The sequence below is a fragment of the Arachis hypogaea genome, chromosome 5 (assembly GCF_003086295.3).
Source record: "Arachis hypogaea cultivar Tifrunner chromosome 5, arahy.Tifrunner.gnm2.J5K5, whole genome shotgun sequence".
Lineage (NCBI taxonomy): Eukaryota > Viridiplantae > Streptophyta > Magnoliopsida > Fabales > Fabaceae > Arachis > Arachis hypogaea.
This window is the reverse complement of record NC_092040.1, coordinates 119,758-247,856: the sequence shown is the minus strand read 5'-3', so window position 1 is coordinate 247,856 and position 128,099 is coordinate 119,758. Positions and strand designations below refer to the sequence as shown.

Here is a 128,099-nt window from a genome sequence, read left to right as displayed (position 1 = left end):
TAGGGTCAATAATAAATATGAGAAAGAAATCATTCAAAGATAGAAGATTACACTTTACCTTTTAAATTAAAAATTCAAAATTTAGAAGATCTAAATTCCAAAAATTATTTATTGTAGTAGTTCTTGACCTTATCTACAAACTTCAGTTGATAAAGTAGAGTTTTAAGAAGTTGTTTGAAAAAAAAATGCTAAATTATTAATTATATAAAAAAATATAATACTTTTTTTATATATTATTTTAATTTTATATTTATTTATATTTAAATTAATTATATTTTTTATTATTCATAATTATTAATATAAATATAATTAAATATGTATAAATAGAAAATATCAAATATTTTTATTAATTATAATATAATTACTTTTGTTATGATTATATGATCATTATTAATATTATTTTTCAATAAATACATATAATATATAATAATATAACAAATATAAATTAATTAGTTAGTTATTAAAATAAAAAATTTGTTTTAATATAAAAATAAAATTAAAAAATTTTTATTATAAAAAATATTATAATATTATATACTTATTTAACAATAATTAGATTATAACTTGTTTATTATAATTTGTTGAAACTTAATTATTTTTAAAATATTTGTAAAGATATATATATTTTTAAATTTTAATTTTAGATTTTGAACTATTTTATATTTTTTATTTACGTGAAATTAATTTTATCGGTTCAATTAATAACTTATCAATTAAATTAATAAACTAATAAATAATAATTTGACCGCTTTGATTATCAATTCAATTCTAATAACTATAATATTTAGTACCAGAAAAAAGGCGTTCAATAATTATGTATATTGTTTTGGCGTTTCAAGATTTAAAGTAACTTTGTATATTTTGATTTAAAGTATGTTATTATGTTGTAACTTCAAGGCCTTCAAATGAATGGCTAGAACAATCAGTGTGTGTGGCTGTCTGGCTGAAAAAAATAAATAGAAACCTTTTTTTGTGTTAAACTTTTAAGATTTTCAATTATTATATTATTCTTTTCTTTTGACACTTGCTAAATTTTTTTGTGTCAAGATCTTTGTTAATTATTGTGTTGTATAATTTTAGTTTATTACTTTGTGAAATTAAATTTGTTATTTATCATGTGTTGGTAGTTGGTATTTTTTTTATTATTATTAGTTGAAAACAACATAAAATAATTTTTAGTATACTATATATGACTAGGACATATTATTTTTTTGAATTAAGTTAAAAACCGAACCAGATCAATTCAATTATAATTGGTTTAGTTGGTCTCAAGAAAAAAATTAAATCAAATCAAACTGAATATTTTATGTACAAGTAAATTGGATAACTTTTTTTTTTCTAAATATTAAGTCAAATTGTATTACAACTATTTTCGGTAATATATTACGGTCTTGAATACACTTTAATGTTACTTTATCGGCACTCGAACTTACTCAACTTCTTTATCTAAAACCAAGTCCGCCTAATCTTCAATATTTAGTAGGAAAACTAATAACAAAGAGAACCCAGGAGAAAAGAAGCTTTGATGAAAAGAACAATTTATTACTCAAGTGTTTGTTACAAATAACTCACTCACACTAATTATCACCTTCTATTTATAGCCATCCACCTCCTTAATTGATGGTTAGGAACTTAAGATTAAATATAATTTAATTATCCAAAACTTTCATTATAAATATCTATCCTACTACAACTTTCTAACTACTTATAAATTATTCCATACTACTCTTCATATTTCTATATACATCTACACTTTTCTAGAATACTCTATGACTTTTCAGAGTCTTCTAGAACCTTCTAGGATATTCTGCGACTTTCTAAGACATTCTAAAACGTTTCGAAATCATCTAGAGCATTTTCAAACACTCTAAAAAATTATATAAATACTATTAATTTTAATCTTCTAAAATTTACGGTAATAAACAAATTAAATATCCTTCTACAATTACAATTCACCCCATAAACATAAATAAAAGAGAGAGTTTTGGAGAAAAAGTAAGAAAATAAGTAAATAATTAAAAAAATAATTTAAACATAAAAAAGGGTTGAAATTGACTAATTCAAAAATTATTTCTACATAATTCCTGTAAATTTATTGTTTAAATGGGAAAGTAACTTTTTATTCGTTGTTCAAATAACATAATCCAAAAGAAAAATATTTTTTTTGTTTGAATTTAACTTAGATAAGATTATAGCACGAAGAGAAAAACTTGAAAAAGAACAATAACGATAGGTCTCAAATAATTTTTGCATTGTGAGTATATAACATAATATGTAAATAGAAAACGAGTTTTTTTTTTTTTTTTTTAAAGAAAGAAAAAAGGTCCGTTTTAGGTCCCAATGGTCAATACACTGTCTCTTACCCCATCGATCTCCCAAAGGTTACGGCGGGTAGATCAAAGTAAAAGAATCAAATCTATATTATAATACTTTTTAATTAACAACACCACGTCTAAGTATGAAGTTTGTGTATCACTACTGATAGAGAAAACTATTATAATTTATATATAAATATCTTTCCTTATTCTAATATTACTTAGTTGCCCGTCATGTTAAAAGGGAAACTAGCAAGAGAAAATAAAATCGTGTTTATACATAATTTTGTACATAAAAAATTAAAAAAATATATATTAAAATATAAGTATAGATTAAAAAGAGTTAAATAATATATATTTTTATACATAAATATATAATAATTAATTTAATAATTTATTTTTTATATACATATAATATTTTTGGATTATAAAATGCTAAACTGCTGACATAAAATCCTGAGTTTGTTATCATTATAGGATAAAATGATTAGAGCGAATAATGATGGACTTATATAAGTTCTCTCGATTTTATTTACTCATGTAATTCGAATAAAGGGAAAAGTACTAAAATCCAAAGTATAACACAAGGGATAAATAGCGATAGAAAAAATAATTTTATTCGAAGATTAAAGTAGTTGTGAGAATATTTATTAAAGACATAAATATTAGTCAAAGTAATCTTTTTATTAACCTTTTGTTTTGTTGATATCAGTAATGGATTTAGAAAATTTTGATAGTGGGATAAAATATATATAATATGATAATAATTTTTATAATAAAAATATTATGTTTACATAAAAAATTAGCCATCAAATTATTTACTATAAATTTGTGTATTTTTTTTGTGATTTACTATAAACTTGTGTATAAGTATATATATCATTTAACTTATTTTTAATGTGTATTTTGTATTTCAAAATTTATATTTTAAGATTTATTCTATACAAGTGATTATTTTATGTATACGTAGTATAATTATTGTTATAATTATATTTTGTTATTGTAAAATATGATTAGGTTTCAAAATATCTAATTACAAATTAAAATACTAAAATAGTAATTTAAATAATAACATATAATTTAAGATTTAATTTTTTATATTTCATATTTTAAAACCTTGACAATATAATTAAAATATTTTTTTTTGTATACGTAGTTAAACAGTCATTTAAAACTTAACTTTTATACAATTAACTCTTAATGATATTCATAGTTGAAAAAGTTCATTCAATTAATGTAGTTATTATGAAAAAATTAAAACTGATTTTAAAAGAAGAAATATAAATGAATAGATAATATTCTTTCGAATCAATTTATAAGAAAGAACATTAATCTTATTTAAATTTAAAAGTTGATAATTATAATAAACTTTTAATATAAAATTTTCAAATTGATTATCAAATAGAAAAAATTGAATAAAAAATTATTGTAAAATTAAATTTTATAATTTAGTGAAAGATAAATAAATATTATTATTATATATTAGTCAATAAAATTTAAAATTGTAACGGGAGCTTGCCCCCACACACTATGGAGTGGATCTGTCCCTCTGGTTGGTATCACTAGTGAACTATCACATATTCACATGGCACATCACCAATGCATGACAAATTTTACTTGAAATGATTATTTGTTTATAATGAAACTCAAACAGTAAATCTGTTATAAATCAAATTGAACCAATATACTTAATTTGTAAAGATTATTTTAAATATGAACGCATTATACACGTGACAAAATTATAAAGGTTGAGAATGTAAACTGTAACACACTCTAGTGAAAGTACATGTTTTCATTTTTTTATGGTACACAATATCTTAAAAGACAAAATAATGAAATTAGAAAATATTTAAAATACATAGCTAGGGCTGGCAATGGGTAGGGTAGGGTAGGGTTTGGACCCTACCCTAACCCTACCCGCGGGTTGAAAATTTCATTAAAACTCTACCCTATCCTACCTGCGGGTTGAGAATCTCTCAACCCTAACCCTACCCGCACCCTAAAATTCTAAACCCTACCCTACTCTACCCTACCCGCAGAAATATCAAATTTTTTCAAAGTAAATATAAAATTCAATTATTTCGAATTTTATACGTATTAATAACATAAAAAATAAAAAACTAATGCTCTAAATTACTAAATTAACTAACTAGTTTAGTGGTTGTTCACTTATTATAAGTTATTACATAAGAAAGGTTGTGAGTTCAACTCTTACTTTCTTCACTATATAGAGAGATTTTTATAAAATATGTGTTATATATGAGGTGCGGATAGGGTAGGGTAGGGTACACCCTAAACCCGTACCCTACCCTACCCGCAGACATACCCGAACCGTACCCTACCCTACCCGCTGCGGGTAGGGTAGCCTACCTTACCCGAACGGGTTGGACCGGATTGGATACCCGCGGGTAGGGTATGAATTGCCAGCCCTATACATAGCCATATGAAATGAAATAAAAAATGTTTGGAATTTGTGTGAGCGGGGAAAGAGGCTTTTTCCGTACGGAAAAGAGACGTGCCAATTCAATTGGCTTTGGCCCCTCCCTTCTTCTCTTCTCTGAGTTGGCATAGGAATAGGATTTAGGATGTGATAAATGAGGAAAGTAGGATCAGGGGATGGGGTACCATATCTTTATACTTACTTTATAGCTGCCCTGTTTTATGTGCCTACACATGCATGAGCTCACCACTTCAACAAGCTAAGCAAGCAACAATACTCCTTTCTCGGACACTGTACTTTAGTTCTTAGATAAATAGATAATCAAAATCTATAGTCTATGTATTAACAGGTACTAGTACCATGTCATGATACTATTCATCTCAAAAGTTTCGGTTAATAAAAAAAATAACACTAATGATTATATATCTAATATTTCATAAAACTCTATTATACACATTAGCTCCTGATACTTTCCGTAAATGATAAAGGTTTATTTTACAACCAAAGAGCAAATGTATACACAAACCTTTTCAATAATAATATATGTGCCAATAACTAAAACAGCGAGTATTTTATATTTTATTTAAGAAGTCTTGACTTTAAATTTTAAAAATTAATTAAAATACTTTTTAGGAATGTATATAAAAATGTATTTCAAAAAAAAAATGTACACCAAAATTCTTTCCATTACCATTATACAATAATGATAACAATAGATAGATAGATATACAACGCTAAACTCCTCCTAAACCTGAAGAATTATTGTTGCAATTTGATGAAATCCAAACACGTAGACCAACGTCATCACAAAAAATTGACACAAAACCAAGATAAAACCAGTTAAAGCAAAAACTGAAGCTTGGGTCAGATCCTTTACTGGATTACCAATTAAAAAATTCATGTTATGGTTTTTTCTTGTAATTTGAAAAATAAAAACTTTAACGGGCAACTGAAAATGACTAGCCCATGAATGGCCCAAAATACCTTTGACCAGAACCAAAAACGAACAACATTTGGTTGACCAAAAATAAAAAGGAGCAACACTTGATTTTCGTCCATGCTCTGTTGTTGCTTTGTAATTTATCAGTTTTATTTTTTGCCCCGTATTATTATAGATTTACAATTTCTTCCAATTTTGTTTTACATTTAATTTTCAATTGGATATTCGATTTTTCGAACCCATCTAACTCATATTTAATCTGTTCTAATAGCTCAAGTTCATTCATAAAATATCTCTTATTCGATCCAAGATAAACCGATTGAAGTTTATTAATTTGATTTTTTTTATACTCTATACATGTATTCGCATTTATATATAAATACAAGAAAAAAAATTAGAATATTCTTTAAATATCTGTATTACGAATTTGGATAATTGTATCAAATTAATTTAAAAAGTAAATTATATTACTACCATATAAATTACAATTGTTTGAATAAAATTTGATTAAATCAAAAAACAAAAATAAAACTAATACGAATAAAATTTGAACCGTAACTTCTAAGTGAGTTTAGAAAAATTATATCATTTGAATTATAACTAGTAAATCCCAAAGCAAGATAATTAATAAAAACAAAAATTATAACTTTATATTTATTAAAATTAAAATTCCAAAGTACAATATTTATTTTTTAATAAAAAGGTTAAAAGATAGAAACAATAATTGTTGGAAAGTTAGGTGGCGTGCGAGCAACGTTAGGAAAATGCCACAGTCCACAGAGAATCTTAGCCACAGGGTTACTTGGAGAAGAGGGAAATAAACACAGAAAAAAAAAAAAAAAAGACCTAAGTGGGAAATGGGAATATGTCCTGAGAAGTCGCCACCTAAACCCACCGACTTTATGATTACGATTTTTTGTTAATAAACCATTCTCTTTCCTCCTCGTCTTCCACCCTCACCTCCGCCGCCTCTTTCTAGGGTTTTTTTCTTTTTCTATTTTTTTCCTTTTTCTTTCCCTAACACCTATCAATAGTTTTGCACTGAGAGAAATTATCAAAAAAAGAAAATTAGAAAAAAGAAAAGAGAGAGCGGAAACAAAGTGGTAGGGCTGTTGTGTTTTGTGTGTGTTGATTATTTTGTGCGCAGGTAGCTTTCAATCTTCTGTTAATTCCTCAATTTTTGTTTTCTATGCCCGGAATTTCAATCAATTGTTGTTATGATTTGCAGCTTTTTTCTTCAAACAATAAAATATGTTTTTTTCGGCGTGTTGAGTGTTTGACTTTTCGCTTTGGTTTGGATTCTAATAGATCGGGGTTGGATTTGGTTCTTCGGGTTGTATGATTCAATTATGTGGTTTTTCCATTAAATTTTGAGCTGATTTAGCTGCTAGAAGTGATAATGAATTATTGATATACAGTAATTTTATTTATTTATTTTGGTAAAAATTATGAGTTGATTCGTTGAGTTGGTTATTTGGTCTATTGCTTTGCTGTTTTGTAAAAATAATGTTTTCCCCAACTCCTGATTTTAATTTGAAATTTTATTACTAGATTCCATGGTAAGGAGCAGGGCTGTTTCAGAGAAAAGAATGTGCAGTATGAACCCTAAATTCGGTGATGGGTATGATTAAATTCTTATATTTGATTACTTATTTTTTAAATTAGTCTTAATTTTGACTGGTTTGTGATTTTTTTTTGAAGGTTTCTTTTTGATTAATTTATTTAAATTATCGTTTGCCTTCTATGCTTTGCTCTTTAGTTCCAGGCACTAGTACAAGCTTAGTTGTTTATGCACTATGCTACATAGCCTTGCTTTGCATGTGAATACTTACATGATGTCTTGAGGCTACAATTTTTGAAAGCTTGCCTTACATTGTAGTGTATATGGGCAAGGTTGAAACATGCTTTTTTCCTGATAACCTAGGGGTTATTGGTTTATGTTTTTATTTCCAATTTCCATTCCTATTGATTTTTGCTTTTAGGGTTTTGTGAAATAAAAACTGAAAAAAAAGTGAAAGCATGATTTATTGTTTTCAATGGATCCTCACTTTTTATTTACAAAATCCTGAAATCAGGGAACACTAAAAATAAAAAATGAAATAAACTGAAATCAATCAGATCTTAACTTATGCACACAGAGGGGGTAGAGCTAAACAGAAAGACTGGTCCATCATAGGTTTTGATCACATAGGTGGAATTGGAGTAAGAGTTTTATTTGTCAGAAAGGTGGTGTGTTGGAGTTGGACGGAAATGTTGGTACATTTTATGAGCTTGGAATTTTCTTTTTTATTTTATTTTCCTTGATGATCCGGTCATCATCCATGCCCTATATACTAGGGTTATTGTTATTATTGTTGGACAGATGATGAGGGATTCGATGATGGTTTATCTGCATCTGCCGAAATTTCTTAAGTATTATTTGGTGTATTCATACTTTCTACTTCTATTGCTATTTAGTGGATTCTTAAAATCTAAGCTGATAATTGGGTCCAGAAGTATTAACTCTAGTTGAAGAAATTCTAGGAAAATTGATTTGTTCAGTTTGTCTCAGTCAAAGATGACAATTCCAAGCTCTGCAACCTGGAAATTTCTAGAGCTGTCAAAGTGTGTTCTGCCAGATCAACATCTACATGCTCTGCTTTCAATTTTTGAATTCATCAAATGAACTTATGATCTTTCTATGAGCTCCTTATTTCAACATTACCTTGGGTATGGATGACTGGTGTGGACTTAATATGTTGGTGGAGTCCCAATATGTATTATCCATTGGTTTTGCATTTATTTATTTATGGTTTTGCATTTATTTATTTATTTTTTGGCATTTAGTGATCTTTTAGGTGATGTTTAGAACTTTAAAATAATGCAGGTTAAAAGAAATATCATTCTCTGTTTAGATGACCATGCAAAAACTTCGATGATGTTTTTTCTAATGATCTTTGAAAGAACATAGAAAACTGTAACAACCGAGGGAATGTATTGAACTGTGGGATGGGGAATTATGTAGAAGCCTTTTCTTATTGTCAAGGTACATGATAAATATTCTGATATTTGCTCTAAGGGATTCTGAATTGGAATTCATATTTCTTTTAACCCTATTGTCTTGAGGTGTTTGTGGTTATTGGTCTCATGAAGATCAAGTGTCATTGAGTAATTGAGTAATTATTGAGGTATCTTTAATATAATTATAGATTGAATCAATATGGCCTGGATTAAATTGGCATTATCTTCTTCATTATTTCATTTATATAACTTATCTTAAAAGCTTTCTGTCCATCTACCTCTACTGTTGTCCTTTGAGCAATGATGATTGCTTATTTGCTATGTTTTGTTGATTTCATACTTGGTTTTCTTTTTCTATTTGTTATTTTGTGGGAGGCAGTGCTTTTGCAACAATTGACTTGACAGAAGTTTGGTGGATTAGTTGTCTTGGAATTCTTTCATTTAACCTTTTCTCATTATTTATTATGTCTAATTTATGATTTATAATGAACAAATTATTATATATATCACTTCAACATTCTCAGAAGTTTTAAACATCCAGGATCTGCCAACTATTCTTGATGTCATGGTCTTCACTATCACTGCCACAGTTTGTTTAAAACTGCTGAAGATCTACAGTTCATTTTGACTGCTGCAACTAAACTTCTATATTTAAAAGTGTGTATAGATATTGATTTAGTCGTTAGAAATGGAATCCAAAACCGCAAAGGCATTGGATAGGGTTGTGCTCAATCTGAAGCGAAAGCGAGCTGCCCAGTATGTTGCATATTTGAATGGAGGTTCACGATCAGTGTTTCCTCAGTGTCCATCATTTGGGTTACCAACAAACAGGGTTGGCAAACGAATGAGATTGGGCAGACATAAAAGCAAGACAACAAACTCTGGGATCCATATTGGACAGTCATTAGTTAGGTATTATTTAAACTACAAAAGGAGTGGAAGGCCAGAATGTTTGATGTTCTATCAGAATGGTGAATGGCTAGACTTCCCCAAGGATGTTGTTGACTTTGTTAAGAAAGACCTTCAAGTGAAGAAGGAGGCTGTGGAGGTAGAGTTAAATGGTCATCATCTTGTTCTAGATTTTTTGCACATGTACCGGATGGATTTGAAGACTGGTTTGCAGCAGCCTATTGCTTGGATTGATGAGAAAGGGTGCTGCTTTTTCCCTGAAATCTATGCTGCTTGTACTGAACCTTATCATTTCTGCCGACCAGAGGTTGGAAAAGGTCATGACTCGAATGAAATAAAATTACATTTAGAAATTGAAATAAATGGGGGGGATGAATCCAAGTTGAGGGAATGCAGTGGGGAAACCAATGCCCTAGTTCAGCATATTGAGGTGGATGCTAAACAAGCCTGCAGTCAATATGAAGTAGGAGTTGAAGATAGCAATAACAAAATGGACTGTGGAAATGGTGGTGAAGCCACTAAGAAAAATAAAAATACTGGTTTCAATGCTTATAGTGAATTTTTATATGGAAAGTTAGATGTGGATACTGTACAGATTATGTTCCTCAATGGAATGAGTAGTTTTGGAAGTACTGACATAGTTGAAATTTCTCGTTGTTCCATTCCGTTGATGCAACCACGATTGGAGCTATTCCAGAAGCAAGCAGAGATTACTAAAAGCTGTCGTGGGGATGCTAATGTTCGATATGCATGGCTTGCTTCTTCCAAAGGAGAACTATCTGCCATCATGAAGTATGGGGTTGGTCACACTGTATTATCTGCATCTAAATGCACATATGGCATTGGTGTTCATCTTGCAGCTGCAACCTGCCCTTATGCCAGGTTGATTTTTATTATTAATTACTTAAAACATAAAGTCTATATCATGTATTTTGTTTATTTTTCTCTTTGTATGTTATTATTTGATACACAAATTCTAGATTATCATGTTGTAATGGTTCGAAAAGGATTCAAGTTTGGCTTATTTACAGTGCAAATTATTGTGATGTTGACGAAAATGGGGTTCGGCACTTGGTCTTGTGTCGTGTAATAATGGGGAACATGGAGCTTGTCCATCCTGGCAGTAGACAGTTTCATCCCAGTAGTAGTGACTATGATAATGGGGTAGATGACGTTCAAAGTCCGAGTTACTATGTAATATGGAGTATGAACATGAACACCCACATCTATCCAGAATTCGTTGTTAGTTTCAAGGTTTCTTCTGATGTTGAAGGTGATACATTTTTCTATATTTTTTTAATCTACAGTTGAGTTCTGTTTTGTTAATGATAAAAGAACTTGTACTTTTTAATGAAAAGTTTGTACTTAGAGTTTATCAGAGGCAACCTAGTTGATGGAGAAGTTAGGTTTCATCCATTGATTGTTGATATCTCCTTGTGGTTGGGGGACTCTCACATTCAGCAGATGTTACATCACTGCAAATCTGGTTCAGTGACATAGCCATGTGTTTCTGCTGCTAATCCCTGTATGACTGCTATTCACTTTGGAATTCTTTTTCTCCTTGATCACCAATACGTTATACTTTCTACAGGCCATCTTTGTGGAGTTGATAGTAAAAGTAATGTTGCTGGGATTAATAAAGCTGATCATGGTCCTCGGGGCTTGTTAACTTGTGATTCTTCTACAATAGATACTGTAAGTTGCTTGGTATTTGAGTATCACATCCAAGTTTGCAAGTCGAAGGCAGAGTATTTATTTTTTTATCGGTTGTTTTAAAATTTACCAATGTATGCTTTTTTGTGTTCATTTTTATCTTTTCAAATATGTTTTTCTTTCTTTTAATTTATCTCCTGATATAGAGAAAAATTATGCGGTTTATATTTTGTAACTGAAACAAAGCTGTTGTTAGCTTAGTGTTTGCTGGCTGAAAGTAGATGATAACTGTCAATACCTAGTGGACTAAGTACATGAATATTGTGGAACTGAAAGCTTCATGAGATTTGTCTAGTATAAGTAGTTCGCGAGTCATAGGATATATTCAACTCTAAAAGTACGATGCTTTAAGTACTGTGAATAGTCACTGCAAAAGATTTGATGTAGTAGGCACTGGTTTATTTAATTTGCTTCTACCTTTTAATTCGCATATCCATTTTGTACATAATATGACAATCTGCCTCTGGTGATGTTACGTTTGATTTTCTCTATTAATGTATGTTTTAATACTTGAAAGTTCAACCGGCCGTTTATAAAATTCTATTTTGGATGTTGCATATTTTCTTGATTAGGGATCCTTAAAACAATTATCGGGTATCTCGTTTGTATCTCTCTATATTACATGGAACAAGTTCACTTCTGATCATTTTTCTTTCCATGTGTCAATTTTACAATTGAATATTTACACTTTATTGACTGATTTTAAGATCTTTAAATCTTATAACCAATTCCGGAATGTGCTATGCATCAGGAGAAAGCTGCAAGGGTCATTGCTAGTGCGCCAAAAGCTCCTAAATCCCCATGGATGCCTTTCCCTATGCTTTTTGCTGCCATCACAAATAAGGTTCCTCCCAAAGATATGGAAGCTATCAATATGCAATATCAACAATTCAGGGTATGTATAGTTACACTAAATAGATGCCTGTGTCTTCCTTGATGGAATATCTCTTAACATATTATACATTCGTATTCTGTTATCACCAGTCAAAGAAGATAACCCGCGATGAGTTTGTCAAGAACTTGAGGTTGATAGTTGGGGATACTCTCTTGAGGACCACAATAACAGATCTTCAATGCAAGGTACATATAATTTTATTTCTCCTAACTGCATTACTCGCTGACGAGAGTGGGTGGCTACCATGTCAAGATTCTTATTTTGACCTAATGTGGTATGTTGTGCATGGTTTCATGCTCCTGTTAAATATTAAAATTGGCTGCTTGCAGATGCCATCAAAGCTACGTGTGAACTAGGGCCAAACAACAAAGGAGGCTGAAATCGTATTTTTCTAAGGAGGTGACGGTCCTTGTACTTGATTTGTCGCTATAACATGGACAAGCAAAACTTGTGAATATCGTTAGCTTTTAGATTTTATTTAGTGCTTTTCGTTCTCATCCTCGAGTTTGAACCCAGAATGTACTAGCAGTTGGAACTTTATTTTTTTTGGTTAAGAGCCATTGGAACTTTGTTCTAGATGATTTGAGCCATCTGTGATCAGATGCACTGTCGAGCCTAATAATTTTGCTTGTATTAGGGGGGTTTCGTAATTAGAACTCTGCTTTGGGGTGCTCTATACATATTTGTGTCTTCTCGCAGTTGAAAATGAGTTTTACTTCTACTGTTGGTTGTTGAATTGAAGCAATATTTTATGTAGATTTTTTATGGGGTGTCTGCATTTTTCACCCTTGCAATTTTTTTGTTAGATCCCAAGGTTGCCAAATTGCCAATTAGGCGTTTAGTGGTATACTGTTTATATTTTATAGTTTGAGGCTTCAGGCTTATGGATGTCGTAATTCAGAACTCAGCGAGAATACCACAGATCGTAAGCTTTTATTATGTTTTAATTTTACAAGTTCAAGTGCTATATAATAATAGTATTATTTACATTCCTAATTACGGGTCAGAACTAAAGTTCAAACTTGTTCCTAATTCATATTATAAAGTTTAGGGTTCAGGGAGGAAGTGGAGGGGACGATGTTGCCATTGCATGCCTGTAGTTGCTTAGGATCTAAGGTTGATTTAGGGTTTAAAAAACGAGTGAAAGAGATGATGGTGCTGTTGCAGCTACTTTGAAAAAGTTTGAGGGGGGAGAGCAAAGGAAAGAAGAAAAAGGAATATAACAGAATAATTAGCATTTTCATTGCCACTTCAATGAATTTTGTTAATAAAGATTTTTTTACAGTTGAATATTTTTGCAGTGTTTTTAAATAATATGTTCATAAATCGGGAGTGAAATTCGTAGTTTATTCTAAAACAAAATAAAATAAAAAGTAAATGTTTGCAGGCTAATATAGTGAATTAAGTTTTAAAATTGTCTTTTATGTTAGCGTGTGCACTAAAAAATAGTCTAGGTATGTACAATCAGCAAAAGTGTATTAGATTAGTTTTTCAATTTTTTTTGCATCAAGTGACTGACTTTTGTTAATTGCAGGGATGTAATTAGTGTAATTGTGACGTTGGAGACTATTTTAGTAGGCGATCAATTTGCGAATTAGTCTGAGTTTAACTTCTAAGTTATAAATATAATAGAATAAAAAGGACGAAGTCTTTTTACTTCCTCTTTCGGAATATTTTTATTTTATTTAGATATAAGAGTAGAGTGATAATTAATTTTTTAAGGACTTTGACTTTAAACTAATTAGTCACTAAAAAAATAATATCAATTAAAATTTTTATAATAATAAATGATGAATATATGTCTTTTTGTTAGTGCAACGAAATAAAATTCATATATTTTATTTATAGCGGTGCGTTTTTATTAGTGTAACATAAACATCAAAATAATATTTTTTAAACAGTAAAATATTTATCATCTTTTAAAATTTTATATAATCTTTATCAATTATTTACGAATTTCATGAATTTTTATTTCAAAGATTAGTATCTATATGATAATTATTCATAAATAACAATAATTAATGGTACATATTATATATAAATATTATCATTAAATTTTAGGTAATAAATTAATTAAAAAACATATCATATCTATCATTTATTATCAATGAGAACTAAATTAATATATTTTTTAAAGATTAATTAGTTTGAAATTAAAATATGCAAGTATCTTGTCATAGTTCAACTCTAAATAGAATTAAGAATATATATTTTGGTTCTCAAAGAATTTTGGATCAGATGCTTTAATTTTTAACTAAAATTAATTATTCAATTGATTTCTAATAATTAATTCCGTCAGTCACTTAGGTCTTTTATTTCGTCAACTTTAATCGAGGATAAAGTAGTCCCTGACAACTCTAACAGAGGACAAAATAGTCCCTAACCTCCTTTATTTGGAAACAACATTGTTTTCTTCCAATTCTATTATATCTCGCAAAACACTGACAATTTAACACTCTAACTTTAAGCTACACAATGCACACTCTGCAACTTCAATGTTCACAAGAAGAAAAATTCTCAACTTGTTCTCAACTAATTCATACTCAGAAAACTAATAACTATGTCTCTCAAATACTTGTCATCTTTAATGGATCTCGTGAATCTAGACAGCAAATCTGATTAAGATCCGTCATCGTCGTCGCTATCTCCCTCCTCCTCTGCCCTTGTCCACCACTCCAATCGCTTCCTTCAGCTTTTTCTTCGAACCAATGTTTAGTAATCACTTTAGTTTCTATATGAGTGGCAACAACGACATTGCTCGTTGTATTGAAAACTTGGATACGAGGTCGAAACTGTCTGCCAACTTGGATTTCGAAAAAGAAGGAATGAAGCACTAGGGTCTATTTTAAATTAAATGAAAATTTGCATATGATGTCGAAAGATAATCTTTTCATAATATTCTAATGTCTAACAATCTATATTGCTTGCCGAATAGTGGAAAAAGCCGTGTCCTTGGAGTAGTTGTAGAACTTGATCTTGAGAATGTGGTGGACGTTGTCAAGGTTGGAGGTGATGCTGTTATTGAAGATGTAGAAGGAGATGCGTGGATGAAGTACAGAAAAAGTGGGTGTACCAGTCACAGAGATTTAAGAAATATGTGATCCATAACATGTTGAGGTAGGTGCGACATGCATGGTAGTTACACCATAACTTGATCTTGGAGTTGAAGAAGAGGAAGGAAAAGATGAAAAAGAAAGTGAAGAAGGAGATTATGAATGTTAAGGTTGTGCGAGATATTATGAAAATTGGAAAAGAACATTGTCGTTTTCTAACAAAGAAGTCATGGGTCATTTTGTCTCCTATTAGAATTGTCAGAGACCATTTTATCTTCCATTAAAATTGACAGAGCAAAAAATCTAAGTGACTGACGAAATTAATTGTTAAGAATCAATTGAATAATTAATCTTAGTTGAAGACTAGAGTGTACCAAAATGGATAAATAATCTAGAATTAATTATATATTATTACAGCCCAAGCTAGCACCGTAATAATAACGATGACGAAATCTCAAAAGCTCCCCAATTTAGTGGAAAGTGTTCCCTTTTCCGTCTTCTTTCTTCTTCCTCCTCTTCTTCTTTTTTTAATTTCAGAAAAAATTATATTTACAATTGCAATTTTCTCTTTGTTGAGAGAGAGAGAGAGAGAGAGGTTACGTCAATGGCGGACCAGAGGAACCAATGGAGCTGGGACGTCACCGGCTTCGAGCAGTTGAAGCCGCAGTCGCCGGAAGGAGGCAATCAGAGGCTGAATGCGTCGCCAACGAGATGGCAGTCCATGTCCTCCTCTCTACCTCCGCCGCAATCCGTGGCTTCCAAGGTTCAGCGATTGAAGGACAATGTTAAGGTAATGTGTTTTTCATTTCCATGCATACCTTCCTTCTTCTTCTTGCTCGTAGTTGAAACTGGAATTTTAGTTCTGAGCTTGTTTATTCGTTATTTCTTCACTTATAAGTTAACGAACGGTTCTTTATCGGTTTTTTTCCCGGGAGAATTGTAGTGACTAGAAATGAGTTAGTTTTGGCATTTGAGAAACTTTATTTATTATTTTTTTTGTTCGATTTCTTTGCAGTTTTGGAAATTTTTTTCTCAAAAAGAATATAATGTAGTTGGAATAAGATAGCATGGTGATTAAATTCGTAGTGTTGAGAAGGAATAGAATTAGATGGAGCGGAATAGAGTGGAGTGGCATAATTGTTTCATTCCATTTTGGATATATTCTACTGCAATAGAAAGGAATAATGATTAAAAAAATGTCATCTTTGTTATAACATGTTCTTTACGTTTTCATTTTACTGATTCAGAAAATGACACTTGCCTTTGCTTCTCTGCTACGCTTATCGCATTGCATTGCTCTGCATCTAAGGAGCATGACGAAATTCTTGTTGTTTATGTGTCTTCGCAACTGCTCAGGTTTTGTTTCTGTGTTTCGAGGCTACGGTTTCGGAACTGTAGACTGTAGTCAGTGAAAGAGAATAATTTTTGTTGAAATTCATTACTGTATGGATCAAGATGGATAATTGAAAAGAAAATTAATAAAATCAGTTAGAAACTAATTTGGGTCAAAGCAGTATTTTTTTTTACCTTAAAGTTTCATGAAAAGAAAAAAAAAATCTGAAAATAATAAGGTTGTGATCTTGTAAGATGCATCCGAAGTGAGAACTATGATATTATATTTTGAGAGTAATAAGACTATTATGTTATTTGCCGACCAGGAAATAGGCACTGCCTTTTGGAAATCTTGTTTAGGACAGTAGAAAAAATGTATTGTTTGGGTGTTTGGGTTGTTTGTAGTAGGTATTAATTTCCAACCTCCATATGACCATGTGCTAAAATTTTTTTGTATATGTGCTTTTTCTGAAATGCCTTCATATCATTTGAAGTACTTGTACATTAAACAAGCTCGGTTGATGTTTTGAATATTTTTGTTTATGTGGTGTCCTGTTCAATGTTCTCGTATCATGCAATATTTGTTTAGGCATGTCTTAATAATCTCATCAGGTACTTTGCACAGCTTGCTAGAAAAAACTACTTGCAGTTAAGACAAGAAGCAACTGAACTTCAGGCATATGCAAATGCAAAGCTTGATCGAGTTACACGATATCTTGGTGTTCTTTCTGAGAAATCCCGCAAGTTAGGTACATCACTATATTGTATTGATTTACGGTTCTCTAGATATGCAGAAGGTGTAGGTCTGCCATTTTTCTTATTGATTCTTTTTCTTGACTGGGTCAGACCAAGTTTAGATGAATTGAAGAATATAAGTGGGCATTTATGGAGAGAGAAGTTATAAGATAAGCCCTCTTTTGTAAATGTTATGTTGAATAAGCTGAACTGCTGAACAACATTTGGATAGGCAAATATAGGAGTGCTTATGCTTGAAATATGAACATTTATGTTGCTTAGACTATTTTTTTATCAATAGGCTTATCGTTGTAATTATTTTTTAGTGAGAGTACATAAGAAGTACATAGTATATAAGGTGTAATAACTCAACAAATATTTTTAAAAGGGATTTTCCATTCTCTTCGATAATGAGAAGAACTTAATATTAATAAAAAAATAATCTAGGTAACAAGTTATTACATCTTATATACTATGTACTCGTTATATACTCTCACTACAAAAATAATGACAATGGTAATGACATTTATTTGCTCTTGTGATTTTATATCTTGAATTTTATGGCTGTTTATGATTGCTAGATCAAGCTGTCCTTGAAACTGAAGCAAGAATATCTTCAATGATCTATGAAAAAAAGAGATTATTCAATGACTTATTGACATCCAAAGGTAATTAGCATGTGTAATTTCCTTATTATTGTTAGTTTCTTTGTATTGAGTTCAGGTTTTCCTCAAAGATAATGTTTATATATTAGTAATGTAATGAAGTATATTGTTAGTGGAACACACAGGTAATCGCTATATTGCATGTTTAAGCATATTCAAATGTGTGCTTTGATATCATTTGCAGGCAACATACGTGTTTTCTGCCGCACAAGACCATTATTTAAAGATGAAGGTCCTTCAGTCATTGAATTTCCCAATGATTTTACTATCCGTGTAAATACTGGTGATGAATCTTTATCTCACTCCGAGAAAGATTTTGAATTTGACAGAGTTTATGGTTCTCATGTTGGACAGGGTAAAGTTGTATTTTATTTAACATCTTTTTTGTGTTCAAACTTCAAAACCTCTTGCATGCTTTTGAATTACCTTGTAATAAATATTCTGTTTGCAGCTGAGTTGTTCACAGATGTTCAGCCACTAGTGCAATCAGCATTGGATGGATATAATGTTTCAATATTTGCATATGGACAAACCAATTCTGGAAAGACGCACACAATGGTTATTCTTTCTGTCTTTCACCTTGTGTGCATTGTGCCCTGGGCATACTTTTGGCCTGTGTTACCTAGATTATTTTTTATCAATAATAGGCTTATGATTGTAACTATTTTTTTAGTGGGAGTACATAAACAGTACATAGTATATAAGGTGTAATAACTCAACAAATATTTTTAAAGGGGGATTTTTCATTCTCTTCAACAATGAGAAGAACTTATTATTGATAAAAAAATAATCTAGGTAACAGCCTGCTTCTCAAAAGAAATAAATAGTTGCATGAAGGTCTTGAATTCAATGCTAATTGAAAAATGGAAATCCTATCTGATAAATGAAGTCAATTATTTTACCCATTCTTTCACTTAAAGTCAAGAATATTGCGCCTAAATTTGTATTTTTGATGTTCATTCATTGTTCTCAGGAAGGACCAGACTATGATCGAGGTCTATATGCTCGTTGTTTTGAGGAGCTGTTTGATTTAGCCAACTCAGATTCAACTGCCACTTCTCAGTACCAATTTAGCATTACCGTTTTTGAGCTCTATAATGAACAGGTCCTGTTCTCTTTTACTTACTATATACAACTTTTCTGGTATCCACTGTTTGCTTCCTGGTTTTGGTTGGCATTAGATTATCAAGGCCTTCTTTTTTAAATGTTCCTGCAGGCTAGAGATCTTGTCTTGGTGTCAGGGAAAAGCAAGCCTAAAGTCTCTTTTGGATTGCCTGAATGTTTCATAGAACTAGTGCAGGAAAAAGTTGATAACCCTCCAGAGTTTGTTAGGGTTTTGAAAGCTGCATTTCAGAGTCGAGGAAATGATACACTAAAGATTAATGTTTCTCATTTGTATGGTCTAACTTCCCTGCTCACAACATACATGCTCATATTGTACATTGTTTCATGATTTCAGTTTGTTTTTGCATGATATACTTCAACTGATAGCTTATTTCCACTAAGGTAGTTGGTGATATCAGTGCACTCAGGATGTTCTATTATAATATGTATAAATTTTCTTATTTCGCAAAAAAAGTTTTGCACTTGGTTGACTCGGTTAAGTAACAATAGAAGAAGGAAGTATGTAATGCATGAATCGTAATAAAATAATGGCCTAATTAAGCAACAAGATCCATTAGTTTGCCTTAGGTTTCTTCAAATTTATTACCATGATAATATTCTAGGGTAAAAAGTAAGTGAAAGATTTTTGTGCGATTTTATGTTCATCTGTCCTGTGTTAGTGGTTTTTTCCTTGGTACTGTTCACTAATGTAGACAAGTGCCTTTCTCTAATATGCCTTCATTTTCAGGATTGTCACAATACACATATTTCATAACAATTTGATCAACGGTGAAAACTCATATAGCAAACTCTCTCTTGTTGATTTGGCCGGAAGTGAAGGTTTAATAACGGAAGATGATAGTGGTGAGCGTGTCACAGATTTGCTGCATGTTATGAAGTCACTTTCAGCGTATGTCATTTTAATTCTTAACATTTTTCTTCTCTTTCAACTATATGTTTTATTTGCCTACTAGCCAGCTAATATTTTTTTTTGTCTATTCATGTGATTTGGTTCAAATGTTATCTGTTATCCTAGATTTTTGGTGGTTTGTCTCTTTTTATTACATGGTGTAAATGGTGCTTGCTCAACATTAGTTAACTAAAAAAAAAAGACTTCTTGCTGTACCACAACCTAGCAAGCTTAATTTACTTTTGGTAGAGGCGAATAGGGTTCATTATATGATCCTTTTATTACCAAATGGTCTAGAGTTCAATCCATTCTTCTTAAATGTTACCATGCAACACATGGTAAGGGAGCCTATACATTCATGCTTCAGGCTGAATGATTTCTTGCATGAGGGAACGTCTTAGATAAAAGAAAAAGTTATTTTAAGTGCCTTATTCAATAGTTTAAGTTTTGGGAGAGTTAAGTAATGGTCTCTTATTATAACTAATTCTGCTTGGGGAATTAATCTACAAATAGTTTGCCTTGTATGACTATATCAACTTTGTATTCTCCTTAGGGGGCTTGTTTCTGTTGATATGCCGGTCAACAAAAATTGTACCAATGAAATAAACTACGCTAGCTTCTGTAACAAATGCCAAACAATCTATTCTAATAGATACCTGCAGAATGATGTTCAGGTTGGGAATCGATTTAAAACCCCAAACTGGTGCCATCAAATATTAATAGGTAGTTTCACATAGAAGGACAAGCAATTCATTGCATAGAGAAACAGCAACAGAACAATGTTGGAACAGATGGGGGAATGGATTGGAATGAGTGCACCACAGAAATGTAATCCAGTAGTAATAGGTGGAAACATATGCATTATGCAAGTTATCGCAACCCAAACCAGAGTTTCTCCAAATGTATAACTTATGAATAAACCTACCCTTTTTGTGTTGTGAAGTCTACGGTGTGTCATATGTGCATGCACACAGACCCGTTTGAAATACTCTTTGAACCACAAATTAGGTGATATGCTTAAAATCTACAAAACTGAATCGTAACGTGATTTCTCCTTGTAAAATCATGATTTCCGTTTTCATTCATGTTGAAGTGTTATAGAAAGTTTAGAAATTTCTCTCATTTCTTGCTGCATTTTATATTTGTCTTTACAGTTTGGGAGATGTTTTGTCTTCTTTGACCTCAAAGAAGGATGCTATTCCTTATGAGAACTCATTGATAACCAAACTGCTTGCAGACTCGCTTGGTAATTCTTCTTATTTCTATTTATTTATAAACTAATGGTGGCATTTGTGTACTCTTTATAGAGTTAGAGAAGAGACAGTAGAGAGAAGAGAGAAGAGAGAAAACTAGAAAGAGAAGTAGGAATTGATAATTATGAATAATGAATCACAAAAGCACTGAATCTGTGCTTGTATACATAGAGAGGAGTGTGTTTTCAGCTAGTTAGTGAAGAGGGGCAGGAGAGTCAATACACACTTAAGTTAGTCAGGAGAATCTGAGTTGGTTAGAGGGAACTGTGGTAGCTGGCACTGTCTTGACAGGTCAGTAGCCACTTCTAACTTCTAGACTCTTCTAGAGAATTCCCTAACTCCTATTACTCTCCTGGTCATTGTACATTAGATTCTTGATATATTGATGACAATAATAGATTGTCTGTGCTTGTCGAGATGTTAAAATGCTTTGACATGTTGGCCCTGGTGGTGGTGTTTTGGTTTGTTAATATAGTGATATCTTATCTGTTTGTAAATTCAAGCTGGATAGTAAAGGTCTGTGATGAAAACGATTACTGAAATCTGAACGAAATTTTTACAGCACATCTATAAGATAGGTAGTGTTGTATGTGGAGGATGTTGGGCAGTGAATGAACCCATATATGCCAATCTGTAAAAGGCATACAGTAGTCCAAGTTTGGTGGTATAATACTAGTAAAGTGGGTTTTTACTCCATCTATGGTTTTTGACTTATTCCACCAATGGATAACTTCTTATCCCTCCACTGTGTAGAAAAACTCTGTTAAAAGTGTGAAGTGACACTGTGAATATAATCTGTGGTGCTTTCGTTTGCCATAGAAACTGATTCTCAATATAATTATTTATATTGCATTGTCATGATTTGGAATTCTGTTATGTTTGCTTAAATTCAGGCACATAATCACCTTTGTTGTAAATTCTCTTTGATGTTTATAGGTGGGAGTTCAAAAACACTGATGATAGTGAATTTATGTCCAAGTATTTCAAATTTATCCGAGACATTATCGTCTGTCAGTTTCTCTGCCAGAGCACAAAATTCTGTACTAAGCCTTGGAAACCAAGTTACAATGAAGTGGGGAGATGATGTATGTTCTTCCCTATCCCCATTTCTTTCTTTGGCCTTCATCCCCTGCTATCTTCTGTGTGATTTGAAATGTGATTTGCTAGTTTAAAAGAAAGAGACCATATAATGCAAGATTGATTCATAGATGTGGTGTAACTGATTAACCTGGTTAGAATTCAGTTCACTATACTTTTCCTTGTATTTGTCCTTCTGACCTTACAAGTCTTTTTAGGTCATTGCAACAAAGAGTTCAAGATTACAATTTTGCTATTTAGATTTAACGTGTCATGGCTCTTATAGGCGAATGATTCCCGGAAGGAATTGTATGCAAGAGAGAAAGAAGTCCAAGATCTGAAGGAAGAGGTTCTGGGACTTAAGCAGTTGCTTAAAGACGCAAATGATCAGTGTGTTCTACTCTTCAATGAAGTTCAGAAGGCATGGAAAGTTACTTCTACATTGCAGACAGATCTAAAGGTATGGTAATTTATTTGAGTGTCATGGATATGGTGGCAGGTTTCTAAAATAGTTTGGCAATGTTGCTTTCTCCATGTAACACACTGTAATGATGTTACTCTGGTAGATAACAATATATTCTTCACATGTGGCAAGTAACAAGATTCTTGTTCAGCATTTGAATGTTTCTTATGTGGCTAAATAAACACAACCAAAATATTTCATTTGTTGCAGTTGTTTATATATATTTTTGGGCTTGCATTCTTGGTGTGCATTTGGTCAATTACAACTTCTGCAGATGCCATGTTATATTATTTGTTCTCATCAAATAGTAATCTCCCTCCCCCCCTCAAAACTCCAATCTGATATATTGTTGAAAGAAGTCATATATGCTTTGTTCTCTTGAAATATATAGATAATTTTTCACTGCAAAATGTTCTTTGGTTTCCACTATTTTGCAAAAAATCATTTTGTCCTTTCAATATTTGATTGTTACTGTTGAACAAAAGGCTTGCAATGTTTTACATTGTTGTTTCTTTGCTCAGGCAGAGCATATTCTTCTGGAAGATAATCATAACATAGAGAAAGAACAAAGTGCTCAGCTTAGAAATCAAGTTTCTCGTCTGTTACAGTTAGAGCAAGAACAAAACTTGAAGATACAACAGCGGGATTCAACCATCCAAACCTTGCAGGTTGATATCCTATTACAAGGAAAGCATTCATTAGACATTTCCAGAAATGATTTATCAAGTCCAATTTATAAGTGTTCTCTTATATAATGATACTTTTTTTTCTGATATAAAACTTAGATGTTCTGAAAATGATGAAAATGAGCTTTTTATGCAAAAAAATTGAGGCTTGTTTCACTAAGTGGAGTCGGCTATATGGATAAAAGATGTGAGAGTATTTTGTTGTGAATCAGTTTAACATTCAAACCAAAAGCATTTTATATTGTTTTTCTTTTAATAGTTTTACCAGTGTTTTTTATATATATATTGGACAACTCTTACATCTCATTAATTTTTCTATTCATGCTCAAACCATCTAAGTCAATAATATTCTACCATATTTTCTCCAAGAGGCACTATTTCAACTCTCTCTAACGCATCAATTCCTAATTCTATCATCTCTAGTGTGTCCACGTATCTAATGCAGTAACTTCATCAAGTGTGTCCATTCATTCGTAATCCTTTCATTTCTTATGCTTTGACAATGTTATGAAAATAATGACATTTCAGGATCAACCTTTGTATGCAATTCAGCCACCTCTTATTGACTTATTCATCTTGGTTTATGATGAGATTTGAGTAGATGAATTATTGAGTTGTGAAATAATCATTCTCATGCAAATCACATTGAAGCTACACTTCCCTTCTTCTGTGTCTCTGCATATTCTTTTATCTTGCTAAAGAGGTTTGGGTATCACTTCCTGTATCCAAATAATCATTAAAGTTGTTATAATCCATTGTGATTTCTTCCAGTCATCACTTATCAGAGCACTGATTGAAGGAACAACCACTAAGCACAATTTTGAGATGCTCCCTGCATTGTCTTCCTTTTGCCCATTTACTAGATGTCTATTCTTCTGGAGTGGAAATTTTTGCAAGGATCCTTTTGATTGTGAGTAATATAGAACCGGTGGGCCAATTTGTTTAGTTTAGGTGCTAAACAAACCATGTCTTTCAAGTATTTCATTCCATTGTCTGTGACATGGCACTGTGGACCATGACCTGCAGCTATGAGCTATAGCTTTGTTGTATAATGTGGCGTTAGCAGCTTTTTTCTTTAGATGCATGTGATCTGTTTTCTTGATACTTGCCAGCTAATATACTTAATGTCTGTTTGTCTTTTTGTTACAGGCTAAAATTGGAACCCTTGAAGCACGATTCAATGAAGTTCTTAGATCCAGCAGTACTGGGTCAAATGGCATGAATTCCATTGGTAGTGGGAATGACATGAATTCTTCTACAGTAAACATGAAACTGGAAGCAGAACTCAAGAAACGCGATGCTCTAATTGAGGTCTGTTATACATAACAATTTATCTGACTGGAATGCTTCCTATCCTTCAAGTAGGATTCTAGTTATTGCTTTAGACTCTTTTACTTCTTTTTTTCCCCATCAAAACATCTTTTGCACCCATGTATTCAACTGAGAAAATTTTTGCTAAGCAATAACTAGTTGGTCAAATGGCACCAATTCTTGTAAATCTTGGCCTGCCCCCGATGAGATACTTGCTAACCGTCTTAATATTCATGAAAAGGGGAGAATACTAGACCTGCAACTGACTCTTTTGGTTTTCTCTTCTGATAAACTTTCTAGATTAAAAGATCTGCTATTTTACTTATCCCAAAAAAGGAAGCATGCAAAATAAAATTGCGTCATGCCATAAGTGAATGTTTATTTTGTAGGATTCTTTTGCTATATTAAGTTTTGATGTGCTTAATTTTCAATTCAATATTTTGCAGAGGTTGCACGAAGAAAATGAGAAATTATTTGATAAATTAACAGAGAAAAAGTCTTTGTCTGGATCGCCTCAGGTAGGCAAATTTTATTTCATAACAAAATAACTGTTCTCATTTGTGGTGGTGTATATACATATATTTTGTGTGCATATTAATTAACAAGCTACATTGAATAACTTCATAGTTCCAATAATTGGATTTAATGTTCACTATAACTTCATAGTTCCAATAATAGGATTACACCAGGGATCATCCTTAAGTCTATATCTTTTCACATTAGTCTTGAAAGTATTCACATAGCACATCCAAGAGCCTGTGACATGGTGCATGCTTTTTGCCGATGATATTGTCCTTATGGGAGAGTCAAGGGAAGACCTAAATAAAAAGTTGGACTTATGGAGAAAAGCTCTAGAAGTATATGGTCTGCGCATAAGCCGTAGCAAGACGGAATATATGGAATGTAAGTTCGGTCTGAGAAGGAAAAACTCTAATATAGAGGTGAAGATTGGATAAAACACCCACGAAAAGTTAAAAGTTTTAAGTATCTTGGGTGCATCATATAGGATAATGGAGAGATTGAACAGGATGTAAATCATAGGATCCAAACAGGTTGGTCAAAATGGCGGGGTACATCTGGTTTTATATGTGACAAAAAAGTGCATTTCAAACTTAAAGATAAATTATATCGCACTGCTATAAGACCGACTATGATTATGGTACGGAGTATTGGGCGGCCAAAAGGGGAGCACGAACATAAGCTAAGTGTGGCAGAGATGAAGATGTTGAGATGGATGAGTGCTCAAACACGATTGGATAAAATAAGGAACGACGATATAATGGAGAGAGTTGGAGTAGCACCCATTGTGGAAAAGATGGTAGAATCGCGTCTTAGATGGTTTGGACATGTGAGAAGAAAACCGACAGAACATCCAATTAGGAGGGTGGGTGAGATGGAAGATGGACAAGGAGTGAAAGGCAGAGGAAGACCTAAGAAGACCATCCTTGAGATGGTCAAACGAGATCTACATGTAAACGGTCTCTCTGTAGACATGATACATGACAGAGCTCAATGGCGTCGTTTGATTCATGTAGCCGACCCCACCTAGTGGGACAAGACTTTGTTGTTGTTGTATAAAATTATCTTCAAAATATAAGTAAATGTTGATGTTGATATTAGAATAGTTATATATAGATGTTCAATTTATTTATTCTTAAACTTAATATGCGTGATTATCTTGATGTCATGATAACATTCACGGGTTGGGCTAGTACAGTTCATACATTCACAGGCGAAAAATACTCTATGAAAAGAGATCTCCTAATTTATAAATATAACTAGATTATTTTATTTTATCACTATTTTCCGCTATGCCTAATTCTTCTGTATTCTTTTGGTGGATTGTAAAACTTCTTCATGTTATTCTCTTCACTAGATAAGTTCTCAAATTCTGTCTCTTCTATGTTGGCTTTCTTTGAGCATATATATGGGATAGATAACACAACCAAAAATAGTGACCATTATTTTATTGCCTGCTTTCATGCTGTCTATGTAGTGTTTTTGTTTGAAAAAATTCTTCCTTTATTTACAGTTTTCAAGTACATCATCCAAGGGATCAGTTAATGTTCAGCCTCAAAATATAGGGAGGTATATTCTAATTTAGTTCCTGTAGGTTTTGTTATTGTATTTTTTTCAAATCATATGATTCTGGTGATTATTGGCTATATTCTCATTGTTTGGAATATGGAATGATCCCAGCAATAATACAAGATCTCGTTCCATGGATGTTCTTCCTTCACCCTTGGTGACAGATAAAAATGCTGGCACATTTGCTATAGTTAGATCTGGTTCTGAGAAAGATAAGGTTACCCCAGCGGGTGAATATCTTACTGCTGCCCTGAATGACTTTAATCCAGATCAATATGATGGCCATGCTGCCATTGCTGATGGTGCAAACAAGCTTCTGATGCTGGTATTATATTGATATGTGTAGCATTTATTTTGTTGAGAATGGATGAATTATAATGTGTGTGGAGATGTGTCGTATTTTAAGCCTTTTTGGGGGGAGGAGTTCTCGTAAAATCCTTATCACAAGTCTAAAATTTAACAATTCCATGTCTCTGGTAATCTGCTAATTACTCATTGGATGGTACAGTTCCTAGATGCACTGAAGGTTTTGGGCAGATCCGCATTGTGAGTTCCATTTCTAGTTGCCAAAATTTGGGCTTAAGAATTATACTCAATCAAGCTTGAAAGTTTATAAATATTTAGTTTTTTTAGGTGTTGTGATGATTATTGGTTTGTTTAATTTATTCTGATATTCGAGACAGAAGAGAAGGTGTACCTGGTGAGACAATAGAATCCCTTATGAATGAGAAAATAAAATGAAACAGTAAGATTAAATTGCTAAAAAAATACCTCTTTGCATATCAGGAATTGAAATTCCTTTAAATGCAGAGAGAATCAATGGAAGGCCATAAACACAATTATATCCCATAACAAATGTAAGAGCAGACCAAGACACCCTTGAAAAAATTTGCTCTGATGTTGATTGCTCTGCATCTTCTGTCTAGACAAAATAAAGTACGAACAGCATGATAATATCCATTACACTTACAGGGTAGAAATGCAACGATTGCAGGTTCTAGCTGCAGTCATTAAAGGTGGTTCCTTCAGGGAACATGAGATACTTGCTGAAATTAGGGATGCTGTTTTCTCTTTTATTCAGAAAATGGAGCCAAAGCGAGTAATGGATACAATGCTTGTTTCCCGTGTTAGAATCCTCTATATACGATCTTTGATTGCTAGATATCCAGAGTTGCAATCCATTAAGGTAACAAAAATTTGGTATGTATTTGCTGGTGTTCTAGTAAATTGAATTTGGCGCGGATACTCTGATTAATTTGCATATTGGATTGGAAGGTCTTGCCAGTTGAGTGCTTTCTAGAAAAGGCTAATTCTGGACGCAGTAGAAGTTCCAGCAGAGGGAGTAGTCCTGGAAGATCTCCTGTGCAGTATTTTGATGAGCAGATTCGAGGATTTAAAGTGAATATAAAGCCTGAGAAGAAGTCCAAATTTTCATCTGTTGTTTTGAAGATTCGTGGAATCGATGAGGTAATGCCTACATCCTCTAATCTCCTTTTTGATGATTAGTTTACCGATGTAGTTTTCTCTTTTGATCTTTGAGATCCATAAAAGAAAAAGAGTAAACCGTTGTTTTAGCCCTTAGAAGATTAGCTTGTAAGACAGCCTCTTCTCTTGGCTTGAAGCGTGATTAAGCATTGATCTACTTTTGCCTTATGTTGAAATTCCATCTTTATTTAGAAGAATGAATGTAACAAGGATCAAACTCTAAATTTGTTGGTCATAGAAATATTGATACCATGTCATTAAACCACTTATCCCAAAAGTTTAAGTTGTTAAATAGAAGTTTATGAATCGTTATATTATCTAATACATTTCAGAAATTCACCCAAAATAAGGGACTATCGTTCAAGGGCCAAAATATTGGTTCACTCAAATTAGATATTGCAAATGTTTTAGGTAGTTATTAATATGTGTGGAATGCTATACTTCACAACAAATCAATCTTTTGAACGTCAAAATGGTGGTTTATATAAAAATCATATACCACTTATCCCTATCTCGTGTTTTCACCTTTGTAAATGGCAGTTATTAAAAAAATTTTCCATGAAGATACATTCATTCTTTTAATTTGATTGAGGCTTCTTTTCTGCTACCATACTGGCTGAAAAATTCAATCTTTGAACTCAAGTCACGGATAGAATTTTTTTTTTTCGTTTATTTCTAAAATTGTTGTTGCCATTAACTTTAAAATTTGAAGTAAACTGCACAGGACACCTGGAGACAGCAGGTAACTGCTGTAAAGTTGAGGGAAATTACTGAGGAAGCGAAAGGTTTTGCAGTTGGAAACAAGCCTCTTGCTGCACTATTTGTACATACTCCTGCAGGTGAGCTGCAGCGTCAAATTAGAATCTGGCTTGCAGAGAGCTTTGATTTTCTCTCTCTTACTGCAAATGATGCACCTGGGGGATCAACTGGTCAGTTGGAGCTTATTTCAACTGCAATTATGGATGGTTGGATGGCTGGACTAGGTGCTGCTCAGCCTTCCAACACCGATGTACTTGGCCAACTACTACTTGAATATTCGAAATGTGTCTATACTTCCCAACTGCAACACTTGAAGGTATGCCTCATCTTAAATCTGTCTGGAGAATAGATTCAGTACAATTCATGTTCTCGACTCCTGCAAGAAGCCTTGCTTACATTGGGGCTATGTGTAGAGAGATGGTCAACTCAATGGGGTGATGCACTTTCCCTTTGTTTTGATAGTTAGCAAATGGCCAATGAGCGTCTTTGGTGCAAAAAGGGTTTCACAAGTAGCATGCTTTGTTTTTCTTCTAGAAAACTTATAGGAGTGTGTATCTTATACTGGTTTTGTTTTCTTGTCTCCCATTTCTGATATGACATTTTATTTAAGACCAAAAAGTAAATCCTGGTTTAAGAATAGAATATGAGGTTACTTTGTGTATATGGTCATCCTAAATCCATAAATGATTTATTTTTACTGTTTGACGAAAATGTCACTGAAAATAATCTGCTTTTGTTATTTATAATACAGATCATGTTTTGACTCTATGTTGTACTCCATTTGGGTTATCAGGATATTGCTGGTACCCTGGGAACAGAAGAGGCCGACAATGCAGCACAGGTGGCTAAGTTGCGTTCAGCTCTAGAATCTGTTGATCTCAAAAAAAGAAGGGTACTTTTACTTTATTTAATTGCTATATCTCATGCACACATAATATTTTACAAACTGACTTTTGGATAGTTTCTTCATGAATTAAAAGAAAAGATTCACTAGTTACCATATGAATGAAGGTTGCATCACTTTCGTGTGAAATTTTAATATGAACAACTGTAGTGCGGTATTTTGTTTTAAAATTTTCACTTTTACACTTTTAAATTGATTTAATAAGAGCAAGAGCAAGAGGAAGTGGAAGTCCCATAACAGTATAATTGCTTTTGTTGCCACAAGCTTATTCTCGGACTTCCAGAGTGTGTGCGTGGTTAGGGGAGAAGATGTAAATGCAATATGTACCGGTTCTTGTGACCCACTCATGCACCACACCAGTTAGTTATGACCAAGGAGCTCTAAGGGGTTGTTTGTGAGTTGAGTTTGGACGAAAATGGAGAGCTTGTAGCACAATCTATTCTACAAGCTTTCCTTTCCCCTCCCCTTCCCTCCAAACCCTAACTCACAGACAACGTCTAAAGGATTCTTGGGAAGCCGGCATCCTAGGCTTCAGTTTGGTAATTGCTTCAGTTCCTTCTGAGCAGAAAAATAGGTGATTCAAAGACGGGGGAAAATGTTGCATTTGACAACAACTTCCATTCTTAAATGCTGTTCTGTCTATTGTCAGTGTCACACTTGGACCATATTAAGTTTTTGCGAAGTTAGGGTAGATGAAGCTTAACTTAAAGAAGGATCCTGATGCAATTTCTTAAATAATTATCATGTGCTCACATTGATTTCTTATCATATTTAGATTTTACAACAAATGAGAAGTGATGTAGCTTTATTTACACTGGAAAATGGTGATTCACCTGTGCAAAGTCCTTCTACTGCCGCAGAAGATTCACGACTGGCATCTCTCATTTCACTTGATAGCATATTGAAGCAAATAAAGGTTTTAGTTTCTTCTAAAAATCTGGTTTTAACTTGAATAAAAATAATAATTTTAACGTGTATTTTATTCAGGATATAACAAGACTTTCTAATATGAATACCATCGGGAGAAGTAAAAAGAGAGCAGTGCTAGTTTCTCTTGATGAACTAACACAACGGATGCCTTCCCTTCTTGAAATTGATCAACCCTGCGCTCAGAGGCACATCGCAGATGCTCGCCGCATGATTGAGGTATGCAAAGTGTTGGTCTATCGGGCTACATTGTACCCCATTCATTACATGCTTATGGTCATCATCCTATTTGTATATGGTTGTCCACCTTTTGCCCTGTTTTTTAAGAGTATTTGCTATACACATCCAAGTCTTTTTTGTTAACCAAGTTGGTCTAACATAACAAAAATCAGTTACGGCTAGCATTATTCCAAATCTTATTGTTTAATTCGTTAATGACCAAATAACACTGGAATAAATTAAAATTGTTTCATCAGCTGGTTGGGTTTGCAACCGAGTTAAATGCTAAGGAATGATTGGATACAAATTAATTTGAAATGATTTTCTCATTCCTTGTTTTTAAAATGAAATTTGATGCCCAAATATAAATACGATTTATGATAGAATATTATGATTTCTGATTCATTTACCAATCCATGCTAGTGAGACCAGATTTGGTGGTTGTGATGGTGTTTGTTCAATTTTGTATGAAATTTATGGATTTATTATATTTTTCTTTGAGGTCAACTGGGTATAGCCTTTTTCCTCCAAGGTTTTAGATTCCTAAGCCTTTCTACCTGTATGGTGTAGTCAATTCCTGAAGATGAAAGCAGTATAGGCAAACCAGTAACAGACCTGGGTTCTGGCTCTGAAACTGATGTGACACAGTGGAACGTCCTCCAATTTAATACTGGCAATACCTCACCATTTATCATCAAATGTGGAGCAAACTCAAATTCAGAACTAATAATCAAAGCTGATGCTCGAGTTCAGGAACCTAAAGGAGGTGAGATCGTGAGGGTCGCACCTAGACCATCCGTGTTGGAAGATATGAGCTTGGAGCAAATGAAACAGGTATTTGCGGAACTACCTGAGGCTCTAAGCTTGCTTGCTTTGGCAAGGACGGCAGATGGCACTCGAGCACGATATTCTAGATTATATAGGACTTTAGCCATGAAGGTTCCATCCCTTAGGAACCTGGTCAGTGAGCTTGAAAAAGAGGGTGCCCTGAAAGATGTTAGGACATAACCTTATGATTGTGAACTAACATGCCTTGAGTCAATTGTGTTAATGGCTACAGTTCTTGGTAATCTTAATTTACGATAGTTATTATGCATGCAAATTAATTTTGGTGTGTATTTTTCTGTATGGAACTAACATTAAGATTTGGGCAATCGGTTACAAGAGGAAACCTTTTGCACAAACCATTGGTTGGAGAATGCAAACTTGTACATGTTTTAGGCTTGTTTACGTTCAATGCTGTTTTAAATAAAATTGAAGGAAATGAGATTAACAATTCGATATGATGCTAGCAAGGTGGTTAGCAGTTAGCACAAAAGAATGAAAGATTTGCTTCCAATTTCTTTGGAGTCAATCTTCCCAAGCTGAAGGCTTTGCCCAAGGACGTTTGAGATTGTGTGCAAAATGTAGCTCTCCATGACAATGGATATATGTCAGTGTGTCACAAATACAGCACAGGTTATTCTCCTTTCAGTAAGACTCAAATTTAAATGACAAACTTCTTTTCGTGATATCTTTTGTGAGACATATTGTTTGGAAAGAAGTTTGGTGATATTATTTTGGAAGAATTTGGATCTTCTAAATTTTAAATTTGTATTTTAAAGGGTAAAGTATGATCTTTTACCCTTAAATGATTTTTCTCTCATATTTATTTTTGGTCTTACTATAAAATAAATGATGAGAGATCACATTTTACTCTCTAAAATAAAATTCAAACTTTAGAGAATCCAAATCCATTTTGAAAAGAGGCCCAGTGAAAAAAATTCAAGAAACTTTGAGAATTGAAAGACTTGTATCATTTGATTCAAAGAACAACTAATCATGATCTCATGGCTAAAATTACTGTCTCGTAGAACGACTTCAGCCTACTTCATCATTTTATATACGTAGATAAAAACCAAACCAATTAACTTGGTTTTTTTGTTTCTTTTATATGTAGAGACCAACAAAGGGTCCTCCTTTCTTATCATACGCTACCATCAAACTATTTTTTTTCACCAAAAAAATATCTCAACAAGAGCACATCAAACTATTTATAAAGCTCCTTTTTTGTTTTGGTCTCCGTATTTTTGTGTTGTGACAGAATCCAAATGAAAGCTTAATAACATCAAACAAAAAAAAACCTAATAATTAGAAAATAATACGAATATAATATTTTTAATATTATATTTTCCTTTTTCACAACAAACATAATACTTTTGTTCGGTATGTCGATTTTCAAAATCAATACTTTTGTTGCAAATAAATAAAAACAAACATATGATGAGCAGAGGCAGAGAAGCAGATGCTTTGATTCATTGCTTTCGCACTCGGAAAAGAAAATGTCGGTGCCTCGAACATCGTGCACTAAGCTCACACTCATAACGGTAGGAGCAGTCATCTTGCAGTTCTTTGGCCTCTCCGTTTTCCTCTTCGCCTTCTTCCCCGTCAAACCCACCCTCTCCGGCCACAGGTACTTCCATTCTCCATTCAGATCTCCCAAACCTCTTTTCCCGCCAAATACCCATTCCTCATATTTCAATTCTTTTTTTTTTTCCCCAGTGGTTTGGAGAGTCTCCGACCTCCATCCTGCAACGCTGGTGGCGCTTCAAATCGGAGCGAGGCTTCTCTGCCTCCTGATCAGCTCAGGTCGTTGTATCAGGTACTCCATTTTGATTTCTTCGGTTTTCTCGGTGGATGCGATTGCAGATGCCGATGTAGATTGTAGCTTCGTTTTCAGATACCAAGTTTGGAAGTTAACTGCTTTTAGCTAACCAACTAGCCAAGAGCAGTGGCACAGCTGACATTTTTGAAGGGTTACTTAAACATCTAGTTAGGGTTCAAATACTGGCAGTGTGTATGAAGGGGGTTTCTTGGCTAGCATCCATGCCATTTGGGAAGTTTTCCGTGCGAAATGATTTTAGTCATTACTAGTTGCAGTAGATTACTGTGTATTTATTGTACTCTCTAAAAGTGTATTGTGAGTTGTATATATGAAGTTGGGATTATTAAATGATTTTATGCCTTTCATTTCTAATACAATTTAAGTTTATAAGACTGGGTTGTGTTGTAATAACAACCGGTGAAGGCTCAAGATGGCACCTTCTTTTAAGTTTGGTTGCTGAAATGTTGATCGAAGATAGGCTAGACTGGGAAATAGGGATGTTCATTGGAGCAGAAAGGAATGCTGTTTTGAATTGCAGTGGAAGTCACCTGTTTGTTTCTATAATTACTAGCTTCTGGGTGAATTTTGGAATATTAAGAGACTTGTATTTTATGTGGCAAGGTTTAGGATTGAATGTGATATTAAGAGACTTTGTTTTACTCATACAGATGATTTAGTTAGTACATTTTGTGCTTTTGGTACTGGTTTTGTTTTCACTGAGAAACTTAGAATTGTTCTCTTGTAGGAAGTATCTGAGATCCTTCCTCCATATGATCGACTCATCTTAATGGTATGTGAAGTTGCTTGAGTCTCCTCTATTTTCGGAGATTTTTTATTTGTTCATTATCTATTATGGTTGTCCATGACACTAGACATCAGTAAATATATTAGTTTTTCACATAAAATCATTTTATTGTAGGTAATTGATGCTCTTCCGGCAGAATTTGTGCTTGGCAAGAATGGGAAGCCTCCAAGAAAGGCTTTTATGGAAGCCATGCCATATACCCAGTCATTGTTGGCAAATGGTATGGCCGTTGGATATCATGCAGTAGCTGTGGCTCCAACCGTTACCATGCCTCGTTTGAAGGTTTGAGCCGTTGTGATTATGTGATATTACAAAAGCACAACCTAACATCTATGGTATTGGCATTTTAGGCAATTGTTTCTGGAGCAATTGGTGGTTTCCTGGATGTGGCATTCAACTTTAATACCCAGGCTTATTTAGATGACAATCTTCTTGGTTAGTCATTGTCTAGTTGCAGCAACCATGATCATATCATTCATTTTTCTGTGAACTGGTACTGAAATTCACTTTTTTGTTGCAGCACAGTTCTTTAAGATTGGGTGGAAAATGGTCATGCACGGTGATGATACATGGCTAAAGTTGTTTCCTAGTTTTTTCGCAAGACATGATGGAGTTGGCAGTTTTTTTGTAAGTATTCCATTACATGTAAGCATAAAGACATGATTTCATTCCCCATAAAGATCCAGCACTCTTGTGTCCATCAGAAACACTTTAGGCCATTTACTTTAAAAGAGTTCTGTTTTACCTCTTAGCTCCATTGGTGGACTGCATTAGTAAATTCTTACTTGTATGGTACATGGTAGTGTCTGTTTGCATAGTAGGTTCTTTCATTGGTCATAAGTTAATATAAGAATATTATTAATCCATTATTTTGCTTGGATTTCCTAATTCTTGTTGCCGCAGGTTAAAGATACTGTGCAAGTAGACCAAAATGTGTCTCGACATCTTGGTGAAGAGCTTAGCAGAGATGATTGGAACATTCTGGTTAGTAATTGTAACCACTTCATAATTTGGTCTTACCTAATGTTGTTGAATTGTGTGTTATTTTTCACCTGGCAAACTTGTACACTTCTTTCTGGTTAAAAATTTCTTCTCAACACCACCCTGCCCCCCGAAATTTAGAGAAGCCATATGCTTTACTATTATTTCCTTATTTGCATTTCTTTTCCCGTCAAAGGAGTAGCAGTTGTTTTCCTATGAACATTGGTTTTGGGTACCTTTTGCATATTTTTGAGTCTCTGATATGTGTTCATTGTCAACTGTGCAATTTTTATAGCATTTTGTGCGTGGTTTGGCATGTTTCTAAGTCCCTTCATTCATTCTAGAAGCTTGCTTCTATTCGCTTACTTATTTTTTAGTAAACTATTGAAATGGCAATAGTATTTCAAATATACTTTCAGTATTTATTGAACTTTTTACAGTGGGGTTTTTGAAGATTATTAAAAAAACAAAGACAGTTTTTATGTTTTCTTATTTTTTTGGACTTTGATTGCATAGACATTTTTCTTCATTTTCTTAAGCTATAATCACTTATTATTAGCCCTGTTTATGGATCTCTTCTTGGAAATCTTGAATTTTCCATGTCAACTTTACTGTTTATTGTTTTCTAACGTGTCAATTGCCAAGTATTATAATCAAAGTTGGAGTTAAGGCATATTCTGATTAGTACTTCTTTTTATTAAATGAGTTGATTCAATTCTACTTCTAAGTTAAAAGTATTTGATACCATTCTACTTTTTATATTTACTTCATACTCTATCTCACAGTTTGCTGGTTATCAACAATTTCTCTGATTTACTGATTTTAAAAGGCAGATATTAAATACCTAAGCTCAAAATTGTTGGTTTAGTGAAAGTTTGAGACCCATTTTGTTCTATAAGGATTCTTTATAATTGTATAATGTGATTTTGCATTTTTCTTCGATATTTCTTATTTAGCTGTTCTAAATTACATGATGCTTTAATTTTTAATTTTATATGCGCATTTTACTGAGTTTGTTTTAGATTCTTCATTATCTAGGCTTGGATCATGTTGGACATATCGGTGGCCGCAACAGGTATTGCCGCCAATTCATTCTATGCTCTATTAGCGTAACCTCATTCAGTTTCTAAGCATCTTGGAATTACTTTCAGTGTGTTAATGGTTCCAAAACTTTCTGAAATGGATGAAGTGGTGAAGATGATTCATACGAAGACCTCTCAAACCCTAGGAAAAGAGCAGGGACAGACACTTCTGGTTTGTCACTATTTTGCAGTTACTCTTTTAATTGTGGATTACAGAATTCGGTCCGGTTTGTAAGGCTTTTAGCTTTCTAAATGCTGTAGCACAAATCAAATTAAAAATGGTTTTTAATAAGTACAAGAACAACAATTGCATTTGGTAAAATAATTTTTTAAAATAAAAAAAAACTATAATAGACATAAATATATGGATAAATTTGGATCTTTATTAATATATGAGGTTATATTAGACATTTTAATTTTTGTAAGCACACGCAAACTTTGAAAAGCACCTCTTTTAGGTGCTTTCAAAAGCACCCCAGACTTTTAAAAGCCGCAAGTAAAAGCACGTGATCTTTTTTTTTTAATACACAAAACGAGGTGGTTGTCCTTTTGAAAAGCACAAGCATCTCCCCAAAAAACTTTACTGAACCAAATCTTCATATGACCTGTGTACACCTAGCAGTGGGCTTGGAGCTAGCAAGTGTAATTAGTATGAAGACAGGACATATGCCGTTGGATTTTATCTATTTAAGCTTTTAAAGGAGTTATCACATCATTTGATCCATGTAGCCGACTCCATCTAGTAGGATTAGGCTTTGTTGCTGTTGTTGTTGTTGTAAGCTTTTAAAGGAGTAAAACGCTGGCTTGAGTTATGCTGCAAGCATGCTTTAAGAACTAATTTAATTTACTGACAAATGGCCCTTGTCTTCATGTGAAAATTCTATGGTAATTTCGCGAAGACATATTTGTATTGTGTTTTTGTAGTTTTGGTATCAATTGAATCTAGAATATTTTGGTTGACATTACTTTGCGGTTTGCATTATAGAACTTAAATGTATTAATCATTGCTTATTAGTTATTATAGATATGAATTCCATTCATAAATAAAAATTTAATTAATGTCTGCTGGAAATTCTTACACAGGTTGTTGTCAGTGACCATGGAATGACTGAGACTGGTAATCATGGTGGTTCCACATATGAGGAGACAGACTCACTAGCTCTATTTATCGGCCTGAAATACCATGCCTCTTACCATGCATTCTCCAATCATGACACAGTATCTCAGGTAATGAAACTATACTTCTTGCTTATATGCTTTACCCTTGAGCTCTAACAGATATTGATAGTTTTCTTTCCTTCTCCTTGACTTGAATGTGCTGATGAAACCAATCCAAGCCATGAATAAATCTCTTCTATAGGCCAACTTCATGAATCATAACCCTTCCTACTAAAACTTAATTTGTTATTTAACTACTATTCTTGTTGGCTTGTTTCCCATCTTTGAACCTAAACCGCTACTACACCACTGTATCACTGACAATATAGTGAATACATCATTTAAGTTAACTAATCATCCTGCGTATTAGGAAGTTAAATATATGAAATTTATTATATTATTGTGCTGCAGGTTGATATTGCACCTACACTTGCTTTACTTTTTGGTGTGCCAATACCTAAAAATAATATTGGCATTTTGATCTCCCAAATGATGGACTCTCTGACAGGTTAGTTCTGTTTATCCCTCTATAGCTGTCTGTCTGTTCATCACACACTGATAGGACGGTGGTAGAGAATTTTTTGCCATCTGCCTTCATTGTCTATTCAAGCATAATATGTTTCATAACAGCAAAACTATCAATATTTACTGTTTTGTGTTTTCTCTTTTTGCTTCTCGGTGAACTAGATGAACAAAAGTTGAGGGCACTGCAGTTGAACTCATGGCAGCTATTCAGATTACTTCAAGCACAGTTGCCTGGTTTGTCTTGCAGAAATTTTCCATGTGATGGCTTTGTTTCCGATGGTGGACCCTCAGTTGGTGAATGCAAAGGTAGTGACGAGAAATTGTTTTGTTGCTTGTATTTAAACGCCGCCACTCTTCATGATGGTTGGAAGGCTAAAGTAGCCAACAGGTATGCTGCAATTTTAATGTACCAAGTTTTTAACAAGTTCCTGAACAAATATTTATTAACTATGTTTCTTAAAAAATATTCCATTTGTAATTTATCTTTTAGGTCTAGTCATGGAGAAGGCTACAGTGGCATTACTGCAGCATATAATGAGTTTTTGAGCAGAGCTCATGAGTGGCTATCACGCAAAGCAACTGATGTATGCATAACCTTCTGATTTGAAACTTTTGTTGACCTTGATAAGCTGAAATAATGTTTTATATATGGCTAGTATTAAGGGATGCCATCATGTTGTATGATTTATGCCTCAGTGCTTCTCTAAAGTTTTCTTTCACTTTCTGTTCTCTATACAATATAATTTGTGCAGAAACCAGTGAGTTTACTTGTTCTTGGACTTTCTGCTTTGATCACATCATCCTTAATACTGCTGAGACATGTATTCATCATCCACAAAGAAGTTCCTGCTGGGGGAATACAAGATGCTGGCAATAATATGAAGCAATGGAATTTGGATGAGGTTTTCATCTTGTTTAGCATCATCATCGTTGCAATGAGTATGGAATCGAGTTCCATGGTTGAGGAAGAGCATTATATTTGGCATTTTCTAACTGCTACCGTTATTTTGTTATTTCTTCGGAAATCAATAGCATCATCGAAACTTAATAAACCACATGATCATCTCAATTCAGTAAAGGGACGAAATATATCAGGATGCTACCAAATGAGTTCATTATTGCTTATTCTTTTTTGTGGAAGAATTTTGAGGGGCTGGCATCAAGGTGGTGTGAATTGGACTTACCTTCCTGACATTTCAAAGTGGCTTGAACAGGCTGGCAATCATTATATAACAATGATTCGTCTAGCATCATGTGTTATGATAATCATTTTAGCCGCACTTGTATTGTACTTCATGCAGTCCAAAATGAAAGTTGTAATGGTGACTGGTTTGAGCTTGTTGGTGTCGGGGTTTTTGATATTGCAACATTTCTTGAAACATCCAGAGCTCTCTGCAATAGACAACAAGGACACTACCTTATCGATACAAATATTTGATGCCATTCATGGAACCATATCTGTTATAGTTGCATTGATTTTGCCATGGACTATTCCCATTAAGACTCCTGAAATGTCCTCGAGATGGAACTCCTATGTACGTGATGCTGCTCCTGTTGAGACTCAGAGCATGGCAACAAATTTAGTGTTAAAAGATTGCTTGTACGTGGTGGGGTGCATGTACGTAACTTCCTGGTGTCTTCTGCAGTTGTTACTCCAACATCCCATGAATGCAATGCCGGTTTTCTTACTCTATGTTCAAGTTGTGGCCAGCATGCAAACTTTTTCTTCATGGCTACATCATAATCAGTGGGTTGAGGTTAGTTACAGGTTTTATGAATATTGGCTTTTAGGGTTAATATTTTGATGGTAGATTGACGTTGGGCTCTAGAGTGCAGTACTGTCATTGAAAATTAAATACTGGATTATATAATCACGAGGTGAAGTTTTTTTGTGGAATATCTGTCAATTATTGAGCTATCAATGTTCTCATCTTTGACCTGACTTTGTGCTAAAGATTGAATGTTTGTAAAATATGAATTAGCTATAGTTGTTAACTTGATATTTCAGCAAAATAGATATGCATTTTTTATTTTATTTTTGCAGTGAGATTTGAATGGGTTTGAAAATCGAAATCCAGTACTGATACTATGCATTTCTTAGATTACATTGCTGTACAGCATGGGAATGGCAGGACATTTTGCTCTTGGGAACAGCAACACGCTAGCTACCATTGATGTTGCCGGAGCTTTTATTGTAAAGTTTCCTCATCTTTTGTACTACTTTTCAAAGAGTGCATGATTTCCTGCATCGCATTTAATACATTAATGCTCCATGTGATATCCATTTTCTCATCAAGGTATTACTATTAATTTGCAGGGAATTTCAAGTCACTCAACCTTCCTTTCAGGTGTTCAAATGTTCATGATTACTTATGCATCCCCAATGCTGTTCCTTCTTAGTATGGTTATGTACATCTCCATCAAGATGTCAATAAATCTTCCAGTTACCAAGGAGGGAAATTCCGGAGAAATTCTCAAGAATCTTCTTGTATTTCCTTGTCTAGTTCCTCTGAGCATAAATTCTGTTCTCTTGACTTCATACACTATTGTCTTGCTGATGATGAGGAACCATTTATTTATATGGAGTGTCTTTTCTCCCAAGTGAGTATTCATTGAATCCTTGATGAATGGTTGAAATTTGAAACAGAGAGTACCGTTTATAATTTGATCCCTGATTTTTAACCATGAGTAATAACAAGGGATAATTTTGAGGTGGTGGTGGATGTGGGTTTATTTTGTGAATTGGTTTAACTGGTTCACCAAATTTCAAACTGGTCTAAACTGGTGCTACGGTGGCAATTGATATCCACATCAGCACTTTGTTAACGGTATTGAATAGACTGGTGGCAACGGAAGATCCAGCCTGATTCACTGTTAAAAATCTAAGAGACCAAATTGAGTAGTCAGTGAAAACTCAGGGACCAAAATTTTTAACATATCATTTTCTGATATTATGTTTATCTTATATTTCATTTAAGTTTTGAAACTTATAGCATTAATTTGTGTTGTAGGTACCTTTATGTTTGTGCTGCAACGGCCTGTGTGTATATTGGGGTCTTCATTGTAGCTGCAACAGTGAGTCATACATATGTGGTGCTTTTTCATCTGAGAAAGAGCTTCCGCATAACTAGCAAGGAAAATGGTACGCGCGATTAGTATTGAACTGTAGAAAAGCAATTTTGACTCTTCTAACTGGATTAAGTAGTTGGTAAATATTGATTTATTTATTTATTTATGTATTCTATTTTACATTTCCGCCTTCTGTTTTGGCTTTTGGGGGGACTTGGGTGACAAGGGACGGACATACTCTATTAGTCTCTGTTTTCATAAGTTGAGTTTTGAAAACGGAATTGATTGAAATTTGTATGAAGGAATTGAAAACGGAAGATATGTTTTGTTTTTTAAGTTAAATTTCTTTTCCAATGTTCATAAGACAACAAAAAGACATTTATTAATGACGGTCGAAAGTTGAGATGGAGAAACGAAACAAAATATTTGTATTCATTAACCATTTCTCTTTTGGATAAGAAAAATGGTGGAAACTCAAGTGTAGTCGACTTTATGTGAAGTTGATACTTGAGAGTCGTTAGATGATTTGACTGATTTGACTAAATTTTTATTTAACGGCTCTCAAATATCAACTTCATATGAAGTTGACTTCATCCGAGTTTTCACCAAGAAAAATAGAAGAAATGGCGTGCAAGAGGATTGATTACAGGAGAACAAAAGTGATAGGCTAAAAACTAAAAACAGTGAAAGGCTAAAAACGATTATTATGGGTGTTTACGAAGAGTAAGAGTAGTTACCAATGAGAGAGATTTTAGGAATGAATATATGAAATTAAGTCAGTAATTAAATCTGATTTACAAGTTTATTAACTAAACTTAGAAAGTGGATATATGAAATTAATCTAATTGATTTTTAGATTATAAAGACTGATTAATATAAGAATTATTGGCTAAATAGTATTTTTGTAAAAAGTATGTCTTTTTAATTTTTGATTAAGTATTTTTTATTCTTAATATTTGTTATTTTTAAATATCTTTAAAATTTAATTTATTTAATGTTGTCTTTAATGTTTTTTATTTGTGCCCATTATTGTTAGATGTTAATTTCATCTAAAATGTTAAAGACAATAAAAAATATTCAGAAATAATTTTGACACATTAAAAATATTAAAAATAAAATTAAATGAATAAAAAGTATTAAAAACAAAATTAAACAAAATTAAGCGTTATAGATATATTTAGAAAATCATAAATATTAAAAAGAAAAAGTATATTTTATCTTTAGTTTGAAAATTTGACTAAAGATTGTTCTAAGGATATTGGTTGAGAGGATAAATAAATTTTTTTTAGTATTTTCACTAGATCGAATGCTTAAAAAATTTAAAAAGTTAGTCTTTGTTTTATATTTTTTATATAGAGATTATTTTTAACTTACTTTAATCTAATATTACTTCAAAATTAACCACTTTAAAGCGTAGGTTTGAGACCCTCGATACTTGTATTTGCCGCTAGTAGCAAACATTAGTACACTAATCCGGGAAAATAAGTGATAAGGTAAGAACAAATAAAATTAAGAAACTAATTTCTATGCCATAACAATATTTAAAATTTCTATATTATCGGTCAATTGATTGCAAGAAAAAGAAACAGTTGGTAATTGGTATGCATAACTATTCAATTACTTCAATATAATAAATAGAGAAAAAATGTTATTGATTCTAATAATTGCTAAAACATTTAGGTTGCCTTTGTCTATAGAGACGAGGCACTAAGACAGGACAGAAATATAAAATCGTGTTTGACAAATGAGATATAAATAAAGATATTATATTTAAAAACATTGAATTAGTGTATTATGTATCCATCCTAACAAGAAAGACACAGAGAGACTAACAATTGACATAACTTATTTTTTATTTTTTTATTATTTTTATTAATTTTTTATAATTATATTTTTTATTATTATATATTTTTTCAAATTTTTTGAATGAAAAAATGAGATAAATTAAATTTTCATAATTTATTTTAGTTTTTCACCAAACAAAATATAAAAATACAAAATTTTATATCCTATCCTTTATATCTTGTTTTTAATATCTTATCTTTATCCAATTCTCAAAACAAACAAAGCCTTAGATATAATTTTAGTTTTTTTCCCTCATGAATTTAGTTTCTAAAAAGGTGTATTTATTTAGATCCTCAAATTGGGGAGGCAGTCAAGGATAGAATACAAAGTCCAACGGGTATATACACTGATGACTGATAGGTCCTGTAAAGTCAACCAGCGTTGACATCGTTTATTACCATAACGCACCTATATAAACCAAGGCACATTTTCACTTTCCTACAAAGCAAACACGCCACATCAAATTACCAAGACACCCTTCTCCCACCAAATCTCTTATTCGGACCCTAAATCCCCAAATTTCTGACAAACACTCACAAATTCCCAAACATGAACGCATTCCCTCCCCCTCCTCCTCCTCCTCCTCCGGAGGACTCCAATGCTGAAACCCTAATCGCTGCATGCACCGCCATGCTCTCCCACCGCCGCTTCTCCACAGCCCGCGACTTCGCCCTCCGCCTCCCACCCTCCCACCACACTGTTGCCCACAAAATCATCGCCATCTCCGACGTCCTCTCCGCCGCTCACAGCCGCGACTGGTACTCCCTCCTCCAGCTCAGCTCCTCCGACTTCGCCGGCGATCTCTCCCTCCCTCGGCAGCAGTTCAAGAAGCTTGCACTCCTCTTAGACACCAACACCAACACCTTCCCTCTCTCAGATGAAGCCCTCACGTGCCTCGCCGAGGCTTGGCACATTCTCGCTGACCCCCAAAGGCGCCAAATTTACGACCTCGAAATCGCGAGTGAACTGTTGTCGCAGCAGCAACCTCAGCCGCAGCAACCACCAACACAGCAGCCGCAGCCACAGCAGCAGCCGCCGCTCATGTGGGACACTTTCTGGACGGTGTGCCCGTACTGCTGGAAAATGTACTTGTACGAGAAGGCGTACGAGGATTGTGCTTTGAGGTGTGAGGGTTGCCAGAAAGTGTTTCAGGGCGTGCCGGTGAAGCCTCCGGTAAGGGAGGAGACGGCGGTGGTTCAGGGGGAGAGGAGGGAGTACTATAAGTGCAACGCGAGTGTGCCATTGAGATACTACGAGGTTTTGGAGAAGCCGGAAAATAAGAACTTGAATGAAGAAAATTTTGTGTATATCTCTGATGATGATGAAGATAATGTTTTTGGAAAGGGTAATGATGTGGGGAATGATGGGATGGTTCTTCAGGGGAATGTCAACAATGGAAGGGTGGATTTGCGTTGGAATAGCTATAATAATATTGGGAATAACAACAATGGGAAGGGGAGTATGAGAGTGAAGACTGTGGCAAAGAAGATGGTTGGGAACAGGATGATGAGGAAGCAGCAAGGAGTGTTTCTTGATGCTGATAATGATTTAGGTTTGAATATGGATGCAGGCGACGACAGTGGTGAATTGGAGTTTACACAAGGGGATGATGGTGATATCTTTGTTGGCGTTCGCTTTGGCGACTGATTATGCAAGGAAGAGAGGTAATTTGGCACCTTTGCCTTGTTTATTTATGCAGTTGTAGGAGCACTGTGTAGGCGGCAGCATATAGTGTTCTTTTATTGTTAGTTTTGTGCACAGCTTTTGGTAGGTTCCCAAAAGAAAAATCTGAAAAGAGGAACTTAGTATAGTTTTTGACTAGGAGGCATTGCATTCGTGTATATGTTACCATTTTTGTAATGCCCCTTTCTGAAATTGAAATGAAAAAAAAATACAAAAATCTTAGTCGCGTTGCTGATTATGGTCAGTATGTTCTTTGAATGAATTGGTTTTTCTGTATGTGCATTGTGCAAGACTACCTGATTTTTTGAAAGTAGGGGTACTTGATTTTTTCTCTCTTCTGGCTTGGTTGCAAAGGTCTCTTATGAATTGAAACTGAGAGAGCTTCTACAAGATTCGGTTGGTTCTCTCAGCTTCATGTTTCCAGGAGCATTGTTGCTTACTATATATGTTCTAGGAATAGCAAGGACATGTATATGAGTAGTATCACTGAATTGAACTCACCTCATAAACTGTATTTACAGTGAGTTCCTTTCTTCTAGGTTAGTCAAACAAATTTGTTAAGCCAAATGTGTGTAGATTTAGTTCAACGGAATCCACATTCTTTTCACCATCTTTTATGTTTGATTCAGAATTTATATATTTTTTAGGTCTTGTTGATCTTTCATTTTAGTCACTTTACGTTATATGCTCTTGGGATATGTGTATTTTTTCTGAGATTTTCTTCTTAAGTATTATTGATTTGTAGTTCTTTGTTTGCCTGAAAATATCATCCTGCTGTATTCTTTCCCCTAGTATTTATTTTGATGGTGCAGTATGGCCTTAAGAACATTTGTTATTTGTGATTCAGAATTTTGTTGAGTCTGTTGTGTCTACTGAAATTTCCTTTTACCTAAGTCAATGTTTTAGGATACTAATTTAGTCAAGTCCTCTATTGTGCTTACTCAAAACTGATAAAGCTAAACATAAGTGTCAGATCTCTGCTAGTAAGCCTTTTGATTTTGTAAATGATGGAGCACAGGGAAGAAATAGTTGTGTGACAGAATATAAATGAAAAGGGAATTACACTGTATTGTTACTCTCCTTATTTTAGTTTATTTTGGTAGATTCATATTCTATTCTATTCTAATAAATCTATCGGCATCTTTTGAGATATATTGTATTAATTGGCATTAATTAAATTAATTTAATTATATCTCAATCAATAAAGGAAGATTCGAGAATTAGTGGAATTATTTGGTAATTAATTCAACTTTGACTAAAAAAAAAAAAAACGCATGAATGAGGAGGGCAGCACAAGCACCCACCTCCATCTCTGCCAGAGTGCCACTGCCAGTATCATCTCGTGTCCGAGCTAACACCGATACCTAAAATTTTCCATATGTGCTTTATAATCCAGAGTTTATAGCAGTATACTATTCTAAAATTTTTCTGTTGTATCTCACAATGTTTTTCAATTTTCATGCATGCTGTGACATCAAGCACCCTATAGTGCCAACAGGCAACAACACTAAGCCACAATAGGAGTTAAATCACAACTATATTATTGCCTTATTTCACTTGGATTAATAAACACAATTTTTTAAAAAAAAAATAAAAAAAGGCAGGTAAATTAAAATGTATAGGATGAAGGCGGGTGCAAATCAAGTAATTTATGACCAGGATTTTGGAGTAAAGTTCGGAATCTGCTTCTTAAAATGTTGATGATGTTATAATTAATCTCGGATTTGCTATAATTAGATGGAAGTTTTCCTTGCATAATTTATTTCTATATATAGCTTGCATTTGCAATCAACTCCTCCTGTTGCAACAAGGGTAGAAACCTCCAACCTTCATTGATTTGTGGCAATTGTATCTTACACCTTTCAGAATTAAGTCAGAATTATGGTACCGTTAACACAGGTGAGGTTTGTTTATTATCAAATTGGAAGTATTATTTTCTTTGTTCTATTTTGGTAAAATATTTAGAAGAACATGGGCATGCAGCGAGTTCGAAATCACTATTACTCTGGAGCTCAAATTCTAAGGAGTTCTTCAATAACACCATATGATTACATCTTTACAAAGCCAAGATCAAAGGCAGCGGACAAAAAACAAGCAGCTGTAAAACACAGTCAAGCAGAAAAGAGACGCAGGATGAGAATCAACACTCAATATGAGGCCCTCAAAAACCTCTTCCAAAATAAAACCAAAGTGTGTAGTACTTTATATATTATGCTAGGCACTTTTTTTTACTCTTAACATAAGAGATTATAAATAATTTTACTTTTTCTGTCTCACGTTTCTATTATCAAAATTATTTACAAAAGATGTTGATGACAAAATTATTAATAATAAAAGAAAAAGCAAACTCTTAAGTTGTCTACAAAAAAATCTATTGACAAAATTTTTTTTTTGGACTTTTTTTTAAACAAATAATTCTTTTGGGTACATCGAGTGAATTTTTGCCGTTCTCATAAATAATTTTTTCAGCTACATAATTTTGTGATAAGCTTGCTAACTATAGATTTTGTGTTATCAACTAACAGACGGACAAGGCATCATTATTGGCAACTACTATTGAAATAGTTAAAAATTTGAGAAAAAATAGTATTCTACAGGAAGCTTCTAGTAGCTCAAAGAAGGAAATGAATAAGGTTACTAACCAGAAGAAAATGCAAGAAGCTTGTAGCCCAAGAAATGATGATGTGTTTCCTAGTTGGGAAGACAAGTGGAGTCTAAAACATGAAGAGGGTCTAATGAAGGCTACATTGAATTGTGAGGATAAGCCAGGATTGATGTCAACAATAGCAAAGGCAATGGGGTCAGTGGAAGCCAAGGTTGTAAAGGCTGAGATGGTGAATGTTGGAGGAAGAACTAGGGTTGTGTTGTGGGTCAAAGATTCCAATGATGATCGTAAAGGTGAAGAGATTCTCAAGAGGACACTCAGTACTCTCATGCAAAGGCCAGTCCCTAAAAAGAGGCGTTTTACTCAATAATTGTTGTGTGCTACTGTGTTATATAACCTTAACTTGGACTTCTAATGATGATAGATTATTTATTTACTCTCTCCATTCTAAAGATAAATAAATCACTTTCACTTTGTACCAAAACAAAGTTAAAGTGATTTACATTATAAAATGGCAAGAGTAAATGTCTATATATAGGGATTATAGTTGACAAGGGCTAATAAGTTTTTCTAGGTTTAAAGAATAATTGACTCTAGGCCCACTGCTAAGATTAGGTAGGTTTGTCATGATGTTGTCAAATATGCAAGTTCTAACCATGTTACTTTCTTAATTTGTAATATGAACTAGTCTATATAGACTTATAGAGTATGCAAAATTGTTAATAATAAAAAAAAAGAGTATGCAACTATTAATCACCTACTCTTTCAATCTTCGTTAATTGTATTGAATAAGCATCTTAGATAGCCTTCACATAAAATAACATTTAAAATAATAAATAAAATCAGTGTAAGCAACAATATAACAGCATTTTCTTGATTGTTTGTTTTGTAAAATCGGTATGTAGTTTTTTCTTAATTTTTATAAATCATTTGACAAGCAATTAGAGATTAGCATCTTCATTCTACAACTATTGGCGAAATAATGATTTTTTTTTCTCTATACCAAAAATACAAGATAATTGCTTCTATATCAACTCAAACTCGATAAAACGTTTGAGCTGATGCATCTCTACTAGTTCTTTTCACATGTGTACTAGAACTTTTGTCTCGATGGTTAATAGTGACAAATCTTTTAAGGTCAAAAACCCTACTGCCACTATGATTTCTGTTTTTGTTAGCATACAAAACTGCTTTATTCTCTAACTCTGAGTCTTGCCGGTGCCTCCTATTAGCATCACTATCTACTAAGAATTCTGTAGATAAGTTATCATAGGAGTTAGATGAAAGTCCCTGGTTGTTATACCAATTGGATCCCACCTCACCAAATATGTAATCTGAGAAGTCAGCAGAACTGGCTGAGTCCTTAATACTTGAAGTACTACAAGAACTTGCATCAGAAGAGCTGAAGAGAGAAGAACTTTCACTTGAGGAATCCATCCCATAGTGGAATCTCCATTCTTCTGGATATGCAAAGTCATTGCTTAAGGAATCATCAAGAACGCTCCAAGAAGGGTGCTTGCCATGCTTTTGTTGTAGGGAGCTCGAGTCGGCACTTGGAGCCGTGGTACTTGATCTCGTCTTAGAAGTAGAAGGAATGGCTTCCAAGTTCCTCCTCTTGAACTTTGGAGAGATTGTAGTGCTACTAACCAAACCTCGAGGTTTTGGAGAGTGCCTAAAGATTTTTAAAAAAAAAATCATAAAACAATGTTATTATGGAACATATCCAACAAAGAAATAATACATGGAACTCCACAGGTGTATTACCTTGCATAAAGAAGCATGTATGCCCTTTCTGCTAGGACTCTTGACAGTTCAACAGGTTCTACCTACATAGAAGCACACAAGCTATCCTCAGTTTACATGCAGAAACACACCTCTTACATGAAGTATGCACATATTCGATACCATCATTGGAATATGAATTAATGCTATAACCTACAATTACGGGAAATATTGTTTCAATGGATCATGGAAATTTCCTGAAATGATTTTGGTACTTCTTTACATCTGAATTTGAAGAACAAAAGGCACAAGTAGCTTTACAACTATATTCTAATAATATTCTATGATGCATTATATTAATGCTTCAAAAACAAGCTTTATCGGGTAGCATCTAGGAATTAACTCCTTTTCACTCATGACATAGTATATACCAAATATGTTAAATACTTCATACCAAAATACGTTATCTTTCCATAACATACTAAAAAATGAGGAGTAAGGACCAACCTCCTATCTATCTACCTATCATTCTAATATTGTATCATTGTGCATAAGAAAAGGGAATGATGTAACTAAAAAGACAGTATGAAAACCAAAAAATCAAATGATGTCATTTGTATAATCTAACCAATTCAATAATATAAAAGGAGGCATTCAAGCACAAGAAAGGTATGTCCATAAAAAAATATTGCACCTTACTGTCATTAGTCCTGAACCATTCTCCTTGAATATTCTTCACATAGCAAATATAGTGGCCCGAAAAAGCAGTATTCATGGTATCCAAATGGACAACCACTGCATAAAGGCTGTACAATGGAGATTTATCTTTCGTTCCACTCATATATGGTGTCATATTCAAGACTTCAGGGAACTGAACTGACTTATTTAACTTCTCAAAGTTTCCAGACTGCCAAACCAGCAAGTGTAATATTCATGAGAATATATAATATGAAAATCAAATTACGATAGCAGAAAAGAATACAGAGAAAACATGTAAAACTTCAAAATTTAATATTGGAGATGTACCTGAAATCGTTTTAATACAATTGTAAGAATATTTGGTGCCTCCAATACTGTCAACTTCTTCTTGGCTTTCTCATAGGATTTACATCTGGAAAAGGGGCAAAAATAAAAACCTTAGATTTACATAGTGTGAATGGAGCCTAAAGCTGAGTCTTTAATAAATTTGTCATCATATTCATGGGCAGAATTATGATTGTCATTAAATAACTTGTTCAATTAAATTACACTTGCAAAGCATGATCAATTTTGAAGAAAATCCAACAAAGTTCCTAAGATCATCAAATAAATTTGTCAAACAGAATAGTTCAGCCCATTCGTGAAGTCCCATACACCCATCACATTCTTTACCTAGAAGTGTTTTGTGCAAACTTCTCATTTTTCCTCGTTGTAGTAACATTATATCTGAGAATCTATGGATTAAGAGAACATCAAAAGACTATTCATTTAAGTCACAATAAGTATGACGCCATAGATGATTCTCATTGTAAAATATTCATGTTCAATTTAGTTTACTGCCAATAAAGCCTGAAAGTATGACCTTTCACCAGGTTTATGTCACCACGCACCATTCATTTATTACTTATGAACCCTCATGCAGCTTTATATAAAATGAATTATACTAGTAAGGGGCAAGAAAGGTTTTGAAACATTACAACAACTGAAGCATAATAAACGCCTAAATAGATGTAATGGTTGGGAATAAATTAACATACCTGCTGCAATTATACTTATTGTCTTTATCCAAAATTTCAGGTGCTGTAAATTGTCGTAGAGCATCCTCCAAAGTTCCAATATCTCCATCGATCTCAACAGTCAGATCCATCATTCTCTCATACCTCTCAGATTTCCCCAGGCACCTTAAGCACTTTATCTGCAAGTGAAAGCCAAAAGATTATATTACAAAATATTACATAGGTTAAATAATCTCCCTCAACAAAGGTGGAAAACATAAACTAAACTAAACTGTCAAATTGAAAACAACCTTAGATCGTAGATAACCTCCAAAAGTATACCCAATAAGAGTTGTTTCTTCTGCCAAAGGACTTGAAATGCCAGCTTCCTTAAGGCAAATTGCTTGCATTGTATCAACTGCACACCTATCAGTTGAGAATTTTATCGTGTTTATCAACTTGATATACAAAAGTGACAACTACTTTTTTTAGTATGAGAATCTGAGAAAGCATCGGCTAAGAATCAGTTTCAGCAATCATTTGGCTCACCTCAAAAATTCATGGGCATCTTCCTCCCTTCCATGTCCAAAATGGCTACCAATCTTGTGTATTTTAGATAATATCCCTATTGGAGAAAGTGGAGAGTTCCCTTCCTTTGCCTTCTGAATCAAATACTCAAACTCGCAGATAAAACACCATCCCTTCTTCTGACCTAGTGAAATAGTGTAACAATTCAATAAACTAAAAGCTCATAATAATTGAACAAGTTGAATAATAAAGTTATTATTGAGAGGAACTTGCATTTTTTTGTATGGAAGCCTTGAAAAAGATAAGAAGTTATAGGTCGAGTATATGCCAGGCATTGGAGCACTGCATTAGCATAACAGCTGCAGGAGATTTATTCAAAATGTATTAGCAACAAGGCAAACACTTCTAAACAAAGAGAGAAAAAATTTCCAACACAAACAAGTAGTGGATTTATACCCCTTTAACTACCAAAACACACAATTAAAACCAGCACTGAATCCTAGTAAAAATGTTTAGCCAGCTAACACTTTGATCATATTCTCTCAAAAAGACCTACTCAAATTGTAAATTTTCTTTTAGCACAAGCATCATACTCTAATTTGCTTCTCTACCCATGCTCCATGAGGACATTTAGGGGGAAAAGAAGAAAATCTAGAAACATAAGATCTTGTTGAAAGGCAGCATGTAGTTGGTGTTAGTATAATAGTAGCTTTGTATTTATGATAGTAGTTGATAGCTATATGTATATATACACCCTTTTAGATGAAATCATATAACATGAGCTCTTTCATTATGCATTAATGTGGTATCTAGATCCTAAAGAGAAAACTCATTGTGCACAAAGAGAATCCAATATCCTCTTGGGAAATTTTTTTTTTCCAGAACCATGTGTCCTTCCAGCCATTAGAACATTTCCTGACATGTTCTTCTCTTTGGCAGCCCAAGACATTCTGGCCGCTGTCAATCACCTTTAGAACAGTTCTAGCGCCGCCACTGTGTGCCATCGAGCAATCCGACCAACAATCACATGGTTATCTTTGCCTTATTCTGCAGCATCCAACCCTGTCAACAGAAGCACCTCTAACAAGCCACATCACCACATGCCTCTTTTCTTTGACGTACAAATTCTCTCGGTGACTTCCTCCAGCACCTAAAGGTGCATCCGCCGTCAATTGCAATGCCGTGCTCGCCTAGTAATCCTCTTTCCAGAATTGATTGTGTAGCTGTATCGTTCCTGTTTTCGCACCAGGACGTGTTCTTCCTTTCTGTTGCTTACTATTTCTTTGTTTTCTTTCTGGTCTCGATGGCTACTGCTACTTCTGCTATTGATGCCGGTGCTAGTGGTTCCAAGAATGAAAACCCTACTTTCACTAGTTATGTTAGTGTACCTATTACCATTGACAAACTTGATGGAAATAATTATGATTCTTGGACCTCTGATATCAAGTGTGTGGCTAACTAGCTAGGATTATGCAAAACATCTCACCAAAAAGGCTGAAGAAATTACTGTCAGTGACCATCAGAAGTGGATTAAGATTGATTCCCAACTTTGTAGCCTTATCAAGAACACAATCCATTCTTCAATTAAACAGATTTTTCCTGCACATGCACTTGTGAAGCTATTTGGACACAGGCAAAGGCACTTTACATTAATGATACATAATGATTTTATGGGATTTGTCAAAACCTCATGCGTGTTGTTGCCCTTTGACAGATTGATGGTCCTATGTTTGCAAATTTAGGAAAGATTCATGGTGCTCTCCATGTCAAAGTCATTGGAATGCCATGCTTCACACCCTAAAATATGTCAAATGAGCACCAAGCGAAGGGCTTCTTTACAAGGATAAGGGTCATACAAAGATTTGTGATGTCGATTGGGCAGGGTGTCCAATAGATACAATTCCACCTCCTACTACTGTGTTTATATGTGGCAATCTTATTTCTTGAAAAAGTAAGAAGCAAGAAGTGGTTACACAATCTAAGTGCTGAAGCAGAATATCGTGCTGTGGGATTAACTTAACTAATGTGGTTGAAGCAACTTCTTGAAGAACTCCAATTTGGGAAAATAGAATCTATGACTCTTGTAAGTGGCAATCAAGCAGCTTTGCATATTGCCTCTAATCCAGCTTTTCAGAGAAGACTAAACACATTGAGATTTATGTCATTTTACTAGAGACAAAAGGACCTATTGAAGGTATCACCACTTGCTTCCTCAGTTCAAATGACCAATTGGCAAAAATCTTAACAAAGGCTTTAAGAGGCCCCAGAATAAGTTATTTATGTAACAAGCTTGGTACATATGACCGATATACTCAAGCTTGCAGGGGAGTGCTGAAAGTCAGCATGAGTTAGTAGCTTTTTATTTATGATAGTAGTTGATAGCTATATGTATACATACACCCTTTTTAGATGAAATTTATATAATACATGAGCTCTTTCTCTCATTTCTTATGCATTAACAAATGTCAACCAAAATTACAAAAATATCAGACTCTTCTCCCTCCCTTTATCCAACCAGTCACCACAATATTTTCTTAGCATATAACATAACATACTAATCAATGGAAAGGAGAAGATATCTACAATACCTGTTACCGCAGTTTGTGAGGCCAAAGGGGAATAGTTTCACCTTGTCATAGCAGTAAAGTTCCGAAAATAATTCATAAGGAAAGGCCACCTGCCAAAAACATACAATTTGAACATAAACACAGACAAAGTTAGTAATGATAAAAACCTTAGTAATAGTTACGTTCTGAAGAACTGAGCCAACACATATTCCCAACCTCATTTTCAACAGATACGAGATCAGATCTTGACTCTTTTGAGCCTCTAAACTGCTGGACAACCTTCTGCATTGATGTTTTTAAACCATTACGAACATTTAGTGGCAGATTAGGTATAGCACTTTTAGCAGGCAGTGTGTGATAATTATCACTTTTGGAAGACTTGGAATGTGATGCCAAATCACCCTTGGTAGTTGAGGATAGTAGATCAGCAGAACTAGATGATGATTTTCGTGCTTCTTTGTGCTTGGACAAATGTGATTCTTCTACCAAATCATGATCAGCTACAAAATCTGTACTACAACTATTCAAGGAAGACACGTTTCTGCACTTAGTATCTGCTACTGATTTTTCAATTGTAGCAACTCTTCTCCGGTGTTCATGGCCACTAGAATTTGACACCACATCACGGTATACATCAGACCTAGTTTTGGAGGGCTTTGACTTAGAGACATTCTCACCAGCACTATTACTAGAATTTGTCTTGCTTCTTTTACTTGAACCAGAATCCTTAACTTCTGTATTTACAGAATCTTTAGACTCTACCGGCAATGTAGGGGTTGACACACTCTCATTGGTATGAGAAGAAGAAACACATGTATCCTCGGTGGTACTGTTGCCAACAGGTTTTGCCAATCTGATGCGAGAAGCACCATCAAAAGACTCCCTTGCAGAAACAGAAGGATTAGCACCGGAATATGAGTGACGGGCAGATGCTATACCAGCATGTGTTCCTTTCATTTCTGCAAAGAATCTAACTAGATTATATACCATACATGATGCACAAAATAACATGTTGCACCTTCCAATTAAATCATTACCATGAATACCGGAATGTGTTTCCGATTCTGAATCTGATACTGCTGCCCTGTGAGAAACAGGTTCCTCATTCAGCTGCACGGTGGCAACCGGAGGACAGCATTCATCCTTGTGACCGTGCCTCCAGTGAATAATTTGACACTTACCCGAGCTACAAGAAAGCATGCGTGTCAAAACCACAAATGACAAATGGAAAACAATTAACAAGCTTGGTAACGTACCAACAAGTGGTTTGAAGAACTAAAATTGATTGAATTTTTCTTCTTCATAATATTTATAAACAAAGAGTAGCTTAATTTATTTAAAAAGAAAAAGAAAAAGTTTCGCGTGTTTATGACGTGTCACTGAGAAAAGGAATGAACTATGTCCACAAACCATTGTCAAAATCACAAGCTACAAGTTTCAGCAAAGATTGGACAAGTCAAGCCCCAAACCAGTTACCACGAAATTTCAATTTAACTCAGAAAACTTAAAACAAATTTAAAATTAATATATATATGTATAATAAATTAACAATATTCCCTCCACAAAAAATCACACTTTCTAAGTGTGCAAGCTCAGAAGAAAAACGAAAAAACGAACCAGTATCTAACAGACTTGCACTGAGCACAGCGCATGGTAGTGGGAGCGTAACACACCACACACTGGTGCCACCTCGAGTTGGGCACCGACACCGGAACCGGAATCGACGTGGCGGTGGTGGTGGTGGAGGAGGAGTAATAATCAATTGAAGCAGCGACCATGTCAGCAATTGCTGCATCCTCCACCAACCTCGCGATCTCCTCCTTCTTCGCCTCCGCATTCCTCCATGCCTGCCTAATCAAAACAAAACCTAACAGCAATACCGCATACACCACTCCCTGAAACCCTAGGATTCCCGCCACCACCATCTCTCTCTCTGTATTTCTTCTTATCCTGCACCAAGGACAATCCCGGAACACAGCATCCAAACGATTGCGACGGTTTTGTTTCGCATAGATGGGTTGCCAGGGCGTGGAAGGGATCAGTAACGCGGCAAGTGTCGGCGGCGGAAAAGAGGAGGTACCGGGAAGGGCAAAATGGTAAAGTTAAGTTGGTGAGCTGGAGAGAGAATGAGCATCTCGGATTGTGCGGTGTCTGTGTCGTGTGTGTGTGGGTTTTGTGCCTCACCCCTTTTTTTTGTTGTTTTTGCAGGGCTCTGAAATCGATTCTCCTTTTTTTCTTTTTTTTGAGAGTGCAATGCGGATGTGGAATCGGAGAATGTAGGAGAACGCGATCTCGTTTGTCGTTTCTCCTCTCTTCCGGGACTTGCCGTTTCTTCACCTTTTTCTACTTCTTTCCATCCTTCCCCTTCTCTCTCTATCTTATTCCTTGTTAAATCATTTTTTCTCCTGTTAAATTAATTAACAATGTTTAGTTATTATAGAATAATCATGGCCAAATTTCTCCAATATTATTTAGAAATTGTTAATCATTATATTTGATGGTAAATATTCTAATTTTTCTTACAAAAGGAAAAATAGTTAAATGCCAAATTTAATTTTTACAGGCTGTATAAGAATAGTTTATACTGGTAATAGATAGAATATGTTGTTGAGTATTTTAGTGTCTATTTTATTTGTTTGTCTTTTTTAATTCTCTGTGTTGAATGATTTTTTTTTCCTTAAAAACGGAAATTTTACTGGCCATGTAAAACCGATTTTAATTGATGATATGTAATTATTGTTTTGAATGTGAAATTTTTGAATGCATATAAATGATGATGTTTATCATGTTACTATTACTGTGTGAGTTGTAGTCGTTTACGCATCTGAATGGAGGTTACCGTAATAATTGTTGAGTTGAAGGGGGAATTGGATGGTAGCTAAAGAAGGTGGAACCTTATTGTACGTTGTGATAGGAATGGTATGGTGGAATCTCACATCACTGCTTATTTTAATTTGCAATAACAGCACGCTCGGAATTAGATAATAATGTTAGCTTTGGCAATTGGCATATGGTGTTTCTTAATGCTAATGAGTAAGAATCATTGAACCAATTTCTTTGGTTTTGTTTAGGTGGTTGCTACTTGTTAATAATAGAAAAAGAGAAATATGTTATCATAAAGTACGTAACGTTTCAATCAATAGTACCATTGGGGAAACGTACAGTTTTGTACAATTACCCCTTTCCTTTTTTATTCAAATCCATCGCTATGTTTCTTTGCCTATTTTACCTCTTACTGTACAAAATAATATCAATATTAAACAGCTTTATCTGAATGAACGTGATAAACTAATAATTAACATGTATATTTTTTTCATCCAATGAAATAAATAGTTGGCATGGTGATAAAAAGAGAAGTGCTGAACACGTGTAGATTCGTTGCCACCTCTCTGAATTTTGCAGATTAGATTAGATTCCTGCTCGCATGGTTATATACTCTTATCCTGTCTTTACTCTTTACTCTTGGAAAAAATATTGGGAAATTAATAATTTTAGTGAACAAATAGAAAATTAGTTAACATTAACGTAAATGTAAATAAAAATATTAGTCCGTTACTATTTTTTTATTTTTTGTAATAGAAAATAGAACTAGAATTATATGAAAATTTATTCAATATTTAAAAGTAACTCATTTATTTTAGAAATTCGTATGTAGTTATTTTTATTTAAAGTTGTTAACGAACAACCAGAATTATATGCGAGTGTTTACCTAATTTGATAGTGCATAGTTTAATGTAATTTCATAACAATGCTTTTTGTTACTAGCTTGAACATTATTTTGCATATTCAAGTTTTTTTTTTTTTTTTGGTTTAGTTGCATATTCAGTTATTAACGGAAGTTTCAGAGGGTGAAAATATACATTTGATTTTGGAAGCCATTTAATTGAACCCAAGGAGTAGGTGAGTGCCATAGCCCGTGCTTTGTTGTGAGCCTTTAGATTACACTTGCAGTATTTGGGCCAAGCCTTCTTAATATCTGCAATACGTTCAAAGTTAATGAACATTTTCATTGTTAATTTTTTTTGTAGGTTGTTTATTTGGTTGATTTCTTTGTGATATTCAAGTATTTTTGGTAGACATGTGATATTCAAGCTGTTCTTGTGAGTTATACAAGTTTGTTAAGTCCTTTTGTTCAATGATAATATCATAAACCTTTAAAAAAAGAACTTTGTTAAGCCCTGAGCCCAAATAACATGTTTTATATTTATCTCACTTTATCCCTAATATTTGGATTTCTTCCATTTGAAAACAATTTTGGTGTGCTACTAGAATAATGTAGTGATTTATTCCAAATAATAATGTTTGTGAGTAGTTACAATTTTCTTTTACAAACACATTGGTATAGATGCATAGAGCACATCTCCATCGAATCTTTTGAAGATTCTTTTATTATTTTTATATGTATTTAGAAGATATAATTTTGTCATTCTTCGGTTAATATTTTTTGCATTATGTAATTTTTTATATAAACATAATTCATTTTAATATAAATATTATATAACATTTACTAAATTTGATGTCTAAATAATTTTTTTTTCATGATATCTTTTATCTCAACAAGACAATAATAAATTGGTCATGAATCTAAATTTTATTTAAAAATTTATTATTAGTCAATAAATTATTGTATATACAAAATAAAATTTGAATATCTAATACTTATTTAAGTAAATGAGTATGCTGATATAGTGATATCCCAGTCAATTCAAACTAATTTTTTATTAATGTATTATAAAACTTGTAAAATTATATGCACTGATTATATATGAGATCAGTCACACAAATATTAAGCAAGTCATTGCCCCAACCATTTGGCCTTATATTACCCCCATCGTATCTGCCACCAAGTAACTTCCATCTGACCATCTCTATAATATTAGGGATCATCCATCACAGTCCATATCATACCTGTATATGACTTTATCTTATTACCTTCCAATTTATTAAGAATAGACAAGCAAATTGTCGCCAATAACCCAATTCATTGCACATTCGCACTAACGCAATTAACAATCTGTATGTGCCCCTTTCTTAAATTAAAGCTGATGGATGGTTAGTGGCCCAAATTGTACAAATAAATTAGGGGGTATGAAGGACCTATATATATATATATATATATATGTTCATGTCAATAATTGGCTAGAATTAAATCAGGAAACTTCCAACAACATATTTGCATGTTCTTCTTAGGCAAATCACTCTATATACCTTAGTTGTTAGGAGTTGAAAAAAAAATTCATTTAGGTTATTATGCCTTTAATTTAACTGTTTGAAATAAAACAATAAATTATTTGATTAAACTGAATTGCATAGTTTAAAATTACTAAACAAATATATTAAAATTCTTTATTTTGACCATTTTGTTGGACATAATTTACTTACACACTCAATTAAGGATTTTTTGAAAGGTATTTTTATTTGCTATATTAAATTTTTGCATTAAATTATAATTATTCTTATTAAAAAAGAAAAATATCAGGAAGTCGATATTTTTATCAATATTAATAAAAAATTTAGACTAACATTCAATTGGTTGATAACTTTTATCAATTTCTCCAATCTAATCAGAACATACGTGTAACGTGCACTGTATCTGTATCTGACTTGTATGACAAGTAAGACCTTGTCAAGCATTACCTTATATACTATTTATAGTTCAATCACCACTATAACATGAGATAATTTTTCAAATATTAATGAAGAAATTTTCTACTACCACAAGTGGAAAGATACTAGAGTAATGGCTAAATTATTATCTGCTTTTATAAATACTTCGTCAAATTATATTTCTCAAGTCCAATTCACTTAAGTCTGCTTAAATTCTTACTAATTTAAGTATTGAAGTCCTTTGCAGTACTATTCAGCATCATACAAATAAAGATATCGAACAATTTTACTATTTCGCATGAATGAGTCAAAACTTTCACTCAAAAAAGTTGGGACTTCACGCCTAAACTCATATATCACATTAATTTTAGGTATTAATTCGGACAAGTAGATTTTCTTTTAGATACTAAATGCAAAAATCAATATTTTTTTCAATGTGACACATAAATATAAGACAACTCATGAAAATTAAATATATATATATATAATATGAAATTTCACTGCCATTTAGTTGCTAATAACTAATATGATTATCAACTATATTATATACAACAACAACAAAGTCTTGTCCCATTAGGTGGGGTCGGCTATATGAATCAAACAACGCTATTAAGCTCTGTCATACATCATGTCTACAGAGAGATCATTTACATGTAGATCTCGTTTGACCACCTCATGGATGGTCTTCTTAGGTGTTCCTCTGCCATTCAACCCTTGTCCATCTTTCATCTCATCCATCCTCTTAACTGAGTGTTCTGTCGGTCTTATTCTCACATGTCCAATTCACCTGAGACGTAATTCTACCATCTTTTTCACAATGGGTGCTACTTCAACTCTCCCTTTTATATCTTCGTTTCTTATTTTATCCAATTGCGTATGACCATTCATCCATCTAAACAGTTTTATTCTACCACACTTAGTTTATGTCGTGCTCCCCTTTGGCCTCCCAACACTTCGTACCATAAAGCATAGCCGGTCTTATATCAGTGCGATAGAATTTACCTTTAAGTTTTAAAGGCACATTTTTGTCACATATAAAATCAAATGCACTCCGTCAGTTTGACCAACCTGCTTGGATCCTATGATTTACATCCTGTTCAATCTCTCCATTATCCTGTATGATGCACCCAAGATACTTAAAACTTTTAACTTTTCGTACGGTATTTTCTCCAATCTTTACCTCTATATTAGGGTTTTCCCTTCTCAGACCGAACTTACATTCCATATATTCCGTCTTGTTACGGCTTATACGCAGATCATATACTTCTAGAGATTCTCTCCATAAGTCCAACTTCTTATTTGGGTCTTCACTTGACTCTCTCATAAGGACGATATTATCGACAAAAAGCATGTACCATGATACAGGCTCTTGAATGTGCTCTGTGAGTACTTCCAAGACTAATGTAATAAGGTATGGACTTAAGGATTATCCTTGGTGTAATCTTATACCAATGAAAAATTTCTCTATCACACCTCCTTGAGTTTTCACACTAGTTGTGGTCCTATTATACATGTCTTTAATTGCATGAATATATGCGATCATTGCTCTCTTTTTTTCTAAAACTTTCCATAAGATCTCCCTTGACACCCTATCATACGCTTTTTTCAAATCAATAAACACCATATGTAGATCTCTTTTATTACTATGATACCTCACCATCATCCTTCTTAACAGGTATATCGCTTAGGTATTGGATCTGCCTGGCATAAATAATAATTATATTAGTTTTGTCAACCTCTATTACTTGTGTCTCTTTTATCAACCTCTATTCTATCACCATTTTCCATAACTTCATGGTATGACTCATGAGCTTGATCTCTCTATAGTTTCCACAACTTTATATATCTCCTTTATTCATGTAGATAGGTACCAAGGTGCTCTTTCTCGACTCATCAAACATCTTATTTGACCTTAAAATCTCATTAAAAAATTTGGTTAACCAATTGATGCCATTTTCCTTCAAAGCTCTTCCAACATCAATTAGAATATTGTCAGGTCCAAACTTTAACCGGAATATTATCAACTATATTATATATAATAAAAAAATCAACTACTAAATTAGTAATTTGTATAAAATATAAAATACACATATAATATAAAATTAGTTAAATAATATATGTATTTATATACAAATAATATTTTGGTATGATTATTGTGTTTGCAAGACTCTTAAGTTAAATGGATGATCAATTCAAACACTTTTGCTAATCTGGTTACTTATACATGATTAAATATTATACAAAACTTCTCTACACCAAAAATATGTAAAATTTATCCTTTAATAGTGAAAGAAAGTAGAGAGTGAAACAATCAAAGACGTCGCTTTGGCCGAGTGGTTAAGGCGTGTGCCTGCTAAGTACATGGGGTTTCCCCGCGAGAGTTCGAATCTCTCAGGCGACGGTGTTTTTATGTTCCTTATAATGGTTCCACACACGAACCTTCCAAAGTGGAGCCCACTGCACTTAGCAGTGAGACCTGGTTACTACTTTCTGGGGGAGGTTGAGTTCCCAACTTTTGTAATCAACTCCTTTATGCCTTCACCAGGTACCACCTCTTTAACCATTCAATAAAACGTGCTTTATTATTTACTATACAACTTTTCTCATAATAATGCTCCAAATGGTTGGTTTCAGATTTTTTTATGTTCATTTTAATCATATTTTAAAAGATTTATTTAGTAACCACTATGATTTTTGTGTTTGTGGTTAGATTACACGATGTTGCAAATTTAATTTCAACTTAATTATATTGAGTTAATTAATAACAATTTAACGACAACAATAAAATGATAAAATAAACAGTGTTGAAGTAATAGTTAATAGTCAATCTTGCATCTAATACGCAGTTGAATGAATTTTTATTTTAACAAATTAGTGATAATTTTATTTCTTCTCTTTCTTTCTTTTTTTTAATTTATTTTTATTACTAAATTAAGTCATAAACAAAAACATATTTTTGTTTTCTCTTTTGGAATCAGCTATGAATAACAAACATAAATTATTATACATTTTAGAGACACTTTTTCGAAGTAGATCTCATCATCATATATGTATATATACCTTTGGTATTCCTTTCTGCAAAATTATATTAATAATTAAAGTACTTGTGATATTATGAGTTTAGTTAATTAAAGTTTCTAAGGGAAAATAATTGTTAATTTTGTATTCAATAAATACATTAGAAACTCGTAATTCTCAGTTGAAAGATTTAAAAAATTTTGGTTCTCAAGAAATTTAGTATTCCGTAGGTTTCGTTAACCTGAAGGTCAAACCAAACAATAAAGAGAGCTCATTATATCATATGAAAAACAAATGATGATAAGGTTGCCACTTTGACCTTACAACAATTGAATGCATTTGGTCATCATATATAAGCAATCCAATTTTAATTGATCAAGTTGTCAACTCACTTGTATATTTAAGTAAAGATTAAAAATTTAAATTTTATTTTTTATATAATAAACCAACAACTATTGATAACTATAAATTCGTAAATAAAACTCAAATTTTATAACAAATAATATCCAGTTTAGGTAAATAATTTAATTAAATTTTAAAAAATAAATTAAATAATAAATATTTATATTAAAAGTAATTTATTTATAAATTATTTTGTATTTAATTTTTTAATTTTAAAGGTATTTATTTTAAGAGAAGAGTAATAATAATTTTTTTATTACGAGAAAAATTTCTTTTATTTTGTCTATACGCACTAAAATAATTTTTTACAAAGCTGCAATTTAATTTTAAAAATTATACCAAACATTTATGCTATTCAAGTTCTTATAAGTTAAAAAAAAATATGAACCTATCTAAATGGATCATGTCTTAGTTGCTGAGTTAATCTTAGGACGCGTGAGTGGCACATGCGATGCTTCTGGATGAGATTTTGCTGTTCAAATTTGAAAGGTAGTAAATTGGGAAGGTCAAGAATCGAGAATATGAGAATAGCATTTGATACCCTCCAATGGACACCCTTGAGTCTTAACCATTGGACTCTTTCGCCCGTGTTTGTTATTCTATTTCTATTCCTCTCCTATTCTTCAATTCTCGTTCCTAATTTTCTTTGGGCAAGTTGATTATTACGTAAAACCATTCAATTATGTAACCACTCCTTTATGTTGGACAGTGATTGATGATTTTTCCTTTTTCACTTTTCTCCCCACTCTTGTTTGGATCGGATCAAGTTGTATTTAGGTTTCATTATTTTGGGGTTATTTTTTCTTCTTAGCTAAGACGAATATTTCGAATATGGTTTTATCCTGAATTGTTTCGTGGTCAGGTTCTGTTGCAACATGCATAGAACATGTTTTGATGCAATGGTAAAGAGAGTTGGATTTATTAACCAGAATGTCTTCTTTGTCCATGTACATTTCATCTGACTTTTTCTCCAGACTATTTCAAATTATTTTATATTTTCTTTACGATTTTGTTTTCTAAAATGTTATATATTTGCGTGTCCTTTTTACATCATAATATATTTTTCCGTGCAATGTATCATAACATGAATTCACCAATGAAGTCAAATGTTATTAGTTATTTATACTTTTTCGTTATTTAAACACTGGTATAAATTTGATAAATGCCATTTCATTGTATGAATTTTTTATACAAATAACTTAAAGTAAATTTAATATTGAACAATTCTTTTAAAATAAAAAAATAACATTATCCTTTTTTACGAAATATTTAAATGATATTTTTTCAATCCTTATTTTTATTTATAAAATATACAAAAATTAAATAAATAACGTACATTTTAATTCATTTGATTAAAATACTCTTTAATAATTATTTTTATATATAAAGTAATGATAATTATTTTATTGTTTAAAAAATAATATAAAATATATACTTGTTATTATTGTAATAATTTTTATTTATTTTTAATATTTTAACTTATTACAAAAATATTTAATTCAAAATTTTTTATACTGAAAAATGAAAAAAATATTAAAAATAATTAAAATTTATTATATTAATAATAATATATATTTTATATTATTATTAATATTATTATAGTAATAAAAATAATAATATAAAATATATTTATTATTATAATATATTTGATTGATTTTTAATTTTTTATCATTAATTACGAAATATATAAAATTTTATATTAAATATTTTGGTAAAAAATTAAAATATTTTATATTATGTAATAGTAGTAATAATAATATATTTATTGTTAAAGTGATAAATTTTATTTACTTTTAAGATTTTATCATTAACCATGACATATATAAAATTTTTAAATGAAAAAGTCTAAGGAGTCAATATTTAATATATTTTATTAAAATTTGGTTAGTATTTTATTAATAAAAAAATAAATAATTTTATATCATTAAATATAATTTTATACCATTAAAAATAATAATAATAACTAATTAATTATTACAAATCATAAAATTTATTGATCCTCTAACACGTTTCATTTTAAATTAAATTTGCTACTTGTCGTCACTACTTGCAACTCGTGGCTGGAAGAGACCGCTGTTGGTGCGTGCTTGATGAGGGCTACTTGCTATTCGTCACCGCTGCCTGCTAATTACCGTGCTGGTACTTGAAGAGCTGCTAGAGAAGGCGAGCTTAGAAGACGATGGAGGAAAGACGAGCAAATAAGGGTTGTTACTCATCCTTACTGCTAGACCAAAAGACGTGAAAATGAGAGATTAGTGAATAGGAATGACAAAAAAAAATTCGCATATGTCAATATTTGCAGAAATTATTTGTAACGAAAAGATTAATGGAGATCTGTAAAATTTTTACGAGACAAAAATCTACTTTTACAAATAAATAGGAATGAAACAGGAGATTGAGGTATCCACTTCACAGAAATTTGTAAAAAAAAAATTACTTAAATGTCTATATATATATATATATATATATTTTGTATAAGTAACACTAATTCATTTTATTTTAATAGATATGACAAGAAAAAAATTTGCACCAAAAAGATACATCAAGATTATCTGTGACAAAAAGGTTAATGGGAACTTACAAAATTTTCACGGGAAAAAGACTCGCAAATAAATAGTGACGGAAGCGTGAGATTGAGGTATCAACCTCACAGGGATCTGCAAAAGAATATATACGCTAATTCATTTTATTTTAATCTATATGTTAAAAAATTTATATGTATTTTATTATGTTAAATTTATGTTTTAATTGTATTTAGTTGAATTATATATAATTTTATTATGACATTATTGATATTTAAAAAAAAATAATATTCATGAATATTGGAGAGAAATAAATGGAGATTCATAACAAAAGTTATGGGACAAAAATAAAGGCATTTTATTAGTTAAATGGTCTTCTATTTTTATAAAGACGTATTGCTATTCTTATCGGAAAAAAAAAAGAGAAAATGAGAAAAAAAATACGTATATAAATTATTGAGAAAGATCTGTGAATGAGTAAATCTCACTTGAAAAAAAAAAAGAAATTTAATTTGTAGGATTGAATTTATTACGTAAATACTCTTAACATCTTTTTCACTTTGACATCTTTAATATATCAAATTAATCTACTGTTTTTTTATTTTTTTATGGTTTACGCAAATCAATTCGATAAATTTAACTCGTTTTGTCACTCGTAGTTGAGAGATATTTATCATATATAATAAGAGTGTAGAATAATAAACCACTATATATCCTCAACTACCTTATATAACTATGATAAGTTCAACTCGTTTTTTACAAACTTTTTTTGTTAAATACATTGATATGTGTCTTTAAAATATTTATTAATGGAATTATAACTAAATAAAAATAAATTAAATAAATAATATGTAAATAAAAGTAACCAACAATTCACAATAAAAAAAACATTCAAAATTAGAAATAATAAAAGAAATCTGTTACACATATAAGTTTATATAAGTTGGCACAATCTCAACAAAAACAAAAACGACATTCAGTTTAGATTACGTGTAAACACACACATTCTTAACTTTTAAATAATGTAAATGGTTCTTTTTTCTCAATCAAAACCGCAACACTCAAAATTCAAATAAGGATTAAAATTTTTCAAAAATCGTTGCGAAAAGTGAAGGAAGTTACAAAGCTGAATTAAAAAAAAAAATATGAGAAAATAAAATAAGAAAGATGAAGATGAAGAAGTAGCAGAAGATGAAAAGAGAGAAGAGAAAGAGTTTTGAATTATGCAGAACTTATCAGCACACATACACAAAAAATTCTTTAAACAATACACTCAAATATCTTCGCGTTATACCCAAATATCTTCGTGTTACACCCAAATTTGTTGCAAATATAAAAAAAGTTTTCCTCTAATGCTACATCTTTTTCTTCTTCCTTTTTTCCTTATTTCTTTCTTTATTTTAGTTGAATGAATGTAAGTTCATAATCTTCTAAGTAATTTTACAGTATTATGTGTTTCTTCTTCTTCTTTTTTGTTTGATTTTTTTTTGTTTTTATTCTTGTTAAGAGAGTAAAATAAGAAGAAACTTGAGAAGGTAAAAAAAAAGATGAATAAAAAAGAAGAAGAAGAAGATGATGATGATAAAAAAAAGAAGCGGAAGATGAGGAGGAGGGAGAAAAGAGTTTTGAATAATTATGTAGAACTTATCAGCATGCATACACCGAAAATTCTTAAATAAGACATTTAAATATCTTCGTGTTATACCCAAATTTGCTGTAAATACAGAAAAATGTCTCTTTTAATGCTGCATTTTTTCTTCTTTTTTTTATTTATTTCTTTCTTTTAGTTGAATGAATATAAGTTTATCATCTTCCAAGTAATTTTGTACCATTACGTATTTTTTTCTTCTTTGTTTGATTTTTTTATTCTTGTCAAGAGAGTAAAATAAGAAGAAACTTGAGAAGATAAAACAAGAAAAAAATATGAATAAGAAAAAAATATGAATAAGAAAAAAAAAAGATGATGATGAAAAAGAAGAAGAAGAAGTAGTAGAAGATGAAGATGAGGGAGAAAAAGAGTTTTGAATGATGCAGAACTTATCAGCACACATACACAAAAAATTTTCTTAAAATAATACATTCAAATACATATATTTGTGTTACACAAAAATTTGCTGTAAATACAAAAAAAATATTTTCTTTAATGCAAAATTTTTACATTACATTAAATTCAAACCATCAACGATAAACAATAATTTTCACAAACAAAAATAATATTATTCACCTACAGAATCATAAACTACTAACGAAAACATTAACTATAATCGAACCACACATCAGCCACTTGATTGGATTCAAAACAATAATCAATTTCGTTCGGGTTCAATTAACAATCTGAAATTTGAATTATTCATTATCTTCAACAACGAGATAACTGTTCAAAACTGATTTTAGAACTTGATTTCAAAAACGTAGAGAATGAACAATAAGAAACACAGAGAACGCAAATAGAAAACATTGAGAAAATTCGAAAACGAAAACGAAATTCTTTTAAAAAAGGTAGTTATATATTCGCACGTTGATTGAAAAGTTTGTTAGATTAAGAGGCGCGTGAGATGAATTAAGGTAACATAATTTTTATGGATAAATGACTTGTATGTGGAGAATAATTAATAATAAAAAATCCGAAACTTAAACAAAAAAATAAGATTTAGTGTTTAAAATTTAAAAGTTAAGATTTTATGGTCATAGTTTAATATTTAGGGTTTAATATTTAAGGTTTAGAATTTAGAATTTATAATTTAGGATTTAGAGTATAGAGAAGGATTTAAAGTTTAAGATGATCGATTGTAATTAACGTGAGGTGATTGTTGGAGGCGACTAAGATGGCGGCGATGATAATTGGTATTGTGGGTAATTTTGTGGTGGAAGGTAAAATTGTAGTTTTTTTAAAGGAAGAGAAAAAAAAAGAATAATTTAAAAAAATTGTAAATGGACATTGGATTTTTTCAAATTATTGATTGATGTTGTTGTTTTTTTTTTATGGTTTTCAATAGCATAGTTTATATATATATCAGTTTGAGTTTTTAAATTATGTTATAGATAAATCAGTGTATTTATATATAAATTATATTTAAATGCATTAAATTTTTGATATATTGAATTGATTATATAAAAGATTTATATCGACGATAAAAGAATATAAATTTTCTTTGATATTAATTTACTATTATTAATGTTAAGAGATGAGATTAAAAATTAATTACAAAAACAAAAAATAGTTATAATTAAAGTGATATAAGAGTAAGACAAAAACTTTTTCCTCCATAAAAAAGAGAGAAGATTTCTTTAATAAATTTAGAAATATTATGCCAATTGGGGATAGTTGTAGAAATACAGCACATTAACAAACGAGTGTAAAAGATTGATACGGTTTTTATGTATATAACTATAAGGAAATGCTAATATGCTATAAAGATTAGCATCCTTCCCTCTTTCATATAGAATAAAAAATAACGTCTAATTTAATAATTGAAAAATCTATTTAGTTCCACAATTTCTTCAATTTTCTATTGATAAATTTGGTAATAAGTAATAACTCGAGGGAGAAATTTTTTTATTATTCTCTTTGTATTTGTAAAATTGATGAATGATTTATTTGATATTACAAATATAATAAATTTATGAATTTGATACAAAATATTGATTTTGTGAGGTGAATCAGAATGAAATAAGAAACAAGAGGGGGGCCTGCAGCGCAAACGCGTTAATTAAATAGCGCAATAAATTGTGCAGCACAATGAATCTAATTGGCTACGCTCCCGTAATCGCGTTAGACCTAAGTAGGAACCCTGACTCCTATAAATACTGCAACATCTTCTCTTACCTCTCCACACAAAAAACACATTCACACACATCAGATCTGACCTATCATATGTCTCAGAGGGCCGCCGTCCCCCACTCTTCTTCCATAGCCTGTGGCCTCCATTCCCATCTTATGGTCTCTAGTGATATCTCCAACTCCAACTGGTCCCAATAATCCCAATTTACTCTCTAATCCATTCTTTTCATTCTAACATACACTAACCCCAATTCATCAATTTTGCACAACAACAACAACATCATGGGTGTTAAGGGTTTTGTAGAAGGAGGCATAGCTTCAATCGTTGCAGGCTGTTCAACCCACCCACTCGACCTCATCAAGGTCCGCATGCAGCTCCAAGGCGAGTCCAATCCAACCTCCGTACCTTCCCTCCGACCCGCACTCGCCTTCCAAACCGGATCCCGATCCATCCACGTCTCACCACCTCCGCAAATCACCCAACCTCCTCGCGTCGGACTCGTAACCGTCGGCGTCAAGCTCGTCCAGCAAGAAGGCCTCGCCGCTCTCTTTTCTGGTGTCTCCGCCACCGTCCTCCGCCAGACACTATACTCCACCACTCGTATGGGCCTCTATGACCTCCTCAAGCAGAAATGGTCCGTCCCTTCCCCCGTTCCCGGCGGCGCCACCACCATGCCTCTCTCACGCAAGATCGAGGCAGGGCTAATCGCCGGCGGCGTCGGAGCCGCCGTTGGTAACCCAGCTGACGTGGCCATGGTGAGGATGCAGGCTGACGGGAGACTCCCTCCAGCTCAGCGGCGCAACTACAAGTCCGTCGTGGACGCCATAACGAAAATGGCGAAGCAAGAAGGCGTTGCTTCCCTGTGGCGCGGTTCATCGCTCACGGTGAACCGCGCGATGCTTGTTACGGCGTCGCAGCTGGCGTCGTACGACCAGTTCAAGGAAGCGATTCTTGAAAAAGGTTTGATGCGCGATGGTTTAGGGACTCACGTGACGGCGAGTTTTGCGGCGGGGTTCGTTGCAGCTGTTGCTTCGAACCCTGTTGACGTGATTAAGACTAGGGTAATGAACATGAGGGTGGAGCCAGGGGCTGAGCCGCCGTACACTGGGGCTCTTGATTGTGCGCTGAAGACGGTGCGTGCGGAGGGTCCCATGGCGCTGTACAAGGGTTTCATTCCTACGATATCGAGGCAGGGTCCTTTCACTGTTGTTCTGTTCGTTACGCTTGAACAGGTTCGCAAGCTCTTCAAGGATTTCTGAGAAGACTACCAAGATGATCATCTTCATTATGATAATGGCGAAAAAATAAAATGTTATGACTTGCGTTTTTTGTTTACTCGTGTCTTGCGTTTTCAATATTCCTGATGTTGTGCCTCTGGTAGAGTCATTTTTATTATTATGATTTAATCCATCAAATCCAATATTTCTGGAATCAACTGGCCTACACTTTTTAATTTTTAATAATAAAATTCATGACAAAATATAAAAAAATACAAATATTATTTTTCAATTTGTGATCGAGTCAAATTCTTTGCGTCCATCAATCTCAAGAATACAGAGAAGGTAGGTAACAAGTGGGCCAAAATTTTTTATTAGAAAATTATAGAAGATTCTATGGTTTTAGGTTGTGAGCGTGTAAGTAGCATAGTCGGTTGTAGAGTGTGGAACAGAACGCGGTTATTGTGAGGTGTGAATGCTACCGTGATTTGTGCTAAAAGATGCTAACTAAAAGCGTTGGTAACTTGGTATTGTCTCATCGTTTGACCCTTTTCTTTTGTTTTACTCTTTATGTTTGGTTAAGTTATTCCAGCGGCCAGCTTTAACAAGCGAAGCTACCAAATTGAAGCCTTGCAAGCTGTTTCCAGGGAAATAAAAAAGAAGATAACATTGTGACTGTTAGATAGTTTGGTATGTTTTGTTAAGCTATCTAAAGATTCATTATACTATATTTGCGTGAAGATATTCTTTAACAAAAAAGAAAAAGCAATGCTCAAGGGAAATTAGCATCCATAAGTTGCCTTTGTCCGGACTTAAAGGCTCCGTTAGGATGCCTTCTCTTGTTATGCAAATTGGAAAACATGATAAGGGAACATTCTTTTGTCAACAAGTGTCTTTATTTTAAGGCTCCTTGCTAAAATGATTTACAAATGGAAACTTTTATAGTTTTTTCTATAATAATAAGTTATAAATGAGTCACCCAAATGTGAGAACAAGCCAATAATGACACTCACAGTGGAATGGAAAATTGAAAATCAGCAATAAAATGAAATTTAGAGTCGTTTGTATTATGTTACGCTCGACTTTTAAATTAAACGGCTATCACATTGTTAGAGAAATTATATGCTTGATTTAAACCAAACGTGCTTTTCACTATCGATGATCCCTTCTTTCATGCTTGATAATTAAATTATATTTTATAAAAAATGATTTTATTAAGCTGAAAAAGTTTAATTGTCTTGGCTTGAATTCTATTGTATCCCATGACATTGATTCCTGTACATTTCATATTTCACCAAATTTTGAATGTGAGTTGTGACGCAACCTATGTTAAGTGCAGTATTTCCCCCACTTTTCTTAGTGCGTAAACGGCAACTATTATTGACCACAAACCAACACTACTATTGTGTATTGATTGGAGCTTGAAGCTATGGCTGCAAACATTTCCAATTTGGTTGTCAACACACAACGCACTCATAAGTCATAACCAATCGGAATAAATCCAGATACAAGTTAGAGAAGTGCTAAATAGCATTATTGTAGAAGGAGACAAACACATGGTAATAGAAATATCACTCCCTGATTTGATATTATTTCTCTTTTTAAATTATTCTGTATAGAAATTATTTGATTTTTTTTTCTGGTGATAGGAGAAAGTTTATAAAAATTCGAAAATAATATTAGAGAGTAAGCGGCCGACATTCTTTGTAGGAAAATAATAGGTAGACAGTAAAAATACCAAACAATATAAACAATAGATATATTAGATGTTTATTTTACTAATTATATGGATGATTATTTTAATATTAAAATTTAGGTAAATAATTTAAAAATATAATATATTTTTATTTAATTAATAATTATTCATGTTGTTCAAGATAGTCATTATTTATATAGTACTCCCCTTTCTTGTAATACCAAATGCATAAGATCATTGCATGCGTTGGTAAACTAATTTCCTTTAATACTTAAAAAAGATTTATTTTATCAATCGAGATATGGGCCTGTAATATTCATATTATTGATAACGGTATCTATGACTTTTGAGTTTTGACTCTGTTGATAAACTTAATACACGAGGCATGTTAATTTGTTTACTTTTAATTAGTGAATTCTTTATAATTAACTTGGCACATGAGTCGAATTTTTGCTGTATTTTAAATATGATGAGAAGGTACCGTGTAAAAAGATAACTTTGTTACGTAAAGGTTTCGATTAGTATTTGTTATAGTTGGATGTATTTGTCCGTATAACAATTTACAAGTGAGATAAGTTTTTTTTTCTCTTAAATAAAATATAAAGAGATAAATTTTCTTACTACTCATCGTTTCTCTCTTCTTAATAATATGGAGGCAGAGTATCACATAGTTATTGCCATGTGAAGTTACTTGCCATATAAGCAATCAATGTGATAAGATAAACTAATGTGTGATTAACCATTCTCTCAATTCGGTTCCGTATTTCATCTTTTCTCCTTTGGTTTCCCCCTTCACTCTGCACCGTCCATTTTATCATAAATAAATTGATTATATCTAATCTAATCAAATTAATACGTGAATATGTGTAATAACAAGCATCGTCAGATTAGAGTAAGAAACCTATCAAAGATTGTGTCAAGTGAACGTGTTAAAAGAATTTGGACACTTACTCTCGTACGTTCTTCTTTATATATATTTTTTTTGTAAAATAAATAAATCAAGTCAATGGAGATTGAAACATGATACGAGAAAACATATAAGGATTTCAAATCCAGTATTAAAAGCATTTTAAAAATTGGGATATATCAAACCTAAGTACTTTTTCGAAAGATGACCTGAAATTAATGTAATTTGGGCTAGATGTGAGATCTAGATTTTTTTTTGGACGAAAGTTTTGACTTATTTGTTAGAGGGATAAAATTGTTCGATTTTTTTGAGTAAATAGAGATGAGTGATACCTACAAAAGATTTTGATACTTAAGTTAGTAAAGATTTTAGACATATTTAAATAAATCGAGATTGAAAAGTACCTAAATTTAATATATTTATAGAAAATGATGATAGCTTCACAATTACTCCTGAATATCTCCACTTTTAGTAGTGTGTGGTGACTTCCTAATTATTTAGTGAGTTATTCCAAGTCGTCATTAGGAATACATATCTGATGTAGTGGCATGACAAGTTTTTACTTGTCATGTAAGTTGGGTTGGGCATAGTTCAGACTATGCATTAGGCAAATTGGATGGATTATCCCGTGTCAATCTATTGAATTCTTTTTTTTTTTTGGACTTCTTGTAGAATTGGACTGGCGTACTTAGGCCTTGGCTTGTGTGATGGACCAGGGTGTGAAGTTGACAAAGATGAATGAGGGTGATGAACCAAAACAAGTTGCTAGCTATATGTTTTTATATATAAATGTCTAGATTATTACTAACATAAATCATTATCTTTAACCACGAGAACTAACACAAGTGGTAGTTGCTTGGGTTGCTTAAACATCGTGTCAGGGTTTGATTCTTAAGGGGAATGTATCTCCTACCCACCGAAAGGTGAACTCCATCAAGACCAGAGATTAGTCGTTGGCTCATGGTCGATAGATATCCGAGGATTAAGATCCATCCAAAAGAAAAATCATCATATTATAGAGTAATATATTCAAAGGTAAAATGGCTTGATTTCTTTTCCCGGTTTGATCAAGTCATTTTACTCATTAGTCATTTTACTACTCGCAATTAATTTCATCCTCTTACATTGTTCTGGCTATGACTATGAGCTTTTGGAGGCAGCTCCAAGTTGGTGTTCAACTTCTTGGTAACAGTTATTATCATATGAACATGAAGCTTTAGCCAGTTGCTGCATTGTTCTGATCTTTACACGTGATTTTGGCAACAATACACGACCTCAGTTATGATCTAATAAGGACCACATTTCACTTGTTTTGTCTTGGAAATTATTGAGTGTGCTGGAGTGATCAGATGCGCAACATAGAAGAATTAATTGATGTCCTAACCTGAATCCTATCCAAGAGGGCCTAATTTACCAACAAATGTAAGTCTCCTAATGTTGAATGATTTTATATTTCTCCCCTGTTCGATTACAGGTTATTATTAACTTACTATTCACCAATATGAACAAATTCTAAGGCTTGATAAATCGAATACACGCGATCAAAATCTGTTATTAGGTATTGACGACTATTGAAGATAACTCTAAAAATGCAACTGCAATTGGTGAACTAAACTCTATCCAAACGTCTATAATAACTACAAGTGCACCATCGAACAATTCGGCACAATACCAGAATGCGGGTGCAGAATCAGATATTATACTTCTCAATCAAAAACTAAATATACATTTTTCTTTGCTGTGTAGCTGTACGAGCTATGGGAAAGTGGAGAAGAATCAATACATTGGTGTCAACTAGAGCAAAATGTAACTGCACATTTAACCATAGCACTCTTCTTTTTTCTTGACTCATCCTTTCTCCGAATAATTCACTTGTCTTCTGAACCAAGAACTTGTTCCCTGAGCTCCTCAAGTTTAGCAACAAACTCATCCCTGTTTTTCTGCAGGTTCATAAACTCAATCATCAATACAGGTAAGCAGAATACAGGAAATACTTGCATGCTGCTCGATCACTTTAATGTGATCTCCAAATATATGAACCACACTGAGACAGGCCAAGTAGCCGAATACCTTGAAAAGCAGATAACGGGAAGTGAACCATACTGTGTAACCAAGACCTATAACTTCCAAAACCTTGGGAAACTGCCACAAAAATGAGTCAAAAAGATAACTATTAGCATTTCGAAGTTGGATTCCAGTATGAAATATTGACATTTGAAGCTTTATACACACCAAAGGAATAGAATCAATAGCACCAACAATGGCTGATGTTAACCACAGGGCAACTACAGCAGCACCACCATACACGACAAGGGAACCAGTATCATCTGTGTCAAACTGTATATGCCAGGGGAAGAGAGAAAATGTTAGAAAGTCTGCAAAACGATGTGATCAAATTTTCCTTATAAGTAATCAGTTATGTATGTGACGGGCCGCAAAAACCACAGACAATCTTCTTCAGAAAAGAAGAAACAGCCATTAGATTCACTAGTGCCATCAAAATATAAAAACAATGGAAGGTATGGTATAAGCATAAGCTGCATCATATGATATAAAATAACAGATAAAGACCATCACTTAAAGCAGATACACATTAGCTTTGGCTACATAAATATCACCGCAGAGTTAAGTTTGGTTTAACTGTAGAGCACATAAGAATTGACCCCAACAGAATATAATGTAAGAAAAGCTCAAGTGAAGTCCTTGTAACCATAGTAAACGTTACTTGTGACTCACAAATGGGAGTAAAATACAAAGTTGGTTCGACTTATGTATGCTTATCTATCATCGTGTGTCTATCATAGTTGCTCAGGTAACCGCTCAGGTTCGACATTACTGCCGAAGTATCATAAAGCATTTGCATAAATGCAATCAATGAACTGTAGTTATCATCACAGCAACTCAATGTGGAAAAAATCATACAAATACAAAACATTAAAAATCAGAGATTCAAAAACAACCCAAAACAAAACACCAAACAGGTTAGGTGCATAAAAAAGCGACCTTAAGATCGAGCTTATCGAGAAAATCCAAAGAGAGGCCTTGCTGTTCATCCTCCACAGGAAACTCTTTCTCTTTGCCATCGGTTCCATTAAACGAATTCTTCTTATCATCTTCTGGTTCGACAACCTCAGCATAAGTGGCACCGTCACGTTTCTCATTGAAAAAGGAACTCGACCCACTCGATGTTTCTTCAGATGTCGTTGATCTTACCAACACATTTCTCATGCAGATTGAACCTGTCATCAAAACCCAACATAAAAAACCCCGATTCCTCAAAAGGATTAATTATTATCATAACGGCGATTTAAAAAAAAATGGGAGAAAATATTGAAGCCAGCTCCAATAAGAAAAATTAGCAGCAGCATACAAATAACGTGAGAAAAAGAACATTAAATTGAAAGGGGGAAATGATAGAGACAGAAAAACAGTGCGAAAAACAAAGAAAACTTAGGGTTTTGGATTGGGGATCTGGGAACTTACGAGGTAAGAGAGGTAGAGAGGGGGTAAGGAGAAGAGGAGAGTGTGAAGAAGACGAGAGGGAGCTCGGAAGCTTCGAAAAGGGCATAGCTTGAAGTTTGAAGAGCTCCATTTCAGACTTCAGAGTGTGAATTGAATTGAGAGAGCCACTTTTGGTTTTGGGGTTTTTGACACCTTTTTATATACAAAACAGACTGCCTTTTAGGGTTTCAGGGTTTTCTTTATTTATTTATTTATTTTGGTTTTACATTTCGATGAATATTTTTTTTTAATATATAAGAAGAAAAAACAATAACGGAAGAATACCTTCTTCTTTTTCGCATATTTTTTCTCCATTATTGTTTTTTTATTGTTACTATTACTGTTGTAATTTTTTTTCTTTTGCTTCTTTTTCTCCCTTGATTTTGCAGTACTACATATTTTTTTTGTTTTTATTCGTATTAAAAAGATAAAATAAAAAAATTATAAAAAAATAAAACAAAAAAGATAATAATGATAACCATAATAAAAAAGAACTTTAAATTATATAGAATTTATTAAAAAAATAATATCAAAATTTTTTAACTATGATACAATAAACTTTTTAATTTTGACATTAAAAATTTTTGACCCTAATACAGATTCTTATGAAAAAATATCAAACAAAAATGATAAAAAAAAAAGAAAAGAGTAAAATATTGTTTTTGTCCCCAATATTTGGGGTAGGTCTCAACATTATCCCTAACGTTTAAATCGTCCTATTTTCAAAATTGACTCAATGTTGTCGTGCCGTTAGGTATTGTTAACGGAATTAACGGCGGGACAAAATTAAGACGATTTTGAAACGTTAAAGACTTAAATATGACAAAAACGTTGGGGACAAAAACGATATATAAAAATAAATTTTAATTTTATCATTCAATAATATCAATTTTTTACGGTACATAGTTATTCAATTTTTTTAATCACATCTAGGTAAATTATACTTAATCACATTGCTTTTGTTCTAAATAAATTTATTTTTTATAATTTTATTCTTAAAATTTTTTGCTCATTATGAAATGTTTGTGCTTTATTGTATATGTATCATTTTTTTCCTACAAATTTATGTAGTAGTCATTACACAAACATTTTATGATGAATAAAAATTTTTAATAGTAAAATTATAAAAAATAAATTAATTTAGAACAAAAGCAATGTGATTAAGTATAATTTACTTAGATGTGATTAAAAAAATTGAATAACTATTTATCATAAAAAATTGATATTATTAAAGGATAAAATTAAAATTTATTTTTATATATCGTTTCTGTCTCCAACGTTTTCGTCCTATTTAAGTTTCTAACGTTGCAAAATCGTCTCAATTTTATCTCGCCGTCAATTCCGTTAACAGATCTCTAACGGCAGGACAATATTGAGTCAATTTTAAAACGTTAAGGATTTAAATAGAACGATTTAAAAGTTAAGGACAACTTTGAGACTTACTCCAAACGTTGTGAATAAAAATAATACTTTGATGATGATAATGAGGATGAAAAAGAAGAAGAAGAGGAAGAGGAGAAATGAGAGTTTTGAATTGTGCTGAATTTATGCATAATAGCACCAACATTTTTTAACATTAACATAAGAAATTTTTTAATTTTAACATAAAAAAATTTTAACCATGATACTGTTCTTGTTAAGAAGAAGAAGAAGACAGAAGAGGAGGAGGAGGAAGGAAAGTTTTGAAATGTGCAGAATTTATCAAAAAAATAATATAAAAATTTTTAATTGCGATACAGAAAAATTCTTAATTTTGATACTAAAACTTTTAACCGTGGCATAAAAATTTATAAACCGTGTCGTTTTCAACTAAATGATATTTTTTTTATCATTTAACTAATTGGGTGGTATTGAATTTATACATACGAGATTTAGTCATTTATGTATCATTTAATTTATTATATTTATGTATTTTTTCTAAAATATATTTGAATAATTGAATGTATTTTGTTGGTTGAATGAGTTAATATTTTGAATTTGTAAATTTTTTAAGATATTTTGCGTTATTTACTAAAAAATTATATCATTTCTAACTAAATTATGTGTTTTGTTATCACTTAATTGATTGTGTGGTATCAAAATTAATATATAAGAGATTTAGTTATTTTTATATCATTTGTAATAATTTGATGCGTCTTTTAAAATACATTTAAGCGTATTTTATTAGTTGAGTGAGTCAATTTTAAACTTATGATCGTTTAAATATTTTTATGTCATTCACTAAAAATTTTGATATTATTTACAAAAATTTTTTATATCATTTGTAAAAAAATTGTTGTATCATTTATAATTAAATGATATATTTTTATTATTGTTAAATTAACTGTGTGATATTTAAAAAAAAAAAAGATAATAATAACGATGATATTGATAGAGAAAAAAAAAGAAAAAAGAGATATTAGTAATGAAATAATAAAAGAAAAATACCAAGAAAAAGTAAAAAGTGAAAGAAGAAGAAGAAAAAAGAAAGGAGCAAGTAAGAAGCAAAAAACATAAGAAGATAAAAAAGAAAAAAAATACTCAAATTATAATAATTTCATTGAATTCGATTAGATATTTTATTTAGTTATAAAACTCTTTTAAATACGTATTTAGCTGAAAATACTTACATTATTTTACTTTCAAGCATCTAATTCTTCACTTGTTGCTATTGTAACTAATTTTTCATTGTACTAATTCTAATATGATAAATAGAACTTATATAGAGAAACAAAAGTAAAATTTTTCATACAAAATAATAATTTAAATGAAAAAATGTATCTATTCTCTGGATATTTAAAGCATAAGATTAAATTTGTAGATTAATAAGTCTTAAATTTTATAGTAGGAAATCACAGATATAATAACTTATTATCACGCCATGTTAAATGGTTTTTTCATCAAAAATATAAATTTTATATTTTTATTACTATATTACTATCATCATATATAAATTAGTTTAATTTTAATGTATTGATAATGTAAAAAAATTACATAGTAATTTAATTATATTTATAAAGATTTTTAACTAGTAATTATTTTTAATGATATGATAATATACGATTAAATGTGAATACATAAAAGAAAATTCATATAAATGATCGGAAATAATATTTTGTTTTGTCTAAACTCAACATAAGTTTCTGGACATGAACTTGTAACTGAGGCTTTTACTTTTTCCCTAAAGTTAAGTCCCAAGTCACGTTATAAAGACTCCTCAATCTCTCAGGGTCTCACCAAGTTGTCCTAGCTATCATATTAAGGCCCAGATATGCTTTGGGCCGCTTCCTTTATTGTTGGTTGATCTCTTTATTGTTCATTATATTTGTAGTTTGATAAACTTGTAATTTTCTTTTCTTTTGGGCTTAGGCCCCTATGTTTACCAAAGAAAAAAAGAATTATACTTGTTCCGAAGTTTATCTGAAACATTGACTTGGACCTGAACATGATATCTAAATCCTTTTGGGTGGTAGCGTCCGACTTGTTGGTGTCGAGGTGCCGCCTGTACGAGTTCTTCGTGAGAAGGTGGGGGTGGTATCTGCAAGAGACTCCAATGCTTAAGTTAGCAAGGGTTTTAGGCAGATTTTTTGTAGAGCAGAACGTGAATTATACATAGGGGGTGCCAGTGTATTTACAGTAGAGTTTGATGACCTCTCTGGTGGCGGTAATTCTATCTTATCTTATATCTTTAGAAGTTTATTGAGATCTTATCTTCTAGATGAGATAGAGATAGTAAGAGAGATTTGGGGAGCCATTTACTTATTTAGATAAGTACAAACTGATCTCTTTTGTCGTGTCCGACCTCTCAGAGAGGTTGGGTATCCAGTAGAGGCCATCCTTTGAGGTGGGCCTTGTGTCTTTATTAGGTCTGACTTTATAATTTGGGTCAGGGTATGAATAATGCCCCTACTTGAGTCCTGATCTTTATATAAGTCGGGTTCGAGCATTCTGTGGCTTCTTCTTAGACGTCGGGTGCTCCTTTATATGAAGGTTGGATTTTTAACCCGTTTGAAAATTTAAACGTTTATTCTTTGCAACTCTTTTGAATAGTGCTCAAATCGCTCTTTTGTTTTTTGGAAAAACCTTATTACCTTTAAAATAAAACTAGGTCTTTTAAGATGTTGAGTTTCCTTTCATAGATCCGACTTCGAGTAATTGACCTTTATCAAGTTATTTTTACGACCCATTTTTTATCCGATCTCATTAAGATCACTTTATTCGAGTAGTTTATATAACTTCTTACATTAACTTGTACCTTGTCGCTTCATATTGCCGACCGAGTTTAGGTTGGGGAATGATTTTTTGTGTTTTATCGAGGTTAAGTTAATGCGTCTTACGTAGGAAACTTTTGGAATAATAGGAATGAAAGAAATATGAATTTTATTAGTAAAATAAAAAACTCCTTTACAGAAATATGCGTGCAAGGGGATTGAGTGCCCCTAACTCCCGTGCTGGTGCCTCATTAAAAACCCCAAGATCGGGAAAAAAGAGTGCACCTCTGCATGAGGTTCATTGCTTAGCTGTAGTACCTTCTTAGGTTTAATACGTGCCAGGACTTTGGGAGCTCTCGCCTTTGGAGGTCAGACACTTTATAGCAACCTTGGCCTAAGACCTCTACTATTTTGTAGGGTCATTTTCAATTAGCAGCCAGCTTCCCTTCTCCTTCTACCAAGCTTGGTAGGGCAGATTTGGTCTAGGAAGAGCTTCCCTTAGTCAGGAATTTTCTTCCATATTAATGTATTTCTCTACCCTTTCTTAATCTTCATTTATGGAAGTCGGGTGTCGTTCAGATATGGACTGGGAGAACGGCCCCTCTCTGAGGCCGTTGACTAGTCCCATGATCACAGCTTCAGTGAGTAGGATATGGATTTTCAAGCATGTTTTGTTGAATTTTTTCATATAATTTCATAGGGTTTCTCTAACCTCTTGTTTGATCCTTAACAAGCTCAGGGCATTTTTCGCTTTATCCTTCTGGATGGAGAACTTGATCAGGAACTTCCGAGACAGGTTGTCAAAGCTAGTGACCGACTTGGGGGTAAGGTGTTGAACCATTTCATGACTGCTTTGGTCAAAGTGGTTGGTAATACTTTCCAGTGGGTGACATCAGAAGCGTCAGCCAGATACATCTTGCTTTTGAAGTTGTTGAGATGATGTCTAGAATTGGTCGCTCCATCGTAGAGATCTGAGGGATTTTGAAGTTCATAGGTACTTTGGCCCACATGATCTCTTATGAGAATGGATCTTCTCCACCTAGAGGGTTGTCTTCCCGATCCGTTCGAGTTGTTCGATTTCAAAGGTCGGTTTTCAACTTTAGAAACTTTTCTTCTAGCTCCCTTCGTCGTCTTACCTCCCTTCATAACTGTCGTTCGGCCTCTCGCTGTCGTTCAGTCTCGTACTCGAGTTGTTCTAACCGATCTCTTTGGCCTCATATGAGACCCAGTATTTTGGCGGTTTGTGGAGGTTCTTCTTCTTCGGGGTGATGGATTTTTTAATGGATACGCCTTGGCCTAGGGTTGGCCGATGGCCCTTCCCCTTGGAGGCCCTGTGCTTGAGTTGGAGGAGGCAGTATAATGGCGTTACTCTCTGATTGGGGCTCGTCTTCTAATTCAGATGTTGTGTGGCTGTCTTCGTGCTGGTTGTCCGCCATCGCTATGGGATGAATTCTAGGTTCACGGCAACGGCGCCAATATTCCGAGAGTTACCTGAAACTTTGATTTGGGCCTGAACGTGATATCCAGATCCCTTTGGGTGGCAGCGTCCGACTTGTTGGTGTCGAGGTGTCGCCTGTCGGAGTTTCTCGTGAGGAGTGGAGGGTGGTACCTGCAGGAGACTCTGATGTTTAAGTTAGCAAAGGATTTAGGCAGATTTTTTGTAGAGTAGAACGTGAGTTATACCTATGGGGTGCTAGTGTATTTATAATAGAGTTTGATAACCTCCCTAGTGGCGGTAGTTCTATCTTATCTTATATCTTTAGGAGTTTGTTGAGTTCTTATCTTTTAGATGAGATAGAGATAGTAGGAGAGATTTTGGGAGGCAGTTATTTATTTAGGTTTGGTTTGGTAAAGTTTTTCAAAGAGGTGCTTGTGCTTTTTAAAAGTTCAAGCTCCTCATTTTGTGTTTGGTAAATAAAAAAAATCATGTGCTTGTACTTGCAGTTTTTTAAAGATTAGGGTATTCTTGAAAGCACCTAAGATAGAGTTTTTCAAAGTTGACTTGTACTTTTTAAAATTTAAAAGTCTAATATTACCTCATATATTAACTAATTTTTAAATTTAATGCTTGCATTTATGTCTATTATAGTATTTTTAAATTTTAAAAGCTATTATACCAAACGCAATTGTTGTCGCTTGTGTTTATTGAAAGCTATTTTTAATTTGATTTACCAAACATAAATGTTACAATTTTTAAAAAGTCATCTTTTAAAAGTTAGCTGTTATAAGCTACTTTTGAAAAATAAAAATTTTACCAAACTAAGTCTTAGATAAATACAAGCGGGTTCCTTGCGTCATGTCCAACCTCTCAAAGAGGTTGGGTATCCGGTAGAGATCATCAATTGAGGTGAATCTTGTGTCTTTATTGGGACTGACTTTACAATTTGGATAAGGATAGGAACAATACTACTAACAATTAAAAATTATACTACTATTTCTCTACCGATAAAATATACAATTATAGAGATTAGAGATGATGATGAAAGAGAATAGAATTTAAAGTGTAAAATTAGAAAAAAAAAATAGTATTGAGTATTGACTATAATTTGATTAAAATTTTTAAAGAATAAAATTAATGTAAATAAAAAATATTAAAGATAAAATTAAAATAAATTAAAATTTAAAGATATTTATAAAATTTTTAATAAATTTTAAAAATAAAAAATATATTTTATCTTATTTTTTATATATTATTTATGACTCTGTTAGTAAAATTTTTTAGATCTATCATATATTTTTTTTCTATATTTTGCCTCAGAGAAAGAATAAACGACTATTAGTCGCTTTGCATGGTTAAATTATAAAATGTTTGTAAATTTATTTGACATATTATTTATGTGTTACAAAAAATGGAGTAATGTTGATATTTAAAGTTGTTGATAATAATATCGGAGATAATTAAAATTTTTATTCATTTTTTTAATTTATTTTTATTTATTTTTTATATCTATTTTATTGTGTTAAACTTCTTAAAAAAAAAACTTATTATTTATACACTTTAGGATTTAAAGTTAATTTGATAAAATCATTATAATGAAATTATAAACGTTTTCTTATAATCACAAGTTTGGAAATATTACTTATGCATATGTTCTGTTTTTTAACTTAAAATCAGGAACTTTTAATTCTAATTTTAATTTATTTAGATTTTTGTTGTCAAACATTTTCCTTTCTTTACGTAATAACTACAAAATAGTAAGAAATATGTATGTTATCTTTTTTATATAACAAGTTCAAAATATACCATTTTTTTTATGATGTTATCAAAATCAATTATTTAAAGTTTAATTAAAAGATTGGAAAAGTTACTTAAATAAATTGTTTTACTCTCAATATTACGTAAATACATTTTTTCTAAATTCAATACACAAATGCATTGATTCACGTATCTATATAAATCGTTACTGGCAGTAGCGATTTATAAGTGAACAGAAACCACTAGTACCAGCTACGTGCAAAATGGGTTGGTCGTAAACCGCTAGTAGTTTCTGTTCACCTGTAAATCGCTACTGCCATTAGCGGTTTATATAGATACGTGAATCAATGCATTTGCGTATTGAATTTGAAAATAATGTATTTGTGTAATATTAAAGGTGAAACAATTTATTTAAGTAAATTACCCTAAAAGATTATGTAAAACATGTTAACATTATCAATGCATAAGAATTAAAATTAAAAGATATAAAGAGTTTCTTTTTTTTTTCTTCTTCTTAAATTTATAATAACAAGTGTTTTTTATGTATGAATTAATCATTTGAATCTATAAACAGTCAAAATTTTGTATATGTTTATTTTAGGATAATTTATATAAATAAATAAAATGGAGATCAATATTATATCTATATCTTAAAATAAAATAGTTTTTATATATATATATATATATATTATATATATATATATATATATCTGTTTTTCACATTAATTCTATATAAATTGAAGTTATTAAATTCAAATTATACAAAATTTGATTTACTAAAAGAAGAGCATTAGTGAAATGCAATTCATGATAAATCAAAACAAGAGAGCTCAAATTACACTAGGAAATAACACAAGATAAATCGAATAAAATACTTTGATTTAGTAGATTTGATGCATATCGTATTCGATTTAAACAATATGCGCCCAAGGTAAATCAAATTTGCTTTATTTGAATTACTATTGGCAAGCTCTATATAAGAATTTGAATTTGATATATATGAATTACAACTCTAATTTACTACAATTCAGTCACACCCACATATAGAGAGAATTCTTTGAGAAAATTTTGAAAACTTTGTATATAAAAGACGACCTAGATCGTATGTACTGCTTGAATGGAGTTGTTTATATTGTTGGCAGCATCAATGAAAATATAAATAAATAAATTTTTTTTCCAATTTAAATTAAAAATGTTAATAATATTTAGTGAATAGTGTTTGACTATAAATATTAGTTTGTTAAGTGAGGATTTGATTTATTTTTTTGGGTCTTAGAATTTGATTTCTATAAATAAGATTAAAGTAGTATATGTGTTTTAGATCAGACTTTGACATTTTGAAATAACATTTTCATCAATTTTGTTAAGAAGCTCTTAATATGATATAAGATTATAATTTTATTAATTTTTTAATCATAATTGTAATCGATTAGATGTATTATCAACGTTAGAAAACAGTATGATATGATCTTAGACAAGCAGATCACACTATATCTGTAGATTATCAGGTTATATAATTTTACGAGACTCGATAACCATTAGTTTACGATGAGTTGATAACCATTAGTTTATGATGAGTCGCGAATTATTCACTTTGATTTATTACTACTATAACTAAATCGAATCAATTACCTAGAATTTATGTAAATCGAATTTAATAGCTTCTATTTATATAGAATTAATGTGAAAAAATAAACGTGTATATAAATTATTTTATTTTTAAAAATTGGTGTAATATTAATCTCTATTTCATTTATTTATGTGAATTATCCTTTATTTTAATTATATACTAATGCACTATCTATATTAGAAAAAAAATGTTTGATTTAATTTAATTATTTACTGGCTAAAATGTTTTACGAACATAAAAGGCTGACAATTGAAAAATATAAGAACATCTTTATATATAGAAACTGCAACATGTTAGGAATTAATTTGAATGGCTAGATAGTGTAAAATTTTCTTACGCTAATATGTAATAATGTCGTTGTCACATTATCTATTAGACTTAAATTTTTTTCTCCCCCACTTAAATGGCTTTCCAAATCAAAGGATTTAATTAGCTGACCACATACAAATTAATATATCAAAATAAATACCTAGTTACATGTTACAGGGAAAAAACTCATAATCATATGCCTAAAAGTTAAGAATCATATCACATTATTCTTGTAATAAATTAAATTCTTGCAACATTTCTCATTGATTGATATTTTTCAATAAGGAATGATAATCAGAGTGCACGGTTCATGCATAGAACTTAATTCTACTTCACCTTTTAGATAGAATCCAACACAGATTTCTTACCAAATCACCAAAATTTTGTTTGCAAAACTAAAAAAGTTGATTAAAATAAAAAGTAGAAGCCTCATATTTGATTTTTCACACTACCTTCTTTATTGGCTGGAAATTTCCATTTTCACTGGAAATCACATTACAACTGTTTTTTTTTTTTGTCTTTTTCCTTTTATGGGTTCCATGTAATAACCAAAGATAAAAATGATAAATTTCAATAAATGTGAGGTCAAAATCAGTGTAATTTATTCAAGATGAAATGGTTAATTTTTAATTTTTATGTGAATTTTTGTTGGATTTGCATCTATGTTCTTGCCCCAACCTTCTTCCATTTTTACCCTAAAGCACATTCATTCTCTCTCTTCCTACATAAAGCTCTCTCCTTTCATCACTCTCACACTCACTCCATTCTCCATTCTCCACTCTCACACCTCCATTCTCAGCCATTCTCATGTGGGTCATTCATTTTCACCACAAAACACCCTCTGAAGTTTTGTTTTTTAATCCCAGCTTCTTCAAGTTTTGATGAGGTTCAATTGGGTTCGGTTTTTCTCTGTTTCATAGCATTTTTTTACCTTTTTGTTGTTGTTAAGGAAGAAGGGTCAATGGCTGAGAACTCAAACCTTCTACTATGTTCCGAAAACAACATCACTTGTTTTGATGATGATGACGATGATGGTGATGATTTGGAGTGTAATGTTGCTGCTGCTGATGGGTCTGGAATCTTACCATGTTGGGACCACAGCAACAACCTTAACTCCGACCAACCATGTCCGAGTTCAGAAAACCGTGGATCGGGTCCATTGTATTGTTTTGATGTTCTGAGTGAAGAAACAATGAAAGACATGGTGGAAAGGGAAAAAGAGCATTTACCAAAGGAGGATTATCTTAAGAGGCTACGTAGTGGGGACTTGGACCTCAGTGGTAGGAGAGAGACCATTGATTGGATTTGGAAGGTTGGTTCATTGATTCATTTTTTATTTATGATTTTTTTTCTCAAATAATGGGGTTTGTATGATTTTTTGGTTTTATTTTGGGGGGTTCTTTTGATTTATTGACAATCAATCGAAATCGAATACAAAATTCCCTCTTAAGATTTCTTTTTTTGTGATAATTTATATAGATTCTATGTTGCTTGTATAAGTACTATTATTGTGATGTTAATTATTCAAAAAGTTTTTTTTTTTTTTTCATGTTGTTCTCTAATTTCACTTTCTGTTTTTCCTGTATCAGGTTCTTTGTTATGTTTGTCTATCTATCTCAATGCAGCTCAATTTGCTTTGGAGTGATTTTTTACTTTTTTCAGGGGGTTTTTCCTTTTACTTTATTGACTTTTGCAAGCTAGTAATGGAGTATTATGGACTGATTTTGCGGCAAATTTTGTTCAAGTCTTAAATTGATTTGGATTTTTCTTCTTGTTCTGATTTTCTGTTGTCCACACATTTTTGTTTGATAGTAATTTGAAACTGTGAGGGGGAAGTCTCAATGGTTGGTTCTATGATTTGGTGATTCCGTTAGTGACTTAATACACTTTTGTATGATGTGATGATCAACAGGCTCATTCCTATTATGGTTTTGGACCCTTGACCTTTTGCCTATCTGTGAACTACTTGGATCGCTTCTTATCCTTGTATGAATTGCCGGTGAGATTGAATTTCTAGAAGCATTGTCGGGTTTTACTATGTTCATGTCTCTAATTTGATCAATGTTCTTTTGATGATCTAATTAATATTTTTGGCCTCTTCTTCAGAGAGGTAAAAGTTGGACTATGCAATTGTTAGCTGTAGCTTGCTTGTCGATTGGGGCGAAAATGGAGGAGGTTAAAGTGCCGCAATCCGTCGACTTACAGGTTCCGTATAATCTTAATTGTTCTCCCAATGTGTTTCCCTTTATGTTCTCATTTATTATTGGTTAATTGGCAGGTTGGAGAACCAAAGTTTGTATTTGAAGCTAAAACCATTCAAAGAATGGAACTATTGGTGTTAAGCACATTGAGATGGAAAATGCAAGCTTTAACTCCTTGTTCCTTCATAGATTATTTCCTAAAGAAGATCACTTTCAAGCAACATTTGGCGAATCGGACCATTTCGAGATCAATACAGCTCACCCTTAGCATAATTAGAGGTACTCTACTACTCTCATTACCATGCTTTGAATTTTTAGTCCTTCTCAGATGAAAAGCACTGCCATTTCTCACGGAGTAATGATTTCAAGGAGGCAAAATCAATGCAGGGATTGACTTCTTGGAGTTCAGGCCTTCTGAAATCGCAGTGGCTGTGGCGATTTCTGTTTCAAAGGAGTTGCAACAAGCGAAAGATATCGATAAGGCCTTAGCTAGCTTCTTCATTGCAGAGAAGGTGAGGGTGGTAGTAGTGGTGGTGGTTCCCACAAAAACACAACAAAAAAGGGCCACAAGCCAAAGTTGCTTTTGCTTTTGTCCTTATAGTATTGATCATTGATGCTTGACGTCATCATAACCATAACCATCAATTCCAGCTTGTGAAATTGTTCTTCTTAACTTTATTATTTGGGGGTGGGGGGGGGGGGGGGGGGTTGATGTTAGAGTGTTCTCATATTTGTTTCTTTAATGCAGGAGAAAGTTCTAAAGTGTGTTGAATTGATTAGAGACTTGGCATTGATGAATGTTTCTAATTTTGGTGCAAAACATCATGTGCCATTTGTGCCTCAAAGCCCAATTGGGGTGCTTGATGGTGGTGGATGCTTGAGCTATAAGAGTGATGAATTAACAACACTTGGTTCCTCATGCCCAAATAGTCCAAAAACTAAAAGGTTCAAATCAGAAGGAGGACCTTGTTGTAATGGGACCTCAGATTCATGAAAAAATGTGGATTATGCTCTCATTTGGTTTGGTTGAATGGGAGTTTAGTGTGTGTGGAGGCAACTCTTCATTGGTAACACCTAATCAAAGAGTGTGTTATGTTCATGCTATAAGCATGTTACAAACAAAGAAGAAGAAGAAAAAGAATCATAGGGTGTCACCATTTGTTTATATAGTGAGATTATTACACAACAGCAACGGATGCAAAAAATATAGCAAGGAAATGGGGTTGGTGGAGAAAATTTTGATGAAACCAGGGTTGGCCTGTGTATTGTGATCATTGGAGAGAAATCAGAGAATAGCTATAATTGTTTTTCCATGTCCTAAATTGTCATTGTAGGACGAAGATAATTATTATAATATAAAGCAAAATTCTTTCTTTCTTTTTTTTTGGGTGGGGGGGGGGGGGGGATGTTATTTTCTTTTTCTATTTTCTCTTTTTTTTTTTATTGGGAATTCATAAAAATGTGTTTGGAAGTTAAACAAAAATGTATGCCATGGCTGACATTTGTTGGAATTTTGAAGAGGGTACTTAAAGATGTGATGATAATTATGATTGATTGGGTAAGGTTTAATTTAGATACATAAAGTGTAAGAGTATTTTATTTGAGTCATTGAAATAAATAAATAAATAGTTTAATTCTCTTGATCATTTTAATTTTTGATTGTTCAATTATTAATACTTCGTTATTGTGATGTGACCCACTTCTCAGGGTTGACTGTTCAAATCACATAGCAGGACATGTTGGTGAATATGCTGTTCGATGTCGCATTAATTTCGGTTTTTTTTAATGAAAATAAAAGTACTTATATCATTATAATTTATTATATTTTTTAAAAGTATAGAAGATACACACAATTTGGAGAGTTTTGATTTTTATATTTCAAATTTTTTAATTTTTTTAATAGAAATTTTTCGATCTAATTTTTTGTATTTCTTACAAATTAGATAGTCTAATTTTTGTATTTTTTTTTACAAATTAAACGGTTCAATTTTTATTTTTTTAATTAAATAATTTTACATTTAAAAAATAACATCTTATCTATTCACATTTAAAAAAAAATACCATTGTTATTCCAATATAAAAAACAAAAAAGTGTATGAATTTCATATGGTATGGTGTATGTTGTGCTCAAAAGAAAAAATATTAAAAAAATTATTTTAATAAATAGTTAGATGCTTATTTAAAAAATGTATTATTTTATTTTATTAAATTTTATAATAGATTATATTTTTTTATTCTCCTCACATAATTCTTTTTTATCATAGAATTGTCTTTTTCATATAGGAGGGAGATATAGGAAAATGATAATATTAATTTTATTTGTGATAATATCATTATTTATATATATTTTTGTATTGTATATTTGTATAAATAATTATATTAGATGTGTATAAAAAATTAGTTATTAAATTAATTATTAGTGTAAAATAAAATGTTGGATTAACTTTTGTATTGCATAGACATAATATTTTTGTTGCAAAAATTTATAAAAAATAATACTATTAAAATTCTTATGACATAAATTAATAGAAAAAAGAGTGATATTTTTAGGGGTGTTCATGGATCGGATTCGATCTACATGTCAGCGGTGTTTATCCGAATTCGATCCGAAAATTACGGATATGGATCAAATTCGTAAGACTATCGGATCCGATCCGCACACTAATAGGATTGGATTGCGGATTTTGTGTAGGTATCCGCATATCCGATCCACATATTTGTGTATCGGCAAAAATAAAGAAATAAATAAGTAAATATTATTTTTATGTTTTATTTCAAGTAATAATTATCATATATATTATATTATTTTAATTTATTATTTAAAAAAATATGTTTGATATTATTTTAAGAGTAAATATATTTAAAAGAATAAAAAAATGAATTTTATTGATATTTCTTAATAAAAATATTTTTATATTTTGCGGATATATTCGATATCCAATTCGCAAATGTGTAAATCGGATCTGAATTTAAAAACTGCGAATATTAGATCTGATCTAATAATTTTAATACAGAACAAATCAAAATTTTTCATATCGAATTCGATCGCATTCACCCCTAGATATCTTCAAAAGCAAAAATAATAATATCCATTCTCTAAGATAGGAATATAAGATGTAATTAGTAGATAGTATGAGACTTGAAACTCAAGTTTGGTCTTTGGTGGTAGTTGATATATTATTATTATTATTATTTATTTTTTATTTTTTAAAAAATATTATACGATATACTAAAATATCTTTACTAATAATTATAAAAAGATAAATATATTTTTTAAAGACTAAATAATTCTTTTTTATTATTGTTACAAAAGTATTCTTATAAAATATTAAAAAAACAATCAGATTAATGGTCTTCTTCTGCTGTTCAGGCTTGGGTTGAGTGTGTTTTGCAGCAGCCATCTTCATCTGCCGCCAACACAGTCCTTCACCTCCGATGACCCGGACTTGTTCACCCGCTCCGGCCTCGCCAACGCATGTGTTGCATGGTCCCACACAAACCTTCTTGTTTTGAGTTATTGACCAGTCAACTCAACTTCTATGTGTTTCAGTGTCTTCTAACTTCTGTGTGTGTTTGGATCAAATAAATGTTTGCCTAGCCTGCACCTTACTTACTACTAGTATAATAATAATACTTAATAAAATAATTAGGGTGTACATATTTTTTTCATGAAGGAGATAAGTATTGTACATCTATAACATTTCTAAATAGTTTAGAAGAGAAATATTTATTATTATTTAATTATTAATTAAAACTTTTTAATTTAATTTTTTAATTTAATAATCTAATAACATATTTATTTTATATTTTAAAATATTAATAGTTAATTAATAATTAAAAATAATAAATTTTGACGAGCTTTTAATTTTTCTCAAATTTATAATACTGAAAACATAAAGTTAATTAGTTCTTGCATATTTTAAATACTTTTTAAGAATATAAAGTTAGTGCATTTTTGCTTAAAAAGCAAAAGACAAAGACAAAATAATATACGTTGAGAAGAGAAATTTTAAAAGATTAATATTTTTATTTATTTTTATATTACTAAAATTTAGTATTTGTTAAATATTAATTCCAAATAATAAATTTTATTAGTGGTGTTGTGTTATTGAAAAAGCTAAAAAAAAATGGTGAATTAAAAATCGTTAAATAATAATTTAGTTAAGCTTACGAAATTATCTAATTGATTGTCAAACATCATATTGGTTCGTTCACTCACTCAATCTCCAATCTGCATGCATGTGTTGTTCTGAGACATAGTGGGGACCCGAGAGGCAGAGAGAGCCATGGTCAATGGAGACTGGCATTTTCTGATCATGGTTGGTGCAAGTTTTAACTTCTAACACCTTTCAGCAGTGAATGCACTAACCAAGCCAACCTTCTCTTCTTTTTATTTTGTGGAACATCAAATATTTGAAGCTTAGACATGCTTCTGTCTCTGCTCCAACTTGCTTTCCATCAGTCTGTCGCAGTTATTCAATCCCACACCCAACACCATTCATTATTTTTACCACCACTACACTACTTCTTTCATCTTCATTTTCATATAAGTAATAATCTATTATTATTTTTAAATATCTTATACCTCATTAAACATTTACACTTTCATACATGAATGGGGGATAAGCATTAAAAGACTAAAGGGAAGCTCAAACATGAATGCATACATAAAAAAAGCACAAGAGTTTTACAACTCATTTATTTGAATGCCATATTCTAAGAGATGGTGGATTTTCTTCTGGTTATGGCATGCAGGAATCTACCATTCAAAGTGAACATAATCAATGACTTAAGATCTTTGACTCTTATAAAAATTCAAAAGACATAAAAGAGGAAACAATATTTTCATCTTTTGGCTTGGCTCCGAAAGAAAAAAATAATAAAGACAAGTATTTAAAAACAAGAATGAACATATTTAAAGATCATTCACTAGGGCTGACCCCTGACCTGGGTTGATTCCCCTTTGCCAAAAGATAATTTATTTTTAATGTATTTGAGGCAGTAAGAGTATATGCTTGCTCTTTTGTTAATTCCTATCTTTGACTGAAGCCTGCATCTTGTCTAATGTACAACAAGTAGGTGGTGAAATTAAAGTATAGTTTATTATTATCTAGTATTTTTCAAACAATTTCTCCAAAATTAATAGCACTTTTATGATTAGAATTGGACTAATTCAACTTCATCATCATATTGAAATCGAAGTGCTATATAAAAAAAAAAATGCTATTTTAATGGTGAGATTGCACAAATGTGAATTTAAAACCTTTTTTAAACTTCCACATGTATGTAATAAAAAATGATCGAAACAAATAAATTCATCAACTGCAAATATATGAACTATCAATAATAATCCAATATAACTCAACCATAAGTTCAAATACAAATGACAAGTTATTCTGCTATCTACTCCCATTTAATTTGAACCCCAAATATAGGTTACAACAAATGTCACAAATGACTGAAAAAAAAAAAGTAGTCAAGCAAATATTTGCTTGGTTATTGATTCCTCTCACATTTTATTTTGAATGAAATTGGCAGGACTCTAAAATTCCTATACAAATAATCAAAATTTAAAATATGAAGGAAATTTAAATGTATCATTTGTATTATTTTGACCTATGTATATATATTGGGGTTGATTAATTAACCAAAAATACTTTGAAACCTATCTCCTACAGAATAATATACTCTTTTGGAAGCTTAGAATTCCCAAGACTGTTGAATCTATTATTAAAAATGGAAAGTTAAATCAAAAGAAATCTGGTTGGCCTGTTGAAGTTAAACACCTGTGCCACATTCTACTATTAGGGTCCACCAACCTTGGATGAGATATTGCTTCTGTGATGGGAAAGTAAGCATAGTGTGTGTTACATGTCCCTACTGTGATGCCACTATACCCTGCAAATGCACCATGAACCTGTCATGATACAAAAGCAAGCCATGAAATGGATCAATATCCACTATTAACCTTGTACATATGTTTGGATACCATATCACATGTAAGTATATATATGTAACCAATAAGCACAAGCTAGAGAGAGAACCAAATGAAGAGTTTAATGTATCGATGAATGATTAGATATCTCTGTGAAACAATTCTCCAGTGATAGTGTATGCAAACTAAACCGAATTAGTAGATTTTAATTTTGATACACTAATAGCATAACCTTACATAGTTAAGTGACTTGGATTGAGATGTTAATTCCTCATAATCTAGAGGAAAGTGGTAACAACCAAGCTCTGATGTGATCAACCAAAATCATAGATATGCAGAAAGAAGCAAAGATAGAGAGGGATAGGGATAGAAACTAACAGCATTTTGGCCAAGTACTGCACATAAAATTCCATCGGAAGCGTTTGCTCGACAAGCACGGATCATGTATGTTGGATCGATATATTTTATGTCTGCATGAATACCGATCTCCTTGAAATACTTTTTTGTCTGAAACAAACGATCGTTGATGGAGTCAATTACATTGAATTATTACTTGTTTTGCAAGAAATAAGAGTAGAAAAGCAGTTCAGCATTAAACTGAGGTTTAAAACTACATCTTGTCCCATTCGTTTCAAAAAGATCAATCCATCAACTTCTGAATTGTTTTAAGAAGGGATAACAAGTTTCTGAATCCATATGAAACATGAATCCAAGCAGAATTGACAGAAATAGAATGATAATTCAATCTTTAAGGAAATCCATTTCCATCAAGCATGACCATAAAAGCATAAACAAGTAATAACACACCTCTTGTTGAATATATCCACCAATGTCTCCTAATACAGCATTCCCTGAAGCATCCGTAGCATTAGTCTTTTGAAGTAAACCCTGGATCAAGAAGGATAATACACTATATCACTTAGCAACTTTGAGTTTTAATAAATGCTAGGTTGGTCGACTATTATATGCAGAAATGATTATGTAATCTAAATCACCTGTCCAGCTCCCTCTGCAACACAGATTACAGCTGATCCCTTTGTTTCTATAAGGTGCTTCATATGACTTAAAACTCCATTCTGTCCATGTAACTTGAAAGGAACCTTCCAACCACACCCAAAAAAACTTGTCTCGGTTTAATTCACATGACAAGACAGAGTAGTCATCGATTTCGAGCATGCATATTACATAACATACCTCAGGTATAAGACATATGTCAATCTGGCCACTAGCTAAGGAAGCATGCATTGCGATGAATCCGCTGCTACGACCCATCAATTTCACAATGCCAATTCCATGATATGCACTATGTGCCTAATAAGGAAGACATTATAAATATTACAGAATCTAATGACTGGAAAACTTGCCTGTATTAGTCAGAATTCACCTCAATATATGCAGAATTTATGGCTCTTTGGGCTTCTTCGACCGCAGTATCAAAGCCAAAAGTTTTATCCAACAATAGAATATCATTGTCTATAGTTTTAGGCACTCCAATTACAGATACCATATACCTTCTTTTACGGCACTGAGGGCGAAAAAAAGAATTATTAGATTCTTGGGACAAGCTTATATATTGACATATTTGTAACAATATGTACAATAAAAGTGAAGTTCCTTCATTTTCACATTTAAAGCAAGTGATCAGAAAAGGAATGTGCAGTAAATCAAACCAGAGAGGAAATTAACGTTTTGTAAATTTTAATGAATCTGTTTTGAAGATATGATTTTGTCATTGAAAAATAATAGATTACAGAACAATCCAATTGAATGCAATCAAATAACACAAGATTAAAGGATTAACAACCTCATCGTGAATTGCATTTGCACCAGCATGTGTTCCATTTCCACCCAACACAAAGAGCATGTTGATGCCTCTTTCCTGATATCAATAATATGCATATCAAACAAAAGACTTGTATGTGAAATCCTGAAATAGTTTCTTAATAAACGTGGATAGATAATTCACCTGCAAACTGTCCACAATTTCATTTACAGCAGGTCCACCGCGCGAAACTCCCAAGAGGCTTCCACCGGAAAGATGAATATTCTGAACTACATTCCTTGACAGCTGCAACCAGCAAACAGTCATTAGCAAGAAGAACTCATGAGATGTTTAAACCAAAATCAGGAAGGAGAGAAGTGTCATATTACCGGCACTTCTGAAAACTCTTTGTCCGAAAAACCGCGATAACCAAAAGGAATACCCACAATCTTTTTTACACCATAAGCTTCAAGTGTGATAACAAGCTGCAGCATATTCATTATCATATCAAAGTTTAAGAAACAAGATATAATTTGATGCCAAACTAGGAACATAATAAACTACAGGATATGATTTAAATGATGCAAATTGAAATATTACACTTCTCTCATAAATTGTTGCTACCTTAACAACAATGTGATCACAAACTAACCTGTCTGATGACATCATTAAGGCCAGGGCAGAGCCCTCCACAAGTGACAATTGCTGCCTTTACTTCTTCTGGTTTAAAGTATATCTTTTCTCGAGGTCCAGCTCGATGAACCCTAAAGAGGATTTCAGAATCTTTCACCAAATATGCTAATCATCAATACCATATTACTTACATTAAGAAGAAAGGCCTAAACTTCCATACAAGTTCTTAATAACAATGAGATTTCTTAATTTTCTATTTTGAGGAAGTGATTTTAGTCCAAATTGATGAACAAATTGCATACCCTTGCAAGCACAAACTTCGAATCAATTATGCAGTCATTATATTTGTTAAGAAAATTAAGAAATCAGTTACATTACCATTGTTCTACCCAACTACAACCAGGATCAATGCACTCAGCACCAGCTGATGTAGATGACGAATAATATATTGTCTGAAATATCAAAGATAGAGGAAATTAACACTTAGCTAACGTGTCCAGAACATCTTTTAATTGAATAAGATCATCAATCAAATATCTAATGCTAGGATTTTGGTGCAGTTCAATTGAGATAGAAGAGTTGACAATGCAAGGATAAGCGAAAGTTGTGAAGACCGTTTTCTTTTCCATGACTACCAGTATTGATCTAAGTGGAAGAATGAACATAGTTTGATGACAGTGTGAAGGCAGAGTTTCAACCAATTAATTAGGAATGACGTTATGAAAGAGTATTAACAAGTGATCACAAAAGTTGAATTAGTTCAATTCAAAATCAGTTAAAACACAGACACACACACACACACACAATAAGCAATGGCATTTGATTGTAAATAAATATTCAGAGAAGGAAAAATGCTGCTATAGAGGTAGAAATTTTGGTAGAATGGTGTTCAGAATCAAACTAAAACAAGATTAATAAAGGATGAAAAAGGAGACCTTGAGCAGAACTCTGTCATTGTCATTAATATATCCACGCCATTCTTTAGAAGGATTTAAGCCAGCAAAGTCTCTAACCATGGGAGTTCTGCAAAAAGTAGGCAACAATTTATGCATGGAAAACAAAATAGAAAGCAAAGATGCAAAACAGAAAAGAAATGAAAAGAAATGAACCTATGTTGGAGACAGAAAGTGGAGGGCATAGGAGGAGTATCATGGAAGATATCAGTGACGTGGGGGAGGCTGAAGCGTTCCTGGAAGTCTTGCTTGAACTTGTGTTTCCAATCAGGGTCGCAGAAATCAATAGGTGTGGAGTCATGGCTCTTAAACTGTGCAGAGACTCTGACTTTACTGCAAAGTCTTGTGGTTGTTAATGAATGAATATGTGGGTAGGAAGAAGAAGAAGAGGTTGTTACTGTTAGGCCGGGAAGAGTGACGACGTGAGACATGGTGTGTGTAAAGAAACGGAGGGAAGGAGGGTGTGGCGAGGGAGAGAAAGGGTTCATGGTTTGTTTGCGTGAGCCATGCGAAGATGACGTTGATGACGTCACAAGAATCAGAAATTTAGCTACGTTGAATTCGAGCCGCCTGCTGCTATTCAGTAATCTTCAACTTTCCAACATATATGGAACTATGGAAACTCCCACTTTTTCATTTTTAACTTTTAATTATCTTTCATATTCAACTTCCTTTTCGGCTTTGACTTTCGTATTTAAAATTCTAAATACGACTGCGTTTCCTAAGATATGAGATGTTCAGGTTTTTCACGTATCTAAATTTGAAAGAATAAATACTAATTAATTATCGTTCACTCTCTTTACATAAAGTTTTGTGTGTGTCTACTATCCAGCTGTCCATAAAACTATACCCTAAAAATTAATAAAAATTTATTTATTTAATTTTATCAACAACCTTAGATGTAATTTCATAAAATTTTTATTTTTTAAAAATAACTTATAAAAATTAATATTTAAAATTAATTTTTTAAAAATTATAGTATTTATATTTAGTAAATTAAATTAAAAATAATTATATGTTTGGTAAAATAATTTTTAAAATTAAAAAATATTATCACAGATATTAGGTGTTTTTAAAATAGCTTTTAAATTTAAAATCTAAAAATACTATAATAGCTTTTAAAATATAGATATTAATTAATGTATGAAGTTATATTAAACTTTTTAATTTTGATAAACACAAATCAATATTAAAAATTGTTTTTCTTAAATACTTTTAAAAGTACCATTAATTTTTAAAAGTTATGAGTTTTTTTATTTACCAAAGGTAAAATGAGGCGCTTATGCTTTTGAAAAGTATAATTATCTTTTAAAAAAATTTTAGCAAACTAAGGCTTAGTTTTGGTATCAATAAATTTAACTTATCTTTTTTAAAACTTAATAGTAGTAATGCCTATTACCGACCATTCGAATGTCACTATTATTAATCAATTTTAGAATAAAGTGACAAATAAATTTTTGACATAGATTAGTCTTTGAAAAAAAAATCAATGAAATTCTCTACGATAGCAGATGTAGATACAATAACTCTAGATTAATTTTTATAATCAAGGTAAAAAATCTTAATTTGAATCTAACTTATCCACACCTACTATCGTGAAAGACTTCATTGATATTTTTTTTTCTTCTAAAGACTAATTATGTCAAAAATATAAATCTTTAAGTATATCATTTGTGAATTACTTCGATTTCTTGCAAGGGTGAGGCCAGAGATGTTGGTGATGGCGGCAAGAAGAGGAGCAAAGAAGAGGATGGACGAGAAGGCTAAGGCAGTGGTGAAGGCTTTCAGCTTAAAGTTGGTGACGTTTTGGTGATGGTAGTGGAGGAGGAGGGTGTTGGTGTGGTGGCATTACATATTATGATGATGGATTTGGGTTTGAGAGAAAATATTTGGGGGAGGACAGTGACATAATTGTGGTTGTAGATATTGGTGTTGACAGTGGTAGTGGTATTAGAGACCGAAGATAAAGGATATGAGTAATTTAGATATTTTGGTTATTTTTTATTAAAAGTTAATAAAATTTTTAGAGTTGGATATTTTTGTGGCACAAATTTTATTTTTTATGGTTATAAGTTTAGTTTTGTTCTTTTAAAGATAATTTTATGATTAGATAAAAATGATTGTTTTTTTTTTAAATAAAGTCAAAATATTGATGCCAAGGAACCAAAGCAAGTAATGATATATTAAGGTGAACTTTAATATCATTAGAAATGAATGTGTTAGATATCTGTATCATAGCAAAATTTGTTGGCATGATTTAACTACATGTGCCTTAATGGTAAAATTATTAGTTTGCAAAGGAGTGGTGGTAAGGTGGCAATAACTAATTACATAAAATGATAAAAGAGTTAGAAGGTGAATATATTATTCAATAGGTTCCCCTTCTTCAAGGCTTCAAGTAACCTTAATAACAAAGAGAAGTGTACACATCCAATAGAGATACATCAAGCATGTGGGTAACTAGGTATTGTACCCTATGCTTGATTTTGCTTTAAGGGCAACCCAAGTAACCCTTATTACTTCCACGTAAAGAACAATCTCTTATATTATTTTAGAAAAATCTTGTGTATCAATTCGTGCATGGCCAAATAATAACACACTATAGCTATATTTATTATTATGTTCAGTTAGAGCTATTTGGCTCCTAAATTTGTGTGTTCTAACTGAAACAACTTCCCTAACTGTCATCTTTTCTCTAAGCACCCCAAAAAATGTCACATGTCCCATCACAATAGGTCCACATCAACCTTGCTTATATATATATAATGCAACTTTATCATGCTATATTCTCCGAGTTTAATTAAGCACTGATAAATAAGTACCAATATTACATGGATCATCATCAGCAAGAAAAGTTCAATAAGGCAGAAATTCTAGGTTCAGTAGTGATTTGTTTCTATTCTAATCTAATTAAGCATTACTAACTTGTTTTCATGTCTTGTAAATTTTTGCTGACAAAAATCCTCAGTGGGAATCTTTGTCTTTTGCAGATTTGTCATCAGAGATTACTGAATTTGATAGCACTAGTTGGCTTCTTAGTTCAGCCCTGGAGTCCCAAAATGTTATTACTTCTAAGTTTTCTAAGTTTTATTGTTAAATTAAATGCTACATATGTATGAAATTTTAGCCACTTTTTTCCTGAGTATTATATATTCTTTGTTAAAATTGCAGGTGAAAACAACTGAAAATTACACAAGGGAGTGTCACAAGAAGAAGAAGATACTAGGATGTCCCATAATTTCAGCAGAGGAATTGAAAATAAGAAGTGAGCTTGAAATGGAGATTGAGAAGCATTTAGAAGACGAGATTAACGAGAGTATCTACTGCCTGGCGCTTCGGTTGCGCAGGATTTACAAGCAGAGGAAGGAGAGGAACAATGCAAAATATGCATCTGAATATGGCAACAACCACCAACTATTACTAAATGATAATAACATCATAAGAATTAGTAACAATGGAACATTTTCTGGGGTGAATATATGGATAAGAATGGAAGGGGGAAGAAGAACAAAGGTTGAAATTAAAGATGTTGCAAAAAGGGTTTGTCCAAAAACTGTTGTGAAAGAAGTGAATGGTTTTGGTGCAAAAAATCAAAAGTTTGATTGGGTCAATACACTAAGAGAAGGTTCTTCAAGTCCTGTTGTTGCTGCTGTCGACAGATCAAATGGAGGGTCAAAGTCAAAGCACAAGAGTTTTGACCTAAAGAATGTTTTCTCAAACTCTAAATTGGAATGTGGGAAGGGAAAGAATAATGGTGGATCCCCATGCCAAGGAAAAAAGAGTGCAAGTGTGGACCAGGAGAAGATACTTCAATTGGAGTGGAAATTTTGAAAAATCTTGTTTGGGGTATGTGCTGATTTTTGTTTGGCCTTTCCTTTTTTGTTGCTACATACCAAATGATGAATTGATGACATAAGTTTTTTGGGTTTTTTTTTTTTTTTTCTCTCTAATGACAAATAATGCATGATAGAAGTAGAAAATATTTTTTTTTTGTATTGTTCTGGTCTAAATTGTCGTTATCACTATTTTCTTTTGTAATTTTGTTAGAGAAATTCCAATTTTTCTCTTATTGTTGGATTCCTTTTGATTGTCAAAATTAGCATTTTCCATTCATGTAAATTTTGAAATTGAATTTTTTAATTGCATTAAAAGTTATAGATCGCTTTAAAATGTGCCCAAGACAATCTTTATATATGAAAGATAATTATCATTTTTAAATTGACTTTTGAGGCAGAGTATAATTTGACCTATTCCATTCTAGTAACACCTGAAGTTCTTACATAATATGTTATGTATATACTAATTATTAAATTAGTTATTTATATAAAATATACGTTAAAAATAAGTTAAATGATACATGTATTTATATATAAAATTATAAATACATATTTGTATATACAAATTTTTTTATATTTATAGTCAAATTATAAAAAAATTTTATTTACCAATATGCATATTACCGAGTGTATTTATCTTTATACATTGACATTACACATCTCGAGTACATAAGATAAAAATAATTAAACATAAAATTTTGATGTTATATATCAAGAATGTGTTACAACTTACAAATTAAAATAACGAGGAATGTTAGGGTCAGCATTTTTATTAAATTCTGGCCAATATTTAATCATTAAAGAGAAATTGAATGATTCTATATTATTAGATACAATTTTACACTATTAAAAATATTATTAATGACTAATTAATGACTAAAAACTACTAAAAATATGTAGATATATCTACAAAAATATAACATATAACACATTTTAAGTACACAGTATCCAAGATCTATGTTTAATTATTTTTTATTCTTTGTATCTGAGATATGTAATGACAATATATATATATATATATATATATATATATATATATATATATATATATATATATTGATAAATAAAATAAATGAAAAAAAAACCCTCAACTTGCATTTAAATTCTCATTATGAAAAGGGCTGTTTGGCAGAAAAATGTTTCATGTAAATACCGATAAGTCAGCAAACTTATCTTGAAAACTTTGGGCCGGGATATGGAACAAGAGCCTACAACACTTTCAAGTTTCTTACTCTTCCGTTCCTGGATCATATTTTGAGTAGAGCTTGTCTTCTCAAATTTACTTGGTCCATAACAATGTCAATGAAGCCCAAACTTTGAAAAGAAAAAGTTACCAAATAGTATGTGGGATACACCAAAAACATTAGACCAAGGTTCCATTCTCTCATTCCGAAAAAATAAAGGGGGTCAAATGAATTACTCTAATAACTGAGATTTTATGTTGAAATCGACTTTAAAAGCGTATTCGGTATTCCTATTCTACCTTTGCGTTAGAAAAGAAATAACTAGCGAGGAGGGAAGAAGGTTCGAAAAATGACTTAGGTTACATTGATTAATTTACCCTTGTAAATTGTAATTTGAAAAGATTTGGGAATAATATTTGTGCATGTGGTGAGATTGTTGTGGTTGTGGGAGTCAATATAGGCCCTTAGGAATCATTGCGAAAGCACAAGGTGATTGTTTGGATATTGGGAAGCAGTAGGGTAGCTCTAACTAAACTAGCTATAGGAACGCCAAAGTCAGCTCATAACACAACCCACATGCTTACATACAACTTCCTTGGAATTGAACCCTTTTCTTTTCTTCTTTTGCTTTGGAAAAAGCTTTTTGTAATCCAAACGAATCTTTGTTCTTGGTCCCTCTTTCTCTCCTCTTGTTACTTCTTTGCCCCCAGTTGACTCTCATCCACAACCATACATTCTGCGCTTCTTGCAGCTTTATTACTTTAATTATTTTTTCACCCTTATGATGTTCACTAACCCAACAATGAAGGGGAAAAACATTATTCCACACTTTTTCTCGTTTTAATGTAGCTTTAATCGTTTAAGTTCTGATGATAACTTTTTAGTCTAATTATTATAAATATGCACTACTCTCCATGAAAATTGTTGTTGTTGCTGTTGTTAATGACAGGGCTTCATCACTTGGATCATTTTAGACAATAATGTAAAAATACACAAATAATTATATTCAACAAGTCTTGTACTATATTCTCTACTGATATCTATGTTGTTTGGGTCTGCTATCTTTTTGTAACAAAGGGGGGCAAAAAAGGAAAAAAGAATTTATTTCTGACAGTTTACTTTCTTTCTTCATAGTACAAATTGCATGAATTAATTGTTAAACGTAATTGTTGGTCTCAACTTAACTAGTTTCGCATGAAAATTTGACGAGCTTAGTTAAAATACATAAGCAAGGTGCACTTTGATTGATAAGTACTTGAACACGGTAATAGTTCCTAGCAAAAAGAACTACGTTAACTTGGTTTAAATGGTTAAAGATTTGAAGAGAAAACAAAGTAACAATTGGTGATGATGAGAATGAATAATGGGAAATTTTGGGATATGATGGATGAACAAGTATGCCAAGTTTTTGAAAAGAGGTTGGTGATTTGACCGTCCAATTGGTGTTGGTGTTGTTGGAATGGAATGGTCCAATTAAGGGAGCATGGAGACAGTAGCCGTTAAGTCATGTACATGTTTGTAGGAGAGGGAGAGAAGAAGACAGTGAAGGATATGGACATGATGTCCTTTTTTCAACAAACCACCTAAACACACAAAAACAAAAGCACCAAAGGAAGGGGATTCCATATTTCCATTACAAACATAATGTGGGCCACATATTGGAGCATATGCATGCAGCTTTAACTGATGCTAATTGAGACCACCCCCCCCAAAACAAGCAAAGCATCTCACCACTCCTCTCTTCTTTGAGACCTTGCTACTCCCTTCACAAGCAAAGTGCCAATCAACAAGCTTTTTACCCCATTATTGATTGGTCAAACTGCTAGATACTTTACTCGGGTCAAACTATATTACATACACTTATTATCTTTCTATCAAATTAATAATTGCATAATTTGATAGAGAAAGAAGACATAAGAAAGGAAGCAATAGGTGTAGGCAGAAAATGAGGAAACGTTCTAAAATGAGCATGGTTCTCCATGTTTCCTCAAGTAATCAACCAGGTCCCCCCTTTAGCATGCACACATTAAAGCTGTTTGAACCCATAAAGGTGTATATTGCATTACATTACATTCATTAATAATACCTAGCTAGCTAGCTACGACCTAGCATTATTATTTATGTTTATTAATTATTTAGTAGTTAACATTGTACTGTACATACACACTTTGTTAAAGACTTTAATTAAATGCAACTAGTTGAGAGCATGATTTTGGAGTAGGGATCTGACACGACAGAGATTCTAGGGATCCTAATAGATTCTTCCCTTCATTCAGGTCTCTTGAAATAGCGCCATTGATGGAGGTAGTTGAGGAGAATTGCAGAGAAAAGAATTGTGTCCCCTATGTGCATGTAGCCCTATAGCTCTTTGCAAACTTACAAGGGAATTAATTAATTTTAAGGGTTGGTCAAAATCATCAATGGTAAAGGTTATTTAATTTTCAAATGTAAGAAAAAACAGAGACACGATGAAAAATTGGACAAATTAAAATTGCAAGCGTCTCTGACTGACCAAACTTTGAGTGAAAAAACATGATGCCACATTTATAGAACAGCACTCACATGCAATAACATTTAAGAACACTCCATTTATTTACTCAATACTACACACCCAGATCATGATGAAAAATCAAATTAAACCTTGTCCATTATTATCAAATTGAACACAGCAAGTAATTATTAACTAGCCATTTATTATAAAAAGAAATAGCTTATTTAAACAAAGGATCTTGAAAGAATAATAATAAAATATAAGATACATTTTCATTGAACACCGACAAATGATTAATGGCCTATATGCAAGAGATCAACCAATTAATCTTAATTAATACATAATCCCCCTCGGATTATTTCTTTAGGTGTATATGTTAGCTGAAGAAGTGTATGTGAAAGAGAAAAAAAAAAAGGAGGAAAACAAGTGTTACATGATATGACGAATTGACGATTGAAAAGAAATTAGTTGAGTTGATCATGAAATTATAATATTAATCCGTGGGCTCTAATTAATTCTAGTACAATGCGTGCGATCCCCCTCCTATGACTGAAACAAGGCAACTCCTCTAGCTAGCAACATACATAAATAATACGATCCCCGAAGAATAAGAAAACACAAAGAAACCCTAAAAAAGAAATCAACAGTAATAGTAGTGGCAGCAGCAGTAGCAGTAGAGTCCTGAGTAGTAGCAACCTTTGTTTCTCCCATCCACCCAACTCACCCAATATACATTCCTTTTCATGAAGCTAAGATTTAAGAGAGAGAGATGAATGGTTATAGGGGAACCTGAAAGCGTAAGCGTGTATGGAGTGAGAGAGTAGGGAGCTAGGGCTTCTTACCGAGGGTGTGTTTGTTGTTATGCATCCAAACCTTGAGAACATGCCGCTTCACACCCGTCTCGTTACAAAACTCTTGAACCGCACCCTCGTCGTGTTTCTGAATCCGCCATCCCAATCTCTCTGCAAGTTCCAGCATCTTCTCCTTCTGCTCCTGCGTGAACTTCGTCCTGAACCTCTTCCGTGATGATGACCCTCCTCCTCCGCCCCCGCCACCGCCACTCACGTCTTCCTGCTCGAAATCCCGCGCTGTTCCTCCACCTCCAGCTCCGGAGGTCGAAGGGAGAGCCAGCGTTCCCGCTCTCTGCTGCCCCCCGCTCACGTGTAAGTACCCCGCCGGTGTCCGGTAGTAGGCCGCAAACGGCGGCGGCTGGTGGTGGTGGGGGTGGTGAGTCAGGAGATACGGTCCTCCTCCTCCTGGTCCTGCTCCGGCGAGCTCAGTCTCCTTGCGGTGGAAGTTGCGGTGGCAGTTGCAGGCGGCGCATTTGAGTGCGTCGAGGGTTCCCTCCGTGCCGGCGGGCATGAACTCGCCGCAACCGTCGAGTGCGTGTCCGCCGATCCCCACGGCATGGTTCTTCAAACACTCTCTGTATCTTGGCTTCACCATGTTGCTGCTGCTGTTGTTGTTGTTGTTGTTCCTCACGGTCATGGGTTGAACCACCAACATGGGTTCCGAACCGGACATTTTAACCCGGGTCGGGTTTCCAAGAGGGTCATAACCCGTTCCTCCTGGCACACACAGCTCTTCTTCTTGCTCCTCTTGCTCATCGAATTCCATCTCTTGAAAATTCTGATTACTCTCTCTCTCTTATTCTTCTCTGCTAATTAGTGTTACTTTCTCTCTCTACTTTGGTTTTGTTTTCGTTTGCAACTTTGCATCGGGGGGAGAGAGAGAGAAAGAGAGGGAGAGAGGTTTGGTTGTCGAAAGGGGTTTTGATTCATTCATATACTTTTTCGGTTCTCTGTTGTGTTCTTATTAATCGTCATCATCATCACCATCACTGTAAAACTACTTCAACCCTCTATTGTCCTTCAACCGGCTATACCCGGTCATGTCAGGCGGTGATTTCTCATTTTTACCCCTTGCTGGATGAATGGTGAAGAGCTGTCACTGTTCTTGGGGACATTAGTACTACTCTGCACCGTAGCAGATGAGCACAAAAATGGATAAATATAACATTTTGTAGATAATGTTAATTACTTGTATCCTTCGGAATAAGGAATAAAGGCCCAACGTCACAAAGCCCAACAAACAGAGAGGGATAAACTTTCAAGTGGAAATTGTTTAGAGATTTAAGTAGTGAGTTTACAAGTTCTTATTAATAGCAGGTTATTTCATGGCTTAGAATCGTAGATTTTAAAAAAATAAACTTTATTCGGAATAATATAAAGATAATTTGAATGGTGTAAGATGATAAAGACACAAATTTCGCAACGGGGTTAGAGGGAGAATGTCTCCGGCCCCCACGTAGAAGTGATATATTGTTATTGATATCTCGCCAGTCTTACAAAACTACATTATGAGTAGGATCACACCATCAACAACCATCCCAATAACATACGTCATTATTTTTACTAAACCGATCCAAATTAAACCGCTCATTTAATCTAATTCAAACCAAAAATCGATTAAAACTGCACTAATTTAGATTTGATTGGATCCTATTTTTTGCAAATCGTTAGATCGGATTGGATTTTGGATCTACTTTTCACAACTGATTCAATTCAATTCAAACCGCACAATGTATTATAATATTATATTATTATTATGTTTACAATTATATTTATAACATATTCAATTTGTTACATATTTTTATATTTTTCATGTATTATTATTATTTAATAGTGTGATTTATTTATTTATTTTAACTAACCTATAATTTTATTTCTATTATTATGTTATCGTTGATTTTTTAAGATATTGTTAAGACTTGCTGTATTATTGTTGGTTATTTGAAATTTGATGTTGAGACTTGTTATATATATATATATATATATATATATATATATATATATATATATATATATATAATTTTTTTAATTTACAAAACCGCAAATTCAATTTAATTAAAACCGTTCGAAATTGGATCGAATCGGATCGGATTTTTTTTTTTAAATCATTCAATCCAAACCGCACCGCAAATAAACATAGTATTCAGATCAGATAAAATTTTGATTCAAAACTGATCCAAATCGCACCTCAAACACCCCTAACTCTTACTATTAGTGTTCTAAAACAAACATGTTACGCTAAAACCATCAATTGCTAAAATAAAAAATATCATTTTCATTATCATGAGCAGAGACTTATTTTCTCTCATTATTTTAGAAAACCTCATCCGTTCTAAATCATTTAACACTATTACATTTTTATTCAACGACCTTCCTTTTAAAATTCACATTCGGTCGTAGTTGGATGTCAATATATAAATACACATTCCTGTCTATCAGTGCATTTTTTTAGAATCAAATATAAGGTTTATTCTATTTTTTTTTCTGGTCGTATCTCCAATCTAACAGACCAAAAATTAATCTACTGCAGCACTAAATATTGAACTTTATTTAAAAATTTATTATTGACTAATGGATTATTATATACACAAGACATGATTTAAATCTCTAATACTTACTTAAGCGGACTAATTATCTAATTACTAGATCAACTAAATTTAATTTACTCTATTTGTTTTTAATGCATCAATTTTCTCATATTATTTTATCGTATCAAAATTAATATTTAAACATTCATTTCAATATAATTATACATAAGAGATGAAACATATTTAAAAAATATTAATAAATATATTTTTTATACTACTTAAAATTATCGTTAATGTATACGCGTATATAATATTTATTTAGTAGTCAGAATTAAATTTAAAATAAATCAATATTATCTTAATATCAAAATAAAGAAATAGATACTATGCCCTTCTCTATATAAAGGGCATGCTAGTACTTTTAATCTAGCTAATGGTTTAAAGTTTTTCCACAAGCTTTCGAAATTTTGAAAATTAATTTTAATATAAATAATTTTAGTTAATAGAACACTTGAAATTTTTTCAACTATACAAACTATGAAAGTATTCACCTTCTAATTTTGTAAGATAGTATAGTATAATTCCCTAAAATAATTAGATATTCTGAAATGTTAATTTCTCAAAAAAAAAAAAAAAACTTGAGAGATATACATTGATGGATATAATACAACTAACTTCTTTTCCCAGTTGAAGGTCAGAAGGTGTTTTTTTTTTTTTCTTAAATACAAATAAATAAAATTTTAATGAGCATCGCATTAATTTAACTAAAATATACAACATTTATATTAATTGAATCTTATTATTCTCTCTAAAAATATTATCAAATTAATCTTGTTATTCATTCTCAAAATATTGTTTAAAGATACAACGTTATAACTTAAACTAACAAAAAGCCCGCGCATGAGACAATGTTTTTCATAAATTTGTTGATTTTAAATAATAAATTATATTTTTAATAATAGATATTTATGTATTATTGATTTTTGTACTAAATCAACATTTTATTTTTAAATAATCTAACTATTAGTCTTATATAACTAGAAAAATTTATGATAACATATCACTGGATAAATATAAATACAAAATACTCTAATTTATTGAATATTTTTCAACGTTTGATTATGTATCATAATTTTTATTTTAAGAATTTAATTTTGTATTTGTTCAACTTTTGACAATTTAGTTCTATATTTTAATTGCGTTGATCATTGAGTTCGCAAAGTATGAAATTTGCTTAATAAATAACACTTTAATTACAACGTTTTTATGTCAATAAAATAATTGATATTACCCAATAGAATTGAATAATAATACAGCAATTAAACTTCGGATTAAGTAAATTGTTTCAACTATTTTAACGTATACGTAAGACAACAATGGTGGATTTTTAATGTGCAACTAAGCCTATAAGCTACATCTTCCTTTTGAAATGTTAACTGTGGCCTTCCAAAGAACAAAAGTGAGCATGCATTAGTAAGATATTAAAACATGAAATGAAATTAAAATTAAATAATTATTTTTTTCTCTTTTTTCTTTTTTTATCATCAAATCAAATACTCATTAAAATTGAATTATATGCTTCATTAGTTCAATTGGTAAATAATGCCTCAATATAAACCAGCATGTATTTCATGTGAGATACATGTTTATCTATCAATTTTCTTCGCTTTGAAATAATTCATAATTTGATAAATACTCAAAATTTAAATAATTTTGTGTGCGACTTTATCTGTCTTTTTGAATTTCATAAATTCATATAGTGAAAGTAAGATCTCATCTCAGAATCAAATGGAGAATATTAACTCAAACATGATGCGCAGAATTTTAAATATTAAGTCTTGTATTGATTCAAAAATACTAAAAAATAGAATCTAATTCACAACTTAAAAATTTGTTATCTTAACTATAGAAATCACGATACATTTGTATAGCAATACTGCAATTGGAAATCATAAAAAATTTGTAAAGTACTATCCGCCATACATCATAGCTCATAGCCATATATGGAATGTAAGAATGGTCACAATTTACGGATAGAACTAAATGTCTACAATTGACATTTTGATCAAAAGGATGCATTAAATTTAAAAGAAATCCAAAACCCAAGAAAATCCTCAATAAACATACTTTTAGGAGTCCGAAAGTCTCAACTTCATCACCAAATTTTATGATTTTTTGTTCAACACGGACAATGGTAATTATTTCTCGCCTCTTAAAAAAATTAAATTATAACGAAATTGAGGTAACATTCTAAAAAATATACGTTTAACCAATATGTGACTTTACAATATTTAAGAGCATTTTAAAATAGATTTTCATGAGTACTAAATAAAGTTAATAAAAATATATAACAAAATTCTGCCGGTGATTGAAAAGGGAGAAAAAAAAGTAAGAGTGACTATTGTTGTGCAATAATTTTATAATAAATAATGAGTCACTAATAATTCAGCTCAATAGTATGATTAAGGAAAGAGAAGGATCAATTGAAATCACCGTAGTTGGATGCCATAATTTGTAAATCTCCTTGCAAGGGCGGCTACACAAATAATTTTATATTTGCAAATTTTTTTATTTACAGTCCCTATTTCGATCTGTATTGTTCTAATATGATTTAGCTCCATAAATAATAGAGTGATCTCTTTTAATACGATAAATTCTTTGCCAGCAATCAAATGAGGCCATACAGGGTCATGTCCATGACCTGACATTACTTGGTTCCACGAGTATGTTCCATGTGAATCCTTAATCATCCATATATTTCACTTATATGAACCCATTTCAGTATGCATGCCTATGTAGCAGAGGTGACCATTTATCAATAACAATTTTTTACAGATAGCTTTGCCTTGTGCAGGTGTGACAATATATCCGAATTCTCTGGTCAGAATGGAATAAATTACAATACACAGGGACTTAGTTTTTATATGATTATTCTAGCTCAATAAATAGATAGAGTCATTGGATGCAACATATCTGGGATCAATTCTTTGCACATATGGGGGCAGCATAAGTTGGTATTCCACCGGTCACTTGCTGAGGAATATGAAATCAACCAATAACATGTATCTAAGAGTTTATTGTTGTATATGTTGATCCAAACATAGTTCACAGAATGCGGGACATAAACAAATGCATAGGTGAAACCACATAAATTGCAACGATGCTGAATGACATCAGGGATGCTACTTGTAACACCCCATTACCCTAAGCCTTACCTCTAGTCGTAAAGTAAAGGATAACAAAGTGCCACGACAGTTCTGAAGCTTATAAATATAATATATATTCAAGAATTTATATAACTAGAAGCCCAATGAAGGAATAAAAACTCAAAGTCGCATAAAGCGGCATTACGAAATGCGAAGCGTTCACACACGGTAACTAAACGCGTGGATACGAACAGAACAAGACATAATACATATAAATACCTTGTAGATAGCTCCAGGTTACGCAATATATATATATATATATAAGAAGACTAGTCACAGCCTGCAGAGTTTAGGCTGGCTAGCCAAATTGAAATACAAAAGAGTTTTAGAAGTGTAAAACAGCGTATACAACTTATCTCTCAAAACAAGCCTCTAAGGTTATAAAGTCTAAAATAAGAAGGTGAGAGAAAGTACTACAACAAAATAATCAAAATTCAAAAGAGAGCATAAGATCCTCCACTCCGTCACCATCTCGTAACTCACCGAGGTGGGTTACGAACTGAATATGAAAAATAACAACAATATATGGTATGAAAATCGGAGGTTCTCAGTATGGTAACAGTGATCAATCTGTAAGATATAAGGTTCCGGGACGCGAAAGGTAATCCTAGAACTTCACATCGAATACAGGTATTCAAGCTTAATAAAATAAATAACTTAAACCATAAACCATAAATAGGGTTATCTAAACTTAGGAAATTTCTAACTAATACTAAAATACACGGCTGTCCCACAGCCTTCGCCAACCTACCCTCCACACGATCACATCGCAACCGCCAACCTAACCTCCTTAGCACTAGACAAATCACAGATAATGCAAGTAAGTAAAACACAAATAGTATACATATATAACAGGTAAATCAACTAGCATTTAGACATGTTATTCAAATAGGTATAACTCAAGTAATCAAAGTAAGCAAGCATGTAGAAGATGCATATGATGAATGTCTGTCCTATTGGCTCGCGATATCACTTGTTGGTCCATAAATGCCAACCTGACACATCATTTCGAATGTCGCCTTTCTGCCACGTCCGAGGATATAGCGCCTGGCACGCTTTTGTATCGCTCTGAGAATATAGTGCTTGACACACTCTTGCGGTAGAGAAGAAAAACAACAACATATTTTTCATCATAAATCGTTCTAGGAATATAGTGCCCAGCACACTGTCCATATCCAACAAGTCCATCAACCTCAAATCATCATCAGTCATCACCATTTTCTCATCTCAATCCACTTTCAATTCTCAAGTCTCAATATTCTAAGGATATAGTGCCTAGCACACTCTCCTTTAATATCCATCAAACTCATCATAACCATCATCAGTTCTTAATTCCACAAGTTACCATCTACTCACAAGTCCTCAAGCCATTGTCAATAAAACACTTCGCTAGTTCACCCACAACTTCAGAAACCTAAGTCTTCGTCTTCTAAACTCATACAGAAAATCCCCAATTCAAATTAACTATCTCATCTTCATCAGTCTTAGAGTCTAATTACTAGCCACAAGTCTTAAAGAAAATTTATGGAAGTTTGGAAAGCTAAGAAACCCTTAAAAGCATAGAAAAAACACATTCTCAACAAAATAGGGGGTTGTGCGTACGCACCCCCTATCGTACTTACGCACACGTTGAAAAATGTACATCCGCGTATGCATACATGGGCTGCGTACGCAGGAGTTCTGGACAGATGCCACCATCCGCATATGAGGCATGGGTCCGCGTACGTACGTATATCAGAATCCATAAAAGTTAAGTTGCAGAAATTTCAGTTTTAGACCCCAAACTTTAAACGTTCATAACTTCCTCTACAAAACTCCATTTTTCTCAAACTTTATATCATTTTAAAACTCTTGAAATCATCTTTAATTTGAAAGAAAAATTATTCAATTTCAATGTCTAAAAGTTCGAGTAATGATCCACCAAAGTTCTCAAATCTCCAAATTTCATAACAAAAACAAACCAAAACATAGCCAATTCATCCCAAAACACTATCACACACTAAACTTTACCATTCCATTGTATTTCAATCAACTCAACCTCTATTTCACATAATCTTTCCACCATACTTCGACAAAAATTAACAATTTCCAACTCAAGATCTCAATCATCAATAATTTGCACAATTTCACTCATCATAACATCACTCATTATATCTCACCATAAATTCTCATAATTATCACTATTCAAGTTCAATATCAATAATCAATGCCATTCACCAAAACATCATAATTCAATAATATCCTTCGTCAATAATCATAATTATAAACAACACCAATACTCATCATATTATCATCATAATTCATAATTCACATATTCCAACATCCCATATCATCCTTCTCATCGTCAAACATAAATTCACATATAATTAATCATGCACCAACATCATTCAAACCTATTTCAGAGTCAACTAGTCTAAGTGTCCAGAAACATTACATATTACATAAAGAAAATCGAAACTATATCTTGGCTTATTTCCACGCAACTCAAAACACCAAGCTCAAACTCAAAGCTCCAAAACTACCAAGCTTACTCTAACAAATACCAAACCTCAATCTAACATCATATAACATACAAAATCAACACTATGACTAACTAAAATATCAAACCATAAGATTTGAAAAGACTTACCTTACCCGACAATATTAGGGGCAAAACCCAACAATATTCCAATGCTAAATCACCCATAACCAAACAAAATCAAAAAATCTACTCAAGGACTAGAACCAAAATTGCGGAATTTTGTTAGGGCTAAAAACTGGAGCATAGATTTCGAAAATCTTACCACTTTATTTATATAAAAATGAAAAGCCCGACAAGAGTTTCGTGCAGCCGTAAACGGCTCGTAAATCGGAGCACCGTAACTCAATTTATGACCATCGAAAGGTGGTTGTGAATAGTGACCAACCCTTTTGCTTTCTTCTCTCTCAAAGCCGCGCCCCTTTCTTAGTTTAGGGCAAAAATAAGTTGAAAACTCATTAAACATACATATATATGTTGGGCCTTGGACCCGATTTAGATCCGGTCCAACCCGTTAGCGTTTTATGTCCGTTTGGCCCCACTTTGGGTTAAAACCTTTAAGATTAGGGTCCGATTTTCAATTATAAATTATTCTTGTCCTTTCAAAACAATAAATTCGATTTTTAAAATCTTATTTTTTTCAATACGTGCTACCAGTCAGATTAGAGCCGGCACTGCCGGCTTAAGTGCAGGTACGCATTTTTACAAAGATTTTTTGCAAAAGATACATTTTTCCACTCAGAAAATATCATTGAATCAAATTTCACCATTATATTTTAAAAGAACACTTCTATATTTTTTAACCTATTTTGGGTAATTAAAATTATTATTTTATTAAAGCGGTTTTACGTAAAAATTTCGGTTCTTACACTATTTACGTGTCCAGAGTTTGGATTCTAAACAAAAAGATTAGCTAGATTATCCATCATTGAGTATCGAATTGTCATATTTCCATTCTCGCAACCAATTATTTCAAACTGGCCTAGGTTTTTTCTGAAAAATGGAACACTAGCAGCTTCTCTGATTTCAGATTGTATATTTATTTTGAAAGCCAAGTTGCACCCGATCACAACTTCTTTTAGCATGTTCCAAATGTGTTAGGACAAAATCTGTGGTCAGCAAGTTGTTCTTCTAAAAGGTAAAAAGGCTTCTGCCATGACCAATACTTCTAGAATTGACTCTGGCAAAAACTTCAAAATTAACATCATTTGACAAAAGTGATAAGCTTTGTATTTGTAGAGAAGAAGTAGACATTGTTAACTCCTGCGCCAGACTTAAAAGGGTTGAGAAGAGAAAAATTAGTGAAATAACCTTTTATAATTACTGAAGACACTTCGTTTGATACATGTAATAAATAAATATAAGTACTTTTGTTGAGCAAATTCACATTTTAATATAATTACCAATTATTTATTTGGTTATACCGAATTTTAGTAACCTATTGATTAGTTTCTGAACACCAGTTTCTAGTCCTTTCAGAGACTGAGAGTTCCTTGCTTTATGTTTATCTTCACCGTATTAAATGACAACGATGATAAATATAAAAAATAGTGATGTAATACGTCAACTATTAAAAGCTAGTCAAGTTAACAAATTTTAAAAGAAAGCAATATTGTAGTTAGTGCAGTAAATCAAATTAAAGAGCATAATTACCATTGAAAAATAGTGACCGCTACGCTCATTAGGTATATAATAAGTTAAAAACTCATTTATTTAGTTTAGTTAGTCACGAATTATTTTTCTATAGTAGATTAATAGCCTAGTAAGATGTGCTTGATTGACAGCAGGCATTAGAAGTTTCTTGATGTAGTTAATAACCCACGACATAATTTGGCTTCATAATTAATGGAGTAAAAAAATTGTAAATTATAAAGCCAAGGCCAAATAATAATTTTTTTGGAAAATCTATATCTAGAAACATTAACTTCATAATAACATTTTACTTTATAAGCTATCTCATTTATATTTAACTTCAATGTGATTGTAAACGGTCAAATCTCATTTACTTTATCCTATTAAATATAATTGTCAACTATTAAAAGCTAATTAAGTTTACAAATTTTAAAAGAAAATAGGATTGTAGTTGGTGCAGTAAACCAAATTAGAGAGCATAATTATCATGGAGAAATAGTGAGTGCTACTATCATTAGGTGTATAATAGGTTGAAGCTCCTTTATTTAGTTTAGTTAGTCACATTACTTTTCTATAGTAGGTTAATAACCTAGTAAGATGTATTGGATTGACAATAGGCATTAAAAGTTTCTTGATGTAGCTAATAACCTATGACAAATTTGATCATCATAATTAATGGAGTAAAAAAGTTGTAGATTATAAAGCCAATGTTAAATAGTAATTTTTCTGAGAAACTTGCATCTAGAAATATCAAATTTATAATAATATTTTACTTTATAAGCTATCTCGTTTATATTTAATTTCAGTGTGATTGTAAACTGTCGAATTTTTTTTTATCTTATTAAATGTAATTGAAGCTAGGAGAGATCATATTGACAGTTGAATAATCCATGAGAAAATATGTTAGGAGCAAACAAAATTAAATAAAAAAGTACCAAGGAGATATTTTATTGTATATATAATCTAATTTATTATACAACCATCTATATCTAAGCCTGATGATTCAAGTTACTTTAAAATTTGGTTTCTCGAAGAGTAAAATAAAACCAAAAAAGAAAAAGATACACATACTATAAGTTACACCTTTAATGATCTAATTATGCATACCAATTTGTATAAAATATAATACAAACTTTATTCGGATATCTTAAATTAATTATCTAAAGATGACATTAAAGCAAAAAGTACATAAAAGAAAGGGAGCATTTTCAACTAAGTTGAAAATCCCTTCCTCAGATTCTCTATTAACCGAAGTCTATGTATACTAACTACTCATGCTTCCTTTTCCTAATATGACCTTTCATTGTCTTGGTTGTAGAGCCCTCAATTCTGAACTATACACCCCACTAATAGCATTACCTGCATTTGAATCAGCCATAAAACCCTTGTCAGGAGTCTCAAGACCGCACTCAAAAATGCTCTCCAAACTTGAATCCTACATGCGTAACAACACATGTCAGAAAAGACAGATCTTAAAAGGCAAAGATTGGTAAAATTTTCTCATAGTAAATGCTCTATGCATGTTTCATATGATATACAAATCTTAGACAAAGACACAACTGCAGCAGAATATATATCAGACTCAACCTCATTAGTAAAGAATACAGATAATAGATTGGAAACACTTTGGTCAACTTCCTAAGAGGTCATTATTGGCAAAAATAGTGTGATCACTACAATAACAAAGTAAATACTGAACAACATAAATATTAAAAGATAAAAAACACATTATCATATCTATAGAGGAAGATTGGGACTCATAAAGGGCTATCAGTGTGTCATCATCGTTGATTTTAACAACATTATACACTTGATCAGTTGAGATGAAATTTTTTTTGTAGTGAACAATTTAAACAAAAATTTCTTGTCTACAATGCTATCTAAAACTTTGGAATAGCATGCCACATTTCCTTCTTTCTGGATATTAGGAAAAAGAATAAGTTCATTATTCATTACTCTCTAATGAATGCCTCGCACTAAATCATTTTTCACACAAATATTAAAAAACTTACACTGAGGTCTTTGACTTCACTTGCAGACTTTCCAACAACCAGTTTGGTCTCCTGATTCCAAATGATTAGGTCAATATATTCAGTACCATCAATGGTAATAACATGAAGACGATACCTGTAAAAAACGCAAGATAGAATACATTAGAAAATTGAGCAATACCCCAAAACAACTTAAATATATTAAGTCCTTTTAAGTTGGAAGGTCTCTACCTTAGAGGAACATTGAAACAATTTTCCACAATGCTCGCATAGTTAACGGCCTTTATTCTCTTTCACTTTTCTGGGATAACTCTTGCACAAAGCACAATACCAGTCACGACCACCAACTTCAATAAAAACCACGGTGGTTAATATCCAATATGAAATTTTTTACACAAAAAAACACAATAACACTAGTAGCAGATCCGCATGAACAAAACATGCCATGGTAAAGAACCGCCAGACAACTCATCACTAATTGAATTTACGGGCTGGCTCTGTATATAATTAATATGCTGAGCCTTTATATCACCTCTCTTTATTAACCTGAAGCACATGAGATGAAATAGGCAAACAACCTTACAAAGACATTATAATGAAATTAATGAAATAAGGAAATCAGTTAAGTGAGGACAGACTACGGATCTTAAGCACACCTATTCTTACATGCAAGGACATCGGAGATCTCAGGGTTAAAAAATAGATGAGAGATATAAAGATTATTTTGAACTTTGACCTCATTGAGATTCATAAAGGTACATACAAATTTAACTAAATAAGTTACCAACATGATACAATAATATTAAAAGAATGAACAAAATAAATAATGAGTAACTTAATTTATCCAGCAAGTGATTCTTGTTCACACTAACTATTGCCTCAACCATTGCCACATCGGGCCCAAGGCCCACCCAATTCAACCCATACTTAGAGATTAAGCCATTTTCACCCTTCTCTTTATATGAAACACGCTGGGAAACATTTGGGGAAGAAGGAACAAGAACAAAACCTTTGTTCTTGATTTCATTTCATCATAACTTTCAATCCAAAGCTCCGATCACTACACCGTTTGTGGCCACATGACTACCGTGTTAAGCTCTACAAAGTCTGCTAACTTATTTGATAAGTAACTTTTAATCTTATCCTCAACCTTTCTTTCCCCTCAAATTTTGAAAATTGAGAAATTGGTTGTTGAAATGTGATGTTTTGGTGTTTAGGATCAAACAAGTTTGAGAAAACCATTAAGTTTTGTCCCGTTGGTGCTTGGGTAAGGTAAGAACCTCAAACCTATTGTTGATTAGTGAGTTAGTTTGCTTGGATGTTGATTATAATGAATATGTTGTGGATTTAGATTAAATAATATTGTTTTAGAGTACCTTAATGATGTTGGGAGCTTGATTCTTGAATTTTGGTGGCCAAGATTCCATTTGGAGAGGCTTTGGGGTTTTGGTCACTTGATGAATGGTGATCATTTGTGGTGTTCTGAGCTAGGGAGGAATCGACCAAGGTATGATTTTGGTTTCTCATAGATAACATGTAATGTTTCGTGAAAACTTAGGCTAGATGACCCTAGGTTAAGTTGTATGATATGTATGATTGAGAATTAGAGACTTGTAGTTAGAATTGTTAAGTGAAGGGTTGAAATGTATGATGATTGATTATAGATGATTGTGAATAATAATGATGATAAATTGAGAATTTGATAAGTGGTATGTATGTATGTGCAATTGTTGAATAATGAGTATGTTGGAGTTAGAAGGTGTGGAAATGTATTGTGGAGATGGTAAGTATTGATGATAAGAAGCGTGATGATAAATGATGATATTGAATTATGAGGATGATACTTGTATGAAGTGCGGTTTGAGTTGAAAATGGTTAAGAGTGTTGATGATGAGAAATATTTGAGAGGATTGGGATTGTTATAGTTGTAAAATAATTGTATGTGAATTGAAATTTGGTAAAATAGAGGATTGGTGATTTGAATAAAAACACTTTGGTTTTGAAATGAAAATTGTGAAAATATAGGTTTATGACTTTTACGCAAAATTTGGTTTTTGACCGAACTTTGCCGAGCCATAACTTGGCTTTCAGACCCTCGATTTCAATAAAATTTATTTTATATGAAAATTGGGTCCGCGAAGTTTACGCTGTTTGAAGAACGAATGAAAAATAATTTTTAACAAAAAAGTTATGTGCGTCGGAAGTTTGGTGTGTAAAAGAAAATTCTGTAGCATTAACAACTTTTTGCCATTTTTAAGGGGCATGCGTACGTGATAGCACACGCGATGCGACCGTTTGGTTTTGTCCAGACGTGCTCGCGTACGCGAGAGTGTGCATGTGTACGCGAGAGAAAAATTTACTTGCTCACATACGCGGGCAAGTGCACGCGACACGAACAATCTGTTCGGTCCAAGGGGGCTCACGTACGCAGACAATAGTCGCGTACACAGGACCCTGTTTTCAGCAACTTTGTGTTTTTTTTATTTAAACATGATTTCAAACCTCTAAACCTCTATTGTTACTTTCTAAGACCCTAAAACTTAGTTTTAGACATAGTGAGGGAGTTAAACCTTGAGATGGTGGTTACTTGGAAGTGAAGAAAGTTTGTGAAGTGGGAAAGTATGGTTGAAAAGTGCGGAAGCTCTAAGTATGTGATGAGTATTGGTCATGATGAATAAGAATAATTGAACTTTAATGAATAATAATAAATGAGGATGATTGGTGATGAGTATGTTTGAGTTTTCTCTCTGTTGTAAAGTGTTTCGGGCACTATATCCCAAGAGTGTGGCGGATGCTATATCCCAAGAGTGTGGGAGCACTTTATCCTAGAAAGTATATCGGATACCATATCCTATGAGTGTGACAGGCACTATATCCCGAGAGCATAGCGGGCTCTATATCCCAAGAGTTTGGAAACACTTTATCCCAAGAAATGCGACGCATACTATATCCTATGAGTGTGATGGGCACTATATACCGAGAGTGTGACAGGTACTATATCCCAAGAGTGTGGAGGCATGTCAAAGAGACGATATTTGGGTTAGCTACCGGGTGTGTCAGGTTTTGGCAAAGTCACAGACACGTGAGCTCACGGCCAGTAAGAAAGGCATACATCATATGCATTTGTTTGTCTTGTTTGAGTTGCATAACTTGAGTTTGCATAATTGAATATCTATACTTACTTGCTATATGTTTTACCTGCTGTAACTGTATCATATTTGTGCTTTCTTTGCCTGTATTATTTGTTTGTGCAACTGAGAGACCCCTTGTCTGGCAGAGGAGTCACGGGGGCAGTTGCACTAGAATTTTGGAGGATTGGAGGAAGTGAGGATTGAGGAGTTAAGTTAGGAATGGTTTAGAGCCAAAATGCATTAGATAACCTACCTTGTTTATGGTTTAAAATTATAACTCTAAGCTTTAAATATGAGTGTTGGAGTTCTATGATCGCCTTTGGTTTTCCCGAGACCTTATATATTATATATGTGTGCACCATTACCATACTGAGAATCCCCGATTCTCATTCCATACAAACGTTGTTGTTTTCAGATGCAGGTCGAAAGGCACCTTACCAGGTGTTTGGAGTTTTCGGAGAGAACGGAGTTGGTTCTTTTGGGAATTCTATGTCTTGTATTAAGCCATATTTACATTTATATGTGTTATATTTTTTAGTATATTTTTATATTTTTCGATATTGTACTTCTTAGAGGTTACTTGGAGAAAACATGTGTGAGTTGTGTTTTGGGTTAATTTTTGAGTATATGTATATTTATACTCCGGCCGGCCTCGGCTCCGCAGGTTAAGTTCGGAGCTTGCTATTCTGTATTTTGGTACTCTATTATATATATGTATATATCATGTCTTATCCTTATTTGTTTATCGATTTATGTGATTTCGAGTGTGATGTGTTTTTCTTTTGCAGTTGTTGTTTAAACTTTTCTTCAAGATTTCTAGATACAACTTTATTCGACTATATCTATATATATTTTTTTTTATTTTTAAAAGTCGTAATAACTCACCAATTCTATTTTATGAATTTAAGTGTAAAGTTTTGTGTGATAAGGTGTTACAGTAGACACCTCGTCTTCCCATTTTTCCCAATTCCAGCACTGGTGTGGTGTTTCGACCAAAGAGTAAAGAGAAATAACCTAAATCCTTTTCTTCCCCAACTTGGGATTTTTATTTTTAATATTGGGTCAAAATTGGTGTAATCCAGCAAAATGCCCAAAAAACTGTGTTTAATGCTGTTATGAAAATTTCTAATTACTATAGAAAAATGACACCACCGTTTTCTCATTCACGTTATTATTGTCTTCAACAAAACGTTGCCGACGTTTTGCACAAAATGTCATTGATATTTTCTTTTTCATCAATTAAAAAAAAAAAAAATATACAAAACGTGGTTACCATTTTATATATAAAAGTTTTATAAAATTCTTTTAACACAAAATGTCGATGTCGTTTTGTTTTTATTTAATTAAAAATTGTTATTAAATGACAAAACGTCATTCACTTTTTATTCTTTAAAAAAAATGGATCAGACCCATAACAATATAATACACATTGTTATAAAAATATCGATACATATCACACGTTTATTTATAATATAAAAGAAATGAGCCCCCAATTTTGGCTTTTTTTTTTAATATAAAAAATAGTATTTTTGTTAAAAATAAAATTATTTGGTATAATTATAGATTGATAAATTTTACAAATAGCAAGTCAACATGTGAAAAACATATTGAATAGATGACTCCGACTAATACGTAAGAACGTGTTAGACACGTGACAATTATATCTTGATCAACACGTGAGGTGTGTTGAAACACACAAAAAATATATTGAATAATTTTTATAATATTATAATATATTTTAAATGTCAGTATCCAACTAAAATATCATCTTTATTTTTATATTAAAAATAATTTCTGTCCAATTTTAGTTTTAAAATTTTTGAAATAACCGAAATTAAAGATAGATGTCGACGGACTGGGTAGTAGCCCACTCTTGGGACTACCCAACTTTATAGTAATAAAAGATAAAAGATAGGTTTTGGTCCCTATAATTTTTTAGTTTTATTTTGAAAAAATTTAAGTTTTCTATCTTAGTCCCTAGTATATATTAGTTTATTCCATTATTAATTGATGACATGACATGTCTTACTATTAATTAGTATTTGAGCTTGCTACATGGACGTTTAGCTGACCATATTAACATGTAATGGAATAAACTAATGATTGAAGAGTTGTGTGTTTAGTTTAAATAAAAGAAAGAGTAAGAAAATAGAAATAGGGTGAGCAGTGGGGGCAATGGAGGAGGGCACACTGAAACTGAAAAACAAAACCCTGCCGGGTGCTGGCAGACTCAGGTTTCAGGAGGGGGCGCTGTTGAGTGCACGCATTCCCGCATCTGAATCCGAACTGACCCTGGGTGGGACCCACATCAGGAGGCGCGTGGGGCGGCGCGTCCATGAGAAAAGTTTTGTCGGCATTCTTCTCCGACACTGCTGACGTCCCTTTTGCGTCAACATGCATTTATTGCTGCTTCCCATTTCCTAACAAACCAACAAAATTTGTGCTTATCAAACAAATCATACTTTTTTATTTTCTGTAATTATAACAAGCGGTGGCGTGTGCATCTAAATCCAAAGGAAAATCAGAAGCCATTTTCTTTCCCTATCTCTGGATTCTTTGTACCATCCAATAAAGCAACTACAATATGCCAACCACGACTTCTTTCTCATTCTTTGTTTTAATTTCTTGGTTTCGTTGTTGCTAATTTGCTATCGTGGGTAGATTTAGCAAACCACCCAAAAAAAAATTTAATATTATTTATTATAAAAATATTTTTTTTGCATTTTTAATCTATAAAAATAATAAATAATATTAAAATATTTTTTTATAATATATTTAAGTTATGTTTTTAGAACACAAAATAACAAAATCCTGTGTGGATCGAATATCTAGCTAAGATTTCGATAAATTAAATAGTAAATTCTTAGCGGGTTGTTGCTATATATCAGGTACTTCATTCAATGCTTCATATCTATAATAAATATGTTTTGTCCAACTATACTATATAACAATAACTAAAAAATAAATCAAAGCAATTATAATTAAAGAACAAAGATACCGAGATGGTGAATTATATCAGAAGTCAATTGTTTATTTTTTTATTAATTTTAAAATATAAATTTCAAAAAAATATTTTTTATTTTTATTTAAATAAAATATCAAAAAAATAAAACCAATAAAGATAGAAATTTATCTTGTTTCTTTTAAGTCAAATTCTATAAAATCTATATTTTTTATAAATTTATAAATTTAAAATAAAACAATAAACTATTTTTAAAAATTTAATAAAAATTATCATTTAACTCATTAACATTTAAAAAATTATCAAAACTTTTAATATTTAAAAAATTATTATAAAATATAACTCTTTAGAATAATATAAAAATTTAAATTTAAATCTTTTTAGAATCAAAATAAAAAATAATTATATAATATATAACTAATTATATTTATATAATATATAATTTGAACCATAACTAAAATATTATATTAATTATATTATTATTTAATTTATAAAATTAAATATAAAATTTATATTTTTAACAACGTTACTTTTAACTCAAACTTAAATTTTTGAGCAACACGTCAATGATCAATTCGATCATGCATAGTATGGTATCTAACTAAAGATGATCAATTCGATCTCTGATTTGTTTGCTTATTATGCCTTAACGTTGTAAACTAATTACCAGAGTTGGCCTTGGATTATTAATATGTTTGGTAGAAGAAATATATCACTTGTAAAGATATAAAAAAATATATAAAAAATATATGTTTGGTAAGAATGTAATATTACTGTTTGTACCTGGAGGGACATGTTTGCAATTTAACTAAAGATAAAAATTAGGAGCAACCGATGTAATACGTATATCAGAAAAGAAAATTTTGAAGTTCACCGGAACGGAAATTTTTGTTGACTTTTATTTTTATTATTTTTTATAGCTTTTGTCTTGTTATATTTTTGTTTCTTGTATCCTAGAACGTTATATTAAAATTTATTAAATCTTTTTTATTTTTATTTTTTCAAAAACGAAAATCTGTAATAATGAAATGAGAGGTCTAATCACATCAAAATCTGGAAAGGCTCCCAATAATTGATGAAGAAAGGGGCTCCATGACTTCCTAACGCTAGAAATGACCCCTGCCATTGGATCAAGAAAAAAAAATAAAAAAAGAAAAATGGCCATCATTCAACCCATAACATGCTCAGTCGTATCCATAGGGTTAATTATTAAAAATTATATTATCATAAATATAGTATTACTGTATTAGTATTCAAATTTGAAAGGCTGGTGAGAAGTATGTATATTTTGGAGAGTAATAACTAATAGGGGAAGGGTAATTATTGGGTCAAAAGGGACTTTTTTGCAAAGTTAATTGTGATATATATGTCAGTTAACTGCATCAATTGTCGCTTCATACTGAAAACAAATTAAAATGATAAAGTGGTTGCACTTTGAATCAAGTATTGAGTCAGAAAGACTATAGCCAAAACGAGCAAAAAGAATAAATAAAAGCACTCCTCAGAATCCTGACAATAATTGATTAACATATAGTCACATATAAAGAGAGAAGGAGGTAACTTCAATACTTCATCCTAATCCTTTTTACAAAATCCAAAGTATAACTAATCCATTACAAGCACCAACCTCATTTGTATTAGGGCAAAAACAAAAACCATCCTTATTATTCCTTAGTTAGCAACAAAAAACTTTATATTTGTCCTTATATATTTTCTAACAATAATGTTCCACATTTCCACTATATATGTGCCTAGTAAGAAAATTAGACATTATTATTGAGTTAAGTATTTATATTTAATACATAATATATGTAAAAATAGTTTAACATTAATAATCCAAAACAACTACCCTAACACTAATGATTGTGATGCATCTAAAAAAAGTACGTGTTCTTAACATCTCAAGTAAAATCCTATGTTTAGATATTAAAAAAAAAAGAAAGGAAAGTTATGGGGGGGTTGATGAAGGTTGCAGGCATTGGAGAAGGAGGAGATGGAGTTGATCATGTGATGCTCCAAAAACAGCCAAAATGGATGGATGGACGTCTGATGGGACCTCCTGACACTCCCCCACACACTCTACTACTCTCTTTCTTTTTATTTTGTCCTCTTTCTCTCTTTTCCTTCAAAATCTTTTATTTTTTTGAAAATACTTAAATTATCAGCAAAAAATAACATTATGTTTTTAATATTTTTTAATTTTTATATAGGTCTATTTTTTTATTGATTTTATACTAATTTTTCACTCTTAAAATCATCAAAAATTAAGTTCTACAATTTTTAAATATAAAATTCTAATACTATATCATAAAATTATTTTTTAATTTAAATTAATAAAAAATATAACATAAATTCAGATTCTATGATCTCTACCACATCTATCTGTATATTACTGTTCAAATTTAATATTTTGTATATTATTTTTTTTTCTTTTATTAATAGGTTGTCTCAATTGCATGATTAACTACATTATCGTTTGCTCTTCACAGTTCACATACAAATATTTTATTTCATTCAAATCAGTTTTAAAATTAATAAACGAGTGTCCTATGAATCATTATTATGAAAATTTTCCATTGATATATATAATAAGAAGAGTTTTAGCTATACTAAAAAAACTAGTGTTTTAGTACTTTTAGTCATTACTCTTAATTACATATAAATTTTACAATTAAAATACTTGAAAGTTTTCCTCCATAACAATACAAGTTAGAATAAATGATTACATTAGCAATCCTACTAAAATAAAGAAATAATAGGTGGGGTGTGATGAATATGATTTATGGGTTTTGTTAGCAGCGGCAGATGTTATTATCAGGATCCTGTTGTGTATAATTGTGTCAGCTGGAGGGAAACCGGAGATGCACAATAAGACAATAGAAGGAGCAACCAAGCAACCTTTTTTTTCTCCATCTTAGTACTGTCTAGCTCTACTGTGTATGTCACACCAACCAACCATCACATCTTCTCATCTTCACTTCCAACCATTTATTTAAATACATTTTTGTTCTTATCAAATGTTATTTTTTTTTATTTTAATTTGATAAAATTTTATTATTATCTCCTTCTTGCTCTTATTCTTATGTCAATTTCACTCTCAATCCCAACAATTACGACTACGACCATCACAATTATGATTGTTGTTTAGTTAGAAGAAGATAAAATGAAGAAAAAGGATTTTTTTAAATAATTTTGATCAAAAGATTATAATAATGATAGAATAAGATAATTATAGCAAAAATAAAACGTTTCAAACGTTAAAGTTAAAATTAAGACTTAATCCAAAAAAATTAAATTTTATAAGATTTTAATTAAGACAGAAACTTATTTAAACCTTGTTTTCTTTTAGTAATGAAAGAGAGTTCATAAGATCCGAAAATATACAATAAAAATTTGACATTATTAATGAGGAAACGATAATATATATTTGTTTATTTTCTAAAATTTTAACAGTGAATAAAAAATCATACATCGAATAAACTAAAATTGTAATATCTTCATAAATACTTAAGTTGAAAATACTATTATTCAAAAAATATTATATGAACATATATACTAGCTATGTATAAAATAATTATTATTTAGTAAATGCCCTAAAATCTATAAAATATTATATTATTTAATCGTAATTAAAGTGATAAATTCACACTGACATTCACATCTTATCTAACGCATATAGTGGTAGGTAAGGTAATTAAGTAGGTAACAACACATACATGAATGTTAAAAGTTAAAACACAAATAAATATTCAAAGTGAGCATCGATGTCTGACTAAGAATGCATGCATCAAAGTCCAAACTAAACCCTTGTTCCTTGAATTTCATTATCTGGACACAGAAATAAATTAGAAAAATAACGGGACGGAAAAAGTTTATAGAAAATCTCCGTTGAGGTTTGTTGCAGAGAGAGAGAAAGAGGGAATTGCGGGGAAAAGGAGGAATTGGATGGTGACATGACGAGAAAAAGAGTGGGACGACCGTGATTTCCATTTCTATATTCTTTTGCAGCTTTTATCTCTCTCTCCCCTTTCTATTATTATTACTAGCATATTATATTTCCTCTAAATTAAAGTACATGTTTTTTTAGTATTTTAGTATTGATTTTTATATAAAAAAATTATTCAAATTTATAATTTAATTTAATCCAATAAAATTTGAAAGTTGCCTATTTTAGTTTCTCAAATAGCTAGTTTGTTATGTTTTATTGGTTAAATATT

The 128,099-nt window shown here is 32.1% G+C and overlaps 11 protein-coding genes and 2 non-coding genes across 38 annotated transcripts; 8 read left to right on the top strand and 5 right to left on the bottom strand.

The window, feature by feature from the left end:
• The first annotated feature begins 6,405 nt into the window (after positions 1-6,405).
• Positions 6,406-13,006, top strand: LOC112799941 (inactive poly [ADP-ribose] polymerase RCD1-like). Of its 14 annotated transcripts, XR_011861765.1 has the most exons (11): positions 6,419-6,842; positions 7,247-7,316; positions 8,247-8,404; positions 8,562-8,720; positions 9,237-10,486; positions 10,636-10,877; positions 10,974-11,129; positions 11,196-11,299; positions 12,069-12,212; positions 12,302-12,397; positions 12,542-13,006. XR_011861765.1 is itself a non-coding variant. In XM_072196166.1 (10 exons), the coding sequence occupies exons 5-10, from the start codon at positions 9,384-9,386 to the stop codon at positions 12,566-12,568; spliced, it is 1,716 nt and encodes a 571-aa protein (XP_072052267.1). In that variant the 5' UTR covers positions 6,419-6,842; positions 7,247-7,316; positions 8,247-8,404; positions 8,562-8,720; positions 9,237-9,383; the 3' UTR covers positions 12,569-13,006. The 14 variants fall into 14 exon arrangements, 5 of the variants coding, with proteins under 5 accessions (XP_025697725.1, XP_072052267.1, XP_072052266.1 ...); XR_011861764.1 differs by lacking the exon at positions 8,247-8,404; XR_011861766.1 differs by lacking the exon at positions 8,562-8,720.
• A 2,634-nt stretch (positions 13,007-15,640) lies between these two features.
• Positions 15,641-32,617, top strand: LOC112799939 (kinesin-like protein KIN-14B). Of its 10 annotated transcripts, none has more exons than XR_011861758.1 (23): positions 15,641-16,055; positions 17,223-17,346; positions 17,914-18,000; positions 18,182-18,352; positions 18,449-18,555; positions 18,971-19,102; positions 19,214-19,392; positions 19,850-20,011; positions 21,166-21,257; positions 22,201-22,349; positions 22,628-22,801; positions 23,326-23,472; positions 24,640-24,801; positions 25,248-25,319; positions 26,834-26,889; positions 27,001-27,214; positions 27,884-28,075; positions 28,165-28,356; positions 29,099-29,449; positions 29,927-30,025; positions 30,898-30,953; positions 31,025-31,183; positions 31,754-32,407. XR_011861758.1 is itself a non-coding variant. In XM_072196163.1 (23 exons), the coding sequence occupies exons 1-23, from the start codon at positions 15,870-15,872 to the stop codon at positions 32,492-32,494; spliced, it is 3,363 nt and encodes a 1,120-aa protein (XP_072052264.1). In that variant the 5' UTR covers positions 15,641-15,869; the 3' UTR covers positions 32,495-32,617. The 10 variants fall into 10 exon arrangements, 8 of the variants coding, with proteins under 8 accessions (XP_072052264.1, XP_025697718.1, XP_025697720.1 ...); XR_011861759.1 differs by having other exon boundaries at positions 31,767-32,285; XM_072196163.1 differs by lacking the exon at positions 31,754-32,407 and adding an exon at positions 32,480-32,617 and having other exon boundaries at positions 30,813-30,953.
• Positions 32,504-41,789, top strand: LOC112799940 (uncharacterized). Of its 2 annotated transcripts, none has more exons than XM_025841938.3 (18): positions 32,504-32,641; positions 33,454-33,635; positions 33,725-33,824; positions 34,573-34,617; positions 34,747-34,914; positions 34,983-35,067; positions 35,153-35,259; positions 35,536-35,616; positions 36,636-36,688; positions 36,765-36,867; positions 37,779-37,922; positions 38,265-38,361; positions 38,541-38,766; positions 38,869-38,962; positions 39,131-40,135; positions 40,480-40,572; positions 40,696-40,866; positions 41,390-41,789. In XM_025841938.3, exons 1-18 carry the CDS (start codon positions 32,600-32,602, stop codon positions 41,507-41,509), a joined length of 2,916 nt encoding a protein of 971 aa, XP_025697723.1. In that variant the 5' UTR covers positions 32,504-32,599; the 3' UTR covers positions 41,510-41,789. The 2 variants fall into 2 exon arrangements, with proteins under 2 accessions (XP_025697723.1, XP_025697722.1); XM_025841937.3 differs by having other exon boundaries at positions 40,696-40,979.
• A 4,919-nt stretch (positions 41,790-46,708) lies between these two features.
• LOC112799937 (transcription factor bHLH131-like) lies at positions 46,709-48,339 on the top strand. The gene is made up of 3 exons (XM_025841931.3): positions 46,709-46,874; positions 46,959-47,165; positions 47,501-48,339. The coding sequence occupies exons 1-3, from the start codon at positions 46,857-46,859 to the stop codon at positions 47,948-47,950; spliced, it is 675 nt and encodes a 224-aa protein (XP_025697716.1). The 5' UTR covers positions 46,709-46,856; the 3' UTR covers positions 47,951-48,339.
• Positions 48,340-48,551: 212 nt separating this feature from the next.
• Positions 48,552-57,275, bottom strand: LOC112799936 (ubiquitin carboxyl-terminal hydrolase 17-like). The gene is made up of 12 exons (XM_025841929.3): positions 55,709-57,275; positions 55,129-55,277; positions 54,308-55,050; positions 54,113-54,201; positions 51,798-51,883; positions 51,546-51,708; positions 51,308-51,422; positions 51,039-51,196; positions 50,329-50,413; positions 49,997-50,209; positions 49,345-49,406; positions 48,552-49,252 (listed from the first exon to the last, which is right to left on the bottom strand). Exons 1-12 carry the CDS (start codon positions 56,014-56,016, stop codon positions 48,616-48,618), a joined length of 2,808 nt encoding a protein of 935 aa, XP_025697714.1. The 5' UTR covers positions 56,017-57,275; the 3' UTR covers positions 48,552-48,615.
• Positions 57,276-62,017: 4,742 nt separating this feature from the next.
• On the top strand, positions 62,018-62,099 carry TRNAS-GCU (transfer RNA serine (anticodon GCU)). Its single transcript has one exon. It is a non-coding gene; the product is annotated as a tRNA-Ser (tRNA).
• Positions 62,100-69,194: 7,095 nt separating this feature from the next.
• LOC112799935 (mitochondrial uncoupling protein 5-like) lies at positions 69,195-70,853 on the top strand. The gene has a single exon (XM_025841928.3). It carries the CDS (start codon positions 69,704-69,706, stop codon positions 70,679-70,681), a length of 978 nt encoding a protein of 325 aa, XP_025697713.1. The 5' UTR covers positions 69,195-69,703; the 3' UTR covers positions 70,682-70,853.
• Positions 70,854-74,843: 3,990 nt separating this feature from the next.
• Positions 74,844-76,990, bottom strand: LOC112799934 (protein CURVATURE THYLAKOID 1D, chloroplastic-like). Its single transcript, XM_025841927.3, has 5 exons — positions 76,726-76,990; positions 76,246-76,481; positions 75,475-75,579; positions 75,313-75,384; positions 74,844-75,182 (listed from the first exon to the last, which is right to left on the bottom strand). Exons 1-5 carry the CDS (start codon positions 76,832-76,834, stop codon positions 75,111-75,113), a joined length of 594 nt encoding a protein of 197 aa, XP_025697712.1. The 5' UTR covers positions 76,835-76,990; the 3' UTR covers positions 74,844-75,110.
• Positions 76,047-76,142, bottom strand: LOC112804654 (small nucleolar RNA snoR128). The gene has a single exon (XR_003203267.1). It is a non-coding gene; the product is annotated as a small nucleolar RNA snoR128 (small nucleolar RNA).
• Positions 76,991-86,553: 9,563 nt separating the features above from the next.
• LOC112799933 (cyclin-D4-1-like) lies at positions 86,554-89,642 on the top strand. 2 transcript variants are annotated; one of them, XM_025841926.3, is made up of 6 exons: positions 86,554-87,380; positions 87,981-88,067; positions 88,175-88,273; positions 88,347-88,548; positions 88,657-88,781; positions 89,018-89,642. In XM_025841926.3, exons 1-6 carry the CDS (start codon positions 86,679-86,681, stop codon positions 89,261-89,263), a joined length of 1,461 nt encoding a protein of 486 aa, XP_025697711.2. In that variant the 5' UTR covers positions 86,554-86,678; the 3' UTR covers positions 89,264-89,642. The 2 variants fall into 2 exon arrangements, with proteins under 2 accessions (XP_025697711.2, XP_025697710.2); XM_025841925.3 differs by having other exon boundaries at positions 88,639-88,781.
• Positions 89,643-93,587: 3,945 nt separating this feature from the next.
• Positions 93,588-98,217, bottom strand: LOC112799932 (ATP-dependent 6-phosphofructokinase 5, chloroplastic-like). Of its 2 annotated transcripts, none has more exons than XM_025841924.3 (13): positions 97,709-98,217; positions 97,535-97,622; positions 96,978-97,051; positions 96,619-96,730; positions 96,356-96,451; positions 96,171-96,272; positions 96,009-96,083; positions 95,589-95,729; positions 95,399-95,515; positions 95,200-95,304; positions 95,012-95,092; positions 94,583-94,711; positions 93,588-94,167 (listed from the first exon to the last, which is right to left on the bottom strand). In XM_025841924.3, the coding sequence occupies exons 1-13, from the start codon at positions 98,038-98,040 to the stop codon at positions 94,147-94,149; spliced, it is 1,473 nt and encodes a 490-aa protein (XP_025697709.1). In that variant the 5' UTR covers positions 98,041-98,217; the 3' UTR covers positions 93,588-94,146. The 2 variants fall into 2 exon arrangements, with proteins under 2 accessions (XP_025697709.1, XP_025697708.1); XM_025841923.3 differs by having other exon boundaries at positions 93,588-94,186; positions 97,709-98,169.
• A 1,972-nt stretch (positions 98,218-100,189) lies between these two features.
• LOC112804070 (uncharacterized) lies at positions 100,190-101,715 on the top strand. Its single transcript, XM_025847502.2, has 3 exons — positions 100,190-100,429; positions 100,543-100,613; positions 100,724-101,715. The coding sequence occupies exons 1-3, from the start codon at positions 100,384-100,386 to the stop codon at positions 101,381-101,383; spliced, it is 777 nt and encodes a 258-aa protein (XP_025703287.1). The 5' UTR covers positions 100,190-100,383; the 3' UTR covers positions 101,384-101,715.
• Positions 101,716-105,516: 3,801 nt separating this feature from the next.
• Positions 105,517-107,077, bottom strand: LOC112799931 (zinc-finger homeodomain protein 2-like). Its single transcript, XM_025841922.3, has 2 exons — positions 105,906-107,077; positions 105,517-105,812 (listed from the first exon to the last, which is right to left on the bottom strand). Exons 1-2 carry the CDS (start codon positions 106,678-106,680, stop codon positions 105,805-105,807), a joined length of 783 nt encoding a protein of 260 aa, XP_025697707.1. The 5' UTR covers positions 106,681-107,077; the 3' UTR covers positions 105,517-105,804.
• Positions 107,078-128,099: the final 21,022 nt, after the last annotated feature.

Bases quoted from the DNA above. Each gene is read 5' to 3' on its own strand.
- LOC112799941 (XM_025841940.3), top strand. From the start codon at position 9,384: ATGGAATCCAAAACCGCAAAGGCATTGGATAGGGTTGTGCTCAATCTG. The intron at 10,487-10,635 runs GTTGATTTTTAT...GCTTATTTACAG, and splicing joins GCAACCTGCCCTTATGCCAG to TGCAAATTATTGTGATGTTG. The intron at 10,878-11,195 runs GTGATACATTTT...TACTTTCTACAG, and splicing joins GGTTTCTTCTGATGTTGAAG to GCCATCTTTGTGGAGTTGAT.
- LOC112799939 (XM_025841932.3), top strand. From the start codon at position 15,870: ATGGCGGACCAGAGGAACCAATGGAGCTGGGACGTCACCGGCTTCGAG. The intron at 26,890-27,000 runs GTATATTCTAAT...GAATGATCCCAG, and splicing joins CAGCCTCAAAATATAGGGAG to CAATAATACAAGATCTCGTT. The intron at 29,450-29,926 runs GTATGCCTCATC...TTGGGTTATCAG, and splicing joins CCCAACTGCAACACTTGAAG to GATATTGCTGGTACCCTGGG.
- LOC112799940 (XM_025841937.3), top strand. From the start codon at position 32,600: ATGACAATGGATATATGTCAGTGTGTCACAAATACAGCACAG. The intron at 33,636-33,724 runs GTACTTCCATTC...TTTTTTCCCCAG, and splicing joins CCCACCCTCTCCGGCCACAG to TGGTTTGGAGAGTCTCCGAC. The intron at 38,767-38,868 runs GTATGCTGCAAT...TTTATCTTTTAG, and splicing joins AAGGCTAAAGTAGCCAACAG to GTCTAGTCATGGAGAAGGCT.
- LOC112799937 (XM_025841931.3), top strand. The intron at 47,166-47,500 runs GTGTGTAGTACT...ATCAACTAACAG, and splicing joins TCTTCCAAAATAAAACCAAA to ACGGACAAGGCATCATTATT.
- LOC112799936 (XM_025841929.3), bottom strand. From the start codon at position 56,016: ATGGTGGTGGCGGGAATCCTAGGGTTTCAGGGAGTGGTGTATGCGGTA. The intron at 55,278-55,708 runs GTTCGTTTTTTC...GCTTTCTTGTAG, and splicing joins TGCAAGTCTGTTAGATACTG to CTCGGGTAAGTGTCAAATTA. The intron at 49,407-49,996 runs GTGCAATATTTT...GCTTCTATGTAG, and splicing joins TCAGGACTAATGACAGTAAG to GTAGAACCTGTTGAACTGTC.
- LOC112799935 (XM_025841928.3), top strand. From the start codon at position 69,704: ATGGGTGTTAAGGGTTTTGTAGAAGGAGGCATAGCTTCAATCGTTGCA.
- LOC112799934 (XM_025841927.3), bottom strand. From the start codon at position 76,834: ATGGAGCTCTTCAAACTTCAAGCTATGCCCTTTTCGAAGCTTCCGAGC. The intron at 76,482-76,725 runs GTAAGTTCCCAG...TTTTGATGACAG, and splicing joins CTCTCTACCTCTCTTACCTC to GTTCAATCTGCATGAGAAAT. The intron at 75,580-76,245 runs GTCGCTTTTTTA...TGGCATATACAG, and splicing joins TCGATAAGCTCGATCTTAAG to TTTGACACAGATGATACTGG.
- LOC112799933 (XM_025841925.3), top strand. From the start codon at position 86,679: ATGAAATGGTTAATTTTTAATTTTTATGTGAATTTTTGTTGGATTTGC. The intron at 88,068-88,174 runs GTGAGATTGAAT...CCTCTTCTTCAG, and splicing joins TATCCTTGTATGAATTGCCG to AGAGGTAAAAGTTGGACTAT. The intron at 88,782-89,017 runs GTGAGGGTGGTA...TCTTTAATGCAG, and splicing joins GCTTCTTCATTGCAGAGAAG to GAGAAAGTTCTAAAGTGTGT.
- LOC112799932 (XM_025841923.3), bottom strand. From the start codon at position 98,040: ATGAACCCTTTCTCTCCCTCGCCACACCCTCCTTCCCTCCGTTTCTTT. The intron at 96,084-96,170 runs GTGAATTATCTA...TATTGATATCAG, and splicing joins AAATTGTGGACAGTTTGCAG to GAAAGAGGCATCAACATGCT. The intron at 95,093-95,199 runs GTGATTTAGATT...TTCTTGATCCAG, and splicing joins TTGCAGAGGGAGCTGGACAG to GGTTTACTTCAAAAGACTAA.
- LOC112804070 (XM_025847502.2), top strand. From the start codon at position 100,384: ATGGATCATCATCAGCAAGAAAAGTTCAATAAGGCAGAAATTCTAG. The intron at 100,430-100,542 runs GTTCAGTAGTGA...TGTCTTTTGCAG, and splicing joins CAATAAGGCAGAAATTCTAG to ATTTGTCATCAGAGATTACT. The intron at 100,614-100,723 runs GTTATTACTTCT...TTAAAATTGCAG, and splicing joins CAGCCCTGGAGTCCCAAAAT to GTGAAAACAACTGAAAATTA.
- LOC112799931 (XM_025841922.3), bottom strand. From the start codon at position 106,680: ATGGAATTCGATGAGCAAGAGGAGCAAGAAGAAGAGCTGTGTGTGCCA.